The 144,179-nt window shown below is 44.5% G+C and overlaps 2 protein-coding genes across 7 annotated transcripts in view; both read right to left on the minus strand.

Annotated features, from left to right (window-relative positions):
* Positions 1–250: 250 nt before the first annotated feature.
* slc6a19a.1 (solute carrier family 6 member 19a, tandem duplicate 1) lies at positions 251–46,821 on the minus strand. Its single transcript, XM_078229164.1, has 12 exons — positions 46,540–46,821; positions 27,401–27,541; positions 22,520–22,657; positions 20,285–20,466; positions 14,004–14,114; positions 12,252–12,364; positions 12,031–12,159; positions 10,952–11,108; positions 9,072–9,276; positions 7,680–7,839; positions 3,884–4,046; positions 251–2,600 (listed from the first exon to the last, which is right to left on the minus strand). Exons 1-12 carry the CDS (start codon positions 46,739–46,741, stop codon positions 2,391–2,393), a joined length of 1,911 nt encoding a protein of 636 aa, XP_078085290.1. The 5' UTR covers positions 46,742–46,821; the 3' UTR covers positions 251–2,390.
* Positions 46,822–85,280: 38,459 nt separating this feature from the next.
* LOC144479710 (regulation of nuclear pre-mRNA domain-containing protein 1A-like) overlaps positions 85,281–144,179 on the minus strand; it is a 61,981-nt gene continuing 3,082 nt past the window's right edge. The window contains exons 2-7 of one of the 6 annotated variants that reach the window (XM_078198749.1): positions 139,254–139,383; positions 130,250–130,356; positions 130,046–130,143; positions 124,002–124,128; positions 123,709–123,884; positions 85,281–87,732 (exon numbers count right to left, since the gene is read on the minus strand). In XM_078198749.1, the coding sequence (XP_078054875.1) occupies positions 87,583–87,732; positions 123,709–123,884; positions 124,002–124,128; positions 130,046–130,143; positions 130,250–130,356; positions 139,254–139,383 (788 nt within the window). In that variant the 3' untranslated portion in view covers positions 85,281–87,582. Of the gene's footprint in view, positions 87,733–123,473; positions 123,563–123,642; positions 123,885–124,001; positions 124,231–130,045; positions 130,144–130,249; positions 130,357–139,253; positions 139,384–144,179 lie in introns of those variants that run through there. The other 5 variants (XM_078198743.1, XM_078198765.1, XM_078198779.1 and 2 more) reach the window with 5 other exon arrangements.

The following is a 144,179-nucleotide window of genomic DNA, read 5'->3' on the forward strand; positions in this document are numbered from 1 at the left end:
CCCTATTCCCGTAACCTCACACATTTACCCTGCTAATCGCCCGACATTAGGGTCAATTTAGCATGGCCAATCAACTCAATCCGCACATCTTTGGGGAGTGGGAGGAAACCCACGAGGAGAACGTGCAAACTCCACACAGACAGTGACCCAAGGCCGGAATTGAACCCGAGTCCCTGGCGCTGTGAGGCAGCAGCGCTAACCACTGTGCCACCGTGCTGCCCTAACTTTAATCACATTAAGCAACCCCATTAGGTTATAACTTTCCTTTAATAAAGCCTTTCCAAAAGAATATCATTTCATCCTGGGTCAACCTCAGGAGACAGTGATGAGGATTACATTCAGTTTCTGGACAAAATTACAGTAACGCAAATGTTCTTGTGAACACATCAGGTCTCCAAATGAAGAGATTTTATTTTGCATCAACATGCATCAAATGTCTTCCAAACATTTCAGAGATGTGAAGGAAATAAATTTGCAAATTGAGTCTCGGCAATCCATTGTGCAGATAACAATGTAAAAATGTTTATTTCCTTCAATCTGTTCCGCACCAGGACCTGCAAGCCCTCTTGTCTCTCGTTTCACATTTCATAGTTACTCTGCAATGCAGCATCACAGCAAGTTCAAAACCCACATCATTCCATGACACACTGGCAAGTATAAGCAGCACGGTAGGTGCAGGAAGGATGTTCCCAATGCTGGGGGTGTCCAGAACCAGGGGTCATACTCTAAGGATACGGGGTAAACCTTTTAGGACTGAGGTGAGGAGAAATTTCTTCACCCAGAGAGTGGTGAGCCTGTGGAATTCGCTACCACTAGAAGCAGTTGAGGCCAAAACATTGCATGTTTTCAAGGAGTGAGATATAGCTCTTGGAACGAAGTGGATCAAAGGACATGGGGGGAAGGCGGGTTCAGTTGGATGAACAGCCACGGTGATTATGAATGGCGGAGTAGGCTTGAAGGGCTGAATGGCCTACTCCTACTTTCTATGTTTCTATGGTTCACAATGTCACCCCAGGGCCCTCTTGGCACTTTGGGCTTTTGACACATTAACCTGTGATTCTGCAAATTAGAAAGAGAAGGAGGTGTTTCTTCCAGGTCAGTTGAGAAGTGTATTGAAGTGTCTCGTCTGCTTTGGGTGGGGGAAGAGGGACTGCATCAAATAGTACAGGTGGCCTTAAAACCATGGTATTTATAGTTGTCATTTACCCTCTAGGAAAGGTCATGGCACACATTTGCAAAAAGCCATGTGGTATCGCCATGTCTCCTTGTATCAAATAAAAACGAATCGGCTAAGAGCACAATGGCAATTATTAAACATCTGTATACTACTGGTGTGAGAGAGAAGGCATGTTAGCTTCAGAATTAGGATGCTAATACTCTGTTGGCGCATGGAGGTCTTGTGGTGCAGTGGGTAGCATCCTTGCCTCTGAGCCAGAATCTCCAGATTCGAGTCCCACCCCAGGGCCAAGGAAGATGCGTTCATAACACGGCCCAACGGGTTGAGTGTCAACCTATAAAAACCCTTCCAACACCCTGCTGGCTGGCAGTAAAAGTGGGAGAGGCTCTTAGGCAACCACATTTGGTGTGGAGTAGATGTCCTCTCAAGCTATAGGCCTCTGGCGATAGCTCAGTGACCTGTTCCAGGAAAGACTCACTATGGAAACAGATGGAAGTCTGCCTTAGGGTGTGGGAAGTGGAACAAGAATTCTGTTGGCATTGATTGTGGTATTCAGTCTTAAAGCATCAATACCCATTTTTCTGTCCTTAAGTTAATGGCACAAACCAGATGACATAAAATCGCATCAACAGATCTATTATCCATTAGACAACTTACTCTCATTTGTCATTGTAGGACAGGACTGATTGCCATGGCAACCTTTCAAGCATCAACCCACTTTAACAGCAATAACTGTATCGAGGTTTGCTGGCTGCAGATGTTGGACCCAAAACGAATACGGACGTCGATACGAGATAACTACTCCAACAATAACAACAACAGCCTGTACTTATATAGCACCTTTAATGCAGCAAAACATGCCAAGGCGCCAACAGCATGAAGTAAAGACCTTGCTGCATGTTAATATCCCTTTCACTTAATGTTGCAACATAACAAATTCAGAGCATCTAACTTCTGTTTCTGACCCATTTCTCCATTCAGATACACATAAACAGGTTGACATTTCTGTAAATAAGTGATGTGCTAGATGGTTGGTCAGCTATGGCACATTTCTCTAAACAATGATATGGTCATCTACGGCATCATCAGATATAAAAATACTGCGTCAAAATATGAAGAAATTTAGATTTTTCCACGTCCCGCTTTCTGGCTGAATTCAGTGTTGGCTGATCGTGGACGGTGCAAATGGCCATTGTTGCTTTGCGGAGTCAAGTTAAGCCTCGTTGTTTATTATCCCGTTCACTGAGGTGGCTGAAGCCGACGGCACAAGGCCCCGCTGGTCATCCCTCTTCCGGAACCGGTTTCTGATGAACAGGAACAAGGCCGTGCAAGGTATGGCTAAACTCGGCACTCCAGCCAGGAGGAAAATGAGCGCGGATATCCAACTAGGGTAGAGCACCGTGGCGAGGTTGGGAAAATGTTCCTGTCGAGAATTGCAGAAACATCTGTTAGTTATAAAGGCAAGAGGCAGCATTCCACAATAGACCATTCAGCCCATTTTAAAGACTGACCAGTCGCATTGAGCAGAATTTTATGACCACTGAGGGGGAAGGGGGCATTCCATGGAAGGTCTTCCTGCTGCCCTCCTGCCCAATCCCAACCTGTCTGGATTTTTACGGTGGGACAGGCAAAGGTCAGGGACACCTTTGCCTGAAATGAGGTCCTTGAGTAGGCAATTAATGATCGCTTCAGGGCCGTTTCCCACCCGGCTTCTATTTTGAGGCTGGCAGCTGGAGCAAGGGGGGAGGCCTAGCAAGTCACCCTGCTCAAGTCTTGGGCAGGAAGAGGGTGACACCTCCCTCGATGGCTTCCATTTCACATTGAGGGCCACACCAACCCCCCTCCAAAGTCTTCCCTCTGCAGTGAGGTGCGTCTTCCTCCTGACTGAGGGATTGTTAAAGGAGTGCGAGGCAGCCGGTATCGATGGTGACGTGTCCCCACTGACTCTTTTGAATGGAGGCAGCAAACACCACCATCTGAAAAACCCTGACCATTAGCAAATATTATTATAGGATAAGGTAGCCTGCAATGTTCAGAGGTACCAATGAATGTCAATGCTGCATTCTCTGGGTGGGCTGCCCACTTTGGCCTCATGTACAGCTTACCCATCCTCTCCCCCATTATAACTGGGGCGAATGGCACAACTTAGAGTCACCCAGTATTTTCCTCAAGGAACAATCGCTCTATATTCACCCTCTGATTTGTGAAGTATAATTATTAGCGACACAAGTAGGCTTACATTAACACTGCAATGAAATTACTATGAAAATCCTCTAGTCGCCACACTCCGGTGCCTGTTTGGGAACACTGAGGGAGAATTTAGCATGACCAATGCACCTAACCAGCAAGTCTTTCAGACGGTGGGAGGAAACCGGAGCACCCGGAGGAAACCCATGCAGACACGGGGAGAACGTGCAAACTCCACACAGGCAGAGACCCAAGCTGGAAATCGAACGCAGGTCCCTGGCGCTGTGAGGCAGCAGTGCTGACCACTGTACCACCGTGTCGCCCTAACGATAGGCCTCACAACATTTAATGGCCGATAAATATGAAGGCAAGAGCCTGGAACTCGTTAATCCCAGGTATTAATCGGTGACAATAGCATCCCAAAATGTAGCAGGAGCCAGTTCTGTTATAAACATGATTTGAATTAAACATTCAACTTTACTACTATGAGAAATTGGCCTTGATTAATTTCATACTTACATACGTTGGATCCCAAATGATGTATGTCAGCTCCTCTCTAACCTTAATTACAAAGTAAAACAGGAATATGACCAGCATTATGAGAGGACTAACGACTCTCCAGGTGACCTGCCAGAAGATATTGGGTTTGTGACCAATCATCCATTTGATGTCATCGTTGAATCTGAGAAAATAATTCACATGAGGATATTATAAAGAGGTTCTCTATCAATATCTAGCAAAAGACACACAACACGTGAACTTCATAGAATCCCTACAATGCAGAAGGAGACCATTTGGCCCATCGAGTCTGCACCGACTTTCCAACAGTGCATCTTTCCCAGGCCCACTTCCCCATCCCTGTAACCTCACACATTTAGCCTGCTAATCCACCTAACCTCGGGAGACTAAAGGGCAATTTAGCATGGCCGATCCGCCTAACCTGCATACCTTTGAAGTGTGGGAGGAAACCGGAGCACCCGGAGGAAACCCATGCAGACACGGGGAGAACGTGCAGACTCCGCACAGGCAGTGACCCAGGAATTGAACCCGGGTCCCTGGCGCTGTGAGGTAGCAGTGCTCACCACTGTACCACCGTGCCACCCATGTTCACTGACCTTTTCCTCATTAAGTAAAAAAGCTGGTGGAAATTTCTTGTTCTGTCACAGAGTGACTGCCAAAACCAAAAGGATTGTCAGAGGATAGAGAGGATTGTCCAAGGACACAGCAAGATATAGACCAGTTGGAGAATTGGGCAGAGAACTGGCAGATGGAGTTTAATCCGGACAAATGTGAGATAATGCATTTTGGAAGGTCCAATGCGTGTAGGAATTATACAGTAATTGGTAGAACCCTTAGAAGTATTGACAGGCAGAGAGATCTGGGCGTACATGTCCACCGATCACTGAAAGTGGCAACACAGGTGGATATGGTAGTCAAGAAAGCATAAGGCATGCTTGTCTTAATCGGTCAGGGCATTGAGTATAAAAATTGGCAGGTCATGCTGCAGCTGTAGAGAACCTTAGTTAGGCCTCATTTAGAATATTGTGTACAATTCTGGTCGCCACACTACCAGAAGGATGTGGATGCTTTGGATGGGGTACAGAAGAGGTTTACCAGGATGTTGCCTGGTCTGGAGGGTATTACCCTACGAGGAGAGGTTGGATAAACTCGATTTATTCTCACTGGAACGATGAAGGTTGAGGGGTGACCTGATAGAGGCTTACAAGATTATGAGTGGCATGGACAGAGTGGAAAGTCAGATGCTCTTTCCTAGGGTAGAAAAGTCAAATACTAGGGGACATAGGTTTAAGGTGCGTGGGGAAAAGTTTAGAGGAGATGTGCGAGGCAAGTTTTTTACACGAAGGGTGGTGAATGTCTGGAACGCGCTGCCTGGGGAGGTGGTGGGAACAGGTACAACAGCGGCATTTAAGTGGCATCTAGATGAATACATGAATAGGATGGGAATGGAAGGATACGGACTCCGTAAGTGCAAACGGTTTTAGTTTAGGTAGGCATCATGATCAGCGCAGGCTTGGAGGGCCGAAGGGCCTGTTCCTGTGCTATACTGTTCTTTGTTCTTTGTTCAAAGCATTTGTTAATATGGGGTTTCAAATGTGCCAATACTTAGATCATGGAGGTTATTTGTGGGAGTTGTTTTAATGGTGTAAGGCGGAATTCTCCAGTCTTGCACATCCCATTATCGTTGCGGGTGAGGCTGGAGAATCCCAGCCATGGGCGAGGTCGGAGAATTCCGTCCGTAATTACACGTTGGATACCTTCCCTGGAAAGTCGGTGAAGATAAAATGGTGCAGGCTGGGTGTGGTGTGACATCAAGCTGGTGAGAACTCCGAGCCCAATTTTAACCCTTCCCCTGCACCGTTCCCATGACAAATTCGCCTCAGTGTATGTGTGGCGCATTTTGTTGCTGAGCACCTTATAAAGTGAGGTAACTTCCTGTGCATGAACTGGAGAAACTTGATGGATTTTAATGGATGGGACCTTGCATGTGATGTGGCTCCAATTTGCAATGGTGGTGGACAAAGCTCCTTCCTAGAGTTAATCGCATGAGTTCCAACCGGCAGAGAAACTGTGTGACTGATATTAAATTACTTTCCTAAATGATCATCACTTCACAGTATCATAAAACAAGTTGGGCATTAACCTTTCCAAAAATCACCAAATTATTATTATTAACACTAGCAACATAAGCGGTGGTAAACAGAGCTGGGATTTATTTATTTTTATTCATTCGTGGGACATGGGCATCGTTGGTTGGCCAGCATTTATTGCCCACCCCTCGTTGCCTTTGTTCAGGGAGCAGTTAAGAGACAACCACATTGCTGTGGCTCTGGAGTCACATGTAGGCCAGACCAGGTAAGGACGGCAGATTTCCTTTTCCTTAAAGGGCATTAATGAACCAGATGGGTTTTTCCAACAATCGACAATGGTTTCATGGTCATCGGTACATTCTTGATTCCAGATATTTTTTAATTGAATTCAAATTCCACCATCTGCCATGGCGGCTTTCGAACCCGGGTCCCCAGAACATTAGCTGAGTTTCTGGATTAATAGCTTAGCGGTAACCACTAGGCCATTGCCCCCCCCCCCTTATGCTTGCTTTGAGTAGGGTTTAGCTTCATCTACTGCACTCCCAATAGTGCCACAGTGCTTGAAGGGTTGTTCAAGAGCCTCCAGGTACTGAAGATTAACCTCCTCGACACTGCCATTGAGGAAGCCAGGAGAACAACCACAGGGCATTTCACAAAAAATGGTCTTTGGTTTGTGTGGAGTTTGCATGTTCTCCCTGTGTCTGCGTGGGTTTCCTCCAGGTGCTCCGGTTTCCTCCCACACTCCAAAGGTGTACAGCTTAGTGGATTGACCATGCTAAATTGCGCCTTAGTGTCCAAAGATGTGTGAGTTAGGTGGATTAACCATGGTAAAATGCGTGGGATTACAGAGATAAGACAGAGGGGGGGACCTGGGTGGGATGCTCTTTCTGAGAGTCGGTGCAGATTTGATGGGCCGGATGGCCTCTTTCTGCACTGTAGGGATTCTATGGTCCTATGCTTCTATGTTCTATTTGCCCTCGGAATATTGGAAATGGTAAGAAAAGGTTGTGTGGGGCCATAGGAAGTTATATGGTAAGACCTCCTGGAATCTGACCAACAAGAGTTGGCAACCTTAAATATATTGTCAAGAGAAACATTATTTGAACACTTTTGTTAAATCTGGGAAAGAGTTGGTCTTCAAGATTTGGCAAGAATGAACTATGTATGAGTCTGTGAATGAAAATCACTCATAATGCATAAATAAAAGAAACAAGGCAAATAATAGTCAATTCTTTCTGAGCAGCACGGTGGCATAGTGGTTAGCACTGCTGCCTCACAGCTCCAGGGACCTGGGTCCGATTCTGGCTTTGGGTCACTGTCTGTGTGGAGTTTGCACATTCTCCCCGTGTCTGCGTGGGTTTCCTCCGGCTGCTCCAGTTTCCTCCCACACTCCAAAGATGTGCGGGTTAGGTGAATTGGCCGTGCTAAAATTGACCCTTAGTGTCTCAAGATGTATGGGGTGGATGGATTAGCCATGGGAAATGTGTGGGGTTACGGGAAGAGGGTAAGATACTCGGTCAGAGAGTCAGTGCAGACTCAATGGGCCGAGTGGCCTCTTCTGCACTGTAGGGATTCTATGAAGCAGTAGATGTGGAGAGGGTCAAGATGAGCAAGAACTTCTAGCAACAAAAAATCTATCTGCATCTCCCTTACATTGTTGAATTGTGAAGAAAACTCAGTGTTGAGAGTGTTGTGTTGTTTGTTACCTGTCGATGCCATAGATGTAAACAACAGACACCATCTCACAGAAGGCGATGATCAGCAGAGGGATGGAACCGGCATACGTGTCAAAGAGGGCCAGCCAGTAGTTTCCAGAGTTTAAGATAAATATGAAAGCAATTAAAAAGGACACCACACAAATCAGGCCTGGAAAAGAGAACAACACAACTGGTTTTATTTGGATTGAACCGAATCATCACATTCCAATGCACTGCGAGTAGCGTCCTTCTCCTGACTGTCCTACCTCAGAATGGGCGGCACGGTGGCACAGTGGTTAGCACTGCGGCCTCACAGCGCCAGGGACCCGGGTTCGATTCTGGCATTGGGTCACTGTCTGTGCGGAGTCTGCACATTCCATCCCCGCGTCTGCGTGGGTTTCCTCCGGGCGCTCCGGTTTCCTCCCACACTCCAAAGATGTGCGGGTTAGGTGGATTGCCCATGCTAAAATTGCCCATTAGTGTCAGAGGGATTAGCAAGGTAAATACATGGAGTTATGGAGATGGGGCCTGTGTGGAATGGTTGTCAGTGCAGGTTCGATGGGCCAAATGGCCTCCTTCTGCACTGCAAGGTTTTTATGATACCAGAATGGAGCGGTAGCAGAAACAAACGTGTGCGGGAAGGCGAAATCACCAACTTTTGTGGCTTATTGTCTGTCTGTTCCCATTTTTGGGAACGCCTCAATCCAGGCAGTCTGAACCCAAAACGTTAACTCTGCCACTCTCTCCGGAGATGCCACCAGAGCGGCTGAGTTTTTCCAACACTTTCTGTTTTTATTGCTCTCTCTACCCTGTTCATACAATATCCCTCTCCTGGGAACTTGATGCAAATGTGTATCCCATTGCTTGCACGTTGCCTTTTTGACTGAGATTGTCATGTAGTGGGAACTTTTTCTTTGTGGTTCCATGCACACTGGGAACTTGATTGAAGCAAGCTAAGTTCACATGGGGCCCTTCCAAGCAGCTGAGCAGTCAGGCCCCAGGTGGAAAGGTCAGTGCCTAACCTCATGTTGCCTCTCCTTCCAAGCTGAAGGAGGAATTTCAATCACTCACTTCCACACAAGTTTTGACGTGTTTCGGATGAAGAAATGAGGTAAACAAACAGAACAAATTGCCTTTTGCCACAGACTTGAGGTTTCAGCCACATTCCCAGCACTTTGGGGGCAATGGGGCGGGAGCAGCTCCAAGCAAATTCCTGCCTTTAGGCATTAACAAGAAACATGCGAAGGATGTTTTAATCTCTGAGGTAGGAACGGAATTTCTGCTTTTGGAGAATATGTTAAACAGTAAGTTTGTTTGAAAAGATATGACTCAAAAAGAGATAATAATAACTGTTTTGTGGTCCTATCACAATAGGTAAGTAAATGGAGGCCTTGTGTTTACCAGTAACAAGTTCCTTAGGCCACTTCTTTGGGAACAGCCTCATATCTTGAACTGGCACCAGCACACCTTCTATATTGCCAAACATTGAAGAGAGTCCAAGACAGAATAACATGACGAAGAACAAGATGGACCATAATGGAGAGATGGGCATTTTTGTGATAGCTTCCGTAAAGACAATGAAAGCCAATCCGGTGCCCTCGACGCCCTGTATTAAAGGAGATTGGAGTTAGTTTGGGGTCAGGTGTTTGATACTCAATTGCGCAACAGTCTAGTTGGATAAAGAGTTGGTCTAAGCGACGATGGCTCTGGTCATACATCGACTGGACCTCTATTGTGGTCTATACATCTTGAGAATGCACATTGGCGACCACTGGGTTCTACAGGGGATTGCAGAATTAATGGATCTCAATTGAGAAACACTAAAATCGCATAGACCACAATACCAATGAGAACTGTCTTTGACTCATTCAGTAATCGATTAAAAGAGGAAGATTTAATGATGCCACTGGGCTGATCACATTGATCTTAGAATGTTGTTCCACAAATGGAACCTTGTGGATTAAAAATGATGTCTCATTCGTGGGGGTAGGTGGGTGGGATGGCGTAGGTGGCTATGTACACCTATAAATAAATATACATGGCCATGCACACTGCCAGAAGGATGTGAAGGCTTTGGAGAGGGTACAGAAAAGATTTACCAGGATGCTGCCTGGTATGGAGGGCATTAGCTATGAGGAGAGGTTGGAGAAACTTGGTCTGTTCTCACTCGAACGATGGAGGCTGAGGGGTGACCTGATAGAAGTCTACAAGATTATGAAGGGCATGGACAGAGCAGATAGTCAAAAGCTTTTTTCCAGGGTGGAAGAATCAATTACTAGGGGGCATTGGTTTATGGTGTGAGGGGCAAGGTTTAAAGGAGATGTACGAGGCAAGTTTTTTACACAGAGGGTGGTGGGTGCCTGGAACTCGCTGCCAGGGGAGATAGTGGAAGCGGATACGGTAGTGACTTTTAAGGGGCATCTGGACAAATACATGAATAGGATGGGAATAGAGGGATATGGTCCCCAGAAAGGTAGGGGGTTTTAGTTCAGTCGGGCAGCATGGTTGGTGCAGGATTGGAGGGCCGAAGGGCCTGTTCCTGTGCTGCAATTTCCTTTGTTCTTTGTTCTATTCAGACATCCCATTTTGTTTTGTTTTTTTGTGTTTGGGAAGAGGAGAGGGATGAACTAAATTTGCGTTCTTGGTTTTTAAGGGACCATTTTGAAAAATCAAGGGAGGCTAAAGTAATGTTACATGAACTTCTTACAGTTCCCAGGCAGTACATTCCAGATTCCCACCAGCCTCTGAGTGAAATCTGTTTTTCTCAAATGTCACATGATATTTGAGTACTAAATTTCTATGGGTTTTTTTTGATATTGAATGATGGAAAGCGTATGGTCATCGGTTTTGACATCTTTCATCTACCTTCCAAAAAGCAGCTTAGAACAGGTTGGAAGAATCTGAGAGCATTTGAAGACCTCACTGCTTTATTTTCCCAGGATGGCGCTGGAGTGTGGCGATTTCTTGCAAGCTATGCCCAGCACACCTTCTAATTCTACCTTTAATCTCGTTCTATGCTTCTAAAACTTCATTCTAACTCTTTTAAACTCTCTAACAATGCTTAAATTCAATTTTTTACAGATTTGGCAACACCCTAGCTATGGCTGTAAGACTACATTCTGCACTCTCTCCTTTCCTTCTCTATGAACGGTATGCTTTGTCTGTATAGCGCCCAAGAAGCAACACTTTTCACTGTATACTAATACATGTGACAATAATAAATCAAATCAAATCAAAATAAGGCAATTTGAACAAACACAGTTTGGGCTACAGATATACACCTGACTGAGTATGGATTGCAGATCGCAGATTTTCAAATCCAGTTTGGATACGATATCAGGAGAGGTGTTGTTCAAATAGTGAAGGACTTCCTCATAGTTCTCTTGGGTCAAATTGGTTTCCGGCAGGTCAAAAGCATTAGTCAAGGTCAAGATATTGCTGTCAGGAAATAAAGAGAAAACCACATAACTGAATCATAGAGTTATATGGCGTGGAAAAGGCCCTTTGGCCCATTCAGTCTGCACTGACAATAACCACCACTAAAGTCATGCTAATCCCATTTTCCAGCACTTGTCCCATATCCTTGAATATTATGATATTTCAAGTGCTCATCCAAATACCTTTTAATGGTTGTAAGGTTTCCGGCCTCCACTACCTTCCCAGGCAGGCATGATGTGGAGATGCCAGCGTTGGACTGGGGTGGGCACAGTAAGTAGTCTCACAACACCAGGTTCAAGCCCAACAGGTTTATTTGGTAGCATGAGCTTTCGGAGTGCTGCTCCTTCATCAGGTGAGTCTGATGAAGGAGCAGCGCTCCGAAAGCTCGTGCTACCAAATAAACCTGTTGGACTTTTAACTTGGTGTTGTGAGAGGCCCCTGGAGGTAACGACCACTCCTGCATGGCATCTCTCCCGCCTTCACCAACAACCCCACTGCTTCCTCCCTCGCCAGAGCCTGCCTGACTGGCCCCAGTGCCCCCAGACCCCACTGACTCAGTTGGGAGGGAGCCGCACCCTTCCTTGCCACCCGTGACTCCCAGATCCCAGTGTCAACTGAGATAGTTGGCCTTCCATTTAACTCTTGGGGATGGATGTCCATTCTGTCAATGAATGGCAGATCCATGGGCAACCAATTAATTCCCTGACCCTCAAAAATATGTATCCAGGGGTTCTTCAAATGGTATGGTAGGGCACTTGCCATCATGGACTGTTGCTGGGACCCCCATGAATTGGGCCCACTGTCTTCTGGTTTGAAGACTTTGGGGGCTAAACTGTTTGAAGTGCCAAATAATTTGAACGAAGCAATGTTAAGCAGCAAAGTACAAATGATATTCAATATTATTCACGGATAACTTACTTACTTATCAAAACATGCATCAAATTGTTCTGTTGCTCTGAAACCAATAATGGAATATATAACTGTGGCGGCATACACTGAGGTGAAGCCATTGATGGCGGAAATTATTACTGCGTCCCGCTCACAATTGTTGCTGTGGGATAGAGAGAGAAGCAGTCAGCGTTTGATTATTTATGAATGTTTGGATTGATTTCACACGATGGGCACATGTCAGACGTTACTTACTGAACAGAGTTGTAACTGGAGAAGGAAATTAGACCCCCAAAAGCCAAGGAAAAGGAGTAAAACACTTGTGCTCCAGCGTCTAACCAGGTGGTTGGATTTGACAATTCTTCCACCTGCAAATCGTAAGAATAGAAACACATTATTTTGACAATGGTAACTTTTGGCTAGGCAATGCCTAAAATGGCTGTGTAGAATTTAGCATGATGTGATTTTTTTAATAAAAGGTATTTTTTTAGAGTATTCTCGGACATTGGGATTACGTTTTCAAAATGTGTTGATAATACGACAGAGGTTTGGCAAGCAATGCGAGGTTCTTTAGGAACATAGGGACGAGGAGAGGCCATTCCGCCCCTCATTCAATGAGATCATTCAATGTCATTCAATGAGATTTGTCATTCAATGAGATCATGCCTGATCCATGACTTCACTCCGTCCCCTAGATTACTTGATATCTCTGCCCAACATCATTAGATAACAGTTTTAAAAATTAACAATTGATCTAGCAATAATTTCCATTTGTGGGAGTGTTTGAAACTTCTACTACACTGTGTGCAAAGAAGCATTTCCTCACTTCACTCCCAAAAGATCTGACTCTAATAGAAACAGGAGGAGGCCATTCGGCCCTTCGAGCCTGCTCCGCCATTCATTATGATCTTGGCTGATCATCCAACTCAATAGCCTGATCCTGACTTCCCCTCTTCCCCAAAGGATCCCCTTTGATCCCCTTCGCTTCAAGTGCTATAACTAACTCCTTGAAAACATGCAATGTTTTGACCTGCTTTCTGTGGTAGTGAATTCCAATGTCTTAATCATTAAATGGTTTCAAGAAGGAGATAGATATGTTTCTGGTTTTTAAAAATGGGTTAAAGGGATATGGGGAACAGGTGGGGAGGTGGATTTGAGACCAGGGAGAGATCAGCCATGATCTGATTGAATGGCGAAGCAAGCTCGAAGGACTGAATTTGCCGAATTCTGCTCCTAATTCCTATGTTCCTATGTTCTTATACCTTAGTTGACCAGTTTTTCAAGGAACAAAGCCCAAAAATCACATCAAAAACATGAATTCATTAATCATTAAACAAGTTGCATTTATCATATTTCCTTCAGCTCTGACTTGTCAATGAATTCTACGAAATCCAGTGAACCAGGGCTAAACCAGGGCGGCACGGTAGCACAGTGGTTAGCACTGCTGCCTCACAGCTCCAGGGTCCTGGGTTCAATTCCTGGCTTGGGTCACTGTCTGTGTGGAGTTTGCACATTCTCCCCATGTCTGCGTGGGTTTCCTCCGGGTGCTCCGGTTTCCTCCCACAGTCCAAGGATGTGCTGCATTGGGCAGGCTAAATTCTCCCTCCTTGTACCCGAACAGGCGACTGGGGGATTTTCACAGTAACTTCATTGCTGTGTTAATGTAAGCCTAATGTGACTAATAAACAAACTTAACTTAACTTAAACCAGTTGGAATATGAGGCACGCAGACACATTATAATATTTAAATAACCACACCTGCTCCTAAGGCTTTGAGCTCCACACTGTCTCCCCGCTGCCCTGTCCCACCTCGATTAAAACCAAAAGTGGCCAACTTGGAGGCAGATTGGTGACAGGCTTCAGCTTTTAAACATTCTGTCTGAACCCCCCCCATGCTGCCGTCTCTTGGGGTCAACATTAACCCCTCCCCTCTGTGTGTGTCTTCAATTGGAGAAAACACGATAACATTTGCCGAAAGAGAAAAGGAAAAGAAAAAACTGTACTTGCTTTTGGTGTGAAGAGAAATATTATTCCATCAACAGATCCTTTTAATGTCAATCCTCGAATCAAGAAGATAGTGAGGACGAGATAAGGGAGCGTCGAGGTAATATATACAGCCTGAAGGACAAGAATCCAAACTGATTAAATCTAGCGTACCATTCCAGACAAAGGTGTTGACAGTTTACACATTCCACTTAAACTTCCGCTCCTTTCATTAACATTGTGCTCCGACTACAGAATATAAAAACGAGTTTGAAATTACTTCTTGCTCACATCAGATTATTTTAGTGATATTTTAGCGATATTTTAGTGTTAATATTCAGTGGATTATCATTTCTCTCAAAGCAGCAGAAAGGCAAACCTATTCATTATTCACACAACTACATGGAAAGTGCTGGAAAGTGGAATTAGAATAGGGTAGCTGCTTGATGGCCAGCACAGACATGATGGGCCAAAGGGCCTCTTTTCTGTGTTGTCAAGCTCTATGGGCGGGATTTTCTGCGCAACCCGAATGTGTTTCACTGCAGTGGAGGCTGCCCGCCATTGGCTGTCGGCGGGATCTTCTGGTCCCGCCAATGACAACGGGATTTCTTGCTGAAAGTACCCCCTCACCGCTGGGAAACCCGTGGCAAGGGTGCACCGTCGACAGGACTGGAAGATCCCGCTGGCATGAACAGCCAGAATGTTCCGGCCTAGGCCTTGATGGCTGAAGTCTTACCTACCACTGCTCACGCTGGTGGGATTTTCCCATCCCGCTGCAGTGAATGGAGAATTGGCTGGCCGCCAAATTCTCCGACTTTGCTGCAGCGGGAGCGTGAACGGCAGGTAAGATCGTGCCCTATGACGCTATCAAGTTTCCAATCACCTAAAGGGCCCAAAGATGGATTTTCCAGATGTCTTTGTCAACATTAATTGGCTGTGGGTTTCTCTTCTCCTTGGGGATTAAGTGGCCATTGGTGAACCAGGGACGTCTAATACTGGTGCATCCCTCATCACCCAAAACTATTCGATAGCAACATAAAAGCAAAATGCTGCGGGTGCTGGAATGCTGAAATAAAAACAGAAAATGCTGGAAAACCTCAGCAGGTCTGGCAGCAACTGTGGAGAGAGAAACAGTGTTAACGTTCTGAGTCCGTGTGACTCTAGTCCGCATAAACTCAAATCATATCGACTTGAAATGCTAATTCTGTTCCTCTTTCCACTGTTGCTGCCAGACCCGCTGAATTCTTCCTGCACTTGCTCACAGAATGGCAGGATTGTCGTATGAGGAGAGATTGGGTCGACTGGGTTTGTGTTCTCTGGAATTTGGAGGAATGAAAGGGGATCTAATTGAAACGTATAAAATTCTGACAGGGCTGGCCAGACTGGATGCAGGGATGTTATTTCCCTTGGCTGGAGGTGTCTAGAACAAAAGGTCACGATCTCAGGATACGGGGTAGGCCAATGGGGACTGAGATGAGGAGAACTTTCATCACTCAGAAGTTGGTGAATCTGTGGAATTCTCTACCCCAGAAGGCCGGGAAGGTCAAGTCACTGAATATACTTAAGAAGGAAATAGATTTCGAGACTCTAAATGCGTGAAGGGATTTGGAGAGAGCACTGGAGCCTGGCATTGAGGTCAGCCATTATCAGATTGAATGGTGGAACAGGCTCAAAGGGCCGAATAGAAACATAGAAACATAGAAAAACTACAGCACAATACAGGCCCTTCAGCCCACAAAGTTGTGCCGAACATGTCCCTACCTTAGCGATTACTAGGCTTACCTATAACCCTCTATCTTACTAAGTTCCATGAACTTATCTAAAAGTCTCTCAAAAGACCCTATCAAATTCGCCTCCACCACCGTTGCTGGCAGCCGATTCCACGCACCCACTACCCTCTGAGTGAAAAACTTACCCCTGACATCTCCTCTGTACCTACTCCCCAGCACCTTAAACCTGTGTCCTCTTGTGGCAACCATTTCTGCCCTGGGAAAAAGCCTCTGACTATCCACTCGATCAATGCCTCTCAACATCTTATACACCTCTATCAGGTCACCCCTCATCCTTTGTCTCTCCAAGGAGAAAAGGCCGAGCTCACTCAACCTATCCTCATAAGGCAACATCCTTGTAAATCTCCTCTGCACCCTTTCTATGGCTTCCACATCCTTTTTGTAATGAGGCGACCAGAACTGAGCACAGTACTCCAAGTGTGGTCTGACCAGGGTCTTATATAGCTGCAACACTATCTCACGACTCCTAAACTCAATTCCTCGATTGATGAAGGCCAGTACACCATAAGCCTTCTTAACCACAGCCTCAACCTGCACAGCTGCTTTGAGCGTCCTATGAACTTGGACCCCAAGATCCTTCTGATCTTCCACTCTGCCAAGAGTCCTACCATTAATATTATATTCCGCCATCCTATTTGACCTGCCAAAATGAACCACCTCACACTTATCTGGGTTGAACTCCATCTGCCACTTCTCCGCCCAGTCTTGCATCCTATCAATGTCTCGCTGCAACTTCTGACATCCCTCCACACTATCCACAACACCTCCAACCTTTGTGTCATCAGCAAACTTACCAACCCATCCCTCCACTTCCTCATCCAGGTCATTTATAAAAATCACAAAGAGTAAGGGTCCCAGAACAGATCCCTTGGGCTCTCCACTGGTGACCAACCTCCATGCAGAATATGACCCATCTATAACCACTCTTTGCCTTCTGTGGACAAGCCAGTTCTGGATCCACAAAGTAATGTCCCCTTGGATCCCATGCTCCCTCACTTTCTCAATAAGCCTTCCATGGGGCACCTTATCAAATGCCTTGCTGAAGTCCATATATACTACATCTACTGCTCTTCCTTCATCAATGTGTTTAGTCACATCCTCAAAAAATTCAACCAGGCTCGTAAGGCATGATCTGCCTTTGACAAAGCCATGCTGACTATTCTTAATCATATTATACCTATCCAAATGTTCATAAATCCTGCCTCTCAGGATCTTCTCCATCAACTTACCAACCACTGAGGTTAGACTCACTGGTCTATAATTTCCAGGGCTATCTCTACTCCCTTTCTTGAATAAAGGAACAACATCCGCAATCCTCCAATCCTCCGGAACCTCTCCTGTCTCCATTGATGATGCAAAGATCATCACCAGAGGCTCAGCAATCTCCTCCCTCACCTCCCACAGTAGCCTGGGGTACATCTCATCCGGTCCCAGTGACTTATCTAACTTGATGCTTTTCAAAAGTTCCAACACATCCTCTTTCTTAATATCTACATGCTCAAGCTTTTCAGTCCGCTGCAAGTCTGCACTACAACCACCAAGATCCTTTTCCATAGTGAATACTGAAGTAAAGTATTCATTAAGTACCTCTGCTATTTTTTCCGGTTCCATACAAACTTTCCCACCGTCACACTTGATAGGTCCTATTCTTTCACGTCTTATCCTCTTGCTCTTCACATACTTGTAGAATGCCTTGGGGGTTTTCCTTAATCCTGTCTGCCAAGGCCTTCTCATGACCCCTTCTGGCTCTCCTAATTTCCTTCTTAAGATCCTTCCTATTAGCCATATACTCTTCAAGATCTCTAACATTACCTCGCTCCCTGAACCTTTTGTAAGCTTTTCTTTTCTTCTTGACTAGATTCATTACAGCCTTTGTACACCACGGTTCCTGTAACCTACCATAACTTCCCTGTCTCATTGGAACGTTGCTATGCAGAACTCCAGACAATATTCCCTGAAAATTTGCAACATTTCTTCCGTACATTTCCCTGAGAAAACCTCTTTCCAATTTAAGCCTCCAATTTCCTGCCTGATGGCCTCATAATTCTCCTTACTCCAATTAAACACTTTTCTAACTTGTCTGATTGTATCTCTCTCCAATGCTATTGTAAAGGAGATAGAATTATGATCACTATCTCCAAAATGCTCTCCCACTGAGAGATCTGACACCTGCCCAGGTTCATTTCCCAATACCAAATCAAGTACAGCCTCTCCTCTTGTCGTCCTACTCCTGCTCCTATTTTGTAGATTTCTAAGTAACTCGATGGACCAGGTGGTCTTTTCTCATCCTTCATTTTTGGATGCTCAGATACTTGTACCAGTTAAAGTGTCAATTTTTCCCCCATCCCTCCTGCAGGGCTCAGTTGCAGCTCTCTTACACACTTGCCACCAGATATGGCTTTCCAGCTCTATAGGACTCAGCTGTTCAGCCTATAAACTCAACGCGGCTATCAGTGAAGCCCATTAGATACCCATTTAAAATGTTATTTTGATGCATTTCTTCTTCAGAGATGATTATAAAGATTATCCTGCAATCCAACCAGCTGTTATCAACATAGATTCATAGAGTCACAGAGGTTTACAGTATGGAAACAGGCCCTTCAGCCCAACTTGTCCATGCCGCCCTTTTTTTAAAACCACTAAGCTAGTCCCAGTTGCCCGTGTTTGGCCCATATCCCTCTATACCCATCTTACCCCTGTAATTGTCTAAATGCTTTTTAAAAGACCTCTACTACTACCTCTGGTAGCTTGTTCCAGACACTCACCACCCTCTGTGTGAAAAAAGTTCCCCTCTGGACCGTTTCGTATCTCTCCCCTCTCACCTTAAACCTCTGGTTTTAGACTCCCCTACCTTTGGAAAAGGATGTTGACTATCTAGCTGATCTATGCCCCTCATTATTTCATAGACCCCGATAAGAACTTGAACATGTTGGCTGGGTCCTGGGTACGTAACAGGCAACAGTGAAAGGTAACTGTGATGCTCCAATGCGGGTAAGTCTGGGTTTAACTGTGGTATCTGCTGCAACGTGAATGTATCTGTACCACATGGACTGCAACGGTTCAAGAAGGCAGCTCCCATCAAGGGCAACAAGGGATGGGCAATAAATGTTGGCCCAGCCAGCGACGCCCACATCCCATGAAAGAATAAAGCAAAATGTCATATTGGGATGAGGCCATGAAGATTCACACATGAGCACTCGGACTTAATAAAAAAGCGATGACCAGCATTAGCAAGAATGTGATGGAGTAAATGTCGACACCTTCCTGAATAAAGGGGAGGATAAGGATTGCATTTTCTCTTTTAAAGCAAGATTGCTGATGTCACTGAGGGAAGAGCAGCCAAGCAGAGTCTTCTGGTGGATATTGTACGCAGGAAAACACAATGGCATTGGTTCACTTTAACGGTGCAAAGTGATTGAATTAAAGAACGGGGAATTCTGCTGAAGCTGCATTGAAATTCGATTGGACCACAATTTGGACACGGCACCCAGTACTGGTTGTCATAGGGTGAGAAGGATATAGAGGCACTGGGAGAGGGTTCAGAGAACAGGATGATACCAGAAATGTGCAAGTACAACATACATATCAGGCTAGAAAAAGGAAGACCAAGGGATAACTTAACGCAATTTCCTAACTATGAAACCCACTCCCCCCACCCACCCGCTCTTCTGTTTTCTATCACTGGTCTATGCTAAGTTAACAATGGGTTATTGATAAGGGCAATATTGCTGTCCTCAGCTCCAATCCTACAGAATTCATGTATGTAATTTCCTAACTATGTTAGGAGTTGTGGGTTTTACACAAAATGAAAAGATGTGGTTTGCCTGCGTAGATTCACACTAATAATAGGTTTACTCTACAAGCTCTTCTCTGCACAGAGAACAAACTGATGGCAAAACAGCAACCTCTGCAACACCCTAATGACATGGCCAGCTCTTAAAGCAACCTGCAGCTATTTAAATATGTAACAAGATTTTTAAAATGATGTGTTGATAGCGTGGATACAGAGAGAATGTTTCCTCTTGTGGGGAAAAGTGTAACTCGAGGCCAACAATATGAGGCAGTCACCAAGAAATCCGATAGGGAATTCAGGAGAAAGTTTTGTATCCAAAGAATGGTAAGAATGCAGAACTCACTACCACGGGAAGCTGGGACAAATAATATTGATGCCTGAAGGGGAAAAGGGACAAGTGTCTGAAGGAGAAGGGAATTGAGGGTTACAGTGGTAGATTTAGGTGAGGAAAGGTGGGAGGAGGCTCAAGTGGAGCCTGACTGTTTGAACCAATAGCTGAGTTCAATGCTGTAAATCTTGTGCGATCCGACATGATTCTATGTAAAACAAATTAAGATGTTCCATCAGATCTGTGGCTAAAATGAAATGGCGCGAAACATCCTTCAGGATAATTCGGAACGTGAGGTAAAAGGCTGAGGCCCATCTCCCCGTCAAAGCACTTTCATTACACAATAGAAAGCTTACATTTCTACAAACAGATATAATGAAGGAATGAACTGTACCTTGCCAGTTGTTTCAATGCCTCTGATTGTGCATACATACAGCACAGCCCAAGCACATATAAGACAGAGTAACAGCCACCACTGGATTGTACCTGAATCACTGATATTGGTTGAAATGTTTAATGTTTCCCTGTACCAGTAATAATCTACTGGAGAGCTCCTGGTACATTCTTCTACAAATCCTGTCAAAACATAATTAAACATAGCCGAGGAAGATATTACTCATGATGCGAGAGTACTGTAGCAAGGAACCCGCGTGATTAAAATGCTAATCTTTCCAACCAGTTAGTACACAGACTCTCTCCATCAAACTCCCACTTTCGTGCTAACTGGTATCAAAATGTAGATTCTATTGTGGATTGATGTCCACTGGGAAACTTAATTGAGAATTGTCCAATGCGTTTCATTACAGCTAGCAGATCATGAAGGTCAGGTCATGAAGGTGAGTATCGTAGAATCCCTACAGTGCAGGAAGAGGCCACTCAGCCCAGACACAGAGTGTCTCACCCAGGCCCTCTCCCTTGCCCCATCCCCATAACCCCACACATCCATCTAACCTACAAATCTTTGGATACTAAGGGGTAATTTAGCAGGCCAATCAACCTAATCTACCCATCTTTTGACACGAAGGGGCAATTCACCGTGGCCAATCCACCTAACCTGCACATTTTTGGACTGTGGGAGGAAACCAGAGCACTCGGAGAAAACCCACGCAGACACGGGGAGAATGTGCACACCCCATACAGACAGTTAGCTGAGGCCGGAATCGAACCCGAGTCTCTGGCGTTGTGAAGCAGCAGTGCTAACCACTGTGCCACTGCGCCGCCCATAATGTCCTATTCCTTTCCCCATTGTGCTGATCATTGTTTTAAATGCATCCCTGCTAATTGCTTTAACCTCTCTGTGGGTTAGCAAGTTTCGAACCACACTCTGGGTGAAGGGGTTTCTCTGAAATTCTTTATTAAATTATTAATGTTTTATCTGAGATTTGCAGCCCCTAGTTTTCGTCCTGTCAGTCGAAGCATCTTCTTTATGTCCACCCTATCAAATCCTTTCACGTAGGAATCATAGAATGGTTACGGCACAGAAAGAGGCCATTCGAACATTGCATCGATGCTAGCACAATCAGGACACACCCCCCACTCCCCCCCACCAACCCGCTCTTCTGTTTTCTATCACTGGTCTATGCTAAGTTACAATGGGTTATTGATAAGGGCAATATTGCTGTCCTCAGCTCCAACCCTACAGAATTCACAGGATTGCTATTCATCAACCCATGGGTTTTCTGCGAGTGCTCTGGTTTCCTCCCACAGTCCAAAAATGTGCAGACGTATGTTTCCGAATATTGCCTGTGTCCAGGGTGGGGTTCAGCTGCGATGCCCCCTTCAGTCAAACAGCCTGCTGAAACTCAGGCCCTGGTTTCTATGGAGTTGGAAAGATGGTGGAGCCTGATGCTGGAATTTCCTCCACTCCCACGCCACCAATTTCCGTTGGGTGGGGACAAGGGTGTGTGTAGCGAGCCTGCACCTTGAACTCCTGGTCTGGACATATTTATTGCCAGGGTCACCATATTCACCCCCCCCCCCCAACTCCCCCCCCCCCCCCCCCCCCCCTCATCCCCCCAGCAACCATTGTCTCAATTTGGGGACCGTTTGAAAGGTAAGTTCAAAAGGTTTTACCCATGCCCCCATGCATCTTCCATGCTCCCCATGCCCCCTCCATGCCAACTCATGCCAACACTTGCAACGCACACAGCAACCACTATGGCTTCTCATATCTTCCATGCCAATTCATGGCTCTCCCATGCCCATTCACCCAATATGCATGATGCACAAAACCATATAATAATAATGATGTGTGTTTAACTGCTCAGAAAAAAGGTCACCCATTCACAAATCTCAGTCACAAAAGATCCAGCTATTCCTGTAATCCTATTAAAATGTTATCCAGATAGACAATTAATATATCGATAACAGAGGCTTATTTTTGTGCAAATAAACATTGAGACATTGACAAAAGAGATCACAGAGCAAATTATTTATTACAACCACTTAAAAGATGTCAATCAAAGTCAACAGTTCTCTGCAGCTATCCAAACAGAAACCCCAGCTTTTCTGAGTCTGGGCTCTGAGCCAAGCATGCAGAATGAGGAAAGGTGTAAGAACTCTTTCAATGGAACTAGAAGGCTAATATGTAGCAATAAGAAATTTTGTAAAACACAATATTAATTAATACCTGTATTATTAGCTGTCATTGGACATCTATCCCAGGGTAGAGGGTCTTGGAATGAGTTGAAGAAGTACCACAGAACCAAGGCAATTATACTGTTGTAATATAACCCAACCAGGAATGAAACCAGCATTGAGGCTATACCTGAGGAAATGAGAGTCAAGAAAAATGTTATAAATCTACCAAAGTGTAGAAAGAGCAACTGTGACTATTCACACCACAATAGGGAATTATTCAGAAATAAATGACAATGGACAGAACAACATAATTTCAGTAACAAATTATTCTTGTCCACGATAAATTGTGCGCTGATACCCTACCTATAGACTAAGGTTAGCACTTGAAGTCAGCAGGATTGTGAATGTTGCTTATAACGTGTTGAGTGTTTGGAAATGTGGCTGTAAATTCAAAAATCAGGTGTCTCCAATTAACTGAAAAAATTAAAAACTCGGGCAAAATTTGGCATTGCATAATTTTAATGCACATCTTAGACATGGCTCCCTCTCTTTACGGACGTATTAACTGATTAGCATTTGTACACCACTGCCCCATCATGCATTTCATGTGGTGACAGAGTTTTGGTATCTACAGTGTGTCCGTGCATGTTTTTGTGTTTGTGAGTGTTTATATGAGTGTGTGCATTTGATTGTGTGTGTGCGTAAGTGTGTGTGTGTGTAAGTGTGTGTGTGTGTGTGTGTGAAAGTGTGTGTGTGTGTAAGTGTGTGTGTGTGTGTAAGTGTGTGTGTGTGTAAGTGTGTGTGTGTGTGCGTGATTGTGTGTGTGATTATGTGTGTGCGTGTGCGTATGTGTGAGTGTATGTATGAGTGTGTCTGCATATGTGTGTGTGTGTGAGAGAGAGAGTGTGTGTGCATATGTGTGTGTGTGTGAGAGAGAGAGTGTGTGTGCATATGTGTGTGTATAGTGTCTGCTTGTGGCAGTGTGTTTGTGGGAGTGTGTGGGTGGGAGTGTGTGAATGTGAGTGTGTGTGAATGTGAGAGAGTGTGTGTGCGTGATTGAGTGTGGGTGTGTGTGTGGGCGTGTGCATGTGTGAGTACGAGTGTGAGAGTGTGTGTGTGTCTGTGAGTGTGTGAGAGAGAGTGTGTGTGTATAGCGTCTGTGCGTGGCAGTGTGTGTGGGAGTGCGTGAGTGTGGGAGTGTGTGTGAGAATGTATGTGTATATATGTAATGTTGTGATTTATCTCAAGAGGCTTGGAATACAAAAGCAGGGATGTACTTCTGAGGCTTTATAAAGCACTGGTTAGGCCCCATTTGGAGTACTGTGAGCAATTTTGGGCCCCACACCTCAGGAAGGACATACTGGCACTGGAGCGGGTCCAGTGGAGATTCACACGGATGATCCCAGGAATGGTAGGCCTGACATACGATAAACGTCTGAGGATCATGGGATTATATTCATTGGAGTTTAGGAGGTTGAGGGGAGATCTGATAGAAACTTACAAGATAATGAACGGCTTAGATAGGATGGACGTAGGGAAGTTGTTTCCATTAACAGGGGAGACTAGGACGCGGGGGCACAGCCTTAGAATAAAAGGGAGTCACTTTAGAACAGAGATGAGGAGAAATTTCTTCAGCCAGAGAGTGGTGGGTCTGTGGAATTCATTGCCACAGAGGGCTGTGGAGGCCGAGACGTTGAGCGTCTTCAAGACAGAAATTGATAAATTCTTGATTTCTCGAGAAATTAAGGGCTATGGGGAGAGAGCGGATAAATGGAGTTGAAATCAACCATGATTGAATGGTGGAGTGGACTCGATGGGCCGAATGGCCTTACTTCCGCTCCTATGTCTTATGGTCTTATGGTCTTATATGTGTGTGTGTGCACTCATGCACATGTTTTGAACATATCCTCTGAAATTCCTCTCTGCTATTTTACCAGAGGAATTATTTTGAACTCTGTTAGAACAGAAGAACAAATAAATTTCAGGTGAGTGCAGCCAGTGTCCAGATCATCCCAGTGTAAAATCATTGATATGAGTGCTCTGTGCTGTAGATAATAACACAGTAGTATTTGACAATATGGCAAAAACTAAATTCTCTTCAATGTTCCTACTTCACAGTATGATGTAGTTCAAGCTATGACACAACTCTTTACAACTTGAGACAAAACTGCAGAGTGGTGTCCATGTAAGCTTTAAGCAGCATTTATTCCCAAATTCAATTTTATGGAAAGGCTCAGTGCAAGATTGCTTTGAAGAAGAATATCGTGCGATTGTGCTTGGGTGATTGACAGCAGGTTTTACTCCCCTTGGAGAAACTTGGTTTGTTCTCACTGGAAGGACGGAGGTTGAGGGGCGACCTGACAGAAGTCTACAAGATAATGAGGGGCATAGACAGAGTGGATAGTCAGAAGCTTCTTCCCATTGTGGAAGAGTCAATTACTAGGGGGTATAGGTTTAAGGTGTGAGGGGCAAGGTTTAAAGGAGATGTACGAGGCAAGTGTTTTTACACAGAGGGTGGTGGGAGCCTGGAACTTGCTGCCAGGGGAGGTAATGGAAGCAGATACGATAGTGAGTTTTAAGTGGTGTCTGACAAACATAAGATGGGAATAGAGGGATATGGTTCAGTCGGGCAGCATGGTCGGTGCAGGCTTGGAGGGCCGAATGGCCTGTTCCTGTGCTGTAATTTTCTTTGTTCTTAACCTGCCCCACAAGGAATGGTCAGGAGAATCTTTCACCCTTAAAAACCACCATTCACTTTAACTGTCTGCCCCCTGCCCCATTCTGCCACTTGTAAATGGGGTGTTGGGGGTGGTCAAGCAATCCCACCCTCTCTCCCTGTTAGCACCCTTAACCTGGCCATGTGGGAAAACAATCGAACTGAAGGGGTGATGGCGGTGGGCGCAGCACATGGGTAAGGCCGTGATGGGTAGCACATAGTGACAAGTGTCATTGACTGAACATCTCGTTTGCTCTAAGCTGTGCCAATTGCCTCTTTATAGCTTCGTCAGAAAGACTGTGGGACTCTTACCGCTGGAGATACTCTGCTCCTCTCACCATTGCAAGTTGGTTTCTACTCTGTCTCCCTCTCCAAATTGTGTACTTGTGCCCCTCTAGGGGTCTGAATTAACTACAAATGCGGGGCAAGAACTACAGCACAATGAGATTTTTGGGCTTCTGCTGCTTTCCCTCAGAGTTCAAAACATCCTCCTGCGAATTCTGAATCTAAAAATAGACAATCGAAGAATTCTGCCCATTTCGAACTCAGGCAGTTGTCAAATTGCTTCTCCGTGTATGGAGGAAATGACCAAAGAGCGACTGGAAAATGACTGGGGAAATCTGCATTTCAAAAGCTTTATTCTCACAATCAGATTGTTGCAAAAAAAGAAAAGCAGGAGTAGGCCATTCGGCCCTTCAAGTCTGTTCCGCCCTTCAATCAGCTCATGGGTGATGTTTGGCCAAAACTCTACTTTCTCGCGTTATCCCATAACCCTGAAATCCCAAAAACCTATCGATCTGTGTCAGGAATATACTGAGTGCCCGAGGCTCGCTGCGGTGTGGAATCCCAAAGATTCACAACCCTTTGAGTGAAGAAACTTCTCCTCATCTCAACCCTAACTTGCTGGCTTCTCACTCTCTGGTTGGGAGGAGGTCCAGGAGAAACATCCTGCCGCATCTACTCTGTCAAACCCCTCAGAACTTTGAAATGTGCGGATTAGATCATTTCTCCTTCCTCTGAACCTTAGGAATATAGGCCTACGCCACTCAACCTCTCCTTGGAAGATAATCGCCTCATCCCAGTAATAGGCCTTTCTTTCGCATCTTTCAAGGCAAGTATATCCTTCCTTAGGTAAAGAGATCAAAATTCTATGCAGTGCTCCAAGTGCGCTCTCTGCAAAATCCCATAGAAATGTAGTAAACCTCCTTCACTCTCAACCACTTTCAAGTAAAAAATAACTTACCATTTGCTTTCCTGATTACCTACTGTAGTTTCATCTGAACATTCGGTGATTTTGTACAAGGACACCCAAATCTCCCCAAATACCAAAGTTTCCCAGTCTCTCACATGTCTGTCCTTGGCCTGCTGCAATGTTCCAGTGAAGCTCAATGCAAACTGGAGCAACAGCATCGCATCTTCCGGCTCGGCACTTTACAGCCTTCCTGTCTCAACATCGAATTCAACAACTTCAGATGATTAGCTCTACCCCACCTCCACCCCTTTGTTTTCATTTTATTTATTTTTTAACTGTTCTCTACCTTTTATTTCTTTATTGTCCTTCTTTATCTTTCTTCCCCCCCCCACTCTTTCCCCCTATTTTATCCCCCCTTTTCTTACCTTTTCTCTCCCTTTGGTTCCCTTTTTCCCCTTTTTCTCAATTTTACCTCTCTCACACCCATCTCCCCCGTCCCCCCACATCTTCATCTGTCACAGTTTACCCTCTGATTTCTCTGCCATTTGGCCATTCACACCTTCCATTCTCTCTATGGGCTGCCATTAGCAGCCTTTCCCCTTGGTTTTGTGGCTGTGACTCATCTTTCATTCCTTCACACTGCAGTATAAATATCTCCCATTTTCTATGCCTTTTAGCTTTGACAAAGGGTCATCTGGACTCGAAACGTCAGCTCTTTTCTCTCCTTACAGATGCTGCCAGACCTGCTGAGATTTTCCAGCACTTTTTCTTTTGGTTTCCCAGTCTCTCGCCTTTTGAAAAATATTTGGTTTTTCTATTTTTCCTGCTGGAACAGACCATTTTGCACTTTACCTCCTTGCACTCCATCAGTCATGTTCTTGTTCAATCACTCAACCCGGTTATGTCCCTTTGTAACTTCTTTGAGCCTCGCTCACAGCGTTCTCCCCCTGTCTAACTTTGAATCGTCAGCAAACTTGCACAAGTTACACACGGCACGTGCAATTTCACCTCGGGTCACTTACCCACTCCTTTTAGATACGGGTGAATAGAACTCCAGACCCCCACGCTGCCTTTACGTAGACGCTGCCCAATGGCAAACTCAAGGTGCAAGAGTGGGACACCCTCGAGCACCAGTAGGATGAGAAACGGAATCATGAACGCTCCTGTAAAGAGGAAAAATATATTGAGGCAAAATGGCACAGTTCACCTCCCCGGTCTTTAACATGTCTGTGCTCGTTGAAGATGCTCGATGCTGGGGACTGGAACACTTTCCATTTCTGATAGGTAAATTTTCCAGTCTCGCCCACCGCAGGAATTTGTGGGAAAACTTGACGGACTATTTAAAGGTCCATTGACCTTGGGTGGGAATTTCTGGCCTTGGGGCGAACGTGACTGGAAAATTCTACTCATAGTGTCAGCGCCCAAGCACCTCAGTGTGAGGCACATTGCTTTCATTCTGCCCCAGCCACGTGTCTCAGCCTTAGCCTTCGGAGACTACTACTTTGCCATTTCTTTCTATTTCCAACACCAATTGTCCTATTGTGTAGGAGACTACCTGTTTGAGACAAAATTTCAAAGTTTGTTGCTTCATGTTCTTAAATGTATTTTTGTTTAAATACAAACACCTAGCTGGAACTCAATTATTTGCATAGTTTACATAAATTTTACAACCTTGCTTTATTTTGAAAATGCATAAGGATTTCTTATTGTCACATGAATGCATGTGGAGTAAAAAGTTGCAAGGAATGGGTTATATTTTCAGTGTCAAGGTGGTGTAATCATGATATCATGAAACAATGATACTGGGGAGATACATCGATGATTTCTTAAATCAAAACAGTAGTTTATTTACATTGAGCTGTAGAACTTCACTGGCATTCACCAGGCCTATTAACTTGACGGTGAATTGACAGCGTTTTACTATTGCTTTCATTATGTTCCTCTAACTTTTCAGAATTGGTGTTAGGCACTGTACGCTCATTATTTCATGAACTGAATTGAGATTGCCCACACTGATTCTGCATAGAATTCTTTGAGCCAATAAAATAGACCATCCGTCCATCTGTCTTGGCTAAATTTGTATCCAAAGTTCAGCATTTAATGTACCGTGCCATCCCAGCTCATTTGGACCTTGGGTGGCTCTAGTGGTGAACACAGTAAGAAGTTTAACAACACCAGGTTAAAGTCCAACCCTCTGAAGGTTGGACTTTAAGCTGGTATTGTTAAACTTCTTACTGTGTTTACCCCAGTCCAACGCCGGCATCTCCACATCATGTCTAGTGATGAAGGCAGACCTGTTGCTCGAATTTACAACCATGGCAAACAGTTTGGATTGCAGTTGTTATTTAAAATCCATGTGCTCACGTGTGGGTCAACAAAACGTGTGGACATTGTTTAAGTAATAACATTTTGCAGCTACATTACAGATAAGCTGAAGGGTTGACTCTGTTTTCAGACTTATCCTGTGCTTCTCCCCAATTAAGCGAGACAGTGCGTGCGTGCTTGAACGGCCTTATTTCTTTTACAAATGGACATCTTTGTAACTAAATTATAGCCAGACAAAGAAAGTAAACAGCATTGAATTCAACACAAAAGTTCAAATTGTATAAAATGAAAGATGAGAGGTCATACGACACCCAGGTTATAGTCCAACAGGATTAAGAGGGAGAATTCAGTGTGGCCAATGCACCAAACCAACACATCTTTTCAGACTGTGGGAAGAAACCCATGTAGACACGGGGAGAAGATGCAGACAGTGACCCAAGCCGGGTCCCTGGCGCTGTAAGGCAGCAGTGCTGCATTAGACTCAGAGAGAGAGACAGAGAGACAGAGAGAGAGAGAAAGAGACACTGGCCGGAATTTCACCGGACCGGCACGCCTGTCCTGATTCCGGGCGCGGGCGAGGCTCAGAGAACGGCATTCTCCGTTGGCCTCAGGTGGGATCGTACGAACCTCAAGTGGGCCACCGTGCCACCGTGCCACCGTGCCACCCTTTAACAATTAGAAAAATCACCGGCATGGAGAAGATGAGAAGTCATCAAGGCACCAGGTTATAGTCCAACAGCTTGTGATTTCAAATAAACCTGTTGGACTATAACCTGGGAAGGCAGATAGAAGATTAAGCAGACACCAAAAACAGGAGTCTTGATATACAGAACTCCGCATTTTAGACATTTTAATAAAAAAATAATTCATGGAGAATTTCACAACACAAAGAGATGAAAGAAATTCTTTGGGTGAAAATGTGGATTGTATTTATCAATGGAGATAAAGACAACGGCAGGAAAGCAATGAGTGAACTTTCAGAGATTTTTAGGACTATGGGAGTAACTGCTTCATTTATAGAACACTCTGCCATCTAGTGCAATCTAACTGAATTAAGATGACGTATTCAGAATTAAACTATGTATAGATTCCTGGGGTTACGGGGACAGGGTGGGATTGTTATCGGTGCAGTCTCGATGGGCTGAGTGGCCTCCTGTAGGGATTCTATGATTCTATCTTAAAAGGGCTGAGAGGTATGGGAACTCTGGCATTAAGATAGTAAGGAAGTGTAAATGATCCTGCTGGACCTGGACAAAGCCTTAAGACCAGGGAATATTTGGGATTAATATATAACTTATTTATCATTCAATTCTTCCTTGTATATTCTCTGCTAGGGATGGTTATTTGGCCTGGATGTGGCTCCCTGTGTGGTATATCAGCCAAATATCTTTCTTCATGGGTGAGATTCTACATAAGAATATAATAGCACCATAGAATTACAGTTTGGTTACAGCACCAAAGGAGGCCATTCGGCCTGCAATGGTGGTGCTGGCCCTCTGAAGGAACAATTTATCCAGTGCCACTCCCCACTTCTCCCTATGGCCCAGCACATTTTTATTATTGAGATCCTGATCCAATTTCCTCTGGAAGGCCTCGATTGAATCTGCCTCCACCACACTCTCGGGCAGCACATTCCAGATCCTAACCACTCACATGTGAAAAGGTCCCTCCTTCTGTCGCCATTGTTGATGAGCTCAAATCTGTGCCCTCTGGTTTTCGATCCTTCCACCAATGGGAACTATTTCATTCCATCTACCCTGTCAAGCCCCCTCATGATTTTGAACACCTCGATCGAATCCCCTCTCAACCTTCTTCTCTCCAAGAATAGTCCCAACCTCTCCGATCTATCTAAGTAACTGAAAATCCTCATTCCTGGAACCTGTCTCATGAATCTTACTGCACCCTCACAGAACAGAATCATAGAATCCCTACAGTGCAGAAGGAGGCCCATCGAGCCTGTACCGATAACAATCCCACCCAGACCCTATCCCCGTAACGCCATGCATTTACCCTGCTAATCCCCCTGACATTAAGGGGCAATTTAACATGGCCAATCCACCTAACCCGCACATCTTTTGATTGTGGGAGGAAACTGGAGCACTCGGAGGAAACCCACGCAGACACGGGAAGAACGTGCAATTGAATGAGGAACCCTGGCGCTGTGAAGGCAGCAGTGCTAACCACTGTGCCATCATGCCACCCTCTCTAATGCTTTCACACTCTTCCTAAAGGGTGATGCCCAGGACTGGAAACAATACTTAATTCAGGCCAAATCAGCGTCTTGTACAAATTTAGCTTCCTTGCTTTTATACTCTATGCCCCTATTAATAAAACTTAGGATGCTGCATGCCTTATGAACCAATTTATGTACATATACACCCAGCTCCCTCAGCTCCTGAATCCCCTGTACAATTATACCCTTTGCTTTATATTAGGTGGGAATTTATGGCTGTTTCCACTGGCAGGATCTTCGGGTCCCGCTGACAGCGACCCCCTCCCCCCCACTCAGTTGAAGGGCAAATGAGGATGGGCAATAAATGCCAGTGAAACCTACAGGGGTGGCACGGTGGCACAGTGGTTAGCACTGCTGCCTCACAGCACCAGGGACCTAGGTTTGATTCCTAGCTTGGGTCACTGTCTGTGCAGAGTCTGCACATTCTCCCCGTGTCTGTGCAGGTTTCCTCCGGGTGCTCCAGTTTCCTCCCACAGTCCAAAGATGTGCAGGTTAGGTTGATTGACCATGTTAAATTGCCCCGTAGTGTCCCAAGATATGCAGGTTAGTGTCGTAAATATGTGTGGTTATGGGGTAAGCCTGGGTAAAAGTCAGAGCAGACTTGATGGGCTGAATGGCCTCCTTCTGAGCTGTAGGAATTCTTTGATTCAAATGGCCAGCGTTCCAAGGGATGACAAAGAAAATGCCCCAAAGACAGTCTGAAACTCTCATTGAAACCCAGCAGCAGTGACCTTATTGACTGGGAGGAGCTGGCTACCAAGCATTCAAAATGGCGGCAACCTGTCCATCAAGCTGCATCACACTCTGAGATCAGGCACCTTAATGATGAGGAAGAGAGGGAAGCAAATCCTGCATTCCGGACCCCTCTACCTCATCGGAAATCCTGTCCCATGTGCCCAAAGACCTGCAGGTCAAAAATCACCCTATTCAGTCACATAAAGACTGAAGCTCACTAACCTGCACAGATGTTGGCACGGTAAGAAGTCTCACAACACCAGGCTAAAGTATAACAGGTTTATTTGGAATCACGAGCTTTCGGACTGCTGCTTCTTCCTCAGGTGAGTCACCTGATGAAGGAACAGCACTCCGAAAGCTCGTGATCCCAAATAAACCTGTTGGACTTTAGCCTGGTGTTGTGAGACTTCTTACCGTGCCCACCCCAGTCCAACGCCGGCATCTCCACATCATGTGTGGATGTTACCCTCAAATCGTCACCGCCAAAGACAGACATCATGTTTTTTAACTTTGTTTAAACGATAATTTTGTCAGTCACTTCACCCGTAGAATAAACTTTAATGTGAGATGTGTAGAATTAAAATAATTTTTTTTTTAGCCATTGAATCTCGTGATACTGACGATTTGTAATAGCACATATAAAATAATTTGTCGTTTGAGCTATATTAGAAATAATAACAGCCACAACCATAAAACCAGTTCCTCAACGGTGTAGCCCCACCACTCAAAAGGTTTACTTTGAGCACAATAGTGTTTTCTTGTTAAAATCATGATTTGGAACGATAGAGTTCCACACAATGATTAGCTTTATATCCCCCTCGGGAGAAACAAAGCTTGTTTATTTCTTGATTCAAAAGGTTTCTTCATGTTAATGCGATCAAACTGAAGAGAGATCGGGAACTGCAAATCAGGTATTAACAGAGCTGTGTTGAAGATCTCTGACCAAAGGAATATAGGTCTGGAACCAGAAGAGAAAATGCTGGAAAATCAGCAGGTCTGGCAGCATCTGTAAGGAGACCCTAGGGTCATCTGGACTCAAAACGTCAGCTCTTTTCTCTCCTTACAGATGCTGCCAGACCTGCTGAGATTTTCCAGCCTTTTCTCTTTTGGTTTTAGATTCCAGCATCCGCAGTAATTTGCTTTTATCCAGAATATAGGTCTGGGTTACTCAATGATGTGTAGGGGAATGATTCAACTACTGGGACCATCATCTGACACCCTTCTCACATTTTAACTAAGGGCTGGTGTACGGTAACCAGAAGCACAATCCTTTTTAATTTGCTTTGATTTGATTTATTATTGTCACATGTATTGGGATACAGTGAAAAGTATTGTTTCTTGCACACTATGCATACTGTTCATAGTGTACATCGGGGAGAAGGAAAGGAGAGGGTGCAGAATGTCGTGCTACAGTTATAGTTAGGGTGTAGAGAAAGATCAGATGTCTGATGGCAACAGGGAAGAATCTGTTCTTGAGTCGGTTGGTATGTGATCTCAGACCTTTGTGTCTTTTTCCCAATGGAGGAAGGTGGAAGAGAGTATGTCCGGCGTGCGTTTGGTCCTTGATTATGCTGCCTGCTTTCCCAAGGCAGTGGGAAGTGTAGACGGAGTCAACCACATTGATGTGGGTCTGAAGTCATCTGTAGGCCAGACCAGGTAAGGAGGGCAGATTTCCTTCCCTAAAGGAACATTAGTGAACCAGATGGGCTTTTGACAATGGTTTCATGGTCGCCATTAGACTTTTCAATTCCAGATTTTTATCGGATTCAAATTTCATCATTTGCCACGGTGGGATTCAAACCCAGGTCCCCAGAGCTTTACCCTGTTCATTCATGACTTTAATTAAAGTTATTTTGATACTGTGACAGGGGAAGAAATCTGATTGGAGGGATTCAAACATGGAGTTCCAGGAAATGGGAACAGATTTGGGAAGTGACAGAACACTCAAAAAATATAGAAAGGATACTAAAACTATAGAGTGCAAATTTCCCAAGGTTATACGAGGAATGAGGTATTATATTTATGAGGAGAGACTTGAGGTTATTGGGATTTTTTCCAATATAAGAAGGAAGGTGAAGCGTTAGTAGAGACTTTTCTAATTCTGAGTAGTTTCAATGGAGTAAACAAGGAGAGACTATTTCTGCTAATTGACGGTTCAGCGATGGGCCATCAGTTTAAAATGATGAAGAGAATGGGCAAAGCGAATGGAGAAATTTCTTTACTCAGTGAATTATTAAAATGTGGAAAGTTTTACCTTGAGGGAGAGACAACCGTGTCCTTTCCCAGAAAATACTGGCAGCAGAAGAAAATAGAAGGAATGTGAGGCAGCGGGATTAGATTTTGATTGCAAAATGTCAGCAGGGGCACAATGGGCTAAATGGCCTCCTTCCATACACAAGCTGCTATGGGCTCTAACACTGAACTAGTTAAAGTTGCAGGACAATTGGGGGAGAAAAGGATAAGGAGGTCCATGTTAAAAAGCCTTATTTATTAGTGTCACAAGTAGGCTTACATTAACACTGCAATGAAGTTACTGTGAAAATCCCCTAGTTGCCACACTCCTGCGTCTGTTCGGGTACACTGAGGGAGAATTTAGCATGGCCAATCCACCCAACCAGCACGTCTTTCAGAGGAAACCGAAGCACTCGGAGGAAACCCATGCAGATATGGGGAGAACGTGCAAACTCCACACAGACAGTGACCCAAGTCGGGAATGGAATCCGGGACCCTGGTGCTGTGAGGCAGCAGTGCTAATCACTGTGTCACCGTGCCACCCGTTATGTTATCCTGTAGGAGAAATACCACTTCAAATCTATCATTATGCCCCAGGATGTCCCACATGGTGGCACAGTGTTTAGCACTGCTGCCTTACAGCTCCAGGGACCTGGTTTCAATTCCAGCCTCGGGTGACTGTGCAGAGTTTGCACGTTCTCCTCGTGTCCACGTGGGTTTCCTCCGAGCGCTCCAGGTTTCTTCCCACAGACTGAAAGACGTGCAGGTTAGGTGGATTGGTCATGGCTAAAGTGCCCCTTAGTGTCCCAAGATGTGTAGGGCCTAGGTGAGATGCTTTGTTGAAGGGTCGGTGCAGATTCGATGGGCTGAATGGCCTCCTTCTGCACTGATTTTCGCACTAAAGTTCAACACTCCTGAAATGATTTGAAATCGTATCTGTTGGCGGCAGTTGTACAGATTGCAGCTGTTTACAAGGCTGGTACATTGTACAGTGCTCACTCAAAACAGCTTTTTAAAAGGGTGAGTTAATAATTTACTGTGGAATACCCATAAAGCAAAGCAAAGTGCTCTCCAATAAGCCTGTTATGGTTTTAAAGCCTAATTAAGGGAAGGCAAAACATGAGATTCAACTGTAACGCTAGAGGTTCCCAATTAATTGTTTATAACGTGAGTGCTCTCCTCACTCATTTTGTTTCCTCTCACAGCCAGTGAAAATGTTGTAAATATGCAGAGGGATTCCACACGGTTACATACACAAGAGTGCATAGAATTACCATGTTATAGAATCCCTACAGTGCAGAACGAGGCTATTCAGCCCACTGAGTCTGCACCACTCACAATCCCACCCATCACCTATCCCTGGAGCCCCATGTATTTACCCTGCTAGTTCCCCTGACACAAAGGAGCAATTTAGCATGGCCAATCAACCTAACCTGCACATCTTTGGACTGTGGGAGGAAACCAGAGCACCCGGAGGAAACCCACGCAGACAGGAGGAGAATGTGCAAACTCCACACAGACAGTGACCCAAGCCGGGAATCAAACCCGGGTCCCTGGTGCTGTGAGGCAGCAGTGCTAACCACTGTGCCACCGAGCTGCCCCATATTGGATACAGAAACAGACCATAGGATCCAACCAGTCCATATTGTTGTTTGTGATCCTCTTGAGCTTCTTCCCATTTTTCCTCATCCCTCTGGGTGCTCCGATTTCCTCCCACACTCCGAAGATGTGTGGGTTAGGTTGATTGGCCATGCTAAATTGCCCCTTAGTGTCAGGGGGATATGCAGGGTAAATACATGGGGTTACGGGGATAAGGCTTGGGTGGTGCAGGCTTGATGGGTCCAATGGCTTCCTTATGTTCTGTAGGGATTCTCTCAATCTACCATCTATTCCCTTCCTCCTCAAATACTCCTCTAGTTTCCCCTGAAACAACATCTATACTATTCACTAATCAACCGCCCAATGTGGAAGCACCCGTTCTTTGGGTGAAAATGCTTCTTCTGAATTCCCTCCTGGATTTCTTAGTGACTATCGTATATTGATGGCTTTTAGTTGTGCTCTTCCCCACAAGAGGGAATGTTCTGTCTGTATCCACTCTAACAAAAACTTTTCACCATTTTAAAGGCCTCTATTCGGTCATCCACTCAGTTTTCTATTTTTAAGAGTAAAGAGAGGCAGCCTGACAATTCTTCCGTGTGAAGTAAACTCATGTATTTCTGGTATCATGCTTGTAGGTCCTCTCTGCTCCCTCTACAGTGTCTCTATATCGTCTTTCAATATGGCGACCAGAACTTTACGCAGTTCCCAAAGTGTGCTCTAACCAAGATGCGATACAGGTTTAACATAACTTCCTACTTTTCCATTTGATCTCTCTGGAAATAAAGTCTAGTGCCTTGTTTGTTATTTTACACATGGCCTTGCAAAAGTGTGCCGCACACTTTAAGTGATTCACACTTCAAGATCCCTTTGCTCCTCGAATACTGTCAACAGACAGAATCTCATGTAATTTATTGCAATCCTCCTCAGTTTTAACTATCCCCTCCCTTCCCACCCGCCCCCAATTGGTGTAATTTACAAATGTAGGAATTGTTTTTTTGATTCCGCAGTGTAAATCGTTAATTTGAGTTGTTGACAGCAGTGTTCCCAGCACCGATCCCTGTGAGATGCCACTTCCCATCTTATGCCACTGAATAGGGCGGCACAGTGGCACAGTGGTTAGCACTGCGACCTCACAGCGCCAGGGACCCCGATTCAATTCGGCCTCAGGTGACAGTCTGTGTGGAGTTTGCACATTCTCCCCCTGAGTTTCTAATGAGCATTTTAACGTTCAAATAATGTTTCCTCTGCACAATTTGCTTATTATTTTGGTACAAGGATGACATCCAGCTGTGGTTTCCTCCCACAGTCGAAAGATGTGCAAGATGGATTGATCAATGCGTGGGGTTACGGGATTAGACCTAGGTAGTGTGCTCTTTCGGACAGTCAGCGCAGATTCGATGGGCCATCTATGGGGATTCTATGATAAGCTGCTGTTTGCAACACTGTAAAAAATGGGAAGGAAAAAACAGCTAAATAATAAGGAGAAAAGTACACTTAACAGTAGAATGAATAAAACTGAAGCTCAGTTCACCCATTAGCTCATTTTCCTCAGCCCCGTGATAACCTTTTTAATACTGTGCAGTTGCAATTTTTCAAAAATGGAATCATCTTTGACTAATATAGTTTAGATTGTAATTATTAAGAACTCACATGATTTTGTGACAATTCTCATTGCCATCTTGGACTCTATGTTTGATTCATGAGGTTAACTAACTCCTTGAAGCTCCACACTTGTTAGCCTCACACTGAGGAAATGATAGCCTAGTGGTATTATCGCTAGAAATCAAGAATCTTAGCTAAGGTTCTGGGGTCCTGGGTTCGAATCCCGCCACGGCAGATAGTGGAATTTGAATTCAGCAAAAAACATCTGGAATTAAGAACCTACTGATCACCATGAAACCATTGCCCTTTAGGGAGTGTGGTAAACCACTGTTAGCTTTTTGCCTGTGTGTGGGACATGCCTGGACACGTGCCTGCTGCCCTGCCCGGGACTCCTCCCCCCCTAGTCCAGGTATAAAGGTGACTGCTCCCCACCCCCTGCCTCAGTCTCTGGACCAGTTCATCGGCATGGGTGTGCTCCAAGTCTTTTGCTAATAAAAGTCTATTTGTTCTTGCATACAAACTAGTCTTTGCTTGATTGATGGTGCATCAGGGAGGGAAATCTGCATCCTTACCTGGTCTAGCCTACATGTGACTTGAGAGTCATAGCAATGTGGCTGACTCTCAACTGCCCTCTGAACAAGGGCAATTAGGGATGGGCAATAAATGTTGGCCAGCCAGCGACACCCCATGTCCTACGAATGAATATGTAAAAAGGCTGTATTCAAACATTGCCCAAGAACTTCCAAAATTAACCCTCAGTAACAGAATTGTTGATTAATCAGAGAATCAAGTCTGCACTGACAACAATCCCACCCAGGCCGTAACCCCACATATTTACCCTCCTAGTCCCCCTGACACGAAGGGGCAATTTATCATGGCCAATCCACCTAACCTGCATATCTTTGGAGTGTGGGAGGAAACCCACATACCAACCGACTGAAGAACAGCTTCTTCCCTGCTGCCGTCAGACTTTTGAATGGACCTACCTCGCACTTAGTTGATCTTTCTCTACACCCTCGCTATGACAGTAACATTACATTCTGCACCCTCTCCTTTCCTTCTCTATGAACGGTATGCTTTGTCTGTATAGCGCGCAAGAAACAATACTTTTCACTGTATGCTAAGACAATAACAAATCAAATCACGCAGACACGGGGATAAATGCAAACTGCACACAGACAGTGACCAGAGGCCGGAATCGAATCCAGGTCCCTGGCACTGTGAGGTAGCAATGCTAACCACTGTGCCACCATGTTACCCACAAGCCTTGAATCTTGAGCCTGCCAATTCCATTCAAACCTAAACAGTGAGAATGAAAAGAATTGGATTTATCCTGGGAGTTTAAAAAAGTTAGCTAAAAAAACAGTAGACAATTTCAATGTCGTGGTTATTTTTTGAAGGGTATAATATATAAAATATTTTAATTACAAAGTGTTAATTTTGTTTCAAATTAAGTGGACACCTTGAAAAGTAGGTTTGCTGTGAGTTTCTAATGAGCATTTTAACGTTCAAATAATGTTTCCTCTGCACAATCTGCTTATTATTTTGGTACAAGGGTGACAATCAGCTGACACTGAGTGATCAGAAGAAATTAATCCCAAAATATCGGTAAAATTGTGGATGTCCCCAAAAAATCTTTATCCAAACAATATTTTTAAATTTCATTTATTCTGTGGCTATAATGAAATCTTCAGCTGTTGCATTGGATGCGAGTCAGATAGTCACATCCACTCATTCAGTGAATAGGTGATTCCTACAAAAGTTGATTCAACTGTACTTCATCGATACACTTCCTGCATCAACTCACCCAAAGCACTCCTCCTCACATTTTGTAAATCCTAAAGTTTAGCTCCAAAACTTTGGCCTCATAGAGTCATAGAGCCTTACAGCACAAAAAGAGGCCCTTCAGCCCATCATATTTGCCATCAAGCACCTATCTATTCTAATCCCATTTCCCACTGTGTCACCGTGCCGCCCCAATTTAAAAAGAAGTCCTTCTCCATCCCTCTTGTTTCTTTTAGCAATGATCTTAAATCTGGGTTCCAGTCCTCCTGTCCATAATGCAAGTACACAAGAAATAGGAGCATGAGTAGACCATTCGGCCCATCAAGCCTGATTCATCATTCAAAACGATCATGGCTAATCTTGGGCTTCAACTCCACTTTCCTACCTCCTCCCCGATACCTTAATTTTCCCGAGACTCTAAACTCTGCCTACCCCACTCTAAATTTTCTACAGAAACAGATTCTTCCAAATAACCCTATCAAAACCCTCAAAATACTGAACACCTCTATCTAGGGGAGGTGGTGGCCTAGTGGTATTATCGCTAGACTATTCATCCAGAAACTCAGCTAACTTTCCGTGAACCTGGTTTCAAATCCCGCCACAGCAGATGTTGGAATTTGAATTCAATAAAAAATATCTGGAATTAAGAATCTACTGATGACCATGAAACCATTGTTGGAAAAACCCACCTGGTTCATTAATGACCTTTAGGGAAGGAAATCTGCTGTCCTTACGTGGTCTGGCCTACATGTGACTCCAGAGCCACAGCAATGTGGTTGATTCTCAACTGCGCTCGGGCAACTAGGGATGGGCAATAAATGCTGGCCAGCCAGCAACACCCATGTCCCATGAATGAGAAAAGGATCTTCCTTTATGCTTTGATACATTTTCAAAGACCTCATTAGCGAACAAAAAAGGATTTATTTTGTGATCATTAAGAGCAGTAACATTATTGCAACTAATTCTAAAATACCTCTGCCTAATAGAAACTCCTCCCCCGGAACAATTTCCCACTCTGAGTCCTGATTGGTCACCCAGACCCAGGTGGCCCTTACTCTGCTGTGTTGCCCTTAAAGGGACAATCTCTGCTTCAGGGGGAACAATCCCAGCTTCTTTGTCCTTGCCTCTGTTTCAGAGACAGGTAAACTGGCTGTCCAGTGTAGAAATGAAACACACAGATCAGGAAGATTATTTTTATTCTTTTATGGGATGTGGGCGTCGCTGGCTAGGTCAGCATTTATTGCCCAGCCCTAGTTGCCCTTGAGAAGGTGGTGATGAGCTGCCTTCTCAAATCACTTGAGGTGTAGGCACATCCACAGTGCTGTTAGGGAGGGAATTTCAGGATTTTGACCAGTGATAGTGAAGGAACGATGATATATATCCAAGGCAGGATTGTGAGTGACTTGGAGGAGAACATCCAGATGTTCCCAGGTATCTACTGCTCCTGTCCTTCTAGATTGTGATGATTGTTTGTTTGTAAGCTGCTACCTAAGGAATCTTGGTGAGTTCCTGCAGTGCATCTTGTAGATGGTACACACGTAGGTGGTACAGAAGCAAGTGGGGCTGCTTTGTCCTGAATGGTGTCAAGCTTCCTGAGTCTTGTTGGAGCTGCACTCATCCAGGCCAGTGGGGAGTATTCCATTACACTCCTGACTTGTGCCTTGTAGATAGTGGACAGGCTTTGGGGAATCAGGAGGTTAGTTACTCACCACAGGATTCCTTGTCTTTGACCTGCTCTGGAACCACATTATTTCAGTTTCTAGTCAATGATAACTCCCAGGATCGGTCTTGTTTTTTGGTAGGGTTGGTGATGTGATTTAGGTTGACTGAAGGGGCGCACAGCAATTGGCCTTTGTATTCCTCGACTGTGGAGAGGACCCGGTGCAGAGGGGGGCGGGGAAGGCAGAGACCTCCTCGTGAACCTGCTCCTGGGCCATAAACCGGTCCAGGCAGCAGGCGACCAAGAGGGTCGTCCGGCCCAACTGTCTGCCCCTCTACCGCGGCTACATTCGCAGCTGGGTGTCCCTGGAGAAGGAGCATGCAGTGTCCGAGGGCACTGTTGATGCCTTCCATGCCCATTGGGCACCACAGAGGCTGGGATGTATTATCGACCCCGTTAATCGCATTTTAGTTTAACGTTTTAAGTTTCCTTTCTACTTTGTCTTTCGTTTCGGGCAGTTTCCTTCTTTTTGGGGGCTGCCCCTTTTAATTTATCCCTCAGTTAATTTGATTTAGTTTAATTATTTAACCAAAAAGATTGACTGTGGAGAGGAAGGAATGTGCTGGATATCTTGTGGCTGCTCTGTAGTGATCCCTCCTGAACAATATGTGCATATGCATGATGTAGGGTGCAAGAGGGTGGGTGACTGGGGCCCATGGATCCACATCCCAGCTTGAGGCAGTGTATTCAAGAGAGAAACATGGAGGGAGTTGGGAAGGAAGGAATCACCTGCAGTGACTCACAGGGACTCATCAGAGACAATTGGATCTTTAGCAGAAACCAGATCAATATTTGAACTAGAGCAAGGTGTAGGGTTACAGGAAGAATACATGGCTGTAGGATTCATTCTGGATTTCCCAAGCAAGGAACTGGCAAGAGTACTATCGATCGAATGTCCTCCACTTGGGTTTATGTAGAGATCCTCTTATTGTGAGGATCACTGAGAGGGGATTTACCAGAATGGTTACTGGGATGAAGGACTTTAGCTACAGGTCAGGTTGGAGAAGCTGGCTTTGTTCTGGTTGGAGCAAAGGAGATTGAACGGAGATTTTGATAGAAGTGTACAAGATATTTAAAAATTCATTTGTGGGACATGGGCGTCGCTGGCTGGCCAGTATTTATTGGCCATCCCTAGATGCCCTTGGAGGGCAGTTGAGAGCCAACCACATTGCTGTGGCTCTGGAGTCACATGTAGGCCAGACCAGGTAAGGACGGCAGGTTTCCTTCCCTAAAGGACATTAGTGAACCAGATGGGTTTTTCTGATAATCGACAATAGTTTCATGGTCATCAGTAGATTCTTAATTCCAGATATTTTTTATTGAATTCAAATTCCACCAGCGTCCATGGCGCGATTCAAACCCGGGTCCCCAGAACATCAGCTGAGTTTCTAGATTAATAGTCTAGTGATAATATCACTAGGCCATCACCTCAAAAGGTTGAAAAGGATGAAAAGGTTAGGAGAGATTGGAAAGGTTCGCACACTAATTAATGGTAAGGGCTCAGAGACAGGTTTAAGGCTTTAGACAAGAGATAAAAGGGAAGATGTGAGGAAGAGGGTTTTATTTTCACAGTGAGTGGTGATGATCCGGAACTCTTTGCCTCTGAGGTGTTAGAAGCAGAGCTGATGAATGATTTCAAAAGGAAATTTGACAGGAAATAAATTTACTTGGATACAGGGATACAGAAGGAGAATTTGAGACTGGCTGGATTGCTCTGCAGAGAGCTAGCATGGATTCAATGGGCTGAATGGTCTCCTCTTATGCTGTACTGACTAGACGACTTTCTAAATCGTTGTCCTGAATGCTTCTAGCCCTCATACACTGTGATGCTGAAATTGTGTTGAGGGACAGGGGTCCATTTATCGCATTCACGATGGGGTGCATGGTCACGGGGAACCTATTGAATGGATGACGCATTCTGGCTGTATGCCCACAGTGTCCCACAAAGCATGTCTTGTGAGTTGTTCTCTGCTGGAGCAGGGAATCATCTCTGGAATGTGTTCATCTGAAAGTCCTCTCTGTTCTCTCAGTGGAGACATCAAACCACGTGACATAAACTTGTTAACATCGCCTCTAAAGTTCTCATCATAGAATCATAGAATCTATGGCACGGAGACAGGCCCTTCGGCCCAAACTGGCCCATGACGACCAAAACGCCCACCTAAGCTCACCTCATTTGCCTGCATTTGGCCCATATCCCTCAAAACATTCTTATCCATGTATCTGTCCAAATGCCTTTTAAATGTTGTCAATGTCCCTGCCTCAACCACTTCCTCCTGCAGCTCATTCCACAGACGCACCACCCTCAGTGTAAAAAAAGTTGCTCCTCAGGTTCCCATTAATTCTTTCCCCTCTTAGCTTAAACCTATGCCCTCTAGTTCTCGATTCCCCAACCCTGGGAAACAGACTGAGTGCATTCACCCTATCCATACATCTTGTGATCTTATACACCTCTATAAGATTACCCCTCATCACGCCTCATCCTTGTGTTCAAATACCTCCAGGGCCTCTGTAATCCTCAGAACGTTCTGAGGTGTCTGCGTTCCTGTAATTCTGGCCTCATGAGCATCCTCCATTTTAATGGCTCCGCCATTGGTGGTCAGTTGGCTAGGCCCCAATCTCTGGAATACCCACTTGCTACACCTCTCCATCTCTCTACCTCGCTTCCCTCCTTTAAGACACTCCATAACACCCACCACTTTGAGCAAACTTTAGTTCACCTGACCTAATATTCCCATTGCTGCTCGGTGTCATATTTTGTTTTATAACGCTCCTGTGAAAAGCCCTGGGACATTTTGGGCAGAGTTTTCCTGTCCCTCTTGCCACGGGAATCGTAGCGGGCGGGAATGGATCGTGCAAAGGTCTGTTGGCCTCAGGCGGGATTTTCTGGTCTTGGGGCGAGCGTGGCCGGAAAACCTGCCCTTTATGTCTTTAAAGGTGCTATATAAATGTAAGCTGTTGCTAGAGGCATTGACAATAAAGTACCAGGGAGAGGAATTTCAGACAAACACATCCGCCAAAATCTTGCTGCCGTTTATACCAGTGGGATCTGATGGTCTCGCCAATGGTGCACCCCCTGCTGTGAGTTACCCGGCAGTGAGCGGTGCAGTCAACAGGAACCCCATTGACAACAAAACGACCAGAACTCAGATCCCACTGACAGTAAGCGGCGGAGGAGAAAACTCCCACCCATCATGAGTTTGCACATCAGTATCGCATGCTGTAATTACAGAGCCTACAAAGTACAAATTTCAGCTCGTTGCAAATGTATGGAACTCTCCCTGGTGTAGGACATTTTCCTGCCTCCTCACTTTAAGCTCTAGGACTCCATTTCATGGGACTTCGGTGCAGAAGGAGGCCATTCAACCCATCGAGCCTGCACCAACAACAATCCCACCTAGGCCCTATCCCCGTAACCCTACATATTTACCCCACTAATCCCTCTAACCTACGCATCCTGGGGCACCAAAGGCCAATTTAGCATGGCCAATCCATCTAACCCACACATCTTTGGACTGTGGGAGGAAACCGGAGCACCCGGAGGAAACCCACACAGACATGGGGAGAATGTGCAGACTCCGCACAGTCACCCAAGCCGGGAATCGGACCCAGGTCCCTGGAGCTGTGAGGCAGCAGTGGTAACCACTGTGCCACCGTGCCGTCCCAGGTTTCAGCATGAAAAAGTTGGGGTGAGTCCACTCCTGCTCCAGTTGGTTGCTTCACAATCATCCTACAGCTATTGGAATGTTAATTGGTTCAATTCCTATCTGGGCAGGAGACCCCGCCTCAAAGAGTTGCTGGCCAATCAAAGGCTGCCATCTCTATGGTCCCAGCAGCACCACCAGGTCATTGCTGGGACTGCAACAGTCCCCAACCACAAGGAGGTGGAGCTGGAGTTGAGGGTTGGTGGGGGTATTATCGCCACAGCTGGGTTGGAAGGTCACGGCAAGGGATGGGCGGCACGGTGGCACAATGGTTAGCACTACTACCTCACAGCGCCAGGGACCCGGGTTCAATTCCAGCCTTGGGTCACTGTGTGGAGTTTGTACGTTCTCCTCATGTCTGTGTGGGTTTCTTCTGGGTGTTCCGGTTTCCTCCCACACTCCAAAGATGTGCAGGTTAGGTTGATTGGCCATGCTAAATTGCCCATTCGTGTTCGGGGGACTAGCTAGCGTAAATAGATTGGGTTAGGGGATAGGGCCTAGGTGGGATTGTGGTCAGTGCAGACGTGATGGGCCAAATGGCCTCCTTCTGCACTGTAGGGATTCTATGATTCTATAAGGGATGTGAGGGGAGTGGAGGATGGCCAGGGTAGACAGACCACAGGGGCAGGGAACTAAGGTGGGGGGAAGATTTTGCTGGGGGTGGGGCCTCTGATAGGCCCAAAGGGGCCCATTAAGAGGAACAGCCCGACCGTTGCCCCCTCACCAACCTGCCCAGTGAAAGCTGCCAAGCTTGCATGAGCTGCCCCGCCACCCTAGAATGTATTCAAGAGGCAGCTGGATATAGTACTTGGGGCGAATGGGATCAAAGGTTATGGGGAGAAAGCAGGATTAGGCGATTGAGTTGGACAATCAGCCATGATCGTAATGATGGCGGAGCAGGCTCGAAGGGCCAAATGGCCTCCGCCTGCTCCTATCTTCTATGTTTCTATAAATCCAAGCAGTAACTGGATGAGGTCCTAGAGTGACCATTAATCATCAACAACAGGCACACAAAGAAGCCATTCGGCCCAACAAACCTATGCTGGGTTGAAGTTGAGAACTGCCAGAACTTTTGACACAGATTTTACATGCTTGGTCAATTTTTGTACATTTTGTAGATTTTCCTGAGAATTACCAATTCCTGAGGTAAATGGAAACTTTGTTTTGGAATCTTTGTTTTAGTTTCTGCCCCATAGCACAAAGGACTGGGTCCACAGAATGGAATCAATCTGTCATCCTGCTGCACTGGGTCATTTTATAACTTTACAACCCAGTTGAAACCGTACAGCAGAGTACATCAGATTGTGTTCATATTAACATCGTATTCGAATAGTACTTTGCAAAATAAACACCACAGCAGCAGTATGTAAACACTGCCAATGCATAAATGAACAGCACATTCTAGAATGACCCGGTTGCGTTGGCCCCCCTGAATGTTACTTCAACCTTGGGCAAACCCGATGGTTATTTTCCTTCCATCTTGCTGCTGTTATTGCTGAATTCCACTGGGATATTCAGAGCACATTGCTGAGGTGCATCAGTTACCAGAAATGAATACCGACGCCAATATGGCCGGCCATTTAAACTCTTATGGGCGAACAGACAAATATGAAGGAAACCTCAACTGAAGTACTCAACCTCAACTCAAACCTCAACCCATGCTATCATCTGTGAGTTTCCCTTTACACACAGCTGTGCAGACGGTTCCAGAGCTCCTTTAAGTGCACAGTTGATATTTTAGCTGGAGGACATGTACCCAATAACAATGACTGCGGTGAAGAAACATATTTGTCAAACACATTTCGCACCTCTAGCAAAAAGAAACTGGCTTGCAATCACTGTGAGATGGCCCCTTTTACCCCTATCCTGTATTATTAACTGCCACAACCACTCCTTGTGGCAAAGTATTCCATCCTCCAACAGCCCTCGGTATGCAGAGATTGTTCTCGTTTCCCTCCTCACTCATTTATTCCCAATTTTAAATTGATGATCAATTGTCACTGAAGCTGGTCCATATTTGCTCTATCATAACCATTCATGATTCTTAAAACATCTATTCAATCTCACCCCAGCCTCCTCTGCTCCAGTGTGAATAATTCCCACCTCTCAAGTCTCTCTTTATAACATCAAGGTCAAAAGGTAATAAAAATACTTGTGCGAGAGGAATGAAAATGGCTTCCTAGCACCGTTTAGTCGACCGATACCAAGCTGAATTAAGTTACGTACCTCCTCCATGGCTCTGGCAGAGGTAGGGAAAACGCCAAACATTTCCTAATCCCACACAGAATCCGACACAGGTTAGCATGTACTGAGCTTTGTTGTCCCATTTGGGTCGGTCATCCGCCTCTTCAGTCTCCCTCTTCTCCAACTCTTCGTAGGAGGGGATTCTATCTTCCAGGCCAGGATTTGGTAGAACGAGCCTTGGCATTGTGGCTCAGAGACAGGTTTGCTACCCTGTACAAGCTCACCCTGTCTCTGACTGGTGACAGGCAGGCAGGAGGGGGCTCTGAATAAAAGTGTAAGGTGCTATTGTTGACTGAGTGCTTTTATATTGAACCTTTAGCACCATCGCCTGAAAGTGTATATGCAGCAGACAGATGTGTCAGCAGAATGCTTAATTAACCCACTAAAATCTGATAATTATTAATACATTTTACCACCCCAAAGATTACTCCTCAGATTCAACCGTGGGTTCGGTATCAGAAAATGATTCGGTTTTGATGCATTTGCCTCTCAGTGCGGCTGGAGATTATAAAACATCTTTGTCCCCTTTACCGATTAACCTTTGCTTGCAGAGTTTCCTTTATGAAATGCGAAATAAAAATCAGCACTTTTTATATGAGCAGATTAGTCGTAGGAGCAGATCAGGGAGCTCAGAAATGTAAAGAATGCGATTATACTTGCGAAAAACATGACCATTTCAGTAAGCCTCTGCCTAAGGATGCTTTTCAAACTGGTAATGGCATTCTCAAAGTGTGCTCCGCATCAAAGATCCAAACTGAAGAAAATTTAAGGCCTCAAATCGAATAAAGTCTTATTGTGCGCTTTTATTGAGAGCTTCAAGTTTCGAGGTGTCCAGATCACCAACAACCTGCCCTGGTCCCTCCATGCCAATGCAATAGTTAAGCAAGCCCACCAACGCCTCTACTTTTTCAGAAGGCTCAGGAAATTTGGCATGTCCACTATGACTCTCACCAACTTTTACAGATGCACCATAGAAAGCATTCTTTCCGGACGTATCATAGCTTGGTATGGCTCCTGCTCTGCCCAAGACCTCAAGAAACTATAAAAGATCATGAACTAAGCCTGGTCCATCAAACAAACCAGCCTCCCATCCATTGACTCTGTCTACATTTCCCGCTGCCTCGGAAAAACAGCCAGCATAATCAAGGACCCCACGCACCCCGGACATTCTCTCTTCCACCTTCTTCCATCGGGAAAAAGATGCAAAAGTCTAAGGTCACGTACCAACCAACTCAAGAACAGCTTCTTCCCTGCTGCTGTCAGATATTTGAATGGTCCTACCTTATATTAAGTTGGTATTTCTCTACACCTTAGCTATGACTGTAACACTACATTCTGCACCCTCTCCTTTCCTTCTCTATGAATGGTATGCTTTGGCTGTATAGCGCGCAAGAAACAATACTTTTCACTGTATGTTAATACATATGCCAATAATAAATCAAATCAAATCAAATATTTGTGATCCTTCTAACTCTTCTGTTACTTCTACCCATTGTGGTGGAACTGAGCACTGGGTTACAAGATGTTGGCTAACTTGTTCAATGAGGCCTATTGGCGTGCTGTCATTTTCCTTGTGCCATAGGTTAGCCGAGTAAAGGAGATGCGGGAGGGGGAAAGAGGCACGTGAAAAGATAATTTTCCAGTCATATCACCCGGGAACATATCTTGCCAAAGTAGACAAGACACTTGAGCAACTAAGACAGCAGTGAATAAACAGAATGGTAAGGCATAGCTACAGTTAGGTTGTGGAAAATTATTGGAACCCATTGTTGAATTTTGACCACATTTTAATTTTTGATTTGATTTATTATTGTCACATGTATTAGCATACATTGAAAAGTATTTTTTCTTGCGCGCTCTGCAGACAAAACATATCATTCATAGAGAAGGAAAGGAGAGGGTGCAGAATGTAGTGTTACAGTCATAGCTAGGGTGTAGAGAAAGATCAACTTAATGCGAGGTAGGTCCATTCAAAAGTCTGACGGCAGCAGGAAAGAAGCTGTTCTTGAGTCGGTTGGTACGTGATCTCAGACTTTTGCATCTTTTTCCCGACGGAAGAAGGTGGAAGAAGAGATTGAATTAAAGCATTGTTACAGAGTTTTAAAGAGTTAGAGTTTTAAAAGCATAGAACGAGAGAAAAGATAGAATTAGAGGGTGTGCTGGGCACAGCTTGCAAGAAGTCACCATGCTCCTTTTTTGCATTACATAAAATCCCTACGGTGCAGAAGGAGGCCATTCAGCCCATCAAGTCTACACCGATAACAATCCCACCCATACCCTACACCCATTACCTCATGTATTTTCCCTGCTAATCCCCCTGACATTAAGGGTCAATTTAGCATGGCCAATCCACCTAACCCGCACATCTTTGGACTGTGGGAGGAAACCGGAGCACCCGAAGGAAACCCACGCAGACACTGGGAGAACATGCAAACTCCACACAGACAGTGACCCAAGCCAGGAATCGAACCCGGGCCCCTGATGCTGTGAGACAGCAGTGTAACCACTGTGCCACCGTGCCGCCCATCGCTCTGGCGCCATCTTGAATGGCCTCCATGAGATCAATTCTGTGGATATTTGCAACTTAGTTGGCTTAGTTGGTGTAAAATTGTAACTTGGGTATTCTGCAGGCAATATATTAGGAACGCAGGTCACGGTGAGGCAGTTCGAGTTAAAAGCAAGTGGGATTTTATCCTGTTTTTCACTTTTTCATCATGTTTTATTCTGCTCTTTGTCCTTTAGTTTATCTCCGTGGTACGATAACAAGGGGCTGGATTTTTGTGTCAGGTGTGGGGGGACAGGAATCGTGATAGTTTCCACAGCCCAAACACACTCGGGGTGGGGAGTGCTCAACCTTTGGGATTTTCGGTGGGGGGGGGAGGCACCCCCTTAATTGACATGGAGACAAACTTTCTGTCCAATTGAGGGCTGTGGATGAGCTCCCAAAATAGAGGGCCAATCAGAGAGTGTGAGAGGAACAGCAAGCTGCAGTGGAGGGTAAGTTATTGAGAATGTGCTTCAACATGGAAGCAACTTCTCACCAAATCTTTGAAAAATTAAAATAAGAAATAATTGCAGCGGAGGGGTAAATCCCTCCTGGATTTCTAGAGGTTCTGGGGCCATAAGGCTGCCACTGGATGCCAGCCTCAGAACAGCTAAACTGCAAACCCCCCCCATAGGGGGACAAAATGGCACAGTGGTTAGCACTGCTGTCTCACAGTGCCAGGGACCTGGGTTCGATTCCAGGCTTGGGTCACTGTCTGAGTGGAGTCTGCACGGTCTCCCCGTGTCTGCGTGGGTTTCCTCCGGGTGCTCTGGTTTCCTCCCACAGTCAAAAGAAGGTTAGGTAGATTGGCCATTTTAAATTGCCCCTTAGTGTCCAAAGATGTTAGGGGGACTAACAGGGTAAATAAGTGGAGTTACGGGGATAGCACCTGGGTGGAATTGCTGTCGGTGCAGGCTCAATGGGCTGAATGGCCTGTTTCTGCATTGTAGGGGTTCTATGATTCTATCCAGATCGATGGCCCAGAACCATTAAGGCTGATATGGTGGCTTGTAAGAAGTCTCACAATGCCAGGTTAAAGTCCACAGGTTTATTTGGTAGCACAAGCCACAAGCTTTCGGAGCACTGCCCCTTCATCTGGTGAGTGAAGAGCTGTGTTCACAAACAGGGCATATATAGACACAAACTCAATTTACAAGATAATGGTTGGAATGCGAGTCTTTACAGGTAATCAAGTCTTAAAGGTACAGACAATGTGAGTGGAGAGAGGGTTAAGCACAGGTTAAAGAGATGTGTATTGTCTCCAGAAAGGACAGTTAGTGGGACTTTGCAAGCCCAGGCCAGTCGTGGGGGTTACAGATAGACTTGAATACCTGTAAAGACTTGCATTCCAACCATTGTCTTGTAAATTGAGTTTGTGTCTTTATATGCGCTGTTTGTGAACACAACTCCCACTCACCTGATGAAGGGGCAGCGCTCCAAACCTTGTGGCTTGTGCTACCAAATAAACCTGTTGGACTTCTTACTGTGCCCACCCCAGTCCAACGCCGGCATCTCCACATCATGGTAGCTTGTCACAGGATAAAAGATCCATGATAATGTCCTTGGTATTTGGCATTAACATACAGGAGGAGGCGATTGGCGTCAGACCCGAATTGGGCCGTTATTGAATGAAAGTTCCCCTATCAGGGGATTGAGAAGGTTTCAGTGCTGTAACGGACAGTGTCTCTGCCTCTGAGCCAGAAGTCCCAGGTTCAAGCCCCACTCCAGGACGAGGTCGTCACTTGGCCAAACAGGCTGGGTATCAACCTGAGAATCCTTCCAATGTGTGGGGTAAGTGTGAGGTAAGTGTAGCCTGTTGCTGAGCAGCCGTGTATGGAAAGAAAGTAAGGTGTGGTGATGGTGATGGTAGAAAGTAAGCTTCGACCATCACCATCCAAATCTCCAAAAGTATAAGTTGCATGTTAAAATGGCATGTTGCCACAGCAACCCGGCCTTCCGAAGGGAACTGTAAAACACCACCACAACAATGCTACACATGCTCAATCCTGTTAAATCCCAGTATCATTCCGGTGAATTTGTGCTGCAATCCCTCTGGGCCATTACCTAATAAAAGTCGCCATAGTTACAGATGGCCATAGGCTGCTCTCCACCTTGAGGGGGAGAGCTGACTCCTGGTGATTTAACCTGAGGAACACCACATCTCGGGCAAGAGGCAAGGTTGAGAAGGTGGGGCCTTCATGAATAACTGCAGCCGGTACGGGAATTGAACCCACGTTGTTGGTGTCACTCTGCATCGCTAACCAGCCGCCCAGCCAACTGAGCTAATCGACTCAGAACTCTCTCGGTCTTGAAAATTTCACTCGTCCAAAAACCCACGGCTTTGGTGGGAATTCAGAAAGTTCCACAGGAGGTCCTTCAGAGAGCAGACAGCCGGGGTAATTAATGCCAGGAGTCAGCCTCCGACAACGGTGGAAGATGTGCGGCAAAACGTTTAATGACTTTGCACGACTGGCCAAGTTGAAGAATTCACCTTCAAATGCACCATAATCCCACTGCCCTTCACACTGCCCAATACATCACACCCTTGACCACTGGCCTTACACACTGCTCAATACCCCACACCCCTGACCACTGGCCTTACTCACTGCTCAATACACCATACCCTTGACCACTGGCCTGAGACGCTGCTCAATACACCACACCCTTGACCACTGGCCTTACTCACTGCTCAATACACCACACCCTTGACCACTGGCCTGAGATGCTGCTCAATACACCACACCCTTGACCACTGGCCTTACACACTGCTCAATACACCACACCCTTGACTAGACAGTGCTGGCTATCATTGGAAATTATAATGACTGAGGTTACGGCCAGCCAAGGGGCTGGAACCGTTCGCGATGACCGTACCCTCACAGCTAATCCCCCTTCTCAAATCCCACTTCCTCCTCATCCCACATTCTCTTCTAATTTACAAGTTGCTGATAGTCTTCGCAAGCACCTCTTGCTTTCCCCTTGCCGTCATCCCCCCTAAGCCCGACCCCTGTTCCTTTCTCCTCTCAGACACCCAGGAACTTACGTCTCACTAGGCTGCAGTGGGGGCGTAAAAATTCTCGAATTATTAAGAAACACCGTCACTCAATTTCCCACTCGCAACCCACCAACTGACATCGCACTTAGCTTGGGGGATGGCATCGAGGCATTCGCTACACAAGGCGAGACATTGGGCAGTGCCAGCCCACTGGAGGCCAAAGTTGCACTGGAGCTCTATTGCAGAGGATGCAGCTGAGAACTTCAATGGGGCAACTTACTGAAGGAAGCTAATGAAACACATATTGAAAGGCTTGGTGTAATGGCAAGACTGTGAGGATTTGATTTGATTTGATTTATTATTGTCACATGTAATGAGATAAAGTAAAAAGTATTGTTTCTTGCGTACTATACAAAGCATACTGTTCATAAAGCAGGAAAGAAGAGGGTGCTGAATGTAATATTACAGCCATAGCTAAGGTGTAGAGAAAGATCAGCTTAATATAAGGTAGGTTCATTCAGAAGTCTGATGGCAGCAGGGAAGAAGCTGCTCATGACTTGGCTGGTCCATGACCTCAGACTTTTGTATCTTTTTTCCCAACAGAAAAGTACAGAATGTGCAGGGTGCGTGGGGTCCTTGATTGTGCTGGCTGCTTTTTCCAGGAGCACTGGGCACAGAGATTTGTGAAGAACTTGGAACCCATCTTTTCCAGTAGAGAAATAGTGCCCAACTCTACTAACACCATACGATATAGGAGCAGATTTGGGCCATTTGGCCCATTGAGTGCTGCCCCGTTGTGAACCTGACCATAATGCTATGTCAGTTGGCCAATGACTCACATCCATTACACCACAAGTGGATTCCGCCAAACCTTTGGTGCTTCGGTCAGAACTCAGGCCTCTGTCCGGCATGGTCAGTCTGCTGCCAGCATGACTGCAGATACCAGTGGTGATGATGTTTGGTCACAGGGAATGTAAAGTTTCACAGCAATCTCTCCACCAACAGGTTACCAGGGATGCTGAGGGGCTGTCCCAGGAGGGGTGGCAGCAGCTCCATGGAGCATAGACCCGCTGAATTCTCCCAGGACGACAGAGATCATGATCCCACCACTGCGACTCTGTCAGTGCTCTTGCTGTGGCCCGACAACAGTCAGTCAGACTGCTGCAGCCCAGGCTGAGACGGTGCATCCCGCAGCTGCACCCTCGAGAGACGGAACTGCTCAACCTCGTCCTCCAAGGCCATCTTCAGTCTCACACAGTAAATGTAACAAATCTTCCACCAGCCACGTGACAGTCACTGGGATCGTTCTGTGTAGGAGCACAAGGACAGGCAAAGGAACACAGGTGGCAGGCACTAAGGGAATACTGAAGGATGACTAGTTGACCTTTGTTTGCAATGTACAATTATTCCATTTCTAGATTTGGTTTGTAATGTTTATTTTTTTGTCTGAGGCTGTTCAGTAGGCGGCACTGCTGCCTCACAGCTCCAGGGACTTGGGTTCGATTCCCGACTTGGGTCACTGTCTGTGTGGAGTTTGCACATTCTCCCCGTGTCTATGTTGATTTCCTCCGGTTTCCTCCCACAGGCCAAAGATGTGCGGGTTAGGTGGATTGGCCATGCCAAATCGCCCCTTATTGTCAGGGGGACTAGCTAGGGTAAATGCATGGGGTTATGGGGATAGGGCCTGGGTGGGATTGTGATCGGTGCAGACTCGATGGGCCGAATGGCCTCCTTCTTCACTGTAGATTCTATGATTTTTGTTTTTTGCACTGTGATTAACTGGAAGCAGTGACGGTGAATGGTGAAGGGAAGGTAAGATCTGGAACTGTTGGTGAATGGGGAATTAAGGTGGTGGTTACCAGTATCGCACTCACACTGCAGTGGTGAAACCTGGTGGAAGGAAATCTGACCCCACTTGGAAAGATGCAATCCCACTCTGAACAGACTTTGGGAGCCGGCCGGGGAATTGTGCCCTGTGGACGGGGTGGTCTGCCTGTTTCCCAACGCTATCAAGTGGAAAGCCCATCAATCATTTTAAAATGAGGCCTGGGACTTCCCGGGACCTCATAGCGACCAGGACACTTCATACTTTATTCATAACATTTACAAAAGTACATTAAATGAGCATTCAAGGTTGTTGCAACTACCTAAGGTGCAAACTAAATCAGTTTTGTCCAATACTATAGCTGGAATTTTACCGCCTCGCCCGAGGCTCATAAGATCCGGCCCGAGGCCAATGGAGAATGTCGTTCTGCGAGCCTCGCCCACCCCGATTCTGGGGCAGGCGTGCCGGTAGAATTCTGACCTAGATGTTACTCCAATTAATATTGACCAAACTGAATACAGACTGAAAAGCCAAGGGTTCGACAGCCCCTTGGTACACCATTGGCTGAAAGGCCTTAAAGAGTGGCCTTCACCCACTCTGCCTCTGCCACAGCCATCCCAAGCTTTAGTGTTTTCTTCTTGGTGCAAAAATATACTTGGTGTGTGATGCGCATCAATTGGACACGAGGCACGAAGCTTCGGTAAAAGAAGGCTTTTATTAACTAACAATGGAACTATCAGAACTTTAACACACTATCCCAGACTGAAGAGGTCCCGCCCGAGCAGGGGGTCTTATACCTCTCCCAGGAGGCGGAGCCCGACTGGGATGTGCCACAACCGTAACAACCACAGGTGTATCAGTCCCACCCTAGCCCAACAACAACATTAGAACAATCCCACAGTGGGAACCAACGATGGTTCACCACAGTGTGTAAAATATCTGAAAGAACAAAGCAACCATTTTGAAGTGGCCATGACAGAAAATGCAATGATGCTGAAGTTTTCTACACAGATCATGTTGCAATCTGAGCTGTTTAAATAGGGACGTTACAGACATTTCAAAATAGTCATTACAAATGGTGCAATGGGGCTTATCCATTGTCTCACTCCGAGTTATAGATGCCTGTTCCCACCCATCCAATTCCCACACTGAACTTAAAATTGCTGCTATGCTGTTTTATGGTCTCTTTAAGGTGAAGTTTTTGTTAGGGAGATTTTTTTAAAATGCCCCATCTTTCGATTATTGTAAATGATTAACCAGATCACATTGACTAAGTGGATGAAATGCTTTTCTGTGTCTCAGCAGTTCTTCGAGTCTGTGCTTCTGAAGGCTGGCTTGTAAACTAATTTAAATCCTCTTCAAGCAGCTGCCTGCTTTTTAAACTATGCTAATAATCTTGTTCTGTAAAACATCGACCAGAATGGATAATCTGCACTTTAAAAAAAATATTATATTACCCTTGAGTTCTGAGCCCATCCAAGCATGCTTCAGATATTTAACTGATGAATTAAAAGACAATTTAAAATATACATAATGAAAGAGTAGCATGGTGGCACAGTGATTTGATTTGATTTATTATTGTCACATGTATTAACATACAGTGAAAAGTATTGTTTCTTGCGCGCTATACAGACAAAAGATACCGTTCATAGAGAAGGAAACAAGAGAGTGCAGAATGTAGTGTTACAGTCATAGCTAGGGTGTAGAGAAAGATCAACTCAATGCAAGGTAGGTCCATTCAAAAGTCTGATGGCAGCAGGGAAGACGCTGTTCTTGAATCAGTTGGTACGTGACCTCAAACTTTTGTATCTTTTTCCCAAGGGAAGAAGAGAGTGCATGGGATCCTTGCTTATGCTGGCTGCTTTGCCGAGGCAGTGGGAGGTGTAGACAGTGTCAATGGATGGGAGGCTGGTCTAAGTGATGGATTGGGCTTCATTCACGATCCTTTGTAATTTCTTGCGGTCTTGGGCAGAGCAGGAGCCATACCAAGCTGTGATACAACAGAAAGAATGTTTTCTATGATGCATCTATAAAAGTTGGAGAGAGTCATAGCTGACATGCTAAATTTCCTTAGTCTTCTGAGAAAATAGAGGCGTTGGTGGGCTTTCTTAACTATAGTGTTGGCATGGGGGGGACCAGGACAGGTTGTTGGTGATCTGGACACCTAAAAGCTTGAAGCTGTCGACCATTTCTACTTCATCCCCATTGATGTAGACAGGGACACGCCCTCCACTACGCTTCCTGAAGTCGGTGACTATCTCCTTCATTTTGTTGACATTGAGGGAGAGATTATTGTCCTCGCACCAGTTCACCAGATTCTCTATTTCTTTCCTGTACTCCGTCACATCATTGTTTGAGATCCGACCCACTGCAGTGGTGTCACCAGCAGACTTGAAAATCGAGTTGGAGGGGAATTTGGCCATAGGTGTATGAGGAGTATAGTAAAGTACTGAGAACACAGCCTTGTGGGACACTGGTGTTGAGGATGGTCATGGAGGAGGGGTTGCTGCCTATCCTTCCTTACAGTGCTTAGCACTGCTGCCTCACAGCGCCAGGGTTCAAGGATTTATTCTGGCCTTGGGTGACTGTCTGCGTGGAGTTTGCACGTTCTCCCTGTGTCTGCGTGGGTTTCCTCCGGATGCTCCGGTTTCCTCCCACAGTCCAAAGACGTGCAAGGTAGGTGGATTGGCCATGCTGAATTTTAGGGACTCCCCCACACCCCCAGTCACCCCTACAGGACTCCTATGTTATGGAACTCCGGATGTTACGGCCCAGCAATTTGCTAGGCCGGGGTCAGAGAAAGGGAAGAAAGTAATAAAGTCTAAATCAGGGTCAATGTACATGTATGTGAATGCACAGGATGTGATTAATAAGATTGGTGAGTTACAGGCACTGATTGGAAATAGCATGTTGTGGCTTTAGCAGAGAGCTGACTCAGAGATGGGTGGCATTGGGTGTTAAATATTTTTGGATACAAGGTGTTCAGGAAGGATCAGAAAGGAAGAAAAAGGAGAGGGATGGGAATATTAAGGAGAACATTGCAGTGCTGGAGGCAGAGGATATCCCAGAGGAGTCAAGGACAGAATCTATTTAGCTCGTGCTAAGGTGTGATTGCATTGTTCAGTGTAGTCTATTGGCCATCAGCTAGTGGGAAGGATATAGAGGAACAAATCTGTTACAGAGCAGTGCAAGAACTATTACAGAGGTTATAATGAGAAATTTTAATTATCCAAATATAGACTGGGATAGTAGTGGTGTGCAGGGCAGATGGAGAGAAGTGTTCTTAGAGTGTGTTCAGGAGAATTACCAACAGCAGTATGTTTGCAGTCCAATGAGAAAGAAGGCACTGCTACACCTGATGGGGGGGGGGGAGTTCTCCCATCCTGCCGCCATGGGAATCGTAGCGGGTGGGGGGACGGACCACGCAAAAATCCATTGATCTCGGGCGGGATTCTCCGGTTCTGGAGCGAGCGCGGCCAGAGAATCCCACCCCTGGTTCTTGGGAGTGAGGTCGGCCACGGGTCAAGTGTCAGTAGGAGAACAATTAGAAAACAGTGATCATTGTATCATAAGGGTTAGGTTGGTTGTGGAAAAGGACAAGAATAGTTAATAATTAGGGAACAATTATCATTGTATTATAAGGTTGGCTATGGAGAAAGACAAAAATAATTGAGAATAAGAATAATTAACTGGGGGAAAGTCAACATCGATGGAGCAAGGATGGTTATCTGGGCTGAATAAATTGGAGGCAAAGGCTGGCAGGAGGAACAATAGCGGACAATGGGCTGCCTTTAAAGGAGAGATAGTTTGAGTACAGTCAAGGTATATTCTCTCAAAAGGTAAGGTAGGGCAAACACATTCAGAGTTCCCTGGATTACAAGGGAGATAGAGATTAAGATCACAAAGCAAAAGTATATTTATGCACGATTTAAGGGGGATAATACAACAGAGAACAAGGCTGAACATAGAAAGTTCAGAGGGGAGTAAAATAAAAGATGAAAAGCAAAGAGAGAGTATGAAAAGAGATTGGCAGGCAACATAAAAGAGAATCCCAAAGTTTTATTTACGCATATAAATAGACAAGGACCTATTGGATATGCTGTTTGTACTTAAAGTGAATAAGGCACCAGGACCAGATGAGATGCAGCCAAGGATACTGAGGGAAGTGAGAGTGGAAATTGTGGAGACACTGTCCATAGTTTTTCAGTCTGATTTAGACTCAGAGGTGGTGCCAGATGACAGGAGAATGGCAAATGTTACACCTCCATTCAAAAAGTGCATAAAGATAAGCCCAACAACTATAGGCCAGTCAGTTTAACTTTGGCCGTGGGGAAATTTCTAGAAACATTAAACAAGGACAAAACTAATAGTCATTTGAACAAATGTGGATTAATCAAAGAAAAGCAGTATGAATTTGTTAAGGGGAAATCATGTCTAATTCACTCGCTGGAATTTTTTGAAGAGGCAAGAGAGAGGGTTGATGAGGGCAATGCTGTTGATGTGGTATACATGGACTTTCAAAAGGCGTTTGATAAAGTGCCACACAACAGCCTTGTGAGCAAAGTTATATATCATGGGATAAAATGGACTGTGGCAATATGGATACAAAATTGGCTGAGTGACAGGAAAGAGGGAATGGATGTTTTTTGGGCTGGAGGAAGGTTTGTAGTGGAGTTCCCCCAGGGGTCAGTGTTGGGACCCTTGCTTTTCCTGATATATATTAATAACCTAGACCATGGTATGCAGGACACAATTCCAAAATTTGTGAATGAAAATAAATTTGGAAGCACGGTGAACCGCGAGGGGATGGTGCAGCACTTCAAAAGAACCATAGACAAGTTGGTGGAATGGGTAGACATGTGGCAGATGAAATACAGTTTAGAAAACTGTGAAAGGATTCATTTTGGTCGGAAGAACATGGAGAGACAACACACCCACTCTCTGCGTAATAAGGTTTTTACACGCGGTGCCTTTGGCTCTTTTGCCAATCCCCTGAAACCAGTAGCCTCTGACTCTCGATCCTTCCATCAATGGGAACAGTTTCTCTCTATCTACTTACAGACAGCATTGAAGTATTTGGGTCTGCAGATGCTCACATAAAGCTTTTACTGGCAAAGGAACATTATTTAATATCATTATTATTTAATTTCACATGACGTTTTGAAATTCTATTCCATTTTACCATTCATAATGTTATCTTTTTTAAATAATGCAATGTGACATTACCCTTTGATTTGATATTGTTGGGATTTTGTTCCAAGTACAGAATTTATCAATTTGTTGGGAATAGAGTTTGTTTATTTAATAATTTTCGGATTTCTGCACCTCGTGCGGTTTTTTATTCAGTCGTGGAATCTGTCGTTCCTCCTAAAACTGTGCCAATGCATTCTAATATTGGCAGCTCTGTGCTTTCTACAGCTGGGTTTCTTGCTCTTTTGTTCTACTGGGTGGTCAACTTTGTTTTATTCATTTGTGGGACCTGGGCGTTGCTGGTTGGCCAGCGTTTATTGCCCATCCCTAATTGCCCTTGGAGGGCAGTTCAGAGTCAATCACATTGCTGTGGCTCTTGAGTCACACGTAGGCCAGACTGGGTAAGGATGGCAGATTTCCTTCCCTAAAGGACATTAGTGAACCAGATGGGTTTTTCCGCCAATCGCTTCTTAGGGCCTGATTTTACCATTTTGAGTCTAAGTGCCGAATCCGGGCGTCAAATAGATCCGCGCCCGGAATCTTCTTTCAAGCGCCCATCTGCGTTTTGCGTTTTGCTCCGGTCCGATTTGCGCTGCCGGACCAATCGGAGCTCTGAACAGCGCATGCGCAGTTGGAAAAAAAATCCGAAGGAGCGCGCCCGGGCGGGGAGAAAAAGGCAGAGAGAGAGGCTCTCTGACCCAAATCATCTGGGGGTGTGTGTGTGGGGTGGGGGGGAGAGGGGGCGGGACCCAGATCACCCTTTGGGAGGAATGGGAGGAGGAGAGGGGGCGGGACCCAGATCACCCTCTGGAGGGGTGGGGGGGGCAGAGGGGGGGGGGGGGCGGTTGGGAGGAGGAGAGGGGGTGTGACGGCTCCATCTGGCTCACCAAGTCAGTTACAGTACTGCGTTCAGCATCTACTGAACCATCTTGGATACAAAGGATAATGACATTAGGGTTCTGCATGTAAGCCTTGCTTATGCTAAAAATTATATCCTTGGTGTCGGCAGCCATTCCTGATGTTACAGTACTGATAGCACCAGGAAGATCAACCAGTACCATTCATTGTCCTTTGTATCCAAGATGGTTCAGTAGATGCTGAACGCAGTATTGTAACTGACTTGGTGAGCCAGATGGACCCATAAGGCAGAAGGACCATCTTTGTGTTGACCAAAGTGGATCTAGCTGAGGAACATACAGCTTATCTTGCTAACGGAAGAATGGTGGAGGGAGATCACCATAGGTTGGGGGTGTGCTCTGCCGAGGGGAGCCTGCCTCCCAGGGTGGTCTGATCCGGGGGTGGGTGTTCTGCTGGGGTGGGTTGGGCGTGCGGTTCATTAAGTCGATTTAAATGCATGCTAATGCATTTAAATCGTCGGGCCGCCCGATTCGGGCGCGGGCCGGACCCGCGCCCGAATCGGGTGTCGGTAAAGCCGCGATCTGCTCGGAATCGGGTGCAGATCGCGGTATAGGCCCGACGCCCAACTTTACCGCGATTTCGCGCCCGAAAACGGGTGTGAAGGTTTGGTAAAATCGGGCCCTTAGTGTCAGGGGGCTGGCAGGGTAAATGTGTGGGGTTGCGGGGATAGGGCCTGTGTGGGATTGTCGTCGGTGCAGACTTAATGGGCCGAATGGCCTCCTTCTGCAGTGTAGGGATTTTATGATCCCATTAAATAGTCCTGGTGGGGATGTCCCTTGCTGTTGTTGAGTGCATGATGGGTTGTGTGAGATTGAGTAAGGTTTCCTCATGGTTGATTAGCTCTGTTAGCGAGAGCATGATGTTAGGATTGTGGGCTTGATCCCCATACAGGATATTCATTTCTAAAGAATAGAGAGGCATAGAAAGGGATGTGGAGAAGATTATATAGATCTCACCAGGAATACGTGCATAAATATATCATGAAAGGCTGAACAGATCAGGTCTTTTTTTCTCTGGATAAGAGAAGGCTAAGGGGTGACCTAATTGAGGTATTTGAAATTCTGAAAGGTTTTGATAGAATGGATAGAGAGAGAGGGGCTTGTGGACAAAACATTCTCCTCCATTGTGTCCCGGCATTGAGTGATTTAACCAGTGACTTTCAAGGGAGTGCTGATGGACCTTCCAAAAATGTCCCAAATAAGTAACTGGGTTATATTCTGTAGGGAAGAGCATAACTGGAGATGGTCAACATAAAATAATCACCAAGGAATCCAATCGGGAATTCAGAAGAAACATCTTTACCCACAGTTGTGAGAACGTGGAACTCACTACCACAGGGAAGGGTTGAGATGAATAATGTAGATTCATTTAAGCAGAAGTCGGGCAAGAATTATGAGGGGGAAAGGAGAAGGGGTTTATGATGATAAATTTTGATGAGGAAAGTTGGAAGGAGGCTGAAGTGGAGCAAAGGCCCCAGCATGGGCTGGATGGGCTGAATGGCCTGTTTCTGTGCCGTATATCTATGGAATTGGAATGCTGAACTCCAAAATAGCAGCCTGACGTCAAATCAGATTCACACATTGATTGATCTGCCGACTGTCTGTTTCCGACAGATGCTCACTGCACATGTCCTAACGCCCTGGTTAAAATGGCACCTGACTCTGCTCACACCAGACGCTTGCCTGTGCGCCAAGCACATCATTTTGGAGACAGGTTACCACTCGGAGCTCCAAAACACAGAGCGGTCCGGAGCTGAATGTCACGGCTGTTATGTCTCATTAATAAATATACAGACCCTATTGTTAACTACATTTACCCTGTGCCCCTCTGTTAGAAATACATAGCCTGCATTAGATCATTACCTTTACAGCTGAAATTTGGGCAGGTAATATTTTTGCCCCATTTGTTAATCTGTTTGTCTGTAAACTAATGGACAAATTGTACAGAAACTTGGTACACAGAGAAGGTACAGCTCAAGAAACAATTGGTTAATTTTTGGGGATCGGGATCCTGAAAATTTTTAAGAATTCATTAACTTTGAGATATAGGGTCAACTGACTACTTTTATTTGAATGTCATGCATTGTTTCATTTCAAATGTTGTCCATTGGTTTAGAGTGTGGTGGGTTGTCCCGGCTGCTGTGGCAGAATTGTCACAGCTATCAAAAGGTGGGGGGGTGGCATTATTGGTCAGGGAAAATGTTACAGCGGTACTCAGGCAGGATAGATTAGGGAGCTTGTCTACAGAGGCCCTATGGGTGGAGCTGAGAAACAGGAAAGGTATGACCACATTAATGGGCTTGTATTATAGACCACCCAATAGTCAGCGAGAATTGGAGGAGCAAATCAGCGGAGAGATAGCTGACAACTGCAAGAAACACAAAGTTGTGATAGTAGGGGATTTTAATTTTCCACATATAGATTGGGACTCGCATACTGTTAAAGGTTTAGACGGGGTAGAGTTTGTAAAATGTGTTCAGGAGAATTTTCTACATCAGTATATAGAGGTGCCAACTAGAGAGGATGCGATATTGGATCTCCTATTGGGAAATGAGTTAGGGCAGGTGATGGATGTGAGTGTGAGGGAACACTTTGGATCCAGTGATCATAATGCCATTAGTTTCAACCTGATCGTGGATAAGGATAGATCTGGTCCTCGGGTTGAAGTTCTGAACTGGAAAAAGGCCAAATTTGATGAAATGAGAAGGGATCTGGGAAGTGTGGATTGGCACAGGCTGTTCTCTGGTAAGGATGTAAATGGAAAGTGGGAGGCCTTCAAAGGAGAAATTTTGAGAGTGCAGAGTTTGTATGTTCCTGTCAGGATTAAAGGCAAAGTAAATAGGAATAAGGAACCTTGGTTCTCGAGGGAGATTGTAACACTGATTAAGAGGAAGAGAGAGTTGTATGAAATGTACAGGCAGCAAGGAACACATCAGATGCTCGAGGAGTATAAAAAGTGCAAGAAGCTACTTAAGAGGGAAATCAAGAGGGCTAAAAGAAGACATGAGGTTGCTTTGGCAGACAGAGTGAAGGAAAATCCAAAGAGCTTCTATAGGTATGTTAGGAGCAAAAGGATAGTGAGGGATAAAATTGGTCCTCTTGAAGACCAGAGTGGTAGACTGTGTATGGAACCAAAAGAGATGGGGGAGATACTAAATGGTTTTTTTGCATCCGTATTTACTGAGGAAACGGGCATGGAGTCTACGGAAATAGGGCAAACTGGTAGGGAGGCCATGGAACCTTTACAGATTAAAGGGGAGGAGGTGCTCGCTGTCTTGAGGCAAATCAGAGTGGATAAATCCCCAGGACCGGACAGGGTATTCCCACGGACCTTGAGGGAAGTTAGTGTTGAACTTGCAGGGGCCCTGGCAGACATATTTAAAATGTCAGTATTCACGGGGGAGGTGCCGGATGATTGGAGGGTGGCTCATGTTGTTCCGTTGTTTAAAAAAGGTTCCAAAAAAAATCCGGGAAATTATCGGCCAGTAAGTTTGACGTCGGTGGTGGGCAAGTTATTGGAAGGTGTGATAAGGGATAGGATCTACAAATATTTGGATAGACAGGGACTTATTAGGGAGAGTCAACATGGCTTTGTGCGTGGTAGGTCATGTTTGACCAATCTATTAGAGTTTTTCGAGGAGGTTACCAGGAAAGTGGATGAAGGGAAGGCGGTGGATGTTGTCTACCTGGATTTCAGCAAGGCCTTTGACAAGGTCCCTCATGGGAGGTTAGTTAGGAAGGTTCAGTCGCTAGGTATACATGGGGAGGTAGTAAATGGATAAGACACTGGCTCAATGGAAGAAGCCAGAGAGTGGTTGTGGAGGATTGCTTCTCTGAGTGGAGGCCTGTGACTAGTGGTGTGCCGCAGGGATCGGTGTTGGGTCCATTGTTGTTTGTCATCTGTATCAATGATCTGGATGATAATGTGGTCAATTGGATCAGCAAGTTTGCTGATGATACAAAGATTGGAGGTGTAGTGGACAGTGAGGAAGGTTTTCAAAGCTTACAGAGGGATTTGGACCAACTAGAAAAATGGGCTGAAAAATGGCAAATGGAATTTAACGCAGACAAGTGTGAGATATTGCACTTTGGAAGGACAAATCAAAGTAGAACGTACAGGGTAAATGGTAGGACTCTGAAGAGTGCAGTTGAACAGAGGGATCTGGGAATACAGGTACAGAATTCCCTAAAAGTGACGTCACAGGTGGATAGGGTCGTAAAGAGTGCCTTTGGTACATTGGCCTTTATAAATCGGAGTATCGAGTATAAAAGTTGGAGTGTTATGGTAAGGTTATATAAGGCATTGGTGAGGCCGAATTTGGAGTATTGTGTACAGTTTTGGTCACCTAGTTACAGGAAGGATGTAAATAAGATTGAAAGAGTGCAGAGAAGGTTCACAAGGATGTTGCCGGGACTTGAGAAGCTGAGTTACAGAGAGAGATTGAATAGGTTGGGACTTTATTCCCTGGAGCGTAGAAGATTGAGGGGAGATTTGATAGAGGTGTATAAGATTTTGATGGGTATAGATAGAGTGAATGCAAGCAGGCTTTTTCCGCTGAGGCTAGGGGAGAAAAAAACCAGAGGGCATGGGTTAAGGGTGAAAGGAGAAAAGTTTAAAGGGAATATTAGGGGGGGCTTCTTCACGCAGAGAGTGGTGGGAGTGTGGAATGAGCTGCCAGATAAAGTGGTAAATGTGGGGTCACTTTTAACATTTAAGAAAAACTTGGACGGGTTCATGGATGAGAGGGGTGTGGAGGGATATGGTCCAAGTGCAGGTCAGTGGGACTAGGCATAAAATGGTTCGGCACAGACAAGAAGGGCCAAAAGGCCTGTTTCTGAGCTGTAATTTTCTATGGTTCTAGGTGAGCAGAGTTTTCAGAGCAGGTTGTTAGATGTGAAGTGGCCTGAAACCTCCTCAGTGAGATAGCAGCTCTTAATTTATTTTCTCAGCTTTGTACTTACAGAGCAACAACTAGGCAGGGAGAAACATTTAAAGAAGATCTGTAGCATTGTAATAACACGGTACAGAGGCACATGGTTAGCTCTGCCGCCTCACAGTGCCAAAGACCCAGGTTCAATTCCCGGCTTGGGTCACTGTCACTGTCTGTGCAGAGTCTGCGCAATTTCCCCGTGTCTGCGTGGGTTTCCTCTGTGTGCTCTGGTTTCCTCCCACAGTCCAAAGATGTGCGGGTTAGGTGGATTGGCCATGCTAAATTGCCCATTAGTGTCAAGGGGGTCTAGCTAAGGTAACTACGTGGGGTTATGGGGATAGGGCCTGGGTGGGATTGTGGTTGGTGTGGACTCAATGGGCCGAATGACCTCCTTCTGCACTGTAGGGATTCTATGATTCTAACATTAACACATCATGGAGGAGTAAATGCTGTAGTGTGTGTCATCTTCATTTCTTAATTCCCTCCTAATTCCTTCTGCTTGTTGGTAAATATACTTTCCTGGGTGCTTCACTGTTAAATCTGAACACTCTGTTAAGTCGACATGTCTTGCATTTCATCTTTAAGCTTAAACAATATGTATCTCACTGTTATATATACTTCTGCTATGTCTGATTTTACCAGGAATAACTGTAATTGTAACCATATTATAAGCCTCTCATGCGTCATCAAGACCGTGGCGTGGTTGAGAGTCATTTGTTTTCATGTTTATTTATTAGTGTCACAAGTAGGCTTACTTTAACACTGCAATGAAATTACTGTGAAAATCCCTATGCCATATAATGCTGACATGTTTGCCAGGTGCATGATTTATCTCACACTGTTTTGTAGAGAACACTGTCGTGGTTGCTTATGTGTATCTAGCAACAACCTGTGACCTTTGCATCAAATGCAGTGATTAAAACATAAACCAAATCATAGAATGCACATAAGCAGAACAGGGTCAAAGTTCAAGAAGAGGCAATCTCACCAGTACAGAAATTGTTTACCAGGAAGTTATTGCGCCTGATTACTTCAAAATGCAATAAACTTTATGATAGTTGCAATCTACGTCTTTATTGTCAGTATAGTCTTTCAACACTTTATAGGGAGATCAGATCTGATTTGCTGACTATTTTTAGTTGGATGCCTCAGAGCTAAGTGGCACTCCTAACCTTGCTATGGTGTAAGAAATTAAATTGCCCTCACGCGATAGAATTAACCTCCATTTCTGAACAGCCACTGTATACAATTTAGGCTCGTAAATAAACCGCAATATTTACTTACTGCGCAATTTGTGAAGGTCACCAGGCAAAGCAAAAAGGATTATCTTCGCGAGTCAATGATGTGTTCATTCCCATGAGGAATCGACAGGAGGACATTTTCTTTAAACGCACCGAGTGGTTGGGATCCAGAGAGTGTGGTGGATTCTGGGAGTGTGATGGAGGCAGATCAAGTCAAATGGGAATTGGATAATTACCTGAAGGCAAAACACACTGGAGGGCAACGGGGAAAAGGCAGAGGAGTGAGATGAGCTGAGTTGCTCCTGCAAAGAGCTAGCATGCACACGATGGGCAAAACATTGGTAAAATACTCTGATCATTTGGAACATTTAATTCAACATTTGTTTTTCTAGGAGTAGGCCTCAGCCCTCTTGTCCATAAGACCATAAGACATAGGGACAGAATTAGGCCACTCAGCCCATCGAGTCTGCTCCGCCATTCAATCATGGCTGATATTTTTCTCATCCCCATTCTCCTGCCTTTTCCCCATAACACCTGAGCCCCTTATTAATCAAGAACCGATCTATCTCTGTCTTAAAGGCACTCAATGACCTGGCCTTCACAGCCTTCTGCGGCAAAGAGTTCCACTGATTCACCACTCTCTGGCTGAAGAAATTCCTCCTCATCTCTGTTTTATAGGATCGTCCCTTCAGCCTGAGGTTGTGCCCTCTGGTTCTAGTTTTTCCTACTAGTGGAAACATCCTCTCCACGTCTACTCTATCCAGGCCTCGCAGTATCCTGTAAGTTTCAATAAGATCACCCCTCATCCTTCTAAACCCCAATGAGTACAGACCCAGAGTCCTAAACCGTTCCTCATATGACAAGCTCTTCATTCCAGGGATCGTTCTTGTGAATCTCCTCTGGACCCTTTCCAAGGCCAGCACATCCTTCCTTCTGGGGCCCAAAACTGCTCACAATACTCCAAATGGGGTCTTACCAGAGCCTTATACAGCCTCAGAAGTACATCCCTGCTCTTGTATTCTAGCCTTCTTGACATGAATGTTAACATTGCATTTGCCTTCCTAACTGCTGACTGAATCTGCACGTTAACCTTAAGAGAATCATGAACAATGACTCCCAAGTCCTTTTGTATTTCTGATGTCCTAAGCATTTTCCCATTTAGAAAATCGTCTATGCCTCCATTCCTCCTTCCGAAGAGCATAACCTCACACTTTTCCACATGTTGACAAGTTAAGGGAGGCAATGGCCTCGTGGTATTATCACTGGATTATTAATCCAGAAATTCAGCTAATATTCTGGGGACCCGAGTTCGAATCCCTGGAATTTAAATTAAAAAAAAAACATCTGGAATTGAGAATCTACTGGGCAATACCTAACCTCCACATCTTAGGACTGTGGGAGGAAGCCAGAGCACCCGGAGGAAACCCACGCAGACACAGGGAGGATGTGCAAACTCCACACAGACAGTCACCCAAGGCCGGAATTGAACCCGGGTCCCTGGCGCTGTGAGGCAGCAGTGCCACCGTACCATCCTCCAGATTCATTGCTGATGATTTGTGCTGTGATTGTGATTGTAGAAGTGTTTGGTGGAGAATGAATAGAGATAACGCAGAGTAGGACAAGCTGATGGAAGAGGGAGGAGGGGGATACCACATTTACTCAAGGTTTTCATGTGCATAACTTAATCTCAGCACAGAATAATGTGCGAGACACCTCCACTTCACTGAAATCTGCCACCCAAAGCTGCCATAGCAACAGTATTGTAGTTAACAATCAGATGAATTGAAGGTACATACAATACAATCCACTAGGACTGATTAGGGACAGTTAGCATGGCTTTGTGAGTGGAAAATCATGTCTCACAAATTTGATTGAGTTTTTTGAAGGGGTAACCAAGAAGGTAGATGAGGGCAGTGCAGTTGATGTTGTCTACATAGACTTTAGCAAGGCCTTTGACAAGGTACCGCATGGTAGGTTGTTGCATAAGATTAAATCTCACGGGATCCAGGATGAGGTACAAAATACAAAATTGGCTTCTTGACAGAAGCCAATGGTTGTAGAGGGTTGTTTTTCAAACTGGAGGCCTGTGACCAGTGGTGTGCCTCAGGGATCAGTGCTGGGTCCACTGTTATTTGTCATTTATATTAATGATCTGGATGAGAATATAGGAGGCATGGTTAGTAAGTTTGCAGATGACACCAAGATTGGTGGCGTAGTGGATAGTGAAGAAAGTTATCTCTGATTGCAGCGGGATCTTGATCAATTGGGCCAGTGGGCTGACGAATGGCAGATGGAGTTTAATTTAGATAAATGAGATAAATGCGAGGTGATGCATTTTGGCAGATCGAACCAGGGCAGGACTTACTCAGCTAATGGTAGAGCGTTGTGGAGAGTTACAGAACAAAGAGATCTAGGGGTACATGTTCATAGCTCCTTGAAAGTGGAGTCACAGGTGGACAGAGTGGTGAAGAAGGCATTCAGCATGCTTGGTTTCATTGGTTAGAAAATTGAATACAGGAGTTGGGACGTCTTGTTGAAGTTTACAAGACATTGGTAAGGCCACACTTGGAATACTGTGTACAGTTCTGGTCACCCTATTATAGAAAGGATATTATTAAACTAGAAAGAGTGCAGAAAAGATTTTACTAGGATGCTACCGGGACTTGATAGACTGAGTTATAAGGAGAGGCTGGATAGACTGGGACATTTTTCTCTGGAGCGTAGGAGGCTGAGGGGTGATCTTATTGAGGTCTGTAAAATAATGAGGGGCACAGATCAGCTAGTCAAAATATTTTCCCAAAGATGGGGGAGTCTAAAACTAGAGGGCATAGGTTTAAGGTGAGAGGGGAGGGATGCAAAAGTGTCCAGAGGACCAATTTTTTCACACAGAGGGTGGTGAGTGTCTGGAACAAGCTGCCAGAGGTAGTAGTAGAGGCGGGTACAATTTTGTCTTTTAAAAAGCATTTAAACAATTACATGGGTAAGATGGGTATAGAGGGATATGGGCCAATTGGGATTAGCTTAGGGGTTTATAAAAAAAGGTGGCATGGACAAGTTGGGCCGAAGGGCCTGTTTTCATTCAGTAAACTTCTATGCCTCTGTGATTCTATGACACTGTATCTATCTTTAGGAACAAAGCCTGAGGTATATTATTTTACAATGAAACACAGAATACATATGTACCAAAGAGAATTTATATTGCAATCAGATGCAGTCCATGTTCAAATGCAACAAGACCTGGACAATATCCAAGCTTGGGCTGGCACATGGCAAGTAACATTCATGCCATGCAAATGCCAGGCAATGACCATCACCACTAAGAGACAATCTAACCACCACCCCTTGACATTCAATGGTGCTACCATCACTGCATCCCTGTCAACATCCTTAGTGTAGCCATTGACCAGAAACTCAACTGGACTCACCACTTAAATACAGTGTCTACAAGAGCAGGTCAAAGGCTAGGAATAAAGCGGTGAGTAACTCACCTCCTGACTTCCCAAAGCCTATCCACCATCTGCAAGGCACAAGTCAGGAGTGTGATGGAATACTCCCCACTTGCCTGGATGGGTGCAGCTCCAACAACACTCAAGCAGCTCAACACCATCCAGGACAAAGTAGCCCCGCTTGATTGGCACCATATCCACAAACATCCACTCCCTCCACCACCAGCGCTCAGTAGCAGCAGTGTGTACTATCTACAAGATGCACTGCAGCAACTCACCAAAGATCCTTGGGCAGCACCTTCCAAACCCATGACCACTTCCATCTGTAAGGACAAGAGCAGCAGATAGATCATAGAAACCCTACAGTACAGAAAGAGGCCGCTGGCCCATCGAGTCTGCACCGACCACAATCCCACCCAGGCCCTACCCCCATATCCCTACATATTTACCCACTAATCCCTCTAACCTACGCATCTCAGGACACTAAGGGGCAATTTTAGCATAGCCAATCAACCTAACCCGCACATCTTTGGACTGTGGGAGGAAACCAGAGCACCCGGAGGAAACCCAAGCAGACACGAGGAGAATGTGCAAACTCCACACAGACAGTGACCCGAGCCGGGAATCGAACCCAGGACCCTGGAGCTGTGAAACAGCAGTGCTAACCACTGTGCTACCGTGCCGCCCAATACATGGGAACACCACCTCCTGCATGTTTCCCTCCAAGCCACTCACCATTCTGACTTGGAAATATATCGCCGTTCCTTCACAGTTGCTGGGTCAAAATCCTGGAATTCCCTTCCTGTGGGCGGTACGGTGGCACAGTGGTTAGCACTGCTGCCTCACAATGCCAGGGACCTGAGTTCGATTCCCGGCTTGCGTCATCCACCCCCAGTCTGGGTGGGTTTCCTCCGGGAGCTCCGCTTTTCTCCCATAGCCCGAAAGACTATGCTAAATTCTCCCTCGGTGTACCCGAACAGGTGCCAGAGTGTGGCGACTAGGGGATTTTCAAAGTAACTTCATTGCAGTGTTAATGTAAGCCTACTTGTGACACTAATAAATAAACTTTAACTTAAACTAATGGCATTGTGGGTCAACCCACAGCCTTTCAAGAAGGCGGCTCACCACCACCTTCTCAAGGGCAACTAGGGATTGGCAATAAATGCTGGCCAGCCAGCGACGCCCATGTCCCACGAATGAATAAAAGAATTATACTGAATAATGAGACACTTGAGGGCTGACTGTTACCTGGTTTATTTGGCATTTATGGGATAGTAAGGACTTCTATTAGAGTTTGGTTGACTGGTTCATTGACATTAATATTTTGGCCAGCATAATTGCTACAGGGGACCCACTTGTTTTAGATGGTGGGTGTCATAGTATGGCCTTCTAAGGTGCATTGAGGATCCCAACTGCAATCTTGAGGGACACATGGACAAAGTATTCTCTATGCTGTGTCCTGGCATTGAGTAATCTAACCAGTGACGGTTAAAGGGAGAGCTAATGGTCCTTCCAACAATAAGTAATTGTGCCAAATATTCTGCGGAGCCACGAAGAGTATTCCAACTCTTCCAGGCCTCCAAAACTTAACGAAGGTTGCTTCCATCACATGCACCCCTTCTCCCCGGCATCTTCCCATATCCCGAATCTCATTCCCCTATGAGGTGCAGAAGATCTCAATGATCACATACAAAGTGAGTCACTTGGAACATGCAACCTTTGATCAGTTTTACTGTCAATAGATGTCACAGAAATCTAAGTATTAAATTATTACTGTGGGGCCAGGAGTTCCACACAATAAACACCAGAACTCCACACGATCAGCCAGAAACTGAGTTCCCAATATCCGCTCCTGGCTCTGCACTGGGAATTAAATCAATCACTACACATATAGAGTTCATTCATCCCAGGCCTTCTAAATGTAATGAACCAACAAATGACATTCTTACATGAAAACATGCAAATGATGTCTGGTAAAGGATAACGTCCGCTATAAAGGATATCCTTCCGTTCCTGTGTTTGTGCTTTTGGATCAATCGGTCAAATTCACCTTTAATGATCTCACTGGTACTGTGCATTCATCCATTATCACATGCAAATACAGATACAAAATACAAGATACAAAAGTCTGAGGTCACGTACCAACCGACTCAAGAACAGCTTCTTCCCTGCTGCCATCAGACTTTTGAATGGACCTACCTCGCATTAAGTTGATCTTTCTCTACACCCTAGCTATGACTGAAACACTACATTCTGCACCCTCTCCTGTCCTTCTCTATGAACGGTATGCTTTGTCTGTATAGTGCTCAAGAAACAACACTTTTCACTGTATCCCAATACGTGTGACAATAATAAATCAAGTCAAAAAACCCAAAGTGAAGTTCAACTTCAACACGCCTCATTGGCAGAGATGGATTTATTTTGTTTCATTCATGGGATGAGGGTGTCTCTGGACATTTATTTCCCATCCCTAATTGTCCTTGAGAAGGTGGTGGTGAGCCGTCACCTTGAACCGCTGCGGGTCCATGTGGTCTGGGTACATCCACAGTGCTGTTAGGATTAAGGGAGTTCTTGGATTTTGTCCGAGCGACAGATATTATCGTTCAAGTAAATTACATCGAAACTAGGAGAGGGGGTAGGCCATTCGGCCCTACTCAGTCATTCAAGACTAACACAGCTGAGCCTCGATCTCAATGCTATATTAGGCCATTGAGATCATCATTTACATCGGGACATAGGAATTAGGAGCAGAAGGAGGAAAATTCAGCCCTTCGAGCCTTCTCTGCCATTCAATCAGATCATGGCTGATCTCTCCCTGGTCTTAAATCCATTTCCCCACCTGTTCCCATATCCTCTATCCCTTTTTTAAAATCAGAAATATATCTATCTCCTTCTTGAAATCATTCAACGATTCAGACTCCACCGCTAGAAAATCTCCATTACAAGGGAAGAAGTTTGTTAGAGAATATAAAGACTGACAAATCCCCAGGGCCTGATGGAATCTATCCAAGGCTGCTCAGGGAGATGAGAGATGAAATCGCTGGGCCTCTGACGCAAATCTTTGTCTCGTCACTGGACGCAGGTGAGGTCCCAGAGGATTGGAGGATAGCTAATGTGGTCCCGTTATTTAAGAAGGGTAGGAAGGATAACCCGGGTAATTATAGGCCGTTGAGCTTGACGTCCATGGTGGGGAAGTTGTTGGAGAAGATTCTTAGAGATAGGATGTATGCGCATTTAGAAAGGAATAAACTCATTAACGATAGTCAGCATGGTTTTGTGAGAGGGAGGTCATGCCTCACTACCCTGGTGGAGTTTTTTGAAGAAGTGACTAGAATGGTTGACGAGGGAAGGGCCGTGGATGTCGTCTATATGGACTTTAGTAAAGCGTTTGACAAAGTCCCTCATGGTAGGCTGGTGAAAAAGGTTGGATCTCATGGGATAAAGGGGGAGGTGGCTAGATGGGTGGAGAACTGGCTTGGTCACAGAAGACAGAGGGTGGTAGTGGAAGGGTCTTTTTCCGGCTGGAGGCCTGTGACTAGTGGTGTTCCGCAGGGCTCTGTATTGGGACCTCTGCTGTTTGTGATTTATATAAACAATCTGGAAGAAGGTGTAACTGGGGTGATCAGTAAGTTTGCGGACGACACAAAATTGGCAGGACTTGCAGATAGTGAGGAGCATTGTCAGAAGCTACAGAAGGATATAGATAGGCTGGAAATTTGGGCAAAGAAATGGCAGATGGAGTTCAATCCTGACAAATGCGAAGTGATGCATTTTGGTAGAAATAATGTAGGGAGGAGCTATACGATAAATGGCAGAACCATAAAGGGTGTAGATACGCAGAGGGACCTGGGTGTGCAAGTCCACAAATCCTTGAAGGTGATGTCACAGGTGGAGAAGGTGGTGAAGAAGGCATATGACATGCTTGCCTTTATAGGACGGGACATAGAGTATAAAAGTTGGGGTCTGATGTTGCAGATGTATAGAACATTGTTTCGGCCGCATTTGGAATACTGCGTCCAGTTCTGGTCGCCACACTACCAGAAAGACGTGGAGGCTTTGGAGAGAGTACAGAGGAGGTTTACCAGGATGTTGCCTGGTATGGAGGGGCTTAGTTATGAGGAGAGATGGGGTAAACTGGGGTTGTTCTCACTGGAAAGACGGAGGATGAGGGGAGACTTAATAGAGGTGTATAAAATTATGAAAGGCATAGATAGGGTGAACGGTGGGAAGCTTTTCCCCAGGTCGGTGGTGACGTTCACGAGGGGTCATAGGTTCAAGGTGAAGAGGGGGAGGTTTAACACAGATATCAGAAGGACATATTTTACACAGAGGGTGGTGGGGGCCTGGAATGCGCTGCCAGGCAAGGTGATGGAGGCAAACACACTGGGAACGTTTAAGACTTATCTAGACAGCCATATGAACGGAGTGGGAATGGAGGGATACAAAAGAATGGTGTAGTTTGGACCAGGGAGCGGCACGGGCTTGGAGGGCCAAAGGGCCTGTTCCTGTGCTGTATTGTTCTTTGTTCTTGTTCTTTGCTATGGGGCAGCAAGTTCCACAAATTCACCACCCTCTGCGAGAAGTAGTTCCTCCTTATCTCAGTTTTAAATCTATCGGCTCTCAACCTATACCTGTGACCTCTTGTTCAAGATTGCCCCATAAGAGGAAACATTTGGTCCACATTTACTTTATCAATCCCCTTTAAAATTTTATACACCCCGATCAGATCCCCTCTCATCTTTCTAAACTCCAAGAGTATAAGCCCAAACTGTTTAATCTCTCCTCATACGTTAACCCCTTCATCCCCGGGATCAATCTGGTGAGAAATTTATGACAGGATTTAATGAAAGCAACAGGGGTCTTGTCTACTGGCCAGGAAGAGCCCCACATCACCATTTTTGGGGTAGGCCCATTGAATTAAGTGTCATTAAGGCACTTAACTGGACAGCCCAGGCCTTCCCCGAGTGTTAAGGACCCCAATCAGAGGCCAGCAGTTTTATTGGACGAGCAGGCAGTGGCTGCTGCTGGTATGACACCTACCCAAGATCCGGTATCGTTGCTGTGTCCCATGTTACAGGCGTGGGAGGTGGGGGGTCATGGAGTGGTGGTCATGGACGTGGGAGGGGTGAGGGGGAAACAGCAGCAAGAGCAGGGGTTTGGTTCCCACGGGGCCTCCCCTTTCCCGATGCTGGGGTCCCACAAACAGGCACTAAGTACCTTTGAACAAGGATTCCCCTCAGCTCCCATCAAGAGCCCACAAGCACTGGTTTACTTGACATGCTCCAAACTTGCTGAGACCCATGCTGGTCACTGGCCCAATCCCAACAGTGGTGGAATGAGGCCCTAAAGTGAGCACTCTTTGCCCACTTAAGGACGTCAGTGAGCGGTGGGGCAGGAAGGCTATCCATGGTGAAGGCAGGAAGAGTGGGGGGTTTCCACACACTACCATCCGACCTGATTAAATGCTCATGGTCATCATTAAGCCCAGTCCATCACACAAACCAGCCTCCCACCCATTGACTCCATCTACGCTTCCTGCTGCCTCGGCAAAGCAGCCGGCATAATCAAGGACCCCACACAGCCTGGACATACTCTCTTCCACCTTCTTCCGTCGGGAAAACGATACAAAAGTCTGAGGTCATTTACCAACCGACTCAAGAACAGCTTCTTCCCTGCTGCTGTCAGACTTTGGAATGGACCTACCTCATATTAAGCTGATCTTTCTCTACACCCTAGCTATGACTGTAACACTGCATTCTGCACTCTCTCCTTTCCTTCTCTATGAACGGTATGCTTTGTCTGTATAGCTCACAAGAAACAATACTTTTCACTGTATACTAATACATGTGACAATAATAAATCAAATCAAATCAAATCAACTCGGCACAGGGAAGGATAATCAAATATTGCTCGTAGAGTCTGCACTGCCCTGAACCTTTTGCAGGGTATTTACATCTTGAAGTGGCAAAACCAAGAATAAAATCTTCAAGGAAAATCTATGGAACTTTGAATGGCCAAGTCCGACCCTCCTTAAAGACTTTGTTACTCTTTCATGAGATCACTGGCATGGCCAGGTTTTAATTAACCTTATGAAATGCAAATGTTGGATATCTATCCATCGTTATAATATTTGTATTGAATACTAACTGACACAATCAACAAATTCTATTCCCATTGCACACACAGGGCAATATTCTTGAGACAAATGTTCGGTCAAGCAAGTCTTTGAATTTTAGTGGTTTTATTGAACCAACTTCTAATAGAAACATAGGAGATAGGAGCAGGAGGAAGCTATTTGGCCCTTTGAGCCTCCTCTGCCATTCATCACGATTATGGCTGATCATACAACTCAATAGCCTAATCCTGCTTTCTCCCCATAACCTTTGATCCCATTCGCCCCAACTGCTATATCTAACCGCCTCTTGAATACATTCAATGTTTTGGCATCAAATTGACAATGTCTGCTTAAGTTGAAGTGCTCAGCATGTTGGCACAGTGGTTAGCTTTGCTGCCTCACAGTGCCAGGGACCTGGGTTCAATTCCCAGCTTGGGTCACTGTCTGTGCGGAGTTTGCACACTTCCCCTGTGTCTGCGTGGGTTTCCTCCGGGTGCTCCAGTTTCCTCCCACAGTCCAAAGATGTGTGGGTTAGGTGGATTGGCCATGCTAAATTGCCCCTTAGTGTCAGGGGGACTAGCTAGGGTAAATGCATGGGGTTATGGGGATAGGGTCTGGGTGGGATTGTGGTCGGTGCAGACCAAATGGGCCGAATGGCCTCCTTCTGCACTGTAGGGGTTCTATGGTCCTCAAGCTTCACTTTTCAGATAATGGAATGCGTTTAGTCTTTTCATGAGTCCTAATGTAAATTAATTATACAGTAATTTGGTGTTTAAAATTGCCTGACGTCACCCTGACTACTGTTCAGATTGATAAAACACAATCCTACTTCTCCAGAAAAGTAAATATTAATTGAAGAAGCTATAAAAGTTATTCTATTAACCAAGTTTGTAAATTAATTGGTTACAAAGCTGCCTGACTCACTTTGGACCAATTAATCACTGCGATAGCAGTCATTTCAGTTCATTAATTGTCTATTAGATGCAGGCTCTGAATGGGATACTTTACGCACACTGTGACTCCAAGCTCTGCTGTTAACCTGTCTAATTCTGGAGTCAACCCGTCTACACTGGCTGACAGCAGGTAAGAGTGAGAACGCAGGTCAGGTTCCAGTCTGACAAAACAGGAAATAGAAAATATCTCTGTCTTAATGTGGTCAAATGTAACGTGATTTACAAATGATGTGAATACGCTATCAACATTTTTTTTATTTGTTCATGGGATCTGCCAGGGCGGCAGATTTCCTTCCCTGGAGGACATTAATGAACCAGATGGGTTTTTCCGACAATTGACAATGGTTTCGTGGTTACCATTAGCTTTCATCTGGCCTATACGTGACTCTAGTTCCACAGCAAATGTGGTTGACTTGTCGCTAATTGGTCCTAGCATGCCACTCAGTTCAAAGGGCAACTGAAGATGGGTAACAAATGCCCGTGGACGCCCAAATCCCATAGAATTAAAAAAAATACATGTTTATGATGGCCCTCACCAATGCCTGGCGCACTCAGAATGCCAACTTGAACAGACTTAATGAAAGCTTAGCCTTGTCAATGTGATGCCTCACTGAAATGCAGGGTGCAGTGCTCTCCAGCTCATTGCTGGCAGGGGAAGGTGGGTGGGCCATGAGAGTGGGACTGTGGACACTGTTCAAAGCATCTCCACTCCTCACATCTTGCCCCTCCTGCCCTCCTCAGTCAGTGCCTCACACGCCGTTGCCTGCACCAATGGGCAGTGAGGTTGTGACCGTTCCGGTGCGGGTGGGATTGGGTGGGAAGGCTGTCACAGGCTTCAAATCCCAGAGGAATCAGCCGGGAACATCTCAGCCGTCAAAGGCGGGATAGGACCAGTCTCCTCCGGCCTCCAGTGAAGCCAGAGGGTATACATCATGGAGGAAAAGGAAGAGTAAGAATGTGGCGCGGCACAGAGGGTGCCTTGTACAAAAAACAGAAAGGAGTAAGGTTTATTTATTAGTGTCACAAGTAGGTTTACATTAACACTGCAATGAAGTTACTGCGAAAATCCCTCAGTCGCCACACTCCGGCGCCTGTTCCGTTACACTGAGGGAGAATTTAGCACAGCCAAAGCACCTAACCAGCACGCCTTTCAGGCTGTGGGAGGAAACCGGAGCACCCGGAGGAAACCCACGCAGACACCAGGGAGAACAAGCAAACTCCACACAGACAGTGACCCAAGCCAGGAATCGAACCCGGGTCCCTGGCACTGTGAGGCAGCAGTGCTAACCACTGTGTCACCGGGCGGCCCCGCCAAGGTACACGCAGAGGTAGAGGAACAATACAAGGAGGAAGAGGAGGGGGCATTCTGTAGGGGCACTGGCCGTGGCAGAGTTATACAGCTGCCCAAGATGGCCTAATCCTGGCAAGTTTCAGTTAGACTGAAGGAGCAAACCCTTCTGGCAGCCTATTCCTGAATTTCCCATCCCACGGCACACAGCAGTGGTCCAATCAACAAAGCATCTCTGTCAGCAGATAGTTCTCATTTTACTACTGACCTTTCTGGCTCCTAAAATCCTCATAACATCATGTTCTCCACCGCAAGTGCTGACTCACATGACGATAAACATCCCAAGTGCTTCAATTTGGATAACACCTTCTTGATAATGAATGTGGAGTCATCTCAAATTGCAAGTCATAAATCCAGATAATGCAGTAAGAATTCTAATTGTGTGGTGTAAAGTGGTTTTTATCCATGTCATCCATCTTTGGGACTCCCGCTCAATACAATGGCCCTGAATTTCATCAGGACTTTCACCCGTCTCTCAGGAGAGGGGGATCAGTGGAACCCACTGGAACCCCCTCTTGTTCCAGGTTGCAGCTATTTCTGGGTGTTTCCTGGCTGCTTGATAAGGGGCTGAATCTGGATGTTCTCCTTAAAAGGCAAATCATGGTTAGAAGCCAGGAATAGGAACACTCTCCGCAGGAGTGAGTCCAGCTTCTTAGGTTGCAGTGAGACCCAGTAAGGGGATTTGCAGGGAGCAAGAGGGAGGGGCTATGGAAATGGGATTTTAACCTAAAGTGGTTGGATTTGGGAGCGACTGGCTGGTTTAAAGCACTGAAATTGAGGGCACACCAGGAAGACACATACACATCCTATCAACTCCCACCTTTAACTTCAGTGCAGTCAGCTCTACGTAGGAACTCCTCCCCACCCCCCCCCCCCCCACTCCCCGCACCATGAGAGACAGAGATGACCAATTTCATGGTGGCACAGTGGTTAGCACTGCTGCCTCACAGCGCCAGGGACCCGGGTTCAATTCCAACCTCGGGTCGATGTCTGTGTGGAGTTTGCACGTTCTCCCCGTGTCTGCGCGGGTTTCCTCCGGGTGCTCCGGTTTCCTCCCACAGTCCAAAGTTGTGCAGGTTAGGTGGATTGGCCATGTTCAATTGCCCCTTAGTGTCAGGTGGATTGGCGGGGTAAATATGAGAGGTGATGGGAATAGAGCCTGGGTGGGATTGTGGTCGGTGCAGACCCAGTGGGCCGAATGGCCTCCTTCTGCATTGCAGGGATTCTATGATTCTATGTGCAGGTCAGACGGGTTAGGTTACAGAGATAGGACAGGGGAGAGGGCCTGGGTAAGATACTCTGTCATAGAGTCAGTGCAGACTCGATGGGCCGAATGGCGTCTCCTTTACTGTCGTGCTTCTATTAATCTTTTAAAGGGCACTTTTAAAAAACTGTTTTTTTAAAACTCGGGTTTTTGAATTTATCTTGGAGTGCGTCCTGGAACTGGCGAGTGAGAGCAACCTGTGAGGAAAGTGGGAATTGAAGGGGCTAAAAAAATCACAGGCAAAAATATTCTCTATATACTCATACCTCGCTTGGCCTAACTGAAGGAATTGCACGGACAGTGTGCTTTCACTACTTTGGAGGTGGGTTCCAATACTTTGGAAGTCATTCCTGATATTCTGCAGTTTTGTGCGTCTCATCTTCACTCTCCATCTGTTAAAGATCAGTCCAGAGTGGGTGCCGCTCATCATCTTGGAGCTCAGGCAAGGAGCGAGGTCAGTAGCAGCAGCCACACCACACCTTCTTCCCACTCATCTACGGCAGCGAGGGGAGGACCTGATGTTGCAGATGTATAGAACGTTGGTTCGGCCGCATTTGGAATACTGCGTCCAGTTCTGGTCGCCACACTACCAGAAGGATGTGGAGGCTTTGGAGAGAGTACAGAGGAGGTTTACCAGGATGTTGCCTGGTATGGAGGGGCTTGGTTATGAGGAGAGATTGGGTAAACTGGGGTTGTTCTCACTGGAAAGACGGAGGATGAGGGGTGACTTAATAGAGGTGTATAAAATTATGAAAGGCATAGATAGGGTGAACGGTGGGAAGCTTTTCCCCAGGTCGGTGGTGACGTTCACGAGGGGTCATAGGTTCAAGGTGAGGGGGGGGAGGTTTAACATGGATATCAGAAGGACGTATTTTACACAGAGGGTGGTGGGGGCCTGGAATGCGCTGCCGGGCAAGGTGGTGGAGGCGGACACACTGGGAACGTTTAAGACTTATCTAGATAGCCACATGAACGGAGTGGGAATGGAGGGATACAAAAGAATGGTCTAGTTTGGATCAGGGAGCGGCGCGGGCTTGGAGGGCCGAAGGGCCTGTTCCTGTGCTGTATTGTTCTTTGTTCTTTTGTTCTTTGCAGCTGACAGGAGGCGATCTCCTCCACCACAGGGTCTACAGGCAGAGGATTAGCTTCAGGTTTGTGTCAGAACAGCAGCTCCTCAGGTTATTGCATTGGGTGGTTACTGATATAGAGATAATGCCCCACCTTTTTACAGCCTTTGGCATGGGGGAATCCACCTGGTTCGCTTGATCAGAACCCTTCTTTCTTATTTATTCATGGGATGGAACGTGGGCATCGCTGGCTGAGCCAGCTTTTATTGCCCATCCCTAATCACTCCTGAACTGCTCAGCCATTTCCGAGGACATTCAAGAGTCATAGAATCTACACCACAGAAGATGGTGAAATTTGAATTCAATAAAAGTCTGGAATTAAACGTCGATGAAACCATTGTCGATTGTCACACAAAAACCCCCCTGGTTCACCAATGTCTTTCAGAGAAGGAAATCTGCCGTCCTCACCTGGTCTGGCCTGCATGTGACTCCAGACCCACAGCAATATGGTCGGCAATAGGGCGACACGGTGGCACGGTGGTTAGCACTGCTGCCTCACAGCACCAAGGACCCGGGTTCGATTCCGGCCTCGGGCCACTGTCGGTGTGGAGTCTGCACGTTCTCCTCATGTCTGTGTGGGTTTTCTCCAGGTGCTCCAGTTTCCTCCCACACTCCAAAGTTAGGTTGATTGGCTATGCTAAATTGCCCATTAGTGTCAGGGGGATTGAGCAGGGTAAATATGTGGGGTTACGGGGATAGGGTCTGGGTGGCAGCGTTGTTGGTGCAGGCTCGATGGGCTGAATGGCCTCCTTCTGCTCTGTACGGATTCTATGATTCTATGGCCAAGTATTATTTCTCCACCTAGTGGTGTCCATTCTGCTGCCACTCTGGCAGGGCTTACGTCTGAGATGGAAAATACATGTCCTGCCAGTCTCAGTCAGCTCTCTGTCACAATGTCCTGCAGGTGTGTTTGACCAGTCCTCTGTCGTACTTCTTCATCACTGATGTTGTCTCTCTGTGCGATGCCCAGGATCTCAGTGTTGGTGAAATATGTCCAATTCCACTGACACTGTTGTGTTCCCTTCCATGGGTGGATGGCACAGATTGGGGTTGGTATCGCTATGGACATGTAAGGTTGCAGCTTCATGGTCATATTCATAGAATCCTACAGAGCAGAAGGAGGCCATTCGGCCCATTGAGTCTGCACTGACCACAATCCTACCCAGGCCTTATCCTCATAGCCCCATGCATTTACCCCAACTAGTCCCCCTGACACTGAGGGAGAATTTAGTATGGCCAATCCACCTAACCTGCACATCTTTGCACTGTGGGAGGAAACCGGAACACCCAGAGGGAACCCACACAGACACGGGGAGAACGTACAAACTCAAATTCACAGACAGTGACCCGAGCCAGGAATTGAACCCAGGTCCCTAGCGCTGTGAGGCAGCAATGCTAACCTCTGTGCCACCATGCTGCCTGTTAATGGTGTAGGGTGTCCAGACCGTGTGGAGCCACTGGAAGACAAGATGCTGTTCTGCCGATTCTTGCATGGTCTTCTCCATATCATCCTCCCTGGAAATGTTGCCTGGTAGGTAGGAGATGTGGTTCACATATTGCCTGATGTTGATGGGGAAGAGAACCTGATTTGATTTGATTTGATTTATTTTTGTCACATGTATTTACAGTGAAAAGTATTGTTTCTTGCGCATTATACAGACAAAGCATACCGTCCATAGAGAAGGAAACAAAAGAGTGCTGTATGTAGTGTTACAGTCATAGCTAGGGTGTAGAGAAAGATCAACTTAATGCAAGGTAAGTCCATTCAAAAGTCTGACAGCAGCAGGGAAGAAGCTGTTCTTGAGTCGGTTGGTACGTGACCTCAGACTTTTGTATCTTTTTCCCGAAGGAAGAAGGTGGAAGAGAGAATGTCCGGGGTGCGTGGGGTCCTTAATTATGCTGGCTGCTTTGCCGAGGCAGCGGGAAGTGTAGACAGAGTCAATGGATGGGAGGCTGGTTTGCATGATAGATTGGGCTATATTCACGACCTTTTGTAGTTCCTTGCGGTCTTGGGCAGAGCAGGAGCCATACCAAGCTGCGATACAACCAGAAAAAATGCTTTCTAGGGTGCATCTGTAAAAGTTGGTGAATGTCGTAGCTGACATGCCAAATTTCCTTAGTCTTCTGAGAAAGTAGAGGCATTGATGGGCTTTCTTAACTATAGTGTCGGCATGGGGGGACCAGGACAGGTTGTTGGTGATCTGGACACCTAAAAACTTGAAGCTCTCGCCCTTTCTACTTCATCCCCATTGAAGTAAACAGGGGCATGTTCTCCTTTACACTTCCTGAAGTTGATGACAATCTCCTTCGTTTTGTTGACATTGAGGGAGAGATTATTGTTGCTGCACCAGTTCACCAGATTCTCTATCTCATTCCTGTACTCTGTCTCGTCATTGTTTGAGATCCGACCCACTACGGTGGTGTCGTCAGCAAACCCGAAAATCGAATTGGAGAGGAATTTGGCCGCACAGTCATAGGTGTATAAGGAGTATAGTAGGGGGCTGAGAACACAGCCTTGTGGGGCACTGGTGTTGAGGATGATCATGGAGATGTTGTTGCCTATCCTTACTAACTGTGGTCTGTGAGTTACTGTTGTTACTGTTGTTGCTGTCCAGTCATCATTGTCTTGGCTTTCTTACATGTGGACCAACCTTGCTGTTGTTCTTCTCAAGACTGGTGTCAGTACAGAGCCTATTAATAATGAACATCTTTGGAGCCAAAGGCTAACTGGAAAGTGATGATATCCTAGCGAGGTCAAGGATCGAATCTATTTGGTTAGAATTAAATAACAATAGAGGTATAATTTAATTACAGGGTATACGCCATCGACCACTAACTACTGGGATGTAGAGGAGCAAATTACAGAGAGGTTGATTGCAAGACTTTTATCAAAAAGTCTCATTACCTTATATGGTCCTCACCCTGTACTTTGATATCAACAACACGAAACAAACTATGAATATAATTACCACTTCATGTGGAAAACCTTTATTAACACACCAAGCAAAAGTATATATTACAATATCAATAGTAAGACCCAACTGCAGGAAATAAAAGCAAAATACTGCAGATGCTGGAATCAGAAACAGGAACGGTAAATGCTGGAAAATCTCAGCGGGTCTGATAGCGTCTGCGGAGAGAGAATAGTGAGAAATCTCACGACAACGGATGAACAGACATCGCTCGACAATCACCAGGCAGGAGTGTTCCCTTCCTGTCGTGGAACACTTCAGCAGTCAAGGACATTCAGCTTCCGATCTTCAGGGTAAACGTTCTCCAAGGCAGCCTTCAAGACACATGACAATGCAGAATAGCTGAACAGAAGCCGATAGCCAAGTTCTGCACATGAGGACGGCATCAACCGGGATCTTGGGTTCATGTCACACTACGTCTAACCCCCACCATTTGACATGGGCTTGCAAAACCCTACTAACTTGGCCTGGGCTTGAGACAATTCACACCTCTTTTATCCCTCTCTCCACCCGCATTGTCTGTAACTGCAAAGACTTGATTACCTGTAAAGATAAAGACTCGCATTCCAACCATTATCTTGCAATTGAGTCTTTGTCTATATATGCCCTGTTTGTGAAATCCAATTCTCCACTCACCTGAGGAAGGAGCAGCGCTCGAAAAGCTCATGATGCCAAATAAACCTGTTGGACTTTAACCTGGTGTTGTGAGACTTCTTACTGTGCCCACCCCAGTTCAACGTTGGCATCTCCACATCATGGAGAGAGAATAGAGCCAATGTTTTGAGTCTGGATGAATCATCCTGTCAACTCCACCCTGGCCTTGAAAAGACAACCTGCACCGGGTCATTTATGGCTCTCAGCGGGTCCCTGGGTAGCTGCCAGCAATGGACATAATTTCTATATCTTGGTAAAGGCAGGATGGAAGCCATTCACATTCCCCCCACACCCCCAAGAGGCCAGTTACTGTAATCAGGGTGTCTGGGCATTAGTACCACCCCAGTGGCATGTCCTGACACATATGTATGTGTATATATTCTTGTCCACTCTTTATTTTAAAGAAAGACTCCATATTAGTATCAGTGTTGATGTCTTTGGTCTCCTTCTGCACTGTAGGGATTCTGTGATTCAACATTTAATAAACTCAAGCCTGGGATAGACTGACTTTTTCATCACTCAGGGAATTAGTCTGAATTATGTCCATTTTGGGGTGATAAAACAAAGATGCATCCTTAAAGGCCGCACAGCCTCAAGCCCCACCACACAAGAAGAAACCACAACCAAATTTGCCTCCTAAAAACATGCAAGTTCCTATAAGGTCTTCCGCAGCCACATTTAAATAGAATTAAAAGGGCATGGCTAACCTCAGCATTCTATTTCACCCCAAATCTACAAGTAATTGCCACTATATTCACTACCGATGTGTGTAAATGTTTTCACATTAGCACTGCTGCCTTCAGTGCCAGGGACCCAAGTTTGATCCCCTTCTGGGTCACTGTGTGTGTGTGCGCAGAGTCTGCACATTCTCCCCGTGTCTGGGTGGGTTTCCTCCGGGTGCACCGGTTCCCTCCCACAATCCAAAAGACGTGCTGGTTAGGTGGGTTGCCCGTGGTAAATTCTCCCTCAGTGCACCTGAACAGGTGCTGGAGTGTGGCGACTAGAGGATTTTCACAGTAACTTCATTGCGGTGTTAATGTAAGCTTACTTGTGACACTAATAAATAAACTTTAATTGTCTTATAAACAGAAAATGAAACTATCCAAATAAATTTGTTTTCATACAGCAGAATGCTTACACGTCTTTAAGTGTGTGCTCACTATCAAGGAAGCTGTTCCAGAAAATCACTTAGGCATTTAGGAAGCTTACCTTGTAAGATACTCTTTTATTTTAAAAGTTTATTCATAGAATACTATAAATAAAATCATCTGTAGTTCTACCATTCTATAAATATTATACATTGCAGAACAGTTTGAAATGTATGGAAATGCACCAGTAGAGAAATCTTAATAAAATGTGAGTGACAAAATACTGGAAACACTGAAACCAACCGGCTAGCCCCTCCGTCAGTCACGTCTACATGTTTATCCGTCTTTGCTAGGACATGATATTTGAACTGTAGCAACCTTCATTCTGAGAGTTGGTCTTGTTAGCAAAAACATTCCTTTATGCGTTTGTGTCTCCTTTTCTGCTAGAGATTTCTTCACTGACACATTTCTTGATTGAAAGGTAAACACGCACACACACACACGCTTTGCTTATGTGTCCATCAGGAATAAGGTCAGGTTAGAAAACTTCAAAGAATTACATTTCACAACATACCTATATTTTGAGAAATGCAAAAGCAGTTCAGCTGACAGAAGGTGAAAGCACTATTTTTTTTTACAGAACCTGTTACAGATGTTTAGAACACAAAGTTGCCAGATTTAGAAAGGCTATTTATCTAATGTGCATATATACAAATATCTTACAGTTCGATCTGTAATGGCATGGGTATAGCTTGGAGGGCAAAAAAAAACTACTCTGTGGGATTATAGTTATATTATGATGTTTGCCTGGATTTCCTCTCCTTGCTATTTAAGTGGGCACTTTAACACATTTAAAATAGGTGGTTAATGCCTCCAGAAAATAGTGGAGGGAAATTGCAAACCTGTTATGCATTCATTTGCTTTCCACAGTATAATTCAAGACCCAAGTATGTGTGGGGATATGCTTTCAATTTAAAGTATTTGTCTCAGATAGATGAATCTTTTGGAATTAAAGTATTTTTAAAGTTTAAACTTCAGCATCAATACTCACACTTTGGAATAATTTCACCTCCACTTTCACCCCATTTAATGGCAGCCATATATGTAATGTGAGCAAGTACATTCCAGTGAGACCCAGCAAGAATTGTGACCTGACCAGTAAAACTTCCCTCGCAGGTGGGAAGATAGTTTTTGACTAATCTTTCTGGACCAAACAATTTATACTGAAGGTCATTCCCGCCCAGTGTCATTACCCTTTAAGTAAACAAAACAGAAAAATCAAATTGCTAATACCACACACATTCATGACAATACTACTTCAGGACTCATAATATTGCATTTAAACATCACTCGTCGTGCTTTTTTTGAATATTTTTCTTCTCACATGGTAATCACATTTTTTAAAAAAAGCAAAACAAAAGCAACTTTGAAGAATGCAGCTTCATTACTTTGTTTGAAAACCATCTCTTGGAAAGGAGCAGATTAAGTACCGGTTCAAGCTCTGCTTTGTGAACTTCAATAAACCTCAGTTACGGTGTCAATGCTCCGCTGTCAAGTAGTGTATGATGATTCAAAATGTAGCAGCAAGGCCCACCAGTCCCAACTAAACTCAGGAAGCAGCATGCAATGCAAGCCTACCCTACCAAACATTAAAAAAAAAGGGGGTTCATTACATTCAGTGTATGATTTTCACAGTGCATACCTGTTCACTGATGTCCACGTTGTTGCTCTGCATTTGATTAGCACAGCTTCCATACCAGGCTCAGATCTCAAATAGTGGTGTGCGGTTGTAACTTTTTCAATTTGTTTTATTTATTTGGTAGTGGGGTGGTCAATAGCTTATTAGGTGAATGATATAATGTGAATCAACGTTCATTAAAAGAGCTTCACAGCTGGTTGGTGTGCACTCCGGGACATGCTTGGTTGCTGCTTCTATGAAGTGAGCTGCCATTGCCAATAATGGTTGTTAAACTACTGGCAACTTTCTGGCCATAGGGCTTTCGAGATATGTACATGCTAACCAGCCTACCCACCAGACTAACAATGTGGTCCCACTGATCCAAATCCAACACTAACCTTTCAAATGACTGAAATACTGTATTTTTTTGCGAGACACAATTCTCTGGCATTCACTTACTCGTCAAATAAACAATTGCCATTTGGTGTAAACTGTATACAGGTAAATGTTCTTGTCTTCTCTGTGTGCCAACGGTAGACCTCTTTTTAAATACCTTTTATTTTATTCACATCTGCCAGCACCACAACCCTGCAGACATATACAAAAATATCACTACAGCGAAATAAGTTTCTGACTTTCCAAAAACAAGAAAAAAAAAATGGGTGGCTCTGAAAATTGTGCACTCCTTCCTCTGTGTCCCTTTAAAAAGTCTTTTGAGCAGAAGAATCCAACAGGGTCAGTCGGTGGAGAAGAGATCCCCCGCAGAGGGCAATGGGGCCAAACCCCCTGTCACATTGGGCAGCTGGGAAAGGTCTGGTAAGCTCTGGATGTGGGACTTGAGTTCTTTGCGCACCTGTGTAACCTTGGCCAGTTTGTGTTTGTACTCCTGCAAAACAGACAAAGACACACACGGTCACTCAGCAGACATATCCGCATTCTGTTCAAGTTAGGCTAAATCTTCTGATCATGTGAAGAGGAATCAATGATGGGGAATTAAAAAGATTTTAATTGTCAGTGCCTGCACCTCATAAAAGCATCCCCCGTAGTCGGGGGCACATTTACAGAATAAAGGGTGGCCATTCAGGACTGAACTGAGGAGGAATTTCTTCACTTGTAGGGTGGGGAATCTCTGGAATTCACTACCTCCCAGGCTGTGGGCGCTCAGTTCGGGCAGCATGGTGGCAGAGTGGTTAGCACTGCTGCCTCACAGCGCCAGGGGCCTGGGTTCGATTCCCGGCTTGGGTCACTGTCTGTGTGGAATTTGCACATTCTCCCCGTGTCTGCGTGGGTTTCCTCCAGGTGCTCCGGTTTCCTCCCACCATCCGAAAGACGTGTTGGTTAGGTGAATTGGCCATGCTAAATTCTCCCTTAGTGTACTCGAGCAGGTGCCGGAGTGTGGCGACTAGGGGATTTTCACAGTAACTTCATTGCAGTGTTAATGTAAAACTACTAGTGACACTGATAAATAAACTTCAAACTTTATGTTCAGGATGGAGAGCAATAGATTTCTACACATTAAAAACATCAAGTGATACGGGAAAAGTGCAGGAAAGTGTGTGTTGACGTAGATGATCAGCCATGATCTCATTCAATGATGGAGTGGGCTACAGGGGTTGAATGGCAGACTCCTGCTCTTGTCCGTTACATTATCACTCGCTTCAATAGGTGTTGCTGAGGTATCTCTAAATAAAAATGGTGATTTAGCGCCATTAATATTGGCTTCCAGACAATTTTAGGGTGTCAGATTTTACACAAGTTCATTTGACTTAAGAAAGATCTCATGAATATAAAGCCATCGCATTGCCAGGACATCCTAAAGTGTCTCCCAGCCAATGATTACTTCTCAATTGTAGTCATTTTGTAGTCAAAATGGAACAGCTAATCTGTGCACTGCAAGATCCCACAAGCAGCAGTAAGAGGAATGATCAGTTAATCTGTTGTGATCTTTGTTACAGGATGAATATTAGTTCGGAAATTGAACTGAAGAACTCTCCAATCTTCCCCCAAACATCTTTTCTGTTTGTCTGAACAGACAGACAATACATTGGATTAACACCTAATGAAAGACGCCACCTTCAACAATACAGCACTCCTTCAGTATAGCACTGAAGTGCTGCTTTACATCATGTGCTCAAGTTCTGTGCTGGGGCTTAAATACAGAATATTCTACCTCATCGATAAGAGTTATACCACTGGGTAAAGCTGACATTTGGTCTTATTAGCCATGAGAATCCAAGTCCCACTCCAACAATCCAGGCTGACACTCCAGTGCAGTACTGAGAGAGCTCTGCACTGTCAAAGGTGTCATCTTTCCAATGAGATCTTAAACTGCACTCTCTCTGCTGGATGTAAAAAATCCTATGGCACTATTTTGAAGATAAGCAGGGGAGGAATATCCTCAGTGTCCTGGGCAATCTTTATTCCTCAATCAACATCAGAAAAACAGATGATCTGGTCAGTATCACATTGCTGTTTGTGGGAGCTTACTCTGCACAAATTAGCTGCCACATTTCCCATGCTACAATAGTGAGTACACTTCAAAAAGCGCTTAATTAGCTGGAAAGTGCTTTGAGATGTCCGATGGTATGAAAGGCACTATGTAAATGCAAACATTTTAGAAAAAGCGGACTTAATTCCATAAGTCTGAACTGGATGAAAACCCAGGGCTCAGAGAAAGGCTAACAGCCTAATCTCCCACAACAGCAAATGCTGAAAATACTCAGCAGTTAATTCCCTCAAGTCAGCCCGTGTTAAGTTAAGGCCACACGAAACATTCCAAAGGGCTCGCACACTCTAATCGGCCTCAAAAACAAAAGAAATGAGAGAGGATGACAAAGGTAGCCTCTTTACCCAGCAACTGGAGCCCAACAAAAAATGGCAGCAATTGTTATGATCTGAAATCTTTGAACTCAGTGTTGAGTCCAGTAGGCTGTAAAATTCTTACTCAAAAGAGGTGCTTTTTCTCAAACTTCTGCTGAGCATCATCAGAATGTGCAGGAGATAAGACCAGGGAGATCAGAGTGGGAGCTGAATGGTGGATTAAAATGACAGGTGACCAGAAGCTCAAGGTCATGTGTGCAGACTGAATAGAGGTGCTCTGCAAAGCCATCCCCAATCCGTGTTTGGTCTCCCCCATTTAGAGGAGAGCAGAACTTGCTAGTGTAACACATTGAAAGAAGTGCAAGTAAACTGTTGTTTCATCTGGAAGGAGTGCTTGAGACCTTGAATGGTGGGGAGGAGGTGAAGAGACAGGCGTTGTATCTCCTGCACTCGAAAGGGTAAGAGCTGTGGTTGGGCCAATGTTGATTGCCCATCCCTTATTGCCCTTGAACTCACTTGCTAGGCCGTTTCAGAGGGCATTTAAGAGTTAGCCACATCAGTGGGGGTCTGGAATCACATGTAGCCAGACCAGGTAAGGATGGCACATTTCCTTCCCTAAAGGACATTAGAGAACCAGATGGGGTTTTATTTGAATGACAATTAGCAATGGTTTTGTGGTCATAATTAGACTTTGAATTCCAGATTTTTATTGAATTCAAATTTCACCATTTGCCACGGTGGCATCTGAATCTCTCGAGAAATACCCTTGGTCTCTGGATTATTAGTCCAGTGCAAATACCACTACGCTTCCCCCCCGTCCCACCCCCACCAATATGACATTGAAAGTTGTTAATGAAAATAGTGCATTGTTTCCCTGCTTTTCTGAACATAAAATAACGTTTGCCAAACAGTTTCCATTAAGGAGAATATCCAGTTAAAAGATGTAATAACACAGGAGCAGCGAACCCAGTACACATTGTATATAATAGGAGGCTAAATGTCATCAAAAATGTAAGGCCAGGAAAGGAACAGTTTCACCATAAATAGTTCTTCTGAGAATTAAACAGATTATATTTAATAATATTTGCTTTTTTAAAAAAACACTTTTACTCATTGGGGAGCAGAAACTGGATGGGAAGTGTTATTGGGCTGGGCAACTGAAGTGAAATCAGTGTAAAAAGAAAAAATCTTGTATTTACATGGCGCCTTTCACATCCTGCAGGTGTCTCAAAACACTTTGCAGCCAACCAGTGACGTTTGAGGTGTTGAGAAAGATTTTAAGATAGAAATTGTTGCATGCGGCGTGATCGCACAAATGATTATATTTGCTTTTCGACCAGAATACTAATAAAAAAGTGCTTGTATTGAATAAAGGAAGAAATATCCTGTGTGCATATCCTCGGTGCATCCTATCTGCACATTACTGAAAATGACACACTCTTTGCCCTTTCCAAATGAAACATCAGGCTTGCTAAAACACTTATTCATTTTCAGAGGAATTAATGAGAGTGACAACAGCAACAATCAGAACAATGACATTCAATCAAGACAACTGTTAACTGTCCAGACTTTGCTCCAATTCCGTATATCTCTAGTCAATCAAAACTTGTGCTTTCCTTTATATTTTATTACAGTGCAAATTAAAGTCCATTACGTTGTTCTCAGAGCATTGCATTCAGATTAAAGCTGGCACTCCACAAACTAAAAATGGAATTTTAACTCTGTCTCGTGGAAATTGAGCAGATTGGACGTCCAAGTGCAAACAGTATTTTTTAACTGCACAGCTTTTTTGGGTGGTTAAACAACTCTTCTGATGGTTAAGGTAACATGTATATTATAGGACGCAAAGCTATTATAATGCTTTTCTGGGTGGAGCATCTACCACAGACACTCCGCTCAGTAATATCTGGCAGACAAGTGGAGGCTTTATTGGCAAGTGTAAAAATTATTTCTCTGGGGCTCTGAGGAACAGGACTGCACCACAAGGATAGAGTGGGTCTCCGCAACCCTCCTGCATTCATAAAGCCCTCCTGTTACCCTCATGACGACTGAACTAAGTACCAACCAGATAATCTCTGGACTGCTTGATACTTTTTTTAAAAGTTTATTTATTAATGTCACAAGTAGGCTTAACACTGCAATGAAGTTACTGTGAAAATCCCCTAGTTGCCACACTCTGGCACCTGTTCAGGTACACTGAGGGAGAATTTAGCATTTCGGACTGTGGGAGGAAACTGGAGCACCCGGAGGAAACCCACGCAGACATGGGGAGAACATGCAAACTCCACACAGGCAGTGACCCAAGCCGGGAATCGAACCCGGATCCCTGGCGCTGTGCGGCAGCAGTGCTAACCACTGTGCCACTGTCTTACCAGTTGAAGTCCAGTGAACGGCCTCTGAATACCCATTTCACAAAGCCCAGATGTTAAAATTGACTTAGCCTTTCACAGGCTCTGCTGGGCAGCCAGAACAACCGTCACAGAGATCAAACTCACTCTCAAAAGCGCAAAGAACATTAAGGATAGACTTTGTATATAGGCAGTTAAAATATGCTGATTACAATGATTTTCCTGCATGGTTCAACAACTTGAAAGATTCTTGAATGAAACACATGCTTCGTAGACCTACTGATGCCTACATGAGTGATACGATTCATAATTCAATTGATAAAGAGTCCAGCTGCTTCATTCAGTACTGGACATCACTGAAAATATTGAGAGAAATGTTCAGTGTTTAATTCAGACCAAAGAGCAATCAATAGAGTTGGAGCTGCTTCATGCTGTTCCTGTCTAATCTAAACCTCACATATCAGTTAGGACTTTAACCATGCATCATTTGCTTGGCACCAAAAGAAAAGGATCTATCTATACCTTGACAAATGTACTGACTGATGAACCTGCCATACGTCTTGCAGGCACCTGGAGGTCCGACTTCATCTCACATTTTGGTTTGAAAAACACAACTTTCATTTTGGAAACCGTGACCATAAAATATAGAAGTTGATACATTATGGAATGCCAGTCTGGTCACAAAAGAATGTGAAGGAGGCAATGGGACCAATTAGAGTTAGCAGGTTAAATAGCGGAGGACGGAATTTAGTATTTCTATGCCACTAACTATTAACCCAAAGTATTTTAACTATCTTATCATCTCAATTGGCACGTCAACTCTGGTGCCTTACATTATTAGATTTATCTATTCTTCCAGCCAGTTTATGAAAGTAATTAAGACTTGTTGTTATGCAGAAATAGTTGCACTCACAAAAATCAGAGATACAAAAGATTGAGTCTGAGATATTTAATTTTTAGAAGGGGTATTAAGGATGAGGTTCACCCTTTAATATTCTTCCACAGTACTATGCTAATCATTAATCCTAGTAAGAAGTCTCACAACACCAGGTTAAAGTCCAACAGGTTTATTTGGTATCACGAGCTTTCGGAGCGCAGCTCCTTTATCAGATGGCTCACCTGATGAAGGAGCAGCGCTCCGAAAGCTCGTGATACCAAATAAACCTGTTGGACTTTAACCTGGTGTTGTGAGACTTCTTACTGTGCCCACCCCAGTCCAACGCCGGCATCTCCACATCATCATTAATCCTAGCCATTATACTATATAAGTAAATATTACTTATAATAATTATTATTTTAAATATCAAAATTGCAAGTTTATTGCAATGTCCGACCATGCATGCAGAAATTGGTGAAATTGGACCCCGTTGCATTCATTTTAGAAATAGAAGATCATAGAAATCCTACAGTACAGAAAGAGGCCATTCGGCCCATCGAGTCTGCACCGACCACAATCCCACCCAGGCCCTGCCCCCATATCCCTACATATTTTACCCGCTAATCCCTCTAATCTACACACCTCAGGACACTAAGGGGCAATTTTAGCATGGCCAATCAACCTAACCCGCACATCTTTGGACTGTGGGAGGAAACCGGAGCACCCGGAGGAAACCCACGCAGACACAAGGAGAATGTGCAAACTCCACACAGACTGTGACCCAAGCCGGGAATTGAACCCAGGTTCCTGGAGCTGTGAAGCAGCAGTGCTAATCACTGTGCTACCGTGCCACCCTGCCATTTTCCGATGAAAACTGAGGCACAAAAGTCCAATTTAGAAAATGACATTGTGCAAATGTGTTGAAAATGCATCCGACCCTGGTTGGTTCAGGCCTGTAATCAACCTTTAATGAATGTTACATTCAAGGACCCTAATAAACACTTAATTTAGGTTCCTTTTCCCAACCTGGTCAGAACGAGGCATACCTTGCCCCACACAAGCTGCAACTGGTTCTTGTAGTTCAATAGCTGGCACTCCTCAAAAGGGATCAATGGAAGCCTTTGATGAACATTTCATTCACACCTTAGTGCATAGCCCGGAGGAGCTGGAGTGCTCCTCCTGCCTCTGCAGTAATGCTGTGGCACGCTACCACCCACCCCCTGCTTACAATCCCCCTGAATGTTTCCTCCTTCAGCACCTACTCAAAGGCCACTGAAGACCCCACAGATATCTTCGAAAGAAAAACCCAAAAACCTATGCTTTGCCGAACAGCATGTAGCAGTGTTGTTAAAGTTAGGCTTTTTCCCGCCCAGTACAACTGGGTCAAGTGTAGGGTTCCCAACTCTGGCTGGAGGTATGCCTGGAGGATGGATCATGCGACATCTGAGTAGGATGTAACATTTGCTATAGAAAGGTTGAGGTGACTGCAGTTGAGTATGCAGTTGGTTGTAACTCATTCCAGTAGCTGTTGTGTGAGAAGTTTAATCAGTTAGCATCTAAACGGAAAGCAAGGATGGGCAAGACGACAACCAATGGAGGGGAAAGGAATTTACATGTGGGATAGCAATGGTAACGCTCTACTTTCCCTCATAACAGTTATACAATAATTCACTGTTAATCTATATGTACCTGTTAAGTCCTCAATATCTGAACCATAACAAGTAGTCATCCTGTAACGCACTCTGAAATCATTGCCAGAATTCCACTGCATTGCACAAGGTGTAATCAGGCTTCCCAGTTATCACTGTTACTGGACCACGTCACTCTCGCTCTGTCTGTGGGTGAGCTACAGTCACAGCTGATTGTCCTTGGACTTCACACGTGAAAAACCAATTGACACAACCAAACTGAGAAGTCATAAAAAGGGAAACAGACTCGGTGTTTGAGGCACTTCTCACAGGACACATTATGCTAAACTCAGTGCCAACATTTCGAAAGCATTCACTGGGCTCAGTGTAGAAGGGAGTTTTTAAAGTATGGTAAAGATTCCAGCACAGGAGGAGGCTATTGGTTAAGCAATTTCTCCTGTTGGTCAATTTCCTCCAAACGCATATCCCAAGGTGGCACAGTGGTTAGCACTGCTGGCTCTCAGCACCAGGGACCCGGATTCGATTCACGACTTGAGTCACTGTCTGTGTGGAGTTTGCATGTTCTCCCCGTGTCTGCAAGGGTTTCCTCCAGGTGCTCCGGTTTCCTCCCACAGTCCGAAAGACGTGCTGGTTAGGTGCACTGGCCATGCTAAATTCTCCCTCAGTGTACCGAACAGATGCCGGACTGTGGTGACTACGGGATTTTCACAGCAACTTCATTGCAGTGTTAATGTAAGCCTACTCATGACACTGATAAATAAAATAAACAATCACTTTCAAATGATGTTCTAATCTCTGCTTCAATAGCTGCTTGGAGTGTTGGTCTTCATGTTTTAACGGCCTTCAGTGCAAAAATCCTTCTTCTCCCTTCCCCCTTGTTCCTTCTAGTTAGACAAGGAGAAGACTGAGGGTTGAGAAGGGAGACTGAGTCCCAAGCAAGAGAGGGAGAGTAGGATAAGGACTTTGGTAGAGAATGGGTATTTGGGGAGAGAGGGAGATGGAAAAAGAGCTCATCAGATGGAAGCTATAGTAAGAGACGGGTACTGGGAATTTGGGCTTGGAAAGAGACATATTGGGAAAGGAGTCCAAGGGATGGAAGCTTGGGGAGACTGAAATGGAATCATAGATAGGGACGTGAGGGAGGGACACTGGAAATTAGGGATTAGGAATTTCAGAGATGAGGATCAGGTGTGGGAGAGAGAGGGAGAGGTCTATGCACCAGGAATTTGGGGCTCAGGTGAGGACAGAGAGGAAGACTGGGTTTGGGGAAATGGGAGTTTGGGGTTGAAAGGTGGACTGGAAAACGTATGTCAAAAGGAAGTCGGGGAAGAGTGAGGAATACAATGAAACAATGTGCAATGTGCACTGGTCGGTAAAGGAGTGCTTGAAACCGGGCGATCTTGGTGTAGTTTTCTTTCCACTGATGGGGAATGAGAGGGCATAGAACAAGAACTGGAGACGAGGATTCATGAGAGAGACAGAATAGCAGAGATGGAGATTGAAGAATGGGGTCACCATTGTGAACGTGAGGGCAGCAAAAGCCCGTACTGTCAGTGCAATGAGAAACATAAAGGATGAAGTTCTCCCTGGCTATTAGCTTCAGTGATCAGTAAATCTGTTCCATTCCAGGAGAATCTTGGAGGACTGGTAATCCCAGCCTAGTGTGCACAATATACGACATACCTCTTAGTACGTGAAAATTGCAAATGAGGTCTCAAAATGAGCAAATAGCCCAATTTACATATCGAATGGTCTCCTGCCTGTTTTAGGCGAGAGTGCCAGGCACTCTACCTCTCTTAGGGAGGCCTTGGACATCAAAGGGGTATAAAAAGATGTCCACCCCCAAATGTCCAATGACAACTTCCCATTTCTCAGTAAAGAAAGAGGGTGTTGGTGGGGGGCTAATTGAACAGCTCCTGAAATGAGACACAGGAAACCATTCAAATGGTACAGGCAGTTTGTAAACCTTGTGCTACCTGCTTAGTATAATGATTAGAGTGTGCAGCTCGTGTTGGACACGTTGTTTAGTGGCTGCTCACCCCAACATGGGGCGCCTGGTTTGTGCAAGATTAGAACCACTCAAAGCCAGGCTGCATCCTCTTAAAACGGAAATGCCATTCGGCTGCAGCTTGGCCTGGAATTGGTCACAGAGGAGTTGAACTACCAAAAACCTATAGGAATGGCACAACCGGCTAGACAGGGTGCCAAGATTCTCAGATGGCCGGAAGCCTTAGTGTCGGCGATGCACAGGAGGAGAGAAGATATCGTCCTGTGACAGGCCAGGAGCCCCTCCAAGCAAGTGCTCGGAAGGCAGTGGAAGCAGCTTGCCTTTACCAGTCAGTGTCAGCTGTCTGGTCCCTAGAACCTGGACCCAGTGCAAAAAGAAGTTTAAAGACCTTCCATGAAAGGTCAAAGTCAGTGAATGCATCTTCAAATGCCCTATTCTATCGACTGCCTCACACACCGCTCCCTTCACCACAGCCTTCCGCTTGTCTCACAATAATCTCTATCAAGCATGATTTACAAATTCACTTCATCGCCCCCCCCCCCCCTCACTTTCATACATTTAGCCCTGATGCAAGCTGCACACTCACATCTCTCTGTTCAACTGTGGCAGAAGCACACCACCCGACCACATTGCACCACACTCACTGACACACTTTCCTCTCTCTTGTGGGTCACAGGGGCATATAATAGGCAGTGGCAGCTAACCGGCACGGAGCCACGGCTGGTGCGGCAAATCAATGAAGCAGCCTTTTCTGAAACCACTGAGAACTCGGGATATGTTCCAGCCTGACCAACTCATCACATCCCACAGTCCGTTCTGATTCACAAGCTGCAGACGGTGTGACCCAGCACTTTGTGTTTTCTCTCCTTCCCTCGCCCCAACACTGGCCTTGAGGGTCTGAATGTATAAAGGCTCAAGGTTCGCCGCCGGGCCAGGCAGTCGTGTGGGAGGCCAACGGCCGAGATGGTGAGACTGATGACAAACAGACATCGTCACTCAATCTGACACTTGCAGCCATTAGCTCAGACACTCGGAGTAATTTAGAGGGTAGCACAGAGGTGGGACCAGCAATTGGTGAGTACTGTGTGGGCTGCAAGCAGTGAGGAGGGAAAGGATTGTGAGCTGCCCAGAGGATGAGGTCACACACGAGTTCTGCTGAAGACACAGATGAGGACTTTGATGAGGCAACACATTAAAAAATTGTTGACGACCAGCTACCAATCATGCTTAATGCACTGGCTGGCTGGACACAAAGCCTGTGCTCACTGTTAAGAAGCATAGAGGAGTCCAGCTCCAACTTGGCACAGGGGTTTCTGCTGACCTTGGAGTTCAATATTTTCAGCATGGAAGTGATGGCCAACTTCATGACTCTGATGACTCTAACAGTCATCCAGAAGCGAAACATTGGCTCTATTCTCTCTCCACAGATGCTGTCAGACCTGCTGAGACTTTCCAGCATTTTCTGTTTTTGTTCCATGGGAGCACTGGTGGATCTGACCACGATTCAAGGTCAGGCGTCTCAGCCTCCAGGGAGAAGCCACCCAATTGTCTGAGTGTTGTTGTGGAAACTCAGGCTGAGGTCACGAAATCTCAGCTTGTTGACCTGCAAGTGTTGTTTGCTGCCATTCAGACTCACACAGCTGCCATGAGGACTGTGAAATGTCTGCGGTTAAAGGGGTTTTACAACAGCCCAGCTATCTGTGTTTGAGCAGATCAGTAGAATTGCTGAGGCGCTGCCCCTGGGGAGTGACAGCGGTTCCATGAATCCTGAACTGGCTGTCTTTCTCGCAATGACAACATTCATGCTCCCACCCATGCCACACTTGCCCTTGTTGTTGGTTGTCAAGTCAGTCAGTCCGTCCAAACTGCCATTCACATTGAGTTGGTGCGTTCCAAAACTAGGCCCAGGCCCAGAGTTGCTCAAGAGCATCCCGCCAAGACCATCTGCAGTCTCACACATTGAGAGTCAGCAGCATTTTACCAGTTCTGTTGCAGTCACTGGGGTAGTACTGTGTAGGGATTCTTGGACAAATAAAAGCCCCGACAAGACAGGCACTAGGGGAATGCAGAAGGGTGATTAGTTCACTTTTGAATGGATTAAAGTTGACATGAAACGGCTGTGTTGTGGTGGCTTTCGTTGCAGGAATTTGGCTAAGAGAATGCTGTGATGATCTGTGACTAAGGGATGACAAGGTATAGGCCTGATAGACAATGTGGATCTGGGGTTATATTCAAGGTAATCATAGTTAACTAGAAACTCACAAAGAGCCAGATTGAAACGTGCCTGTGATAGCTGCGCCCTCCCTTCCTCCCTCCTCCCCCCTCCCCCTAAGGTTGCCCCGAGGTAATTTCCAGGGCGTGGAGGATAAAGCAGACCACCACGAACGGAAACATCCCTCTGGAGAGTACCGGAAGGTTCCTCCAGAACATTTGCTTCAATACCACAATCCTCTGCTGGATGGCACTGCTTGTGGCAGCACTGCTTTCATAGTGCAAGTGCCAGCCAATAGGGGATGGACCAAAGAGTAGAGTCACCAGCCAGGGTGTAGAGCAGAGAGTCCTTGCTATGCAGCAGATGCTCCCTGGTTTCACAGGGTAGCCAAAAGATTGATGGAACAGCCGACTGGTGCAGGTTGAACCGCTCATGATTTCTGCCAGGATGGTGGGGCATTCACCAGCCCGATATGTGGTTGCATACCTACTGCGCAATAAGCAAATGGTAACCTTAGCGGTTTGGGTATATCTCAGTAAATGAGACTGATATGCTTCCTGATTAAAAAATATGTCAGGGCCATGTTGGAACAATTATAAAAGTGGCAATTCATGGAGATATTCAATTCAGCTGTTAATTCCTTCAATTGAGCTATTGATTCCAATGCCATTTTCCTGCCCTTTCCCCTACAAATACATATTAAATAGTTACTTGAGAAGCGATTATCCTGAAAATGCAGCATAATAATTTTAGAGCTTGGAGCTGAGTTCAGAGCAGATTTTGTAGGATATTGGGTGTCGTTTCTACCCCTGTTACGGAAGCTCACCCCAGGATTTAATGGGCATGGAAGGTGAGTGTGCAGCGTCGCCAAGCAGGTTGACTGTCAACCTGTAAATCCTTCCGATATGCCAAAGGCACATGGTAGGCGGACAAGTCAACCAAAAACATGTGGTAGCTGCAGCACCACAGCCTCCTCAGCTTAAGAGACTCTACGCGCAAGCTCTTAACATGGGTTCTCTGTAGCAAGTGCCCTCCTTGTTTTGAGGGGCTGGTAGCGAAAGAGAGCTGAGTTCAATAGGTATGAATCAGAGTAATAGCAATCCAAGAACATGACTATGCACATTCAGGGATCACTGTTAAAGCTTCACAATCACTGTTTCAGCATTCACTTTTGGAATTCTTGTTGGGACTGAGAGTGGCAACAAGAACATTGATATTTGCCAAGTCTTTGCTACATGGCGATCCATTTCCAGCACCAGGTTTACCTGAACAAGCCCTGATAAGTCAATAAAACTCATCATTAAAATTAGATTTTGAATTGTACTGTCAGGTGGATTATCTATTTAGTATCTGCATCTCGTTGGAAGATTAATTTTAAGCAACCTCAAACCTGACTTCTCGTCCAGACTGCGAGACCTCAAACTCAGTTGCTTTGAGAAAACAAATGCCTGTAGTCTTTTATCATACCAATATTAATTTCAGCACCTGAATGGAGGCTGGTCCTTTTTACTAATTCGATCGATCAAAGAAATACAGCAAAATGTGTCAGAGATTATCACAGGGATGTGAAAATACTGGAAGGCAATTTTAAATACAAATATTCTTCCTATGGCTTTCAAGGCTGAGTATGCAAGGATCTGTTGAAGTATTAGTTCAGCCGGTCCTTTATTTTTATGGTAAGAAGTCTCACAACACCAGGTTAAAGTCCAACAGGTTTATTTGGTATCATGAGCTTTCAGAACGGCTGCTCTTTCATCAGGTGAGCTCAGCACGCACCTGATGAAGGAGCAGTGCTCCGAAAGCTCGTGATTCCAAATAAACCTGTTGGACTTTAACCTGGTGTTGTGAGACTTCTTATTGTGCCCACCCCAGTCCAACACTGGCATCTCCACATCATGGCTTTATTTTTATTAGCAATGGTATAATCAAGGTATTGCTGTTTTGCATTGGGTTGCAATATTTGGTGTCTGTAAATATCTAGTCACCCTCATGTCAGGGTGATCAGGTAAATCAAATGAGTGGGTCACAGTTGGATCATTGTGATTTTTTTTGTTAGAATAATAGATTGTATGGCACAGAAGAATTTGAAATAATAAAAGAACAAGACAGGGTAGACAGAACCAAGCTGTTTCTAGTATTACAAGGGGGCCTGGTATTCAGGATGGTTAGAACAAAGAGGGAAACAAATCTCTTTATACAGAGTATTGTGTGAAGCTGCAGAATTCAGTTGCAGGATTAATGGTCAAAGTAGAAAACATGTCAACATCCTAGATCACGTTAAACAGGCAGAGGAAATAAACAGGATAAGGAAACATGGCAAAGGGGTATGGCAAAATGATTTGCTCATCAGTGATATCTGGTTAATAGGACAGTAAAGGGCTGGATGGGCAGAAAGGCCTATTTATAATCACATTTATGTTTTGTTCTTAATTCCAGATTTGTTGTTTCTCCTTTCGCTTTGCTTTGATATTAGGGACTGGGATGTAAGTGGCAGGCTGTCAAAGGGTGGGCACTATTGTATCTGATTAGTTATTAACGGAGGAGCCTGTACAAGGTTTATAAAAATTCCTCAGAGTGATAATAAACAATAATTAACCATGACACCAGATTAAATTTCTCCACAAAAAAATAGAATAGTTTAAATTGAGAATCACCTCTCAAGCAGAGGGCCGTCATCATGTCAAGAGTTAGTGCATGGAATCTGATCAAATTTCACAACCTTTGCAGATCAGAAAAGATAAAGTTATCTGCTAATGCAAGTATTGAATAAAAAGTATGATGGGTCAGAGCTAAGATAGGACTGATATTTAAATATTTTTATTTCTCCTCTGTTCGTCAATACAGCCTAATTTTGGATTCTAGTCTCTTGGAATTTTGATCCCATGAACTGGTGATCAGACCAGTGCTAAATTTTGCAGGATCAGCCTACATTCTAGTTTGATGTCTCGATAAGCAACGTCCTTTCATAATGTTTCAGCTTCATTCCTCACGTTGCCAATTCCTCCTGTCTTGCACTCTCATTCTTTTCGTCATTTAATTTTTTCTGCCTTCCACCCCATCACAGGGCTTCCCTTTAGTCCTTTTCCACCCTTGTGCTTTTTTAAAAAAAGAGGCTTTTCCCCTTTCTTTGGTCGCTAAATGACTCTCACGTTACCATCATTGGGAAGGAGTTCAGGAACAGCATTGTCCAATATGTTAACCACTAGCTACATCTGGCTAATTGGCAATGCAGATAATTATTTTATTTTATTATTTCGTGGGAAGTGAACATTGTTCCCCGTCCCTAATTGCCCTTGAACTGAATGCTTGCCAAGCCATTTGGAGCAGTTAAGAGTCACCTGCTGTGGATCTGGAGTCACGTGTAGATCCAAACCAGTATGGATGCCTGGTGTCTTTTCCTAAAAGACCTTTGTGAACCAAGTGGGTTTTTACAACAATCGATGAGTGTCATGGTTAGCATTACTGAGGCTACCTTTCAATTCCAGATTTTAGTAATTGAATTTGAATTCCATCAGCTGCCATGGTGGGATTTGAATCCGTGTCCCTGGAGCATTAGTCTTGGCTTCTGGATTACGAGTCCAGGGACTTTACCACTACACTACCATCTCCCCTCTTATACTTACCACTGCTGAAAATCTCACACCTACATTTCCCTCTCTCTTGCAGGACAAAGTGATCCATAGCAGGAGGCAAGAGGACAATGCTTGCTGTTACTGGCATAGTTGTCACCGAGATTGCGACCAGTATATTCCAGTCTTTTACCTTCTCAAATCCCACTTCACTCCCACCCCCACAATCTGACATGATGTACACATATGTCAGATGGTCTAATTATACACCTCTTGCTTTCCCCCCATACCACCTTCTCACATTCCAACCCTCCTCTTGTGCATTTATGCTTTCAGATACCCAAGGACTGTCAGCCAGCCAGGCAGTGGCACTGAAGATGAAGATTTGGATGAATAGGAGGCAAACAAGAAAAAAAGCACCATCACTTGGTCTGACAATCATAGCCATCATACTGGCGCTGCACCTATCACAAGGGCAGTATTGAGGTGGGATCAGTACCTGGTGGATCACTGGTCATGAGTGGGCTGCAGCCAGATCAGGAATGAAAGGGCAACCTGTGTGCCAGCTGACTGGAGGGCAAGGTCACAAAGGTGTGAAATTTGATCAGATTCCATGCACTAACTCTTGACATGATGACGGCCCTCTGCTTGAGAGGTGATTGCTGCAGAGGACTCAGCTGAGGTGATGTATGGCTAAAGATGGATGGGTGTACACAGCGAAGTTTGGTGCATTGGCAGCCTGTTGTCACTGTCAAGGAGTATGGAGGAGTCCAGCCCAACTTAGCACAGGTCTTCGTGCAAAGCTTGGAGTCTACCCTTTCCAATGTGGACACAGTGACCTACCCCATGAGAACACTTGCTGACACATGCCTGATGCAGTATCAGATGACCAATGTCTTGGCTTCCATTCCAACATGGACAGAATCTGTCCTTGCCCTCCAGTCAACCTGTGTGCCAGCTGACTGGAGGGCAAGGACAGAATCTGAGTGCTGCAGCGGAAACTAAGACTGAAGTCATGGAATCTGTGCTTCTTACCATGCAAGCCCAGTCTGGCATCTGAGTGCTACCATGGCTGAGAGTGCTGCCATGACTGAGGGTGCTGCCATGGCTGAGGGTGCTGCCATGGCTGAGGGTGCTGCCATGGCTGAGGGTGCTGCCATGGCTGAGGGTGCCGCCATGGCTGAGGGTGCCAGAGCTCTAAAGGGCACACAATGTCTCTCAGCAGTGCAGCAACCTGTACTCCGGCAGATTAACTAGCATCTCTGAGGAAGTTCCCTAATGAAGTGACGGTGGCTTTGTGGTGCCCCGCCAGTCAGTCAGCCCAGGATGTGCCATGCCAAGGTGGTACAGTTCCAAGCCAGGTCTTCAAACCCAGAGCTGCTTAAGGACAGCCTGCAAGGCCAAAGGATCTGTCTCCCACTGAAAGTCAGCAGCCTTCCACAGCCAGCTGACATGCAGGCAGTGGGGCAGCACCTCATAGGCCAGATGAAAACACCTGCAAAACAAGCACTAAGACAAGGCACGAGGGTGAACAGCTGGAAGTTTATGATTATTTTAATTGTTGTTGGAACAAATTGAAGCAGAATGCTTGCTTTGTAGAGTTTTATTTCAGGTATCGGAGTTGGACACTTTAGGAACTTTCAAGTGGTTATTGGATAGGTACATGGGGCACACCAGAATGATAGGGAGTGGGATAGCTAGATCTTGGTTTCGGACAAAGCTCGGCACAACATCGAGGGCTGAAGGACCTGTACTGTGCTCTGTTCTATGTATCAAGTCAAGAGTATGGTGCGATTATAATAGCGTGTGAAAGCATACAGCAACAAGGATCAGTGGATTTATTCAGGGGAACTGCAGTCTGATGAGACTTTTACAGACAAGCCTTTCCGGATTGCAGATATAGTGGCTGCCTCTTTCCCTCCCTCAGGTGGTTGCCAAAGCTCTGGTAGTAGGGGCAGCACACAAGATGGCCAGCATAAATCAGGAGACACATTCTGACGAGAGCTGGGTTCCTCTCCTGAGCAGATCAGGCAGAGGAATCGCTGATTCAGGACACTGACAACCTGCTCTATGACGCTCCGAGTGCAGCATGGCTCACACTGGAGAAACAGTGGCCACACGTAGTCTGGCTACACAGGGCAGTCATCAGCCATGTATATAGTGGATAGCTCCTGTTCTTGAGCAGCCTCCCTCTGGTAGCACAAAGATTGCTGGAACTGTGGACGAGCGCAGGATGAAAGAATTGTGACTGCTGCTAGCACAGTGGGTATTCAACAACATATTAGGGGCAAGGTCACATACCAACTCCATATTGAGTGACTGGAACCTCTTGCAGTTTTTCCCCATTAACATACAATTTCTAAAAGGGTGCATGTATGATCAACGGCTCCCGGCATCATTGTGAAGACCACAATCCCCGCAAAACCACTGTCCACTCCTGCTGCTTCTCTCTACTGAAGTAGCAGGTAACAAAGCCTCTACTCTTAGCAACCGCCCAGACGCAGCAACAGACAAACTGCAATACACGTCGACAATGTCATCTGGTCCGGCCTGGAAAATCCATTTGCGTTAAAACTGAGGGCCATAGTCATCTTGACAGCTTCAGGCAGTGCCATTCTCACCTTGCTCTGAGATTCAGGTCTGTTCAGAGAGGTGGCACTGTGCCGTAACCATCTTCTTGTCAGAGAATAGTCACTGGACACATTGCGTCTGAGGTGGGGGTAGAAGCGCTCTCTGAACAGCATAGGAGGGTAAGGTCGTCAGCCGTTCCTCATTCTCCCTCTGCCAGCAGCTTGTTATTTCTGCTGCTTCTGCTTCATACTCCTCTGACGCTGCAGTCCAAGCATGACTGGGAGAAAGTGGCATCTTCAGTGCACAAAACTCCTTCCAAAGGTCCAGCAACACCCCCTTCTGGCTTAAATGAAATCTGTCAACTTCTCCAACTAACAATACTTCCACAAACTCTGCAGCAGAAAGTGGGTAGTCAAAAACACAACAACTGCACAACCGGACTGGTGATGCTTTTCATTAATGCGGGTGGGAGATCCCAAATGTGACTTTGAGGGAGGGGCATGAACAGGAGTGGGCCTATAATCTGAATTACAGACTGAGTGACGTGATGACCAGCCTGCATTGAATGTTTCCAACACACGCACGGGACACCTGGCTGTTTGCTACTCTTCACTGTATGACAATCAGCACGGATTTGTGTGTATTTCACTGATGCCAAAAAAACTCGAGTGTTGCTTCAAACCAGGCCTAAAGTTTGCTGCTTCCCAAAAAGTACAACACCCAAACAGGCAACGTGACATTATTACCCAAACTCCCGACACAGAAGCCAGCAGGGTCGATTGGTGTAGCAGCTTCATGGTTTGCCAATAGTATTCATATCAGCCTGCACTTCACATCTCCAATAACTACAATTCAGGTGGTAGCTAATGCATACCTGAGCAGTCTGCACAGTGGACGGATTTGGGAGGTGAGTGAGCAGCTGAGAGAGCAGAACAGATTTGCTGATGTTTCTGAGACTGTATCTTATCCAAGCTTCACGACAATGGTCTAGTTTGGACCAGGGAGCGGCGCGGGCTTGGAGGGCCGAAGGGCCTGTTCCTGTGCTGTATTGTTCTTTGACAAAGGTTTGAAGGAACTCCTCAAATAGAACTCCTTCTTTCACAAAGGGAGAGAATTAGTTTGCCCTCTACAAGATTGGGCCTGGGAACCGGGGAGTTACTCACTGCAGATATAGGAGCCGCTGTTTCAGGTGATTGACAGGGCGGTATCAAGGAAGATTATGAAATTACAAGAACGCCAATTAGTGACTTGAACTTAACCGGAAAAAGAAGTCATAAGACCAAATCTGATTAGTGAGGCAAGATGTAGGTCATAGCATGGAGACAAAAGGTGACAGATGCTGTGTCTTTGGATCTACAAGCTGACGTGGAACAACAGTTGGCTTAGAGAAAGGTCTCACCTATTCTTGCTGCCTATTCTCACTTGGGATGTGAAATATGTTTTGTGCTTAGCTGGATATCATTCTCATCTGAGACTTCATGAGGCCACTCTCATGTTGCTTCCCTGATAAGTCTGTAGAGACTTCACATGTTGAAAAGTATTTGCAAGCCATTGCTGAAGATGTTCTCAGTAACAGAAAATAGCACAAGCAATTCATAAAAATGTTTTTTTTTAAAACTGAGTCACATGTACAAGAAAGATTCTTGATTTGAGGCTTGATCAACCTTGATAGATCTCATATGGACAGAGCAGTAAAAGCATTGACTTGTTAGAGTCATAGAGGATTACACATGGAAACAGGCCCGTCGGCCCATCTTGTCCATGCTGCCCCTTTTCTAAAAAAAAAACCACTAAGCTAGTCCCAATTGCCCGCGTCTGGCCCATATCCCTCTATACCCATCCTACCCATGTAACTGTCTAAACGCTTTTTAAAAGACAAAATTGTTCCCGCCTCTACTACTACCTCTGGCAGCTTGTTCCAGACACGCACCACTCTCTGTGTGAAACAATTGCCCCTCTGGACCCTTTTGTATCTCTCCCCTCTCACCTTAAAACCATACCCTCTAGTTTTAGACTCCCCTAGCTTTGGGAAAAGATATTGACTAACAAGCTGATCTATGCCCCTCATTATTTTATAGACCTATCCAGCCTATCCTTAAAACTCAGGCTTTCCCAGGCTTTTTGTAAGGGACAAAGGAAAGTGCATACTTCTATAGCTACCTTGTGTTATCCATAATTCAAAATGATTCTGAGCTCCTGGGAAGTGACAGACTGTGCCTCGTTTAGCACAACCTGCCATGGTTAAAATGAACTGTCTAAACTTACACATGAAGAATGGCTACTGTGCTTAGGGTGCAATGAATAGTTAGGTGGCGATCAGGGAAGTGGGGGTTAGGCCTCCTGAGCAGAGAAAGGTCTTCATAGAGAAATTCAAAACCATGAAGGATTTTCCGAGAGAATGGAAGGAGAAACCGTTTCTACAGGCAGAAGGGGCAGAAACCAAATGATAGAGAGTTAGCATAATCGGTAAAAGAATTGGAGGGCGATTTTTTTAAAATTGAGCTATGATCTAGACTGCACTGCGAGCAGATTCAACAGTGTAACTTTTTAAAAAATGAATATGTACATTTGAAAACAAAAAGAGGGCGGCTATCAGGAAAGGGCAAGTAATGAGACTAATTGGCTAGCTCTTTTTGTTCGATAAGAATCTAGGGATTCTGTGAAGACAGGAATAGAGAAACCTTAGGATTGCAGGAAAGGTAAAAGTTATTTTCGAACCAGAAAAATGCTGTTCACAAAGAGAAATCGGGAGTGGATTTAAACATCCCATTTGAAAAATAAACAATTGTGGGGGAAAGGCTGGATGGACCAGAGGGTGTTTTTCTGCCCGTCAGTGTTCCTATACTCAAACGATGTAGTTTACCTAACATTTATATAGGCCAAAGCAAGGTTAAATAATTCTGAAAAAAAACATGAGGGAGGGGGAAAGTATGTAACAAGAATGTCAAGTGTAGTTAGCACTGCTGCCATTCGATTCCCCAGCTTGGGTCACTGTCTGTGTGGAGTCTGCATGTTCTCCCCATGTCTGCATGGATTTCCTCCGGGTGCTCCGGTTTCCTCCCACAGTCCGAAAGAAGTGCCGATTAGGTGAATTGGCTATGCTAAATTCTCCCTCAGTGTACCCGAACAAGTGCCAAAGTGTGGTGACTGGGGGACTTTCACAGTAACTTCAATGCACTGTTAATGTAAGCCTACTTGTGACTAATAAATAAACTTAAAAAACTTTAGATTCTTATACTCAATTTGTTGTATGTGTGACAATGTGATTCTTTTCCCCACTCTCTGGTTTTGCCTCTGTACTACCTCGCTTTGCAGCAAAACAACACTTTCAAAGTGGGTTTTGCAACCGCACATTTCAAAAATAGCTTTCCTTTAGTTTTAAATGACGTTCATAAAAATCTCTTAAATTATAAAGAGAAAAGATGTTGCCGTGCATACCCAGCAACGAGTAACAATCACGATCCATTTGCTGAGATATTAAAACACTGATATATTCAAATGAGAATACCCTTAAAACCCAACATTCATCAGAGCTCAATGGTGGCAATCAGTATTCTTTTGTGCGTTATGGATGCAGCTCCATAGCTAGGTATGCCCACATTATAGAGTCTCATAGAATCCCTACGGTGCAGAAGGAGGCCATTTGGCCTATCGAGTCTGCACCGACCACAATCCCACCCAGGCCCAATCCCTATAATCCCATTTATTTACCCTGCTAGTCCCCCTGACACTAAGGGGCAATTTAGCATGGCCAATCAACCTAACCCGCACATCTTTGGACTGTGGGAGGAAACCAGAGCACTCTGAAAAAACACTCGCAGATACAGGGAGAATGTGCAAACTTCACACATACAGTGACCCAAGCCGGGAATTGAACCCAGGTCACTGGCGCTGTGAGGCAGCAGTGCTAACCACTGTGCCACCGCAAGCAAATGACTAATCGGGAGACAGTGGGATGCATTTCCACAGAGAACAGTTGCTCATCCGCTAAGAAAGCCGATCAAAGGAATTTAACATGTGGATCTGGCTTCAGAGCTAAGGTACCACTATTAATCAAAAAATCTAATAGAAATTTGAATTTATCAATAAGGTTGGAACCTTTCAAGGACAATTAGAGTCAGGCAACAAATGCTTGCCTTGTGATACACACATCCCATGAAAGAAGAAAATAAAATAAAAGTGATGCTTCAGTTCAGACACTTTCTGGGGTACTGCATGCAGCTTTTGGCACCAAGCCTCAGGAAAGATGTACAGAGCTTGGAGGGAGGGTATAGTATTAATTTACCAGAATACTAGGAAATAAAGAGCTGAATAAGGAGGGTGGGCTGTGTAAACATGGCATGTAATCCCATGAGTTTAGAAAGTGGAACAGTAATCTAATGGAGTTATTTAAAACAGTTGAGGAATTTTATTGTATAAAGAGGAGAAAATCTGGTGGCAGAATCCAGTATGACATACATTAAAATTAGAGGTCTTTAAAGATGAAAATCGAGTAGAACCTTTTAACTCAGTAGAGGAAAGCTGAAACTCTTCCCCCCCCCCCCGCCCCCCAAAAAGCTGTGAATGCTAGTTGAAATTTTCAAGAATTACATCAGTTAAGGTTTTATTAGGTAATGGCATCAAAGGATATGGAACAAAAGCGGTTTATGTTCAGATCAGCTATGTTCTAATTCAAAGGACAGAACTGATTCAAAGGGCTGAATGGGCTATTCCAATTGGGAAAAGCCAGTTCCCCATATCCTACCATGATGGCAAGACACATACCCATAGAAATGTTAAGCCATAGAGAGGCTATTCAGCCCATCATGTCCACACTAGCTGCAAAAAAAAAAAGCCAGCCATTTCTAATTCCATCTTCTAAGCACCCAGTCCCTCGCCTTGCTGGTTACAGCACTTCAGGTACAGATCCAGCTACCTTTCAAATGAGTTAAGGGTTTCTGTCTCAACCATATTTTGAGTCATATCTTGAACATCACTAACCCCACCGTCTGCCCAGTAACTTACTCCAAGATGTTATCATATTCGAATAAAGAATTTGTTCCCGATGGGTTTTAAATGGATACTTAAAATTTACTTCCCGCTTAGGCCATCTTCTGCCTTCAGACATCAGTGGAATGGGTACGAGGGGTGGCGCAGTGCTATTGTCGCCTAGTAATCCAGAGGCCCCGGGAATGCTCTGGGAACACAGGTTCAAATCCCACCATGGCAGATGGTGGAATTTAAAAACTCCGCAAAACATTTGGAATTAAAAAAGTTTAACGATGACCCTTGTCGATTGTCATAAAATCCCAACTGGCTCACTATGTCCTTTAGGGAAGGAAATCTGCCTTTCCTACCTGGTCTGGCCTACACATGACTCCAGGCCAATAGCAATGTGATTGACTTTTAAATACTCTCCGAAATGGCCTAGCACTCAGTTGCATTCAACCACTACAAAGGAAACAAAAGGGAATGAGGCCGGACAGACCACCCAGCACTGCCTAAACACCGGAAACGATAATGGCAAACGCGATCCTGCAAAATCCTCCTTACTAACATCTGGGGGCTTGTGCTAAAATTGGGAGAGATGTCTCAGACTAATCAAGCAACAGCCTGACGTAGTCATACTCACGGAATGATACTTTAAAGATAATGTCCTAGACACCACCATCACCATTCTTGGGTATGTCTTGTCCCACCAGCAGGACAGACCCAGCAGAGGTGACAGGCACAGTGGTATATAGTGGGGAGGGTGCTGCCTTGGGAGTCCTCAACATTGACTCTGGACCCCATGAAATCTCACGGCATCAGGCCAAACATGGCAAGAAAACCTCCTGCTGGTTACTACGTACCAGCTGATGAATCAGTACTCCTCCATTTTGAACATTACTTGGAGGAAGCACGGAGAGTGGCAAGGATGCAGAATGTACTCAGATTGGGGGATTTCAATGTCATCACCAAGAGTGGCTCGGTAGTACCGCCACAGACCAAGCTGGCTGGGTCCCGAAGGACATAGCCGCTAGACTGGGACTGGTGGTGAGGGAAACAAGAGGGAAAAATATATTTGACCTTATCCTCACGAACCTACCTGCCGCAGATGCATTACAGTATCAGTATGAATAGCCACCTTGTCTCCTTGTGGAGACAAAGTTTCATCTTCACATTAAGGATACCCTCCATCGTCTTGTAAGACACTGCCACCATGCTAAATGGGATAGAGTTCGAATAGATCGAGCAACTGGGAATCCATGAGGCACTGTGGGCCATCAGCAGCCAGAGAATTGTACTCAACCACAACCTGTAACCTCACAGCCAGGCATATCCCCCACTCTGCCATTACCACCAAGCCAGGGGTTCAACCCTGGTTCAATGGAGAGTGCTGGAGGGCATGTCAAGAGCAACACCAGGCATACCTAAAAATGAGGTGTCAACCTGGCGAAGCTACAACATATCAAACAGCACAAGCAATAAATAATAGACAGAACGAAGCAATCCCACAACCGATGGATCAAGTGTAAATTCAGCAGTGCTGCCACATCAGGCTGTGAATGATGGTGGACAATTGAACAACTCACTGGAGATGGAGGCTCCATAAATATGCCCATCCTCAATGATGGAGGAGCCCAGCACATCAGTGCAAAAGATGAGGATGAAGCATTTGAAACAATCTTCAGCCAGAATTGCCAAATGGATGATCTATGTTGGCCTCCTCTGGCGGTCCTCAACATCACAGATGTTGGCCTTCAGCCATTTCAATTCACTCCACATGGTATCAAGAAATGGCTGAAGGCACTGGATACAGCAAAGCTATGGGTCCTGAAAATATTCCAGCTTGACTAGGAGATGGCAAGTTCTGGCGCACAAGTTTGGGGCGGCACGGTGGCACAGTGGTTAGCACTGCTGCTTCACAGCTCCAGGGTCCCGGGTTCGATTCCCGGCTTGGGTCACTGTCTGTGTGGAGTTTGCACATTCTCCTCGTGTCTGCGTGGGTTTCCTCCGGGTGCTCCGGTTTCCTCCCACAGTCCAAAGATGTGCGGGTTAGGTTGATTGGCCATGCTAAAAATTGCCCCTTAGAGTCCTGAGATGCGTAGGTTAGAGGGATTAGCGGGTAAATATGTGGGGGTAGGGCCTGGGTGGGATTGTGGTCGGTGCAGACTCGATGGGCCGAATGGCCTCCTTCTGCACTGTAGGGTTTCTATGATTTCTATGATTTCAAGACTTGTGCTCCTGAACTTGCCATCTCCTAGTCAAGCTCCTCCAGTACAGCCACACCACCACTTACTCAGCAAAAACATGCTCACAGATGCTCAATTTGGGTTCCGCCAGGGTCACCCTGTTCCTGACCTCATTACAACCTTGGTTCAAACATGGACAAAAGAGCTGAACGCCAGAGGTGAGGTGAGAGTGACTGCTCTTGACACCAAGGCAGCATTGGACCAGCTGTGGCAAGCATCAAGGAGCCCTTGGAAAACTGGAGTCAATGGGAATCATGGGGAAAACTCTCCACTGGTTAGAGTCATACCTAGCACAAAGGAAGATAGCTGTGGTTGTTGGAGGTCAATCATCTCAGTCCCAGGACATCACTGCAGAAGTGCCTTATGGTAGTGTCCTAGGCCCAACCATCTTCAGTTGCTTCATCAGTGACCTTCCTTACATCACAAGGTCAGAATTGGGGATGTTCACTGATGATTGCACAAAGTACCATTCGCGACTCCTCACATATTAAAGCAGCCCATGTCCAAATGAAGCAAGACCTGGACTATATTCAGGCTCGGACTGACAAGTGGCAAATAACATCAGCGTCACATAAGTGCCGGGCAATGACCATCTCCAACAAAAGAGGATCTAACCATCAACACATGGCACTCAATGGCATTACCATAGCTAAATCCCTTACTATCAACATCCTAGGGGTTACCATTGACCAGAAAATGAACTGGGCTAGCCATATAAATACGATGGCTACCAGAGAAGGTCAAAGGCTAGGAATCCTGTAGTAACTCATCTCCTGACTCCCCTAAGCCTATCCACCATCTACAACACACAATCCAAGAGTGTAATGGAATATTCTCCACTTGCCTGGAGAAGTACAGCTCCAACAACACTCAAGAAGCTCGACACCATCCAGGACATAGCAGCGCACTTGATTGCAATCCATTCCACATTTAATCCTTTCATCACCCACGAACAGTGGCAGTCATACGTACCATCTACAAGATACACTGCAGGAATTCACAAAGATTCCTTAGACAGCATTTTCCAAATCCACACCCACCTGGAAGGACAAGAGCAGCAGATACCTGGGAATACCAGCACCTGGAAGTTCCCCTCCAAAGTCACTCACCATCTTGACTTAGAAACATATTTCCGTTTCTTCAGTGTCACTGGGTCAAAATCCTGGAACTCCCTCCCTAACAGCACGGTGGGTGTACCTACACTTCAGGGACAGCAGCAGTTCAAAGCAGCAGCTCACCACCACCTTCTCAAAGGCAACTAGGGATGGGCAATAAACAATGGTCTACCCAGTGACAGCCACAGCCCATGAAAAATGAATTACAAAAATAGGGGGTCCAAGGAGAATGTACTCCTGCCCAAGGCCCAACTAGACTTACCTGTCATGTGTCCCACCCATTATGACCACATCCTATTAGCCAAAAGAATTATGGTTGGGTGGGAAGTGGCCATTAATTAAGGGCCTTAATGCACCTATAAATGGTGGCTAGGTTAGGGGCGGGAGAGAGGAGGAGTAGGTGGCAATAAAACACCCACAGAATTTTACCTGCCCACAGAGGAGCATGGAACTTTGCCCAACTTCCCTGACACTACTCATTAATTTGGTTTAATTGGTAAATTTGACAAGCTAGCAATAGTTCAACAATCAATCCAAGGTCCATCCACTCACTACGCATTTCTAAACAAACTTCTTTCCGACGACTCCTCTCCTCCAACTCCGCCCACAATTTGTCATGATGGGATCAATTTAACTCAGGTAACATTGGTGCAGGCTCAAAGGTGAGCGATAAGCCCAAATGTCATCAATTTTAATGGCCATACCTTGCTCGGGTTGGCCTTCTTGAAAATAACCTGGGTATTTGCTCTACTTAATATTTTTCAACCAATAACTGTAAAACACAGATTAGCAGATCATCTATTCACTGCTATTTGGAAAATTGTCCTGTTCACAAACTGACTGCCACATTTGCCTAACAAGCAACAGTGACTGTAAAACACTGTGGTACATCTGGAGGATGTGGAAAACTCAATATTGGCCAGGAGTTGTGCTAGTCTTGGTGGTAAAATGAATCAACATTGCAAATTCTCCCATTTTTGATCATTAATGGGAGAATAGTAATGCCAAAGGTTAGGAAATATAAATCAGCCTGATCACCAGCATTAACGATTGTACGGTCTTGGTAAAATAACTTAAGGTTACAACAATGTAGTGGTTCTGTGCACCCGATTTCCAGATGAAATGTTAAACAAAAACTCTGTCTATCCTGACAAGTGAACCTAAAAGACGCAATGACAACTTCAAAGAGGAGCAAGGGAGTTCTCCCCCACATGCTGGTCAATATTTTCCCCACATCACCAATATAGATTATCCGGTCAGTTACAATACTGTTCTCGGGATGTTCACTGTGCACCAAGTTGCTCCTTACATTTACTACATCACAACAACAACTACGCTTCAAAAGTACTTCATTGCTGTAACATGTTTTGGGACACCCTGAGGTCGTGATAGGTACTATGAGAATTCCTTATGTTACTGAATGAGTAATATCGAGCCTGCGACTAAACGTAGACCAGGAATTTACAGCCCTATCGCAATGCATCTCCTACCAGTGGATATGGCAGCCCATTTAAATTCCCCATTTACTGCAGCGGGAAGGTAACATCCTGCTAGGCAAGAGCTGTAAAATCCTGGCCCGAATTCAATCTGAGAATTTGAACTGTTGAATAAGTGAAAGAGCTACTAGAAATTGATGTGACCATGAAGCTGTTGCCTGGTTGTAAAAAACAGTACTGGTTCAACAATGTCTTTTCAGGACTGTGGCCTACCATCCATCAGTAGTCTAGCGTATGTGTCTCCAGTCCCTTATATAGAACGGTAGAACATGGTCTCGAAATGTTAACTCTGTTTCTCTCTCCTAAGATGCTGAGTTTCAGGCATAGAGGTTTACAGCATGGAAACAGGCCCTTCAGCCCAACTTGTCCATGCCACCCTTTTTTTTTTAAAAACCACTCGGCTAGTCCCACTTGCCCCGTATCCCTCTATACTCATCTTACCTGTGTAACTGTCTAAATGCTTTTTAAAAAGTCAAAATTGTACCCGCCTCTACTACTACCTCTGGCAGCTCGTTCCAGACACTCACCACCCCGGCCCCTCTGGACCCTTTTGTTTCTCTTCCCTCTCATCTTAAACCTGTGCCCTCTAGTTTTAGACTCCCCTACCTTTGGGAAAAGGTGTTGACTATCTACCTTACCCAGCATTTCCTGTGTTTACTACAAAAATATCTGGTTGGTCATATGGTGCTTTAGGATGTCCTGAGGCCATGAAAAACATATAAATAAATGTAAGCCTTTCTTTGTATAATCAATCACTCTAATGGGCCTTTTTAATTGAATAAAAATGTTTAATGTTATGCCTGTAGGTGGAGGTATCAGCCTTTACTATAATACAAATCATTTTTAAAAACATGTCTAAACAGCAATAGCTGTCATTCTAATTAGTGCTAGTGTGTCCGCATACAATTGCATACAGAAAGCTATTTGGACAGAGGCCTGTTCACCAATATAATTTTCCTGTATCCAGTTTTACTTAGAGAACCAGGGCGCAGAGATGAACTTCAATGAAAATGTATTTGAAAATTAAACCATTATCGTTCTGAGGCTTATCCTCAAATCTTTCCAAAAATCTATTTGGGCAAATACTGATTCACACCTTTCACTTCAATAATGATCAACTGCAACAAAAAAAAATCTTGCTGGTTTTTCATTAATACAATTTACCAGCAATCGTGTATATTGTCTGTCTGCAAATATAAGAATGCTGATACCTCATGTTGAATGGCTCCTTCCTAGGACACAGCACCTTCTTGGCTTTGGTTGAATGCCATCTGAAGAGACTTATTCTCAAATGTCTCTACACTCTAAAGGCCCACATCTGGCTTGCCTGCTTACAGCTGAACAACTTACTAAGCTCCGCACAGAATGGATAATCCTGGTTCCCACTCAGGATTTGCTAGATTTACCTTCTACCTCCAGTCTGTCTTTATGCATCATCCTAGGCCTCCCTCTACCTTCCGCAGAAGAAACTTTGCCAGCTCCCTAATTAAAGATGCTTTCCCTACATTACTGCACCCACATTTTCCTATTCCTCTTGCCATCATTGAAGATCGCCTCATATCCCACTCTCTACACATTTCTCCTCACTCCTCTTGCCCCACCCCAACAGCTTTTTCCCCCCAATCCTGAATTCCTACACGACTTGGTCTTTCCCCCATGTGGAGTGCAACAGCAGATTGTCTGGTACATTGAGCAGGTATCATGAACCAACAAAAATAAATCAAGAACTGGAAGAATATCTGGTGATGTATTTCTTCCAGGATTGGTCCCTAAAAAAATAGCCAAACGTTGGGTTTGGGTGTCCCAATGCACTTGTGGCCTCGGTCTGGCATCCTACCCAGAGTGATGAGATCAATTTTGGCCGTAAAGATTATAAACAAGATTAATTTTTGTTAGCGCTAACCCAATTTTTTTTAAATACTATTGCTAAAACGTCAGATCATTAATAGTCTGCCTTTATTACAGTGAAAATACTCTCTCCTCGCTTCCAGTGTCTGCTTTCCCAATAGAATCACACCGCACAGGAGGCCATTCAACACATTGTGCCTGAGCTAGTTCTTTGAAAGAATTACTGTAAAGTTCCATTTTGCTACTCTGACTCATAGTCTTGCAAGTGCTCCCCTTTCAAGTATTTATTCAATATTCTTTTTGAAAGGGGTGGGCCTAGATAAGACACTCTTTCTGAAAGTCGACCCAGACTCGATGGGCTGAATAGCCTCCTTCTGCACTGGAGGGATTCTATGCTTCTATTCTATGGATTAAAAGTCATTTATATATGTTTTCTTTTTAAAATTCATGCCACATTTTACCTTCAACATAAACAAAAACAATGGTAGGATAAAAAGGTACCATTTGCGAGTCGTGCAGCTATCGATTCAAAGTGGGATTCAAAAATTATAAATGGGACAGAGCACATGAATTTTATCAGCTGACATAGCACATTATTCTAAATGCTTTGTATCTAATGAATTGGCTTTGTGGGCAAATGTTGCCAGTCCCACAAAAAGTAACAGAATGAATAGTTAATTTAGGTGGTAGGGAAATGTTGGTCGGATGACTGGGAGAATTCTGTTCTTTGAACATGGCTTGCGATTTTTTAATGTCCATTTGATACTATCTTTATTAACTGTCAAACAGCATTAGTTTTCCTGTAACCAAAAGAGAAAATGCTGGAAAATCTCAGCAGGTCGGGCAGCATCTGTGAGGAGAGAAAAGAGCTGACGTTTCGAGTCCAGATGATCCTTTATCAGAGCTTTGACAAAGGGTCATCTGGACTCGAAACGTTAGCTCTTTTCTCTCCTTACAGATGCTGCCAGACCTGCTGAGATTTTCCAGCATTTTCTCTTTTGGTTTCAGATTCCAGCATCCGCAGTAATTTGCTTTTAATTAGTTTTCTTGTACTGAGTTTCAGGTATTTGCAAAATGCTCGATGCGGATTTGGCAAAAATAAATTCAGTTTTTTTAAACCACACTAAAGACAGGGGGGTTAATGCAAAATATGTCTGGACAATAAACAGACAAATCCAACTATTTTCCTGCTATACAACTCTGTTGCTGTAAAAAAAGGTTTACGGCAAAGGTTATACATTGCAGAATGACTTATCGATTGCACTGAACAGCTGCTAAAGCAGGGATCCCGTCATGTACTCTGTCCAAAGTATCAAATAGGGTATTTTGATAAACAAGCAATTCCTTTCCAATTAAAATTATATTGCTCACTCAACACAAAATATTAACCAACTTGATATAAAAATCAATGCGCAGCCATTACCAAAATGCTCGTTTAGTCTCAAAATAAAAATCTACACAGCCACGACCGAAACATGTTCAGTCAAGCTATATATCGTAAAGAAAATTTTTTAGCGAAGACATAAATACTTGTCACTAATTAACTTACATTGTTGTTAGTGAAATGTGCACCTGCAAGGTAGAGTAGGTAGAAATCACTTATTTTCTTTAAGCACTTAGAGCTTATAGTATCTGTTAGTTAAGCGATACCGAAAAAAGCTGTTCCAAGAATTTATATTCACTTAAGAAACAAAATGGTCCCTATAGAAGACAGAGTAACAAGAGTAATTGAAGATGAAGAGAAGTTAATTGGGGGCATAAGGAAGTGGCAGAGACATTGAACAAATATTTTATGTTTGTCTTAATGGTAGAAAACCACAAAATATAACAGAGAACCACAGGGTTAAATAGAGTGAGGAACTTAAAAGTATTTAGTGTCAATCAAAGAAAAAGGTACTGGAGTAATTGATGGAACTGAAAGGTGACGATGCCCTTGGGTTGTAAAAGAGGTGGCTGCAGTGATAGTCATGATTGTTCTGGAATGATCCCAGTGGACTGGAAGGTAGCAAAGACACAAGATATTCAGAAAGGAGAGAAAACAGGGGAACTTTAAGGCCAGTCAGCCTAACAGTCATTCGGAAAATGCTGGCACCCATTATTAAGGAAGTGATAAAAGGACAATTAGAACATCGCATTATTAGGCAGAGTCAACATGGTTTATGCGTGGGGAACCGTATTTGAAAATCTATACATTTTTTGAAGATATAACTTAGCAGGGTAGATAAAGGGGCACTAGCAGATGGTAAACCAAAAGAGAAAATGCTGGAAAATCTCAGCGGGTCTGGCAGCGTCTGTAAGGAGAGAAATGATGCTGTCAGACCTGCTGAGATTTTCCAGCAATTTCTCTTTGGCTTCAGATTCCAGCATCCTCAGTAATTTGCTTTTAACTAGCAGATGGTACATTTGGATTTTCAGAAGGCATTTGATACAGTGCCAGATGAACATTTTTTCCACAAAACAATGGTTTATGGGATTGGGGAACATTGATATATTAACATGGATAGAAGATTGGTTAAAGGACAGAAAACATAGGAGTATAAACAACACATTTTCAGGTTGGACGGGAATACAGGAAGAAAGAATGAGGGCGAGTGAGAACTATACAGTGATAATGAGTGAATTTAATCTACATATAGATGAGACGCATCAGATTGGCAAAGGCAGCTTGCAAGAAAAGTTCATAAGTGTTTTCAGGTCTTCTTTTTAAAAGCAACATGTTTTACAACCAACCAGAGCGGGCTCCTAGGTAGCAGTGGTCATAACATGATAAGTCTAAGACTTGTGTTTTAAACTTGAATAACGGCAAACGTGAGGGTATGAAGACAGACTGGCTAAAGTGAACTGGGAAATTAGGTTAAGGAATGGGTCAGTAGAGATGAAGGGGCAGACACTTCAGCAGTTATTTCATAACACTTGGCAATGATACATTGCAGCAAGAAAGAAAGACTTTAGGAGAAGGACACACCATACGTGACTAATTAAAGGAGTTATTATGACTAAAGTTAAAGATAGTATCAAATTGAAGGAAAATGTGTAAAATTCCATGAAGATTGGACAGAATATAAAAAGACAAAGAATTACTAAAGAGGAGAAATTAAGTATACAGGGGAAGCTATCTAGCAATGTAAAAACAGTGTTTCTACAGGTATTTGAGTGTAACTAAAGAGAGCGTTGGTGTGCTAGAGAATGAGCTGTGGTATTAATAATGGAAATAGTGCATGAATTGAACAGATATTTTGCATCTGTCTTCACTATAGAAAACACAAATAACTTGCCAGAAATAATTATAAATCAAGAGGTTAAAGGAAGGAATTAAAAGCAATTACCATCACCAGGGAAAGGTTCCTGATAAAATGAGAACTACGACAAGTCCCCAGATCCTGAGGGACTTCATCAAAGGGTCTTAAAATAAGTGGCTGCTTTGATAGTTGATGCTTTGGTTTCAATTTTCCCAAATTCCCAGATCCTGGGGATGTTTAAACAGATTGGAAAATAGCAAATGCTCTATTCAAGGGGACTTAACAGGGTAGATGCTGAAAGCACGTTTCCCCTTGTGGGAAATTTTTTCACAGAAGGCGAGAATCTGGAATTCTCTTCCCAGAGCACAGCAGAGGTAGGGTTATTGAATATTTTAAGGCTAAGCTAATTAGATTATTGACTAGTAAGGAAGTCAAAGGGTTTAGAATGTTCGCAGGAAAGCAGAGTTGAGGCCACAATCTGATCAGCCATAGGGCAGGATTTAATGAATTTAAGTCATTAACTGGTTGCAGGAACCCAGCCATAGGTGTCTCATGCTCCACAAGTAATGTGGAGTTGCTGCACTTGCCCCATTAGGGCAGAAATCTTGCTTCTGATAACTGCTGGCCAGAGGCTGGCAGCTCTCCATTACCAGAAGCACCACAGGGAATGTTGCTGCTGCTGATAACACACTCGAGCCTGGCCCCTGTAGATAAGTAAGTGATGGCAGGCAGGGGTTTGCAGGGAGGGGAGTCTCCAGTGAGTGGGACGAGGGAATGGGGCAAGAAGAGGTTCAGAGGAAAACAAAGGGGGATGAATCTCTGAGGGGGTCCCCCTCTTCTCGATACTGGGAATACCAGCAGTGATGATGCTCACTTAAAAGGTCTTAACTGGCATCCAAGCAGTAAGGCTGCCCACAAGGCAGGAAGACAGTGGCGTAGTGCCAATGTCACTAGATTAGTAATCCAGAAGACCAGCTGGAGTCTGGGGCCACAGGTTCAAATCCCATCACAGCAGCTGGTGGACTTTAAATTACATTAATAAATCTGGAATTGAAAGCTAGTCTCAACAATGCTGACCATAAAGCTATCAATTGTTGTCAAGCCCATCTGATTCACTGATGTCCTTTTAGGAGAGCAAATCTGCCGTCCTTGCCCAGTCTGGCTTACGTGTGCCCCCACAGCAATAGGCCAGCCCTCTGAAATGGCTGAGTTCAGTTCAAGGGGCAATTAAGGATGAGCATCAATACAGTCTTTGCCAGTTTCACCCACATTCATGAACAAAAAAAGCCTTCCTGCCCCAGACTTAGATCAGGTGGGGTAGAGTTAGCCACTCCACACCATCTCATTCGATCATACGCCCCCTGGCTTCTGGTGGGGAATTAAATTCCACCCATTGATTATGAGATGACGACTATTTTCGCTGGCTGGAGAATTCAGAACTGGGGAAAGAGTTCTGGGATAAGGAGTTGACCTTTACACAGAGAGCAGAATTCACTACCCCAGAGGGCTGTGAATGTTCAGTTATTGTATATTCCAAGTTGAGATTGATAGTTTTTTGGACTCAAAGGCAGTCGAGGGATATGGGGATGAGGTGGCAAGTGGAGTTGAAATTGAGGATCAACCATTAAATGATGAAGCAGGCTCGAGGGGCCAAATGTCCTTCTCTTCTTCCTTAACTTATGTATATTTATCACACAAAGCATTTGGAGCTTCTTTGAATGCCAAATTATGGAGAAAATGAATTCCCTCCCACTCAAGAGTGGGTTGAATCTAGTTTCACTTGAGCTACTTAGGATTATCCATGAAATGTACCGTCTAGGGTTGCCTAAACAACTACACTGAATTCCAAAAGTTAATTTGAAATCTATTATCACACCAACCTCAGCGCTCTGCAGAGCTTTGGCAGCTGCTACAACACATTTGGATTTTTAAAAAAAAACCCATTTGTCGCACAGAAACATAGAAGATAGGAGCAGGAGGAGGCAGTTTGACCCTTTGAGCCTGCTCCGCCATTCATTACGGTCATGGCTGATCGTCCAACTCAATAACCTAATCCTGCTTTTTCCCCCATAACCTTTGATCCCATTCGTCCCAAGTGCTACATCCAGCCGCCACTTGAATACATCCAATGTTTTGGCATCAACTACTTCCTGTGGTAATGAATTCCACAGGCTCACCACTCTTTGGGTGAAGAAATGTCTCCTCACCTCCATCCTAAATGGTCTACCCCGAATTCTCAGACTGTGACCCCTGGTTCTACACTCCCCCATCATCGGGAATATCCTCCCTGCATCTAACCTGTCTAGTCCTGTTAGAATTTTAATAAGTCTCTATGAGGTTCCCCCCCGCCCACCCCATCCTTCATCTGAACTCCAGCAAAAACAATCGTAACCTAGTCAATCTCTCCTCATACATCAGTCTCGCCATCTGATAAAAGTGCTCAGAAACTCAGAGCCTGAAGAGCATGTCTGTCAAACATCAGGACTTTGGCCAGACCAGATCAATCATATCACTGATAAAATCTGGACAATTATTCAGGCTTATTCCGAGTGAACAGAAAGCAACTATAAACCCATCTTTTAAAGTTAATATTCAGCTACAGAGCTATGAAAGCTATAGTTTTCCTGGACACATGGGGGCAGTGTAACACAGTGTTCAAAAGTAAAATCCAAGAGTTGCAATCCTCTTTCCAATTATTATCCTTCCTCTAGTCATTGGTCCATTTGTTGGAATATCAACAATTAGTTGTCATCCTCTGGTGCCTCACCAAATGGCCATTATTCACCCGCGTCTGGATAGTGGGTGGCGACAGGCTGGCTGACAGCAGAAAATGTCATAGCCGATCTCAAACTTGTCCTCGCCCGGGGTCCACAGGTGCAAGAGTTGCTGGACAGCAAATCAATACTTTGGCCCATTCTGGCTGGCCTAAGCCCAGAGGCACCATGTCTGATTGCAACACCCTAACCACTGCGTCAGCTGGCATCAGCCAATTCAGAACTGACCAAATCTTGGATCGTTCTTGGCCCCTGTGGCTCAGATACATCTTCAGTTATGAAAGGATATGTTTAAGACCATCCCGTCTTTCCTGGGTGTAAATGAAAAGGACGAGATGGACATCCCACCATCTGAGCTGGATTCTGAAACCTAGTCCCAGACACCAAATAAAATTGAAATACAACTCACTAAGATGTTCAATCTGTTTTAAAAATAACAGCTGAAAAACAATTGCTCCTTTGAGAGGTGGGTTACAAGAAGAAATAGGGGAAAAGATTACTCTCTTGCACAAGGAAAGGAGTAGCTCAGTCAGTCCCTCAAGCCTGTTCTGCTTTTCAATTGGAGCATGGATGATCTGTATCTTAACTCCTTTCACCAGCCTTGGGTTCCAAACCCTATAGTTGGCCTAATAAAAGCTTATCAAGTAGTTTTTAAATTTTCAATTGATTAAATCAGCCTTATTGGAGGATTAAGCTTAGAGGAGTTGATACATTTTTTTAATGTTTAGTCTGGTGGACAAAGAAATACTCTGCCTCTTTATAGAACGCACATTTCTGGAAAGGGGCCTTGCAACTCCAAAGTCAATTTTCCTTTGGCTCCAAAGTTGCTCATTATTAATGGGGTCTGTACCTGAGCTATCCTGCTCAAAATGAGAACACAACACATATTGTTTCTTTGTGGTTTGTTTATTTCTTTAATTGGAAGACTGTCAAGTGATTGAAGACCAGCAATGTGTGGCATATCCACGCCCACCATCTGTAACAGAAGCTATGGATAGTTAATAAAATCAACTACGGAGTGGGAAAAAAAAAAATCAGTAATATTTAGGTACTTACCCCAGCGTCCTAAAAATATGGAGTGCTTTAAAACAAAAAGGTAACAAGTGAAAAAAAATTACGCACTTCCAGTTTACGTTCCTTCTCTGCTAGGATTTCGTTTTGACTACGGATGTAATCAGCCAGCATCCGTGCCAACTGCTTGCGATCCTCCAGTTCTGCAGCCAGTCTGCCGTTGTAGTCTGCCAAGAGCATGCAGGCCTCATCCACAGTTTTTGAAAGTCTGTCTGCGGACTCTTTGTCTAAAGTGGAACCATAAACCACATAACATCACGTTCACAGGAAATCTGTACGATTATGACTTCATTTGAAAATGTCAAAGCCAGCAATTTTGTACCCTGTGTAAAATCCCCGCTTACCTGCTATTTTATCTAATAGAGAAACATCTTGAACCTCTGGTGGCAATGACGCAATCTTCTGTCGAACGGCTGCATCACCAGATGCTGCATTTTCCAGCTCTTGCAATGACTTAATTAGATCCTCAGTCTGACACACAAAACAAAAATGATGAGATGCAGAATGGTCTTGCCTGGATCTCATATTGCCATTGAAAGTGCATTGCTTTGATAAATATATGTGGTACAACTGCTGAAATAAATGCAAAGAGGTGCTGATGGGGTGGAGCACTTGTAGGAATCCGAAAATCACAATGCATTGGCCCCCTATGATAAACAAGCCGTACAAAGAAAAAACATGTTCTTATTGTAAGCGTAAACAGCTGTACAAGGAATTGATGTATCATAAATTTGTCTACTGGCCAAATTCAGAGGTTGAATGGATGTGACAGCTGGAGAAGTGACTGATATCTGCCAGTACTCTCACTTTTAGTACACCAATGATTTATTTTTTATACAAAAATGGCTTCTGACGGGCAAAAAAGGGAAGTGCAAGAAAGGGAAAATGTTTAGAGAAAACTGCTTAGTGAAAAAACACACTACGTAGTACTTGGAACTTAAGCCAGCAGGATACTGGAATGGAACTTTTTTCTATCATTTAGTCTATGTTATTTACACCACATTATGGGATTTGTTTAACATGAACCTTTGTAGCTTTACATTAAAACTCTATAGGTTGGCAGTGACAGAAAATAAAATATACATCACTAGCCAAATCGTGAGCCTTACATCTCTTTGCAATTTGACATGTCAGATTCGAACTGCGAGAACAAGACTAGAAAAGGGTAACAATAAGACATGTACTAATATTCCAGCCCAACACAAAAATAAGTTACTGCAAATTAACTTGCATGTTGCATTACCTTGTGCAGTATAATTTGTTTTGTAGACAGACATTCTAAACTGTCTTACACTAATGTACTATTTTTTTGATATCAAGAAACACATTGATTAAGCAGTTAACATCTATCAAAATGAGACGTCTGCCAAAAACAGGTTCAATGAGTTTTTAAAAAATATTTTTCATCACACAGAAAACAAAAAATATTAACTATAACATACATTACTTATTTTCTCTCAGAGCTAGGGGAGGGGGTGAGGACACCAACAATTTTCACTTTGAGGACAGCAAAAAGAGAGCATTTTATACAGTTTTCAAAGACAGCGCAGAGTTATAGAAAGGCCTGCTACGAAGAGAATGATGGACATTTGATAGTATTTGCAAAACAACACAAGTAATTGTACAGGGAATAACTCAAGTGATGACTATAAATTGCTGTGTTTTTATATTAACAACAGTGTAGTTTGACATTTGAACCCCAGGTTTGATTATGGCTAGAGATTTCTTTCAAAGTTGATCCAGTGGCTTTGTTCAGTTTCGGGCACATTATATGCCACCAACAAAGCAGAATCTGACTGTCCTGCTACTCCATTTCATAATGATGAATGACACCTCAACAAAGGACAATATCAAACAGTGCATTTTCAGTCAAGAAATAGCTTGCAGTAGTACATGACTGGGAAATTCTGTGGCCAGTACATATATTTAGATTTAACAGTTCAATGTACCTTTTAAGACGCCTGCTAAATATTAAGGTTTGGCTAATGAGAAAGCCATTGAAAGAATTTCATCTCAAATTTATTAATTGTCAAAATAAAAAATATTCAATAAAGGGTCCCAGACAAATAAAGGGATAAAAACAATTCAAAGCCATTTCCCAAAAAGACTTTCCGTCAGGGATTGTGTAGCAATGGGCCAACCCTAATACTAACATTGTTTTGTTTTGAATTGGTAACTGGTAGATAAATTGTCAATGTTGTATGCCCTTTACTTTAAAGAAGTTCATTTGTCTCCAAGAAAGATAAATGCAAAGGAAGTTCTGGTTGAGTACAATAGAAAATAAAATCAAAAATATTCAGCCCAAATAAAAAGCCTCTTGAAATTTGCAATTCAGGGTGATGTAATAATTGAAGGTTTAAAATACAGACCATTGCGGACTCCTCGGACCATGTTTAGCATCAGGAATATGAGTATTAACTGGATGGAAGTTGACTCTAGCAGGGTTTTATGTTTGTGACAGGTCTATTCACGCTCTTTCATGGGGGCCATATTCTTGCCACGAATCATATGGATCTGTGTGCAGCAGAGCATGTAGCACAGTGGTTAATCCACGATTATGTACATGCCCAACACAAGCTCTCTTTGTGAATATACTCAGTTCTACCATATTGATTCAGGTCAAGTCTCATTAAGTAAAGCCCGACTGAGCTTTTCTTCCCCTTTCTGCTGATGTATGTTTCCACAGGCACCAGTCTTAACCGCGGTGTGGATAATATCAAAAGTCAACTGTGGAGGTCACTAACAGCAAGTCCAACCCTGCTCCTTCACTTTTATGACACACCATGGACACCTTTCAAAAAATGTTACTTGGGCAGCACTGAAGAGAAAGAAGATTGGTTGAGAACCTTCCTCCTCCCTCGACCAGTCCAATTGCAGCATTCAACTTTCTGCTCTGGCTGAGGTGAACAAATGATGTGGAGATGCCGGCGTTGGACGGTCTGTGTACACATTGTCTGTACCTTTAAGACTTGATTAGCTGTAAAGACTCGCATTCCAATCATTATTCATTATTCTGTAAATTGAGTTTGTGTCTTTATGTGCCCTGTTTGCTGTTTATGAGCAGATCTCCCACTCACCTGTCGAAGGAGCAGCGCTCCGAAAGCTAGTGGCGTTTGCTACCAAATAAACCTGTTGGACTTTAACCTGGTGTTGTTAGACTCCTTACTGAGGTGAACAAACTCAGCACTAAAATTCAATCCAGGAACATGTTGTACCCATCTAATTTTAGAAGAATGCTCTTAATGTAACAAATTTATCATTGGTCAACTACTCAAGGCTGCTTGTTACAATTATTTTTTTTAAATAATGTAATAGTTCTTAAATAGTTGTGCAACTATGAATTACAATGTCATGACTTTTATACCAAAAATAAATGAGTCACAGCTTGAGAAGTATCTTATGCACAAATTCAAGCCCTTCAGCACTGCAGAGGACTGATTTTTAATAGCAAATGCCAACAGCTAGTTTAGATACAGACCAACTCATTTCACACTAAAGGTGGTATTGTCCTTAGGGATTCCCGTTAGTGACATCATTGGGACATGCCTGCTTCAGTGTCTCATTCATAAAATGGGAGATATTCTAGGCTTCCAACATTGTTTTCTCAATAATATTAACATGGCGGCTGGAATTTTACTGCCCCGCCCACCACAGGAATCGGAGCGGGCCAGGAGTGGACCATGTGAAGATGCATTGACATCAGGCGGGATTTTACAGTTGAGACGAGCAAGGCAGTACAATCCTGCCCAATAAGTCGATTCTGCAAGGGACAGGCAGTGCATAAAGTCATATATTTTTTGCTTGCCCAATAGGTCTGAGGGTCTAGCTGTCATTCATTACTTTCCTTTCAGTCAAACTTCTCTACATCCCTTCTCTCCTTTAGCACATGCTTCCTGCTGTGTTACAATACTATAGCTCCCGGTCACAACTTAAAACTTCACCCGATGGATTGCTATTCGATAAGATTCTTCAGCAGCGGCTATCAGAGCTGAGCCTGATCTTGGCTTTGCCCAGAATTCTCAAGTAAGGCATTGCAGGCTTCCTGCTCAACCAGGTACTGTTGGATCATAAAGAACACAACGCACGGCGGCTCATTGGTTAGCACTGCTACCTCACAGCGCCAGGGACCTAGGTTCGATTCCCGGCTTGGATCATTTGTCTGTGCACGTGCTCCCCATGTTGATGTGGGTTTCCTTCGGATGCTCCGGTTTCCTCCCACAGTCCGAAAGATGTGCAGGTGAGGCGCATTGGCCATGCTAAATTCTCTCTGTGTACCCGAACAGGCGCTGGAGTGTGACAACTAGGGAATTTTCACCGTAACTTCATTGCAGTGTTAATGTAAGCTACTTGTGACGCTAATAAATAAAACTAAAAAAAAAATGTGTTGCGAAAGCAAACACTCAATCCTTCCACAGGAAAACAAGGGCGAATAATACAGCCTGGCAGGGGTGGCGGTGGCGAGTAATCCAAAGAGCCAGGTTCAAATTCCGCCATGGGCAATGGTAAAATTTGAATTCAATAAAATCTGGAAATCATAGAAATCATAGAAACCCTACAGCACAGAAAGAGGCCATTCGGCCCATCGAGTCTGCACCGATCACAATCCCACCCAAGCCCTACCCCCCATATCCCTACATATTTACCCAATAATCCCTCTAACCTACGCATCTCAGGACACTAAGGGGCAATTTTAGCATGGCCAATCAACCTAACCCGCACATCTTTGGACTGTGGGAGGAAACCGGAGCACCCGGAGGAAACCCACGCAGACACGAGGAGAATGTGCAAACTCCACACAGACAGTGACCCAAGCCGGGAATCGAACCCGGGTCCCTGGAGCTGTGAAGCAGCAGTGCTAACCACCGTGCTACCGTGCCGCTTCTGGAATTAGAAGAAAAGTCTAATGATGTCCATAGGGAAGGAAATCTGCTGTCCTTCCCTGGCTGCAGACCCACAGCAACATGGTTCCCACTGAAGTGGCCGAGTAAGGTCCTCAGTTCAAGGGCAATTAGGGATGGGTAACAAATGCTGGCCTTGCCAGCAATGCCACGTAGAAATTATAGAAACCCTACAGTGCAGCAGGCCATTCGGCCCATCAAGTCTGCACCGACCACAATCCCACCCAGGCCTACCCCCACATATTTTACCCACTAATCCCTCTAATCTACGCATCTCAGGACTCTAAGGGGCAATTTTTAACCTGGCCAATCCACCTAACCCGCACATCTTTGGACTGTGGGAGGAAACCGGAGCACCCGGAGGAAACCCACGCAGACACGAGGAGAATGTGCAAACTCCACACAGACAGTGACCCAAGCCGGGAATCGAACCCAGGTCCCTGGAGCTGTGAAGCAGCAGTGCGAACCACTGTGCTACCGTGCCGCCCCATAAAAGAATGAAGAAAAATGAAACCTGACAATTCCATCTATAAATCAGTGCTTACTGCACTTGCACTTTTATTTTATATCTGCCTTAGTGATGTACCATTTTTAGAAACCAAATTTTACTGGTTTTCCTTAAAAAGTTCAATTTTTTAAACAAAAAACATGTTGATTTTGCTTTGGCGTTCCTGCTAATGAAATAGGCAGGCAAACGATCAAATCCATCTGTAGCCAAGACATCTTCAATATTCCTCGCGCATTTCAAGTTTCAAGCATGCATAAGAAATACTTGACACAGAAATGCAGCTGCCAATGAAAACCTCAAAGCTATAGATGATCAAGTAATACTGATAATTCTATTCGGTATTGGGCCAATGTACTACTGCAAATTGGACACAGAATTTCCTAGTAATGACCTACAAATTATTTTGTGACAAATCTGCTATCACAACACCACAACTGGCAAACATTTCCTGCGAGGCAGTCATCCTGCAACACTGCAAATAGAAACACTAAAGGATGGCATCCTCACCAACATCCACTGCCTGCAGCACAACTATACTCAGGGACCAAAAGAGAAAATGCTGGAAAATCTCAACAGGTCTGGCAGCATCTGTAAGGAGAGAAAAGAGCTGCCGTTTCGAATCCAGATGATCCTTTATCAAAGCTTTGACAAAGGGTCAACTGGACTCGAAATGTCAGCTCTTTTCTCTCCTTACAGATGATGCCAGACTTGCTGAGATTTTCCAGCATTTTCTCTTTAGGTTTCAGATTCCAGCATCCGCAGCAATTTGCTTTTATCAACTATACTCAGGGATTTTGTTCCATTTTGGTCTGGTTATTGATGGATTATTTCAATTTAAATCAGTTGCAACCAACCTGCAGAAAGCAATTACATTTTTGTATTCTGACCGTAAGCACTCAGTTGAAGCCCCGGTACTGGATTTTTTGACAGGTTTTTTTTTAATGCAATAGTCATTTTATTTCGTTAAATATCTTGGCATTACCTCTGGTGGTTCTTTAGGTGTACTGTTGGAAAGATAGTCATCATCATCTTCCTCCTGTATTTGTTCAAAGGTACGTTTCTTGGTCTTTTTTTCTGTTGCTTATCGGGCAGCAAAAGACAAATTAAAGATTTACTTTCTAAACTCAGCAGATGAAATAGAAATCATTGAGCCTTCCACTGCTGAGGTCAATGTATTTATACTTACAAACAATTTGCTTAAGCTGATCGATGAAGTTGTTTTCATAGACCATCCTCTCCTGCCAGATAGCTAGCACTCTTTCCAAGTGCTTCTTGCAATTCTCATCAGATTCACTGTCAAAGAGGAAGACAACACCCGATTAGAGTCAATTTCACCTCCCAGTCTGCGCCCAATTCATCAACGTGTACTGTCGAGCAGAAACAAAACTGGCCTGCGACATCTATTCCACTGGGTTTGAGCAAATTAAGAAATCATACATTTGTACAAACATAATGGATAAAGATGCCAAAGTCCATTTGATTTTCCAGAATGCCAATCCTGTTTCCCCATTACAGCATTCTTAGTTCAGTCCATCCCCCAGCCTCAGCCAACCGTTCAGCTGCTAACCAGCTTGTCATGCTTGTAGTGTCAACATTCGTAGATGACACTAAGATGGGTGGCAGAGCAAAGTGTGCAGAGGACGCTGAAAGTCTGCAAAGGGATATAGATAGTCTAAGTGAGTGGGCGAGGGTCTGGCAGATGGAGTACAATGTTGTTAAATGTGAGATCATCCATTTTGGTAGAAATAACAGCAAAATGGACTATTATTTAAATGGTTAAAAATTGCAGTATGCTACTGTGCAGAGGGACTTGGATGTCCTTGTGCAAGAATCACCAGAAGTTTGTTTATAAGTGCAGCAGGTAATTAAGGCAAATGGAATTTTGTCCTTTATTGCTAGAGGGATGGAGTTTAAAAACAGCGAGGTTATGTTGCAGCTGTATAGGGTGCTGGTGAGGCCACACCTGGAGTACTGTGTACAGTTTTGGTCTCCTTACTTGAGAAAGGATATACTGGCACTGGGGAGGGTGCAGAGGAGATTCTCTAGGTTGATTCCGGAGTTGAGAGGGTTATGAGGAGAGACCGAGTAGACTGGGGCTATACTCATTGGAATTCAGAAGAATGAGGAGAGATCTTACAGAAACATACAAGATTATGAAGGGAATAGATAAGATAGAAGCAGGGAAGTTGTTTCCACTGGCAGGTGAAACTAGAACTAGGAGGCATGGCCTCAAAATAAGGGGAAGCAGATTTAGGACTGAGTTGAGGAGGAACTTCTTCACACAAAGGGTTGTGAATCTGTTGAATACCCCACCCAGTGAAGCAGATGAGGCTACCTCATTGAATGTTTTTAAGGCAAGGATGGATAAATTTTTGAACAGTAAAGGAATTAAGGGTTATGGTGAGCGGGCGGGTAAGTGGAGCTGAGTCCACAAAAAGATCAGCCATGATCTTATTGAATGTGGAGCAGGCTCGAGGGGCCAGATGGCCTACTCCTGCTCCTAGTTCTTATGTTCTTATATAATCATTATCTTCACAGCTCTGCTTCCTTTGCTGCTCCCAAAAATTCAAAGGCACTGTTTTTATCTCCTTACCCTTTTAACATCTGCTTTATCTCAAAGGCTCTTTCTTGAGACATCTCTTTTCAAGGTTGAAGGGTTCCATCTCATTTAATTGTCTATCATAGCTTCTCCCACTAACAGTACTCGGTTACTATCCTCTTCATAGCCCTGTGTTAATCATGCCTCAAGATCCCAAGACAATATCTGAAGATGAGCAGGAGGGCTCCCCCAGTGTTCTGACCAACATTTCTATATATATTTTTCTTTATTCTTTCATGGGATGTGGGTATCGCTGGCAAGGCCAACATTTGTTGCCCATCTTTAAGTGCCCTTAAATTGAGTGACTTGCTAGGCTATTTCAGAGGGCAGTCAAGGATCAAGCACATTGCTGTGGGTGAGTCACATGTAGGCCAGACCAGATAAGGACGACAGATTTCCTTCCCTACAGGACATTAGTGAACCATTAGCAATTTTATGGCAATTGACGATAGTTTCATGGTCGTCATTACTGGGACTAGCTTTATATCCCTGAACCATCAAAAACCGATCTGATTATTTCTCTCACTGAACTACCGGTGTGCAATATGACTGCTATGTTTCCCTCCATTCCAGCACAAGTTCTTAAAACTAAATCTACAGATTGGATTATAGTTGCGCTGAATGCAGTTTGTGTTTAAAATTCTGCAATCTTTTGCTTATGCCACGCAGATATCGGAGGAAATGGCACCAAGAAAAGGTCAAGCCCCCAGTCGAGCTGGAACTCCAGGTCAAACTGCCAGAGTATCACCACATCAAATGTCATTTTCATAGATTTCGTAGAATCACTACAGTGCAGAAGGAGGCCATTCGGCCCATCGAGTCTGTACCGACAACAATCCCATCCAGTCCCTATCCCCATAACCCTACTTATTTACCCTACTAACCCCTGACACTAAGGGGCAATTTAGCATGGCCAATCAATCTAACCCGCACATCTTTGGACTGTGGGAAGAAACCGGAGCACCCGGAGGAAATCCACGCAGACACGGGGAGAACGTACAAACTCCACACAGACAGTGACCCGAGCCGGGAATTGAAACCGGGTCCCTGGTGCTGTGAGGCAGCAGTGCTTGCGACTGCGCCGCCCCAATTTTAGTACAACATTTTTTGAGAAATATATATATCGAGGTAAATTACATTTCACAAAGCTTTTGTACATGGCTTTTATAGACGAGGTAATTCATATTTTATAAAAATATTGCACACTTAATGCAGAGAGAGAATTTGTCATTTTTAACATACAATCACATCTTACAACAGTACACATTCCCATACATAATTTACCGGCTCTTATACACCCCAACTGCATAATGCCTGCGGAAATAATGTAGGTCAAGTGGTTGAGCAGGTCGTTTGGCCCCTACTGTTACAGTTGAGTGTGGTGTGGAGAGGAGAAAAACAGTTGGTTGGGATTGGCTCCATTTCTTGCCAGTGGGTGGGTTCCCATATCAAGGGAGAACGTTGTGTTAAATGAGTCTCCACGAACAGGCGCTAGAGCGTGTGTGGTGTGTGTGCGTGCGTTAGGGATTAGGTTAGTCACTCGGATCCAAGTTGCCCAATGATGTCATATGTTTTAGTTAACTTCATAATCAATAAGGTGGGATTGCACGATTCTTTGAAACATGCTCCAAAGTGAGGTGGTTGGGTTGATTATCTCATTGTAATTATCACAGAGAAATTGTGTCCATTCCTTCGCTCCTGGATTCGTCTTAGAAACTGGCACTACAAATTCCATGACTGGTGCTCACAGGAAAGGGATCAGAACACATCCTTATCTGGTACTCCAGTGCAATGGCAATGGAGGGTGAAGTCATTGATGCATGCTATAGATGGAGCATATGCACAGGAGTGCAATTTAAAAAAAACGTTAATGGAATGTTGTCACAGGCAAGGCCAGCATTTACAGTCCACCCTAAATTACCTCTGGAAATAAAAATGTGTGTGGGGGTGGGGTGGGGGGTGTTGCTCCTATACAGCTAGGTAGGGAGTGCCAAGATTTTAATGGAGCCTTGATGACGGCGATTAAATTTCCAGGATTATGCATGACCTGGGAGGGGAACTTGCAGGCAACTGTGTTCCCATGTATCTGCTGCCCTTGTTCTTCCAGACGGCAGTCGAAGGAGCCTTGGCAAGTTGCTGCAGTGCATCTTGTCAAGATGGTGTACATTGCTGCCAATGTGTGCCAGTGGTAGAGAAAGTGAATGTTTAGGTAGAGGATGGAGTGCTGATCAAGTAGGCTTCTTTGTCCAAGATGCTGTCCAACTGGAGCATTGTTGAAGCTGCACTCATTCAGGCAAGTGCAGAATATTCCATCTCTCACAACTTGCGCTTTGCAGATGGTAGAAAGGTATTGGATAGTTAGGAAACGAGTCAGTATTTCCGAATTCCCAACCTTTACCTGCTCTTGTAGCCACAGCACTGTATTTTTAAGTTACTGGTTGATGATAATTGTAGATGTTGATGGTGGGAAAATGAACAGTAATGCCGTCGAATGTCAAGAGAATGATGAGGCTATGACGGTCTTGGAGACGAGCAGTGCTGCACAACTTGGCGCAAATGATGGATTGATTGTCAGATGTATGATACATTGTAAACTATTGTTTCTTGTGAGCCGTTACAGACAAAACATATCGTTCATCAAGTACGTAGTGGAGAAGAAAAGGATAGGGTGCAGAGTGTTGCAGTTATTGATAGGGTGGAGAAAGAGCTTAATGTGTGATAGGACCATTCAAAAGTCAAATGGCAGCAGGAATGAAGCTGTCTTTGAGTGGGTTGGTACATGTTTTCAGACTAATGTTTCTTGCCACCTAACAGCCCAAGCCTGAATACTGTCCATGACTGGTTCAATATCCAAGAAGTTGTCAATGGAACTGAATACAGTGCAGTAATCGCTGAACATGCTCATTTCTGACTATATAATAGAGGGAAGATCATTGAGCCTGGAACACTGCAAAGGAACTCCTCCAGTGATGCAATGAACACTGGCCTAGCCAGTGAAGTCCACAGTCCTTGAATGAATACAAAAAATGTCCTGTGGTTGAGATGATTGACCTCCATCAGCCACAACCATCCCCATTTGTGCTCGGTATGTATCCAGCCAGTAAAGGTTTTCCTCCCAGATTCCAGTTGACTCAAATTTTACAAGAGTGCCTTGATACCACTCAGTCAAACGCTGGCTTGATGTCAAGGGCAGTTACTCTCACCTCACCTCAAATTCAGTTCCTTTGTCTATGTTTGGACCAATGCTGTAAAGAGGTCTGGAGTCAAGTGGCCCAAGATGATTCTAAAATGAGCACAGGTGAGAAGATTATTGGCAACTGCCACCTGACAGCACGGTCAACACCACCTTTATGGTAACTGGTGATTGATTTGTCCTGATTTTTATAAACAGTCTTTCACATTGTGAGGTAGATGCCAGCTACCTGTGTAGCTGTAGCTGTACTGGAACAGCTAGCTACTGGAGCCTTCAGCGCTACAGCTAGGAAGTTGTCAGAAGCCATTGACTTTGCCCTCATTAGTGCACTCAGCCATTTGCTGACATCACGTGGAGTAAACTAAATTGGCTGAAGACTGGCTTTTGAGAGTGTGGGGTCCTTAGGAGATCAAAATGGAACACCCTATGCCACAATTCTGCCTGAAGATGATTGCAAGCAACTCAGCCTCATCTCTTTGCCTCCATTATCCTAACAGAAGAAACTCGTGACTCAACACCAGTGAAAGCCTCTACCACACCAGGGTAGGCCCAAGTCAGAGGTTAAAGCTATGTAGTAGGACACCAGATTGAGCTGCACTTGTATTGCTCCTCGATAGACAGCCACATATAATAGAATCATAGAGTGGTTGCAGTACAGGATGCCAGTATGTCTGTGTCTTTTTGGTCTGTGTGGACATAACCCAGGGGAGGAATAATACTTCCAGTCGCAATGTGAAGATCTTAGCCAATATTTTGTAATCAATACTGAGAAAACACGTAGGCCTACATGATGAGCACCAAGTTTTGTGGAACTCACCAAGAAAAGAATAAAAGGGAAGGTCTGTGTTAACAGCCTTCAAGGGTTTCTCCGATAAGAAGTTTTATTGCCAGTTCGAGCTCACTGGCTGTAACTGGACCATTTGTCCTGAAAGAGTGGAACAGGGGAAGTTGGATAGGAACTGCTCCGTTTTTTGGGACTTGGCATGGCACTCAGAGTTAGAGCAACATGAATTCCCAATAGGCACTATGAGATTATCATCTGCTCACTTGATTTATGCAATGGTCCAGTTATAAGTTTACTGGCAATGGGTGCATGCAAGATATTTCCCTGGCTTCTTACCCAGTGTGTAGCATTTGGAATACAGGAGGATTCCAACATCCAATAAGGAGTAATTTAGCAGTCCTCTGACTCGTATCAAGCTACTTTCATACTCCATTCAGTGCCTCCTGTACAGAGAGTCTAAGTCCATTAAAAACTTTGTTCCAGGTTTTTCTGTGGCTGCAGCTCCATGTTTCCTGACAGACACAGTAAAAAGTCTCACAACAACAGGTTCAAGTCCAACAGGTTTATTTGGTTAGTATGGGCTTTCGGAACACTGCCCCTTCATCAGGTGAGTCAAGACAGAGGATGCTGGTTTTCCACAGTACTGTGGGGAACATGTGTGATTCTTAGTGCTCTGCAATGCATCAGATGAGTTTTGCCGAGAGGTACGAGAAGAACTCGAGTGCGATGCCACTGGTTGCAGGGAAGAGATGATTGGATTAGATGAACTGCTCTTTATCCTAGGCATGGCCAAGGATGACTAGTGGGCTTATATCACAGCACAAAATACAGAATACAACTTGCTCCAAGAAACATTCCAACCCAGTGTATGTTTTGTTGTGCCTCAAGTGAAAGATAAATTCCTAATCTAGAGCAGACCGGCAGACATCCGCTAGGCCCCAATGCAGAAGCAAAATACTGCAGATTCTGGAAATCTGAAATAAAAACAGGAAATGCTGGAAATACTCAGGTCAGGAAGCATCTGTGGGGAGAGAAACATGATTTCAGGTCGATGACCTTACATTAGAAAAGACCGAGAGATAATAACATGCTTTAAGCAAGCAGGGGAGGGGAAAAAAGGGAACATCTGTGATAGGGTAGAAGGCAGGTGCGGTCAAATGACCAAAAGATAGCGGTGAAAGGCAAAAGGTGATGGTAAAGGGGCAAAGAAACAAAACATGGTTCCAGAGCTGTAAATTGGAAATGCAGAAAAATAGTCAGAGGTTATGATCTGACATTGTTGAACTGAATTTTGAGTCCAAAAGGCTGTAAAAGGACTAATCAAAAGATGAGATGCTGTCCTTGAGTTTACATTGAGCTGCGTTGTAACAATGCAAGAGGCAGACAGAGGGGTCCAAGTAAGAACGGGATTGGAAAAATAAAACTACTGACCCGGGGAAGTTCCGATCATGCTTGCTGACTGAATAGAGGTGTTCTGCAAAGCAGTGGTCCAATCTGCATTGAATCTCCCCTTATGTAGAAGACCATATACAGTGTACTGAATTGAAAATGCAAGTAAAGTGCTGTTTTACCGAGAAAGTGTTTGGAACCCTGGATGACAGGAAAGGAAAAGAAGTTCCATCTCCTGTGCTTGCATGGGAAGGAAAAAAAAAAGTGTTGAATGCTTGAGAAATGGACAGAGATATGGGGGCAAATGTTCCCTTTGGAATGCTGAAACAGGAATAGCGATGATAATGACTGGGTGGCGATATCATGTTGGAGGTGTTGTAAATGATTATGGAGGGTGTCAATGTGGAAATTGAGGACTTCATTCTGGGTGGGAGGGTGAGGGGGGAGTGGGAGCAGAAATGTGGGCCCTTTCAACCACGTTGGAGGGAAATCCTCAATTGAGGAGAAAAGGAAGAGATATCCGAAACAGTGGTATGAAAGGTGATCGACTAAGCTGTTGTCATTTAATGCAATCAAAAGACTCTGGCTACTTGTCATGGATCCTATGTCTTTTGGGAGTTTGCCCTAACGATTTGACACCAATATATATTGCAAGGAAGAATGTTCACTCACCTGGTTTCCTGCTGTCACAGTATGGGTTGATGCCAGTCTTTTAAAATGTCAGGATTTTTTGTGCGCGCTTTCTGGTGCTCCTTGTGGTCACTGAGAGGGGAGGAGAAAAAGTGTGCTGCTTTTTGGTCTAGGGTCTTCTTCAGAGGCTGACTGCTATTTATTTCAAATCTTTCTTAGGTGTGTTTTATACAGCATGGTACTAGCTCGTTTTCTGTTCTGCGAGTGATGACCAAGATTTTTGTTTCAATTAGTTTACCTTTCCTCCCTCAGCTTTCAGTGTGAATCACAACTTGTCCAATGATGACAGCTTTGGAGCTTCCTCCCCCCCCACAACCTACCAACAGGTCAGCTTTCTGAAGAGACTGTACAGTATTAAGTGCAGTCAGACAATCAAGAGCTGCACGGGCTAATGGAGCCAGTCAGATGGTAAAGGGCTGCTGGAGACTGAATTCAGCAGGACTAATTTTTAAAGCTTTTTAAAAAATACATTCTACAGTGGCACAGTGGTTAGCGCTGCTGCCTCACAGCGCCAGGGACCCGGATTCAATTCCGACTTTGGGTCACTGTGTGGAGTTTGCACATTCTCCCCACGTTTGCGTGGGTTTCCTCCAGGTGCTCCGGTTTCCTCCGGCAGTCCAAAGATGTGTTGGTTAGGTTGATTGGCCATGCTAAATTGTCCCTTAGTGTCAGGGGGATTAGCAGGGTAAATACATGGGGACAGGTCCTGGGTGGGATTGTTGTCAGTTCAGGCTCAATGGGCCAAATGGCCTCCACCAGTACCGTAGGGATTCTATGACACCGGTACTACATTTTAAAAGTTCAGCAAAGCAGAGTGCTTGCTGGCACAAAATGCCTTAATGACAACTAATTTTATGCAAAATTTGAAGAAATTGAAAACTTCAGTAAACCAAGTGGAGGATGCTACAGGTGCTATTGCCTTCAGAAGAGATTGCAACAGGCAGTATAAACCAAAAGCTGTTTTACAATATTTGATACACCTTTGCTGAAATACAACTGCTCATTCTAGATAATTTAAGTTTGTTTAGTTTCCCCCCTGCCAAATGTAACTCAAATTGTCAAGACTCAGGACAGGGGAATAAAAAAACCTCTCTACCAAAGATGTGCAGATTAGGTGGATTGGACACGGTAAATGTGGGGGTTACAGAGGGAGAAGGCAAAGATAAAATACTCTGTCAGAGAGTTGGTGCAAACTCCATGGGCTAAATGGCCTCTTCATCACTGCAGAGATTCTATGATACTCGGTTTCAGCATCCATTGGTCACTTTGCAGTTCTAAGTACGTTTTCTACTGTCCAATCAAAGGGAGCAAAGTAGATTCTGCAAATCTGATACGTCACAGGCGTCCTTCAGAAGGAACTGTACCAGACATTTTCTCAAAGAACACAATAGTTCCAGTATTTTTTCAAAAATCAGATTTCAGAATCATTTCCATTGAAGTAACTTGGCTAACATCAGCATTTACTTTCTCGATGTGGTCAGATTATTAATGAAACACTACCTTGCCACGATTGCAATGAACAGAACAACGGGTACCTTGAAACATGCGAAAACGCATCCACCAAAACCGGAGCAAAGTCCTTGGTAAATTCTGGTCCCTTTTTCTTACTGTTCTGGATCACATCATTTGCCAGATAAAGGAAGGTCAGTTTTCTACTTGGTTTAGCTGTGAACAGGAATTGGAAAAGAAAAGGTCAAGAGTTATGATGCTATTTAATGGGTTTTCCAGTGAGAAACTAAAATGGAAAAAAGCAATGCACAAACTGGAATAGTTATGATAAAAATATATTCATGCATAGAGTGCTTTAAAATTCCCACACTCCAGCTAAGCGACATACAGAGCAATGGAAAACCCTCAAAAAGCAATTTTATTTATACAGCACCTTTTATGACCTCAGGATATCCCAAAGCACTGCAAAGTCAATTTAGTACTTTTGAAGTGTAGTCATTATAGTAATCCTGGCGAATGCCGCAATCAGTTTTCACGCAGCAAGCTCCCAAAAACAGCAATTAGATAAATGATAGCCATCTGTTTTAGTGGTTTGGATTGTAGGATAATTGTTGGCAAGGACACAATAACTCCACAGCTCTTCTTTAAAATATGCCATAGGACCTTCTACAGACCCTCAGCCGAACATCTCATTCAAAAGGCAGCACCTTTGCTCTGTGCAGCATTGAAATGTTTGTCCAATTTAAAGTATTCATGTATTAGCTACGGTGAGTTAAAGATTAATAGCTCTATTAAAAGACTTATTTAACTGATCAAAAAAAACCTAAAATATGGATGGTATAATGGATAAAAGTGTCATCAGGATTCTGCTGGAAACTCATTTAAGTAGCAAGCTGAGCGAGGAACAACCCCCTCTGAAACTGGTCATAAAATACCCAAATCCCACAACAAATGTAACACTGCAAGGTCAGAAGCATACTTCCACTCAATCAGAAAGAAATCTACAATTACTCAAAATAAATTCAGATATCACCATTTTCACTACACACTGGCTCCTGTTTAAGCAACATGTCATCCTTGTTTTCCAATCACTCCACAGCCTGACCCTGCCCCTAACTCTGCAATCACTTCCAGCCCTCAGAACTCAACTCCTTCAATTCTGGCCTTGAACGTCCTGATTTCACCATTGGTCACTGCGCCTTCAGCTGCCACGGCCCTGAATTTTCAAATTCCCTCCATTTATGATGCCTTTCAAAACCTACCCCGACCAAGCTCGTCACCTGCTCATATCTGCTTATATGGTTCCATGTCAAATTTTGTTTGACGTTGCTTGTGCGAAGTACCTTAGATCATCTTAGTTAATACTAAGGGCACTATATAAATACAAGTTGTTGTTACAGTGCAATGTTGTCCAATGCAAATTGCTGACTCACCGCACACATTGGTGTGAGACATTATTCTAGCCTGATGCACTAATTTTAGACCTCCTACAAATGAACTTAAAACTATATATTTATATAACATCTACCACCATTCAGCATGAAATGAGATAGTCTACTTATCTTTCAGCAAAGTTTGGCATTCAGGCATGAATATATTAGGCAAAGCGCTTGATTGAAGCCTTTAGACTTTTGTTCAGCATTTTCAAGCAATACTTTGACTTGATCAGAGTGATTGCTTAAAATGTTGACACATCTGCTCTCCATTTACAACAATACCGGATGCTGTACACACTTTAGCTCTCCACCTACATGGCTGGATGCAACTGACACGTCTGCTCTCCATCTACAACATGGCTGGATGCTCTGCACACGCCTGCTCTTCATCTACAGCATGGCTGGATGCGGTTGGCCCTTGGCCATTTTGATCAGACCAGCCATCTTCATAAAAATGGCAATGTTAACGCAGATAAGAATCTGAATCGATAACAGCAAATATCTTTGTGATCATTCTGGCAGTCAAGCGACTGTGTTGTCACCTTCTGTTTAAAGCATATGCAACTTAATATGCTACAACTGTGCTGTTCATTATGTTAGTCACCAGCTATGTGTGGCTCATTGAAAATTTAAATGCGTCCAATTGTATTTTTTTAAATCAGTAAAGGCAAATGTAATAGACATGGATATTGGGTACGTTATCTCAGCACTTGCCTGCCATATGCATGGATGCTTAAGCTTACTTGGGCTTTTGCCACTTAAGCCAGTATAATGATAAGATAGAAACAATGTGCAAGTGTTTTAATTGTGCTTTATATCCTTGGCTATTTCTTATTGGCAATCTGCTAAAGCGATGTGTAGCATGCAAGCACTAACAGCTTTGAGAGGGGCTTTCATCATGGTCACTCGATGAGTTGTAATTACCACTCAAGGCCAAACCTGACCAACATTGTGCAGTTTGAACAGGGCACATCAAGGCAACAGCATCCGGGATTGTTGTAGATGGAGTGCCGACCTGTCAACGTTTTAAACAATCACTCTGCTCAAGTCAAAGTAATACTTGCAAATGCTGAACAAAAATCTAGAAGCTTCACTCCAGTACTTTGCATAGTATACTAAGGCCCAATCCCAACCTTTGCTGAAAGATGGTAGACTATCACCTTTGGATAAAGTGCCACAAGAAAGTGGCACAGAAATAGAACACATGGCAGTGGACTGTTAGTTTGCAGTCCAAGGAAAAGTATAATGATTTCTGCTCCCCCCACCCCACCTCCCCTCCAGGGGTCAGTATTATGACCAAGACTTTGTTTGATATATATTAAATTGCATGAGCATTTCCAAGTTTACCAAGAACACAAAACTTGGAAAGATAGCAAATAGCAAGATGATATAGACTGGGGAAATGGGCAGAGACACAGCAGCTAGAAGTTCACGTAGAAACGTGTTAAGTAACTTATTTTGGTTCGGTACAATTTTAAAGAGGGTGCAGGAACAGAAAAGCAATGGCATTCACACACACAAATCTTTGAAGGTGGCAGACAAGATGAAGAAGCTGTAATGAAAGCATTCTGGATGCTGGGCATTATAAATGGAATAACAGAGTAATAAGTTAAGGAAGTAATGCTAAACCTTTATAAATCGCTGGTTAGGTGTCAGCTGGACTATTGAGTCCAAATCTAGGCACCACATTTTAGGAAACATATCCAGTCCTTGGTAATGGTGGAAAGGAGATTTATTAGAACAGCATCAGAGATGAAAGATTTAGTTATGTGGAGAGGCAAGTGAAAGATAGCATTGTTCTCTTTACAGCAGAGGTAGGGGAGAGCAGAGAAGGTTGCTCAAAATTATGACTGTTTTGATAAGACGCAAAACTTTCGACAGGCAATAGGGTCGGCAATCGGAACAGCTTTAAAGTAACAAAACAATTGCATAAAGCAGAGGATTCTGGAAACCTGAAATAAAAACAGAAAATTCTGGAAACAAAATCGGTAGGTCAGACAGCATCTGTGGAGAGAGAAGCAGAATTAATGTTTTAGGATTTAATGTTTCTTGTAAAAGAACTGGAAAAAGTTAGAGATGTTAATATGTTTAAATAAGTACGTAGGCAGGCAGGCTGGGTGGGGGAAATCAAAAGGGAAAGTTGATGATAGTGTGACAGGCAAGAGAGATTTAGAAACAGAAAGGATGATGGTACAAAACAAAAAGCGGTGATAATAGGACAATTAAAAAAACAAAAGGACAGGTTCAATAGTGGCGTAAATGGTTGTATCGGAATTATCACCAACAGCTGCCATCTGAAAAGATAGAGGTGGAAGAAGATATGAAATTGTTGAAATGAAGGGTGATAAAAGCAAATGCAAAAGTAACTTTCAAAGGGAAATGGGATCTCTACATGAAAAAGAAATGATAGGCTACAGTGAATTGGCAGGACACTCACTGGGCAGCTCTTTCAAAAGACAAGCCAGGCTGAATGGTCTTAAACCTGCAATGATTGGGGTTTTCAATTGCAATGATGTAGAGGGAGATTTATTAATTGGTTTGGGATGGAATGTGGTGGCAAGTTAAAAATCTCCTTGTGCCAGCATAAGTAATTCTTACCAACGAGCAAAACACAGGCTCAGTTCATATTTTTATAAAATAAACGACTCTCAGGAATGACAAGACATGTAGGAAAAAATGTATAAGTTAAATAACCTTCAATGAGAAGGCCCGAAAACTTACAAGACAATTCTACAGATCTTGGAAGATTACAATTATTCCCTGTAGAAACTTAACTTCAGAAAGCTTGCGATCTCTCATTTCCATTTAATCTACACTGATTTAGATTACAGAAAAGGCTGCATTGAACAGGGAAATCCACAGCTAGAAGATGAATGGCAAGCTAATGGATTGTGTTGATTTAGGAATAAATGTTGCCCAGGACAAGGGAAAATTCCCTGTTTTTTGAACAAGATCTTTGTCATCTCCATTAATAGTCAGACAAGCTTGGTTTATCAACTCACCCAAACATTGGCAACTCCGACAACACAGCACCCTCACAATGTCAGCTAGACCACATGCTGAAATTCTCATGGCAAGCGACAGCCAATATCCTACTGACTCAGGCCAATGTGATACCATGGAGTCAAGGCTGCCGACTTGGGGACAGAAGAAATAGGAGCAGGTGTAGGCCATTTAGCACCTCAAGCCTGCTCTGCCATTCAATTAGATCATGGCTAATGATGTACCTCACTACCATTGTCCCACACTATCTTCATATCCCTTGATGTCTTGACAATCTAGAAATCTATCTAACCTATACAATGATTGAGCTGCCACAACTATCTGGGGTAGAGAATTGCAAAGATTCCAAATGAAGAAATTCCTCCTCAGCCGTCTGAGATGGCCTGTCCCTTATTCTGAGATGGCCTGTCCCTTATTCTGAGACTGCGTCCTTCAGTTCTAGACCACTCAACACCAGCCAGGGGAAATATCCTTCCTGTATCTGCTTATAGAATCCTCTGAGAATTTTGTATGTTTCAATGAGATCGCCTGTCATTCTTCTAAAATCTAGAAAATGCAGGTCCAGTCTCCACA

Source organism: Mustelus asterias, chromosome 2, assembly GCF_964213995.1.
Source record: "Mustelus asterias chromosome 2, sMusAst1.hap1.1, whole genome shotgun sequence".
Classification (NCBI taxonomy): Eukaryota; Metazoa; Chordata; class Chondrichthyes; order Carcharhiniformes; family Triakidae; genus Mustelus; species Mustelus asterias.

Bases quoted from the DNA above. Each gene is read 5' to 3' on its own strand.
- slc6a19a.1 (XM_078229164.1), bottom strand. From the start codon at position 46,741: ATGCCAAGGCTCGTTCTACCAAATCCTGGCCTGGAAGATAGAATCCCC. The intron at 27,542-46,539 runs GTACGTAACTTA...TCCTCTTTACAG, and splicing joins CTGCCAGAGCCATGGAGGAG to GAGCGTTCATGATTCCGTTT. The intron at 20,467-22,519 runs GTATTAATTAAT...ATGTTTTGACAG, and splicing joins AATGACAGCTAATAATACAG to GATTTGTAGAAGAATGTACC.